At 39.4% G+C, this 144,179-nt stretch overlaps 2 protein-coding genes across 6 annotated transcripts in view; both read right to left on the reverse strand.

Moving 5' to 3' along the window:
- Positions 1-15,578: 15,578 nt before the first annotated feature.
- Positions 15,579-65,885, reverse strand: LOC129088981 (vertebrate ancient opsin-like). Its single transcript, XM_054596279.1, has 4 exons — positions 65,513-65,885; positions 57,053-57,381; positions 27,470-27,703; positions 15,579-15,945 (listed from the first exon to the last, which is right to left on the reverse strand). The coding sequence occupies exons 1-4, from the start codon at positions 65,883-65,885 to the stop codon at positions 15,661-15,663; spliced, it is 1,221 nt and encodes a 406-aa protein (XP_054452254.1). The 3' UTR covers positions 15,579-15,660.
- Positions 65,886-114,182: 48,297 nt separating this feature from the next.
- The window catches only part of tnk2b (tyrosine kinase, non-receptor, 2b), a 56,288-nt gene continuing 26,291 nt past the window's right edge, over positions 114,183-144,179 (reverse strand). For 3 of the 5 annotated variants that reach the window (XM_054596384.1, XM_054596380.1, XM_054596381.1), the window contains 16 exons: positions 134,005-134,182; positions 132,786-132,856; positions 128,393-128,662; positions 127,934-128,086; positions 126,350-126,513; positions 125,123-125,242; positions 124,571-124,697; positions 124,291-124,437; positions 123,705-123,799; positions 123,200-123,394; positions 122,846-122,937; positions 121,411-121,847; positions 120,078-121,286; positions 118,311-118,406; positions 115,817-115,947; positions 114,183-115,501 (listed from right to left, as the gene is read on the reverse strand). In XM_054596384.1, the coding sequence (XP_054452359.1) occupies positions 115,495-115,501; positions 115,817-115,947; positions 118,311-118,406; positions 120,078-121,286; positions 121,411-121,847; positions 122,846-122,937; positions 123,200-123,394; positions 123,705-123,799; positions 124,291-124,437; positions 124,571-124,697; positions 125,123-125,242; positions 126,350-126,513; positions 127,934-128,086; positions 128,393-128,662; positions 132,786-132,856; positions 134,005-134,167 (3,477 nt within the window). In that variant the 5' untranslated portion in view covers positions 134,168-134,182 and the 3' untranslated portion in view covers positions 114,183-115,494. Of the gene's footprint in view, positions 115,502-115,816; positions 115,948-118,310; positions 118,407-120,077; positions 121,287-121,410; positions 121,848-122,845; positions 122,938-123,199; positions 123,395-123,704; positions 123,800-124,290; positions 124,438-124,570; positions 124,698-125,122; positions 125,243-126,349; positions 126,514-127,933; positions 128,087-128,392; positions 128,663-132,785; positions 132,857-134,004; positions 134,183-137,299; positions 137,704-144,179 lie in introns of those variants that run through there. The other 2 variants (XM_054596382.1, XM_054596385.1) reach the window with 2 other exon arrangements.

Genomic DNA, 144,179 nt, shown 5'->3' on the forward strand with positions numbered 1-144,179 from the left:
CAGTCTTATTAAATGTAACGAGGCGTTTTTTTTCTCATTTTAATTGTTTACGATCACTGGGGCTGCATTTGTTCTCTTTGTTGCTTCAAAATGCCTGTACATAAGCAAAAGCTGTGTACAAAACATTATTTGTCTGGTGTGTAATCAGCTAAGCAGAGGTGTCTTTAACATCCATGTTATATTTACTGGATTAAAGATGTGTTCAGTGACATTTCTTGGGTTCTTGATATCTGATATGTCAAAGCTGCTTTTCATAACCAACCCACATCTCTTGATTTCTTAGTTTGTATCCTAATAAAATGAGTTTTCATCCTAATTGAGGCAGAGAACCAAATCAATTTGAATTAGGACGTAAACAAAACTTTAAAAAAACAACAATGTAGCTTCAAGTATTCAATTTCGCCTTCAATTTTCGCTTCCACCTTTGGTATGTGTCTTGAGGGGCCACTGTACAATAACACCACTTAATTCTTTAGAATAGTTTTAAGGACAACGCAAGTGTCGTTCTTCAATTCGGCAAATCTCATTACCTCAAATATTCTTGTGTCTGAGAGTTCCAGCACACAGTGAAGTTTCGGGACAGGAGAAAGTTGAATGTGAGGACATAAAGTCACACTACTTAATTGACAGGTTCAACTTAAGGTTTTTATTTGGTATAGGAGCACAGCTTATTATAATAACTTTGAGGCAGTCAGTGGTTTGGCAATTCACTTCCCAGAATGTACTTCTCAATCAAAAATGTGGACATCTTTTCTTGGCTCCCCTGTTGATAGATTCCCTTCGTAGTGGCAGTTCTATCTTTATTTGTTTGGCAAAGGTGGCTGTTTATTCCAGAAAGTGATCAAGCTACAGTATAATTAAGAGAAACAGACATATTAGGCATAAGGCAGTCTAAACCGATTCGGCCACATCTCCTACACACTCCCTGGCTGGGTCACAGTGTCCTCTCACTGCTGCTTTGTACCTTTTCCTGACAGCTCCATATTTCAGCTCCACAGGCATCCACCATCCACTCTGCAGGGTTACAGAACAGAGGTACGGTATGCACACAGCTTTTATTTACTTCCAATTTCTCACTCAATTCATAACAGTGCCAGTCGGTCAGCTTTCCAATGGAGAACAAGGGGGCACTCCATAAAGCTGGATTAGATAGCCGGATAACTGTGAAAACAATTAACCTACAGTATATTCCGCAACGTGGTTTGAAATCTGTAAAACAAAATGTCAACATGAATGACTTGATCTTATCAAGTCATTCATGGGTAAATGAGTGCAAGTTAGCTACCATTTGTAGCTATGTATTCAGTAGAAAGTAGTTTGAGTGACAGGTACAGTATTAATATTTATCGATTGTGCGTGAATCTGTATGACAAGATACCACTATGGATGAATGGAAAAATTAAATTTTGCAATTTTGAGTGTACTGACCCTTTTTACAGTAGGAAATTGATGCAGTGAGTGAGTAAGGAAAAAGTTTAGACCTATGTGAAACATAAGAAAGTGCAAAGCTGGCCAGGTTTGTACATTTTCTTTTTGGCCTTCTGTATACCAGGTAGACAAATTGTGTCTCGGCATCATTGATTTGTGCCATTACATTTTCAGATGTAATTGTCTTATAATGTGTTTCACGTAATACCTTAATACAGTTTAGTTTTAAGTTGTGAGTTTGAAATGTGTGGTTCTAACAGCTGTCATAAGACACTTGAGGAGTTCTGAATCTTTCTCTAGGTGTTGGCCTCACATCACATTCACACAGAAGGTAGTTAGCTGCTCGCTTCTTAGTAGTCAAGAGTAAACAACTGATAGCTGGTGTATTGTGAACAGTAGGTGTAATCTTGGTTAGATTTTAGAAGCTTAAAAGTTGTTATTGGTATTTTTCTCCATTGAGAACTAACTACTTTTATCTTATGTAAATGAAATGGACGAAACACTTTATGCAATTCTTAGCCACCCAATCCCTGAATAACTTTGGTACATCTAAAGTAGATGGGGAAACATTATACAAACCTCATCAGGGCTTTTGTTCACCATGCTTCATTTCAATCCTCCGTCATTACCGCCCTTCCTCTAAGTCCTGCAGCCCTCATGCCCAAGGTACCTGGGAAATTAATTAAACATCTAAAAATGACAAGATACTTTTCTCCACCAACCACCCCTCCCTTCTCTCAAAACTTTGGGGACAGAAGATGGATTTCCCTACTATCTAATGTCTTCTTTAAATTTGGTGAGGAGAAAGTGGAAAAATGAATGAGATGGCATGAGGGGATTCAGAAATGTTAGTGGTGATGCTGATACGTATGTGTGTGCATTCGTGTGGATGGTTTGTGGATATGTCAGCTAGTACATCTATCTATTTACGCTATGTGCATGTGTCTGCCTCTACAAACAGTCCCTGTCAGCTGTGCAGACTGTTCATTACCTTCCTGCTCTTTTCTGTTAGCGTCCCCTCCCCATCCCGTTCTGTGTTTTGTTGCATGTGTTCAGTTCAGAGAAGAAGGTCACCCGGTGGAGAGGAGCATCCTACAGAGACCTCATTAGCATACCAGCATGATCACAGACTGGATGGGAATACACAAATAAATACATCAATAGTAATACATCTAGTGAAATACTACCTCCTAAATCAAATTTGTAAGTAGTAATCAAAATAATTCATAATGACCATGATAAATACATTTATATATATTTAATAACTTCATTCTGATGACTCTCTAACAGTTCTCAATTTGCCGGACACTCTGGTTGGTTCAAGCCCGTTTTGTGCTCCATTGAACCTGTAACCACAAGCATCACTTGTATCATGGCTTCCTGACGTGCATCTGCACATCACTGCAGCAAGGTGAAAAGTTGAACTATGGAAGGTCGGCAAAGTCAAGATTTTTAGGAGGGGCTGAGGCACTCTTTAATAGGGGTGTCATACTTTTGACATCATCTACTACAGTTTATGCAATAATAAAGCTCAAAGAGATAAAACAACCAATAGGTCAGCCACTGAACATAGCTGTCTGTCTTTTCTGCTGGAAATCTGACTACAAGCATAGCTAATTGGTTTTATTCCCTTAGAAGACAGGGAAAAATTACAACTGTATGCTCATTCACAACATCTGACAACTATTTCTGACTTCAGTGCCTGTAATCACGGCACTGAATACTTACAGATCTGTCTCAATTGAAGAAGATTTAAACTCTCTTTCATTACAGAATTCAGTTTGAAGCTTTAAAGAAATGTATATTGAATGAATTCCGGGGCCATCAAGTTATTTAGAGCGAGAAATTATTCCAAAGCGGGTAATCATGCTATTTTTTTCTTTTCTTTTAACCCAATAGTGTCAGTCTCAGGTCTGAAGTAGTCTGCTCAATTGTCATCTAATAGTCTGATGCTTGTGGATGACCTCCTGCCACATAATTCTGACTAGTAAAGTGAACAGACAGAAAGATAATACATGTTTTTGCTGAAATGATGTGATGATAAATGACAAAATTGTCAAATGATTTTCTTTCAAACAAAAATTGCCAACAAAAAGCTGATTTCAGCTTCTGTTATGTGAGGAAGTCTTAGTTTTTCTAAATATCCTTGGGATTTAGACTGTTCGTTGAACAAAGCTAACACTTTGAAGAGATCACAATGAGCTGTTGTAAATTTGCCCTGTTTTTTAAATCTCTATTATCTGACATTTTATGTCATTCATTTTGAAAAGCATTCAGCATATCAACTAACAACTGAAAAGTAATTGCTAGTTGCAGCTGTTAAATTCATGTAATTAAATTATTTTTTGTGTCATTGTTGTACCATTTTGATCTTCACACACTTTTCACATCAAAATGGCACATCCATCAAAAACACTTTAAGTAAATTGCTGAAGTCGTCATCAACATATACCCATTTCAGGGGTAAACAGACCTTTTTAATTAACCATTTGTTTTCTTAATTAACTTCCACTGACCCCGAGAGGACCTTGGAATAATGGTACATCACATGCTTCTGTTGTCAGGATGGAGAGAACATGTCAGTGGGTAATTGAATACATTATGGGCTCATTACAAAATCTGTGACCCTATTTTCTGAGTGCTACGCATGACCCTCCACTGCTGAGTGCCATTCAGAGCTTGAGGTAAAGCTTTGTCTCGGTGGTCCTCTCAGCTACAGTAGCATTCATGCATAGTGTCATGTAATTTATCACAACATGGAAAGTGACAGAACAAGAGAGATGAATGTAATCAATAGCTCAACACACTTTAATTCCAATTCAAAGAAAACTATTATGTTAGAAATGGAAATCCCTTAAAGTGGCCACATCCAAACAATTTGGTAATCTAAAATGACAGAAATGTTCAGTTTTTGGTTGTAATCCATCTAGAACTGACATATTATCGGCATAGCATGCACTTGATCAAGGCCATTTAGTTTTACATTTTTTGCATAGCCTAATTCTGTATTAATATAAAGATTGGTGGAACAGGGCTGTCCTCTGTGTGCAGTCTGCTGTGAGGTCTGCAACCAGGGGTCAGCAGGTTAAATTGTAAAACACAGAATCCAGAAAAAACAGGAAACACAGAATTCAGGAATAAATAAACTATACTTTTGGCGGACAAAAAATTCTGTCTGAGATTCAGATGGGGACAAGGTGTTGTGTAAGGTAGAGTAGAGACAAGTAATGACAAGGTTGGCGTGGAAGGAGACAAAGAAGGATGAGAGAGGTGGTGAAAAGTACAACTGATGAAGACAGAGGAAGGTGTATAAAAGAAGAAGGGCTGAAAAAAAGGGAGATGGAGGCTGATGGAGACCAAATCACGGTCCTTGCCTTTCCAATTTAGTCTAGCTGTCATCCTGGCTGGTGATTAATGAAGTATGAAATGCCATCTGTTTTCCCTGGGAATTTCTCCTCTCCAGGCTCAGAGATTGCCCTTCCCGATACTCCCACTGACTCCGTTTTCCTCCATTTACCTACAATCGTTTGGAAAAGCCCAATTTATTTCAGACACAGACACTGAGAAACTGGAGGGAGTTGAAAACTAAAGTGTTGGGGGACAGGAATAGAGAAGGTGTTGAGGTAAAAGAGGGGCCGTTGACAAAGTGTTATCACACGAGGTTGAGAACCAAGGGGCACGAGGGAGGAGCTGGTAAGAAGCTATTTGTTGCAAAGATTACTGCCATCACCGTCCAGAGGGATTACTGAAGCAGTGAACTGTGATGAATAATGTGTAAACAAGTCCGTTATATCTTTCACCATGAAGGCCATTTGGGGAATTTACCTTGTGGCATAGAGAGCATTTAGATTTTGGCTTGTGATTTTTTTGAGGGAAAATAATTAAAAAAAAACAACTGTATTTACCTAAAGGAATATGATGATAAAAAGTTAATGTAAAGTTAAGAGACCAAACTATCGACCAAATCACACTTGATCATTTTTGGGCTGATTCCAAAATTTGGCAGTCAAAAAGTTTCCAATATTGATCTATCGTCCGATATTCATATATATAACAATGTACGCACAGCCTTCAGGAGCAACTTTGGGTTCAGTATCTTGCCCAAGTCCACCTAGACATGCAGCTTTGGATCGATCTACAGATCTTCAGATTAGTATACATCCTGGTCTACCTCCTCTGCAACAGCCGCCCACTACAGATATTCTCACATTCCTTCAGGAATTAAATTTTTTCAAAAGGGCAAAGCTTATTCAACCTTAAAGCCACCCCTACATGATCAGTGTTAAAAAAAGCTTGGTGCTGGCTGTGCCATTGTTTTACTATGGGGAGAGTGGTGGCGCCAACTAGGCGTAAGCCTATTTCCACCGAAGTTCAAATTATTTTAACTTCGACCTGGTTGTCGATGACCTTTCAAAGTACTACCAATGAGATAAATGCTATAGGTGACGTAGCCACTTTGTGGTGACGTATACCTGTGCTGTGCTTTGCCTCTGCAAGTTTCTGCACTATGTAATGTGGCCTGACCTCATGGTTAGATCGCAGAGCAAATTTCTTATCATTTTAAGGCAGCTTAAGGGTACATTTTGTTGCTTTTTCAGTTTGCCTCATAGGCTGTCATGACATCACAGTTTGGGCTGATAATGTTGTGTAACTCTTGCCTTGGATTATCCAAGTTCAAGCCTAGGACATGTCACTGCTGGAGGCGCTGTGTGGTGCCTGGTAGAATCACTACAGGAAATAGAGATTATATTGCTACTCTACTGCTTGCTCTCAACTTGGATGAGCATATTATGATGTGAACTAAATGCACTTTCTGATCATCCGTCTTGTATATACTTTGTACATAACGGTTGTTTTATAGCACCCGGAGGTTTCCAGGGGAGATAGCTGCTCCCTGCCTCTAATCTTAAATCCTTTGTAACTGCAGTGCAGCAAAGTCTTAAAACTCGTGTCCAGTGAGAACATTGTGCATTTATAATGAGAGAAAAGACAGATACCCCACTGTCAAAGTGACCTGTTGTCTGTGCAGCCGGGCTGGGACCGCCATCTGTTGTGTCGTCTCATTCCTCTGGAGGTGTGGCTGCACAACAGGCAAGGCAATTTACAGCCTTCAGGCAACCTTTTATTTATTTAGCACATTTCATGCACAAGGGGAAACTCGCCTGCCTCTATTTTGATAGGAGTTAACTGGCACAATCAGCAGTCAAAGCCCCAGCATATTGTTTTGGTGCCACACTTAAATATAAAACTGAATGTGTTTAAATTTTTGGCTTGTGCATTTAGTTTTGATCATTTGAAAGAAAATAAAAGTTTATTTTGTTACACTGCCTATATGGTTGCACAAGTTGCCATCCTTAAGATTTGATGACTTCTATGGTTACCATGGTAATGGAAAGTGACTGTCATCCTATTTTGGAGACTTGTTTTTCTTGAACGAGAAAGGTCACTGATTACTGTGGTGCCAAACTCATTTTGTTTTAAAACGCCGTTTGCCAGTTGAATGCGTTGAATGTTCAACAGCAGCAGCAGGGTCTTCCGCTTGAATAAGGAGTGACTCTGACATTGCGTGAAAGCAAACAATAAACCATCGGACTGCAATAAATGGGGCAAAATTGTGCTGGATTACATGCATGCATTGTTGTGAATCCCCTTATGCTTAGGTAGGATATTTGGTGTGTCTTTGCATTAAATTGTCAGCTCAAAGCAGCTACAGATTCAAAACAGACCAAACACCCTTCTTACTCTGATGCACCAAGGATTCAGTTTTTCATAAACATGAATGCATAAAAGACAATATATGAGTTACCATGTCCTATCCTGTAACGTTGAGTGTGTCACCTCAGTAAACTAGATGCTCGACTTTTTTCATTGACTAGTTCACTTCTGCTCTTTTTTTGGTGTTAGGTCAGATAGCTACTCTTGTAAAAACAAGTTGAATGATGGTGATGGTGTTGGTGAGAGCATGAAAACTGAAACGATGAGGTAAAAGTGGATAAGAGCTGTGTGGAGCTACAGAGTTGGTGTCAGGTCTCATTAGCTAGCTGGTAGTGTGTGGGCCTCATCTCTAACTCAGTGGCTCAGGTGTGATAAGTGCTATCGTCAGCAGCGTCGGTGAGATTGACAAACTCTGAACTGAACGTCTGTTACCTCCAGCTTTGTTTTGTTTTGGACCAACTGCCAACAACAGAAAAATAGTTAACACAGGTGCATGAGCAATGACCATCTATAAACATTAATTCATAAAATGCAGAACTGCTTTGAAAGTTTCACTTTAATCTTTAGGGTAACCTGTGCAACCTTTCTTAGTGGTTGATAAATTATCTTTTGTGCTGTTCCATTTTCACTCTATCCAGTTTCTGTCACGGAGAACTGTAAAAAAAAAAGAACTGTTTTCTGGAATTTAGGGTAAGTCCTTTCTTAGTGGTTTTACCCTATCCATTCATCTCCATCCATCTGCTCACCTGTTTGCTTCAATCCATCCATCCATGAGTTTTTAGGTAGAAGTCATATTCCCCCTTAGTTTAACTGGAGTTTTATTTCCCTCCTTAGTCTTGGATTTACTTGTGGATTTATATAATACCAGATTGGACAATTACCATGGCCAGCCTTAATAACCTTCCATTTTTGTCGCTTTTACTCAGTTAATCACCATCAGAAGACGTCTGAGTAATTCATTCTATAACTGAGCCTGGACCGTGTTTGTGGATGATTATAGCTACCGTGTTACGTCAACATAAATCATTGTGACACGCACAAAAAGGAAGCTGACTCATTTATTTTCCCTTTCACACTCTAAATGGATTTAGTTTCTTACATTTCCTCTGTCTTCAAATGCAAGACCTATTCTTGTGTTAAACAAGCTGACTGTTGTTGAAAATAGCACTTATGAAGAAGAAATCAATTGGAGTTTTATATTCTTTCAAACCTATAATAATCTGAATTGATAGAAACTGTCTGTGGTTTTTATTCATTCTGATAGAGGGCATTTCTTTCTTTTTTTTTTTTACTACAAATATGATAATTAACATAAACGATATGAAGACGTGAGTTATTCATGCATTCCTGTCAGAACAGAGACCACAGTGTGGGATCTATTTCCAGATAGTCCTCCTTGACTTCACAGGAAAGATGACCTGATACTGTCCACTTGGCCTCCTTACAGAATCCCATGACTCCAATTAAATCCTTATGATTTGGCTTAAGTGTGCTGGAAGCTTCACTAACTACAGCACACAGTGTCTCTCTAATGACAGGTGGTTTGTTAAAAGTCTGGTATGTTATAAAAAGTGCAGAATACACTGTCTTTTCAGCAGCTTGCTTCTTCAGTAAATGGGTATCTATAGCCAGTTAGTCTGATCAAAGCAGAAATGGTAATGACTCTAGTTTTACCACCAATAATGCCAATGAAGGATAAAGGTTAGAAACGAAAGATAATTTTCCCTGTTCTTTTACTATATCTTTATTTCACCAAAGAGAATGTACAGGAAGCTTCCACTTGCCATCAAATGGGCACATTTTTCCATTGGACTTCTACTGAAAATTTGCTCCAGGGTTTCCAATATATTAGAAGACAGCAACAGTGAGTTCCACTCCTCAAGGTTTTAGTCCTGGATGGTTTGTTGACACTCATGGCTACTGGTGGTAACAGCAAGTCTGGTTTAATACTACAGGACCACAATTTTGCAGGCAGCAAATACTCCTTTCGCAGCTACTTTGTTTAAAGTAATACTTTAAACCCCCCAAAATGACCATTTGTATATCAATTACTCACCCTGTGTTACCTTGAATTGTTGGAAAGACTTTCATTTCTTTGTCTTTGTCCCCTCCACGATGTATGTTGTTACAATCTTGAAAGATTCATTAAATGTCTATTGCTGGAAAAACACTAAACATAAATAGTATCAAAAATAGGGGTTTGATTTACTAACAAGTCTGAGGATAACTTTAAGCAGGGTTTACCATTGAATTGGCATTTTGCACACTTAGAAAAGGAAAGTCCTCTGATGTTGCATTCAAAAGCATGAACAAACATCTACAAACCTTTCTGTGGTTCTTTATACCAAAGGATAAAGAACTTAAATGCTCTAGGGGATGAGAGGCTTGGTATCTAATGTTGGGAGTTTAATTCTCTTGGTTGGTTGCCCACTTTCTCCTGTTCAGCAGACAGTTTAACCCTTCAGTTCACTACTTTCTGTGGGCAGATGAGCAAACAGTGCACAAAAACTTAATTTTCATTTGGGCATATAGTTCATTAACAGCATGCTGTGTTGTACTTATTTGGGATTTTGTCTGATATAATTGGTGTCTCTTTCATTAAAAACAGCTCTTGGCATTGTACAGTGACAAGCAGAATTTAGCAAATGCAAGTAGATGATTGCCCATTGCCTCAAGACAGGTGACACACAACAGAGAGGCAGCAAAATAATTTAATGTTATCTAAATAAAGCTTTTGGCAACAAGGGAAAGTTAATGTGACAGTTTGAAAAGGCATCTCCGGAGAGGGAATAAGCCTTATCTATAGGAGCAGTAACCAAAACTGGCTCAGGCTACACTTACAATTTATGAAAGAGAAAGAGAGAAACAATCCCTTGAATGTGTGAGAAATGTGGTGTTGGTGTGTCTCAAAGATAAAGCTCTTCCAAAACTTTGGAAGACAGGTGGACTGTGGAAAGAGGGAAGATCTGCTTGTGTAGCTATATATATATATATATATATATATATATATATATATATTTAGATATTAACCATACAGAAAAGTGGGATGCTCAACTGTTTCATATTGCTGACACCTTAAGTTATTTACATTTCCACAGATATGTTTTTTTAATGCACATTGCAGCTTGGATGCCAGTATTTAACAATCATTTACTTGACTACAGGCCCAAATCCCCCGAACCAGCATGGGCCCTTATATCAAATCAGCACCTACCAGCAATTCCTGCAGCAAATTATTGCAAGGTGGGCTGCAGTTGTGGGACCTTGGCAGAGAAATTCCCACTCATTTAATATTTTATTGTATTAATGAATCTCATTTGGACCAAGCTGTCACCTGGGTTTCAAAGTTGAACATAGTAATTCACTTTGACAACGCCAGGTCAGAACGTTTCAGTAAGAAGAGTGGAGCATGCAGGGACCAGCAGATGGAATGTCATATCAGAACATGTTGGTAATTTATAAAGCTACATAGTTTTCCTTTTTTGTTATATATATATATTTTTATACTTTACACTCTGCAGGGGTCGCAGGCTTGTAATAAGTCTCTCTGATCATTTCATTCTGTCTACCTGCCTGCCTGGCTGCCTGCACTGTGCTTGTACACTCATTGCGCGTCAAAGGTATCTTCCACAAGCTGCTAGCTTGACAGCTGTGATTGCTAACAATAGCCATGTTGGTTGTTTACATTCATAATCATAATTTTTGGGGAGTGGCTTTGTGGTCTTTTGTCTTTTGAGGGCTGCATTACATTAAAGTGTCATATCTATATTACTGATGATTATCTATAAAAATAATCTTTTTTTTGTAAAAGCACCAATAGTCAACTCTGCATCGAGGTATCGGGTCGAAAATATCTTGATATTTGATTCGCTCCATATCGCCCTAGTCCAAGGTATAAACTGGAAAGCCTGTGAGAAAATTCATGGTGGGCAGTTTCAGTTGGCAGTGTACTTTATTAATGAATTGACCGTGGAATCCCATGTGCTGTCTGCACTCATTTACAATGTGTTTCATCAGAATGCTGGCTGGACCCACTGGTCACAGGGCAGCTTGCCAGATATTACAAGCTATTTAGTCTGGCTTGTTTGGCAGGAGACGAAGAGAAACACTCCTGTGCTGCAGGAACCAAAAATGATCAGTACAAGAGAAACAGATTTGTTAGAGCTTCACTGCTTAAAGATCACTCAGTAAGTGTTGTTTGATGTATACGGACATAATATCTGCAACAGTATTGTTTATGACGGTAAGAGAAATGTTACCATGAGTGCGTTGCCAGGTTGTCGTCATTTATTTTTTTCTATCATCTTTCTCCAGGTGGGAAGTAGCTCATCTCTTTTCAGTTGTGAACACACTGCAACATTTAAAGACGATATTATAGAATAAACATAACATTTCTGATTTAGCTACAGAATAATGGCAGTTTTTCAAGTTGATAGAGTATGCATTGCTTTAATGGAACAATAGATCAGGAAAGCTGTCACACATTATCTTTTAGTGTGAAGGGTATGGCTGTCAAACATTTTTGATGTGATGATTATTTGACAAAAATAAACTACCATTGCAATATAATGGTGATTTCAGCAATCATGTGATCGCTTGTTGTGTATACTGGTAAAGATTATGTGCTTGCCTATTAATGTAATTGCACTGTTGATCATTAATTGTGTATTGTGGAGTCTTTTCACGTTATATGTCTCCTCTAGTACTAAAATGTGCATTTATAGCATAAAGAAACAGTTTTACTCTGCTGTATAATCTCTCAGCTGTGGACTTCCCTTGTCTGACAATAGATGTGATGCTGTTACCCATTTGCAGGCAGAAGATTAGATGTCCGGAAAACATTTAAATTATAGTATAGATGTTAACTTCGAATTCTGTCAAATTGAGCTTTTAGCAACACAAATCTTCCCCTGTGAAATTGGAGTCAGTGTTCCTACTGCGGTGTCACATAGTTCTTTGGTGCTTTACTCTCTCTCTTCCCGCTTGGGCTCAACTTTTCATCCCGGTAAATCTGGTTTTATTCGGTCAGTGAATAAATAAGCTGATTTATCCGCAGCTTTAAATGAGAGAGAGAGAGAGGTGTTGAAAGTGAGAGAGAGGGAAACTGACTGGCTCTTATTTTTGATAAAAAGTTAAAAAGGGTTGGTGACAAAAGGTCATTTGGATTCTACTCATCCCAGCTTCACTCCGGTCTTCCAGCTATTAAACTGGTTAATCAGACTTTGAATAAAGTCCATCACACAATGCCGTCTCAACAGCCCTATTGATTTTTATCTTGACTCCGCTCACAAGGCACTTTATAGTAAACGGTGAAGACCAAGGACCAAGCATTACACGAAAACAATTAGCAAAGCATTGCTTAAGGCACACTGAAGCCTGAAAGAGATTTAGTGCTGAGAACAGATTTGTTTAACCTGGAGTCCCTCTACCAATTTAAGTCTCCATTGGATAGGCTTATGGGTTAGATTGTGCAGTTCTTGCAAATCTCTTGGTTGTTTTCAACTGATAATGTAAGGCTTACATGAAGACAACTTCACTCATAGTCCTTTATGTAACATATACTGCTCATAATATAACAGTAATATAATAGGCTATAACCATTATGTTGCTGATGTAGTGTATCCATTGCAATATCATAACTGGCTACCAAAACTCCCATCCAGTGTTGTGACTTTTTTTTTGTCATTGGTTTTAGTAATGCCTAATTACCCCACTGTGGTGACAATTATCTAATTATATGGTCAAATAAATCACTATTTCCTGTCATTGTAGTACACATGGATTCATTTCAAGATGTCCATGACACATGAATCAAAAACTACTTCTTTGTCAGTTGCCCTTTAGGCACTTAATCAAAAAAACTCCAGCTGTCCCAGATGAATCACTCAGTAGTTAAAAACACCAAACTGCATTTGTACTTGGCTGATCTCATCTCAGTGTTGACGTGTGACCTGCTTTCACCCCAGCTGTATCCAGATGATGTGTTTTTTGACCAGGTTCAAAAGATTTAAGACAAGAGAGTGAAGATGAAAACAAATCGTCTTGACTTTGGAAAGTTGGCATTGTTATATTGGATAATTAGGGCATTTAGATAGTCATAAGACTCATCCTTTGATATGTCTGTGAATTTAAAACGTGGGATGGCTTAGTGGTATTTTCGGTTTGACACAGATTCTCCAGCGAATAAAACAAATCTTGTGACCGGGTTGGAAGTACCCTGACATTTAATATTCCCCTTGGAAAATCCATGTTTATTACATTATACTGTAAGTAGACAGTAACTTAATTAGCTGCTTACTGGGTTTACTCCAGGTAACTGTATTTAAAACCTGTTTATATATAATTTTGTCAATGGAATTGTTCAGCATCTGTACTTGTTTTTACATCCAAATGCACTCTGAATGGTGATGTTCTTAATTAGCCATTTGCTAATCCCAGGTCCCTTTTTAAATAGCTTTTCTTCGCCTTTGCCTGCCTTTTTTGGATGGCACATAATGACGTTTACAATTACAATAGTGGCAGATTTATCATTCAAAATTCTTGCTATTTTTTTTATAAATTATGGTTTCCTGATCAGTTGGAGTTAGACAGAAGCAGGGTAAAGAGACATCTGCTGCTTACAGACTTTCTGCCAGCTGGCCAATTAAACTTTAGCTATGTGAGCCCTGGCTGACTTTCTAAAGTTTCAAGGGTTCTTGTTTAAAAACAAGACCCCTCTAAATATATACATGATGTCATGCTGAAAGTCTTAGGCTGAAGATTAAAGTCCAGACAATAAGATGGCATCGTCTTTCATGTAGAAGACAAAAAGAAACAGCATTGTTCTTGCATTGCAGTGTAGTCCTATTATAAGTATGAACAAGAACAATCTAAGATCAGACTTTTGATTCATTCTTACATAGTTAGCCAGACATGCTAATGTTAGCAGTCTAAGTTAAAGCAAACAAACATACCAGTTAAAGGACCAGTTTTATGATTTACTTTGATACCGTGGTGAAGAAGCAACAGATTGGTCAATTATGACTATTCTGTTGCATGACAAATACATGTATTACATATCTCCGCTATCATCTTCTTTATACAGCATATCACACTTGAAGCCTTCTTAATATTGACCATTCCAGTTTTTAATCAAGTCTTCATCAAAAAAAGATGGATACACTGCACATTGATTTAGATTTAAAAAAAAACAAAAAACTTTAATGAACTTCACCCCTCAAAATGTATTAAAATGTATTTTGCTTTGGTATCAACTCATGTATATGTATGTATACAAGATCTTGACAGCACATGGAAATCAGTGGCTGAAAGTGAATTTGAAACACACTGTAATCTATGCAGTAGTACCACACCACTTATAGCTTTGACATTCACTGAACACAGTTTTGATGCACTGCTTTTAGAAACTCCACAGTTATCTTTGTATTGCAAGAATGAAAAAGTGTCAAATCAGTTACCGAAAATGTAACAAGATTCAGAAAAGCACGACAATCATTATATATACAGAACAAATGTATTCCATCTGAAAGATATTTGTTCCCTCGAATAAAGTCCTTTTGTTAGGTCCAATGAGACGCTGAAAAAAAAATTCTGTTTCTTGTCATATTTTTGCAGATACCAAATACCTGTATCATTAATACAGACTGAAAATGACCAGATACTGTATATTTCAAAACTAATTTGCATATGATACTGCAACAATGCAAGTGCACAAAGTTATTGAAGTGACTAAACAGTAACTCTCCAGCATTCACCTATTTCGCTATTCCTAAGTCACTATTCCTGACGTAGCTTTAATGCAGCTAGCAATGCTACTTCCGACAAACCACTTATTTGACCACTTAATTGAACGCTACTTATGCATTTCAAAGTGACGAGTGATGAATTAAATGAAAATTACTGGCAGGGAATAAAAGCTAAAAAGACTGATACTTTAAAAGTCATTATCAGTACATTCCCATTCCTCTAGTCTTTTACAACTTTTTAATCTTCCACTCTAGAAAATACTTTAAAATGCTTAGGGTAATAAACGGCATGTATTTCTTCAACATCACATTGTAACCAAAGTCAGTAACCACTCAATACAAAAATACATCTTGTCCCTCTTCCTGCACTCCGGACTCTGTTATGCCAAAGTGAATGCTTTACAAAACAACATAAATGAGCCCTACAATTCCTCTTTTATTACAATAACAGTCTGACAGGGTTTTCTCCATAAAACATTTTAAGAACATCATTTAAATGCCCAAATTCCTAGCAGGAGAGATATATTATTTTTTCTCCGCAGAGAAACGCAGACTCCCAGCTTCTTCGGGTTTATATTATCCAGAGGCAGTCCAAGATTTGCCTTTGTTGCCAGTCCATCATGTCTACTAACCAGGGTAAAGCTGATGCAACAGCTGCGTTAAATCCACCAAGACTTGCAGGCTACTGCTCTCCAAGCCTCATTGACACCACCACTCATAATTAATGACTTCCTCGCTGGGGACTTTGGGATTTCATGGTTATAGCCAATCATCAGCCATCAAAGTGGGCCACTAGTGATACTACAACCGGTTTGTTGATGTCTGAAGAGGGGCCTCTGGTGATATTGATGGTTGGTTCCACTGATGGGACCAGTTGGGGAATGGTGGCGACCGGTTGACCCAGGGAGGCTACCATAAATAGGAAGTCATTGGTGCGGCGGGGACCAGTAACTGCTACACCCCTTATGGCTTTGGTGGCGACCTTGGAGGAACTCTTAAAGCTGGAGCCACGTCGTGGAACCTCACAATGCAGTAGGGCTTTGAAACATCTGTAAAACTGGGGCAAGCATACAACACAAACATGTGATCAGAAATGTACTGTTGTGCAAAATTAGTCAAGAAACCACCTAGGAGGCAAGCCTACCCAAGAAAAGTATTTCTATAGTACGTTGTTGGACATATGCTATCGGAATGCAATACATATAAATGTTACATCCATAACATATATTGCCCGAACATGAATCTGATTCAAGCTGCTGTTTCTACCAATGGAAGGTTAATTTGCCTCATGTTTTCTCTCCTTTCTCTCTCTCTCTCTCTCTCTTTCTCTCTTTCTCTCATGTGAAACAATATGCCATGGGACACAAATTATATATAAAGTTTCAAAAGTAAATGAAATGTTCAACTAATTTACATTCTCAATTAATATGAACCATTACTGCATTTTCTACTGGCCACTGGCATGTGCTCCTATTTGAGCAGTTTGCAGGTTAAGGGCATTTGCTGCTGCATTAAAAATAGTTTTACATTTGAATGGTAATTTCTGTTCACTTTGAATTTGCTGGTGCATAATTTAATATTTAATGATAAATGATAAATCTGTGGATTTATCTGTTTAAGTATTTGTTACATTTTTTGTTTCAAAGTTAGGAAAGTAATGTTTAAATCAATCCTGTTGCCTTACACATAAAAGATAGACCCCAGTCACTTAGTCACAGTAAGGCATACAGCTCTCATGCTCTCTCTTCATAACAAGGTTTCTGTTATGAAGAGAGACATGATAACCCTTTGGTTATACAGAGAGGGGAACAGCTAAGAGCAGTAATGGCGAGATAAAGCTTCATGAAGCATTGAAGCTTTCCAGCAAATTGGATTCGCAAAAGGGTTCATTTCTCATGCTCACACAAAACCACCTGTTGGCCGAGGATGCAAAGCAAGCACATCTATTACATATAATCTCAACTATGTAATTTGCGATCTAGGCTATTGTATTTTGTGCCAGTAGGATAATTGCCTTGTTAGTTTTTTAAAAGAAAGTGTTCAATATAATTGTTTCATAATATGATAATAGCAAGAGGGGCATATTAGTATTCTAAAACTGTCTTAACTGGGCTGTGGGCAGTGAATGTGCTTGTTTAACTAGAAAAGTGATGTTTAGGTGAGACCTTATTCATTTTTGTTCACAAAAGAGGCTGAGAGCAACGGGCCAACTCCGCCACTCTGGATTTGTATTGTATCGACCTAATGAAAAAGAAAACAAAGATAGTAGTCCTTCTGCACTTCATAATGCATGCATGACTTTTACTTGTAAGTATTTTACAGTGTAGTATTACTATTAATACTTAAATGAGTATTTCTTCCACCACTGTATATAAGCATTAGTTTCGCTCACACAAAATGTTCAGATACAGTGCAGTGTCACTCTCTTCTCTCTCTCCATCATCTGCTGTCTGTCTGTCTGTCTCTCTCTCTTTCCGCTGTCACTTGAAAGTGTGTTTCTGCAGGGAGTTTTCACATAAACTTAACTTAGTTGTTTACGGTTCTAGTTCATTTTGGAGTCAGAGCACTATGTAGAATAATGTTAGTGAGGTTTATAAAATAAATTAAAATGGCTACAATTATGATGAAGAGAAATGCATTTCATATTAATAATAATAAACTACTGCAGGTTAACTTCTAGGGGCTAATCACAACGAGACGCGTCAATGCAGGCGTGGCTTCTTCAAAAAACACTTTGGCAAAGCAGGTCAGGCAAAATGGCGTGATGCGCCTTTAGAGCGCAGGCGACCCATCACATATGTGATTAATGGAAAATGTATAATGCCCTCACTTACCTGCTCAATGTAGCCCACTATGACACTATCACAACATGATAAATAAATCCCCCCTTCCTCTCTCACAGCCCGACAGCTAACTAGCTAGCTACCACTACCACATCGAATGGTTAGAAAACAGGAAGGCAGTGGTGAAGTAGTAAAGCCCACCTCTTGCTTGATTTAATTTTCTGCCTGGTGCAAGTATGAGCAGGGCCTTTAATCTCTTTTGGAAAAATAGAAAACAACGAAAAATGTTTTTTGTCACCTAGCATTAATGCTCTGCCATTCCTCCTCTACCCTTACAGCTGTGAGTTGAGCATTAAAAGTCAATTATTTTGAAATTCTGCAGATTTGAGCTGCAAGTAATTTTTGAGCGTGACCACATAACAAGATATAATACCGTAAAACATATTTCTTTAAACTGCTGACATTATTTCCGTGATGTCAGGATGACGGCTCCAAAAATGCTTTATTCTAACCAGCGCTAGGAGTCCAAACACATGAAATGATTTTCTGGGCAGAAAGGACGCACTGTCTCCAAAGCACAGAGGAAAGGCATTGGAATGTATGCACCATCTGTCAGGGTATGATAAATGAACCCCATGATATATTTTACAATCCATGAAACAGACCTGGAATGCTCAAGATTATGATTAAATGCAGATCTTCCTGTTCAACACCGACCTCGGCACATCAGAGAGCCCCTGTATTACCCAGCTCAAAGGCCAGGTATCTGCTGATGGACAGATAGGAAGATTCTGAATAATTGAGGACCCCAGTAGCAGTTTGAGAGCATAACAATGCATTCAGGGTATTTGGCTATACTTAAAATTCCAGGCATATCCAACCACATCCAAGGAATTTTCACAACACAGGCAGTCACTGGAACACATTTGAAACCATTTCCAAGTCCTCTTCCTCAGTTCTGGTTAAATCGGTACTCTGAAGACGCCACTCTTGAGTAAACGTAGTATACTTAGTATACTCCCAGTTTCAGGTATACTTATAGTCTACTACATTTTCTCATGAGCACAAAATATGATGAAACGCTTTCACAGCATCTAGTTATAGTGGAGATACCTCACAATTCAAGGGTACACATTAAAAACATTTCAACTCTGAACAATATTATATGTGGTGACAGATATGGAGAGGGAGACAAAATTGTGGGTTGATGGATGCATTGATTAATCCAAACACTTTAATGAAATAATATTAATACAAGTATCAGGAAGATGCTCAGCAAACTTTGTAACAATGAAGAAATGTGATGTTAATTGTGCTGAAAAACAGTACCAAAATTATAAGTGGGGAAAAAATTTGTATAACATACTGTAATGTCATACTTCTACTAACAAGTAGTGCCCCTATAGCCCGAGCCTAATATAGTTTATTAATCTCTGCCATAGAGCTCCAGATTTACTTATAAAGCTGCTGCACTGGGTGATGCTGCATAATTACGATGAGCAGGGTCGCTGCAATCAATCCCCCTCCTGTTGCTGTAAATATTCTTTAGCACAGCTGAGAATAGTCTACAATAAATATTCTTTTACTCCTGTTTGAGAAATGTTTGTTAAAAACTACAGTGCCCAGCTGTTTTGGGAAATTACTTTTGAATTGTTGAAAAGATTTACATCTTCATTAATAAACATTGGGATGGGTGCCGAGACTGAGGCTGGGGAAAGTAAAGTATTGACGGTATAGACGGACTGAGACATTGCCAGATTTCGGTATTTTCATAAACAATTACAGAAATATAGAATATTGACAGCCTTATCTTTTTAAAAGGATAGTTATGGTCTTTTAAAATGGGGTTGCATGAGGTACTTATCCATTGTCAGTGTATTATCTACATAAAAAAGTACCAGCCATGAAGTAAAGCAATGTACTGCTGTGGACGGGGACAAACTTTCCTTAAAAATGTCAAAACTAGATACTTTTCAGTTGGAAACTTCTCTCAAACATGAATTTTAACAGCAACACAAACTCATCTTGTTTTTTTATTTTATAGTATGTCAGATGACTCGACATTGAACTTCTCCTGCAAATCATGTCTATCAAATGCTTGCTGGGTATCGAGAGTTGCAGAGCTGGAGAGCCAGGGAGAAAAAATGCCTCAGGACATCACCAAAGAATTCTTCTCACGATATCTACGAGCAACAAATGTGTCCCCTTTGTCTGTCTGTCCGTAACCTACAGTTCATCTAAGAGCGCAGGGACAATCCACACCCCTCTGTGGTGCAGCTGCTCACTCCCTGCTCCCCTCAGCTGTCCAAACAACATACAAATGTTAGACGGATGGAGGAGAGGGGGATCGAGAGAACAGAAAAAAAGGTGAAGGATGAAGTTGGTTAAGACACGGGGGCATCAAGGCTAAGGTCAAGAGAAAGGTGGAGACAATGACAGATGAATAGATAAAGCATGACAGGGAGATGGAAGGAGTGAGCTGCACTGACGGAGTATTTCAAAGAGAGACGGTTGGAGATGACACAGCAAGGGTCATCTCGGAGTGGTCACATCAGGTTTGGGTGATGCTTTTTATGAGCCGGGCTGATGCTCTACGGGTGGAGCCTGACAGCAAGTGGGTCAAATATCAGGCATCATCTCAAGCAATACGGGGCTCATCTATTTTTTAAAGCAAGGGACGTTTCCTCAGATTTTTTGTTTTCTATGTGACCATACACAGATATATATCATTACCAGTTCACACACGTCTCTGCAAGAGGAGGCATCAAGTCCAACATAAACCAAAACTATGCAAGAAACATTATAGGCAATATTTCATATTCAATCAGTGGTTATATATGCATACATTATTAGATGTTACTTCTTTTGAAAGAGTTCTTTGTGACACTGCTATCAAAAAACTTTCAGTGCAGTGTAACTGACTACTTCATTCGCTGATTGCGTGACTTGATTTGATCCAATAAACATCCGGTGTTGTGAAGTATCCTGCAGTTCACAGAATATGAAGCCAGAAAAATACTGAGCGTAAACACGGAGGTGTGTGAACAGAATGACAATCGTCTGATTTCCTGGCACATTCTCAATTCAGCAAAGGGATGTTTTTATATTGTGTGTATTAATCATTTCCACAAACACGGCTGCTGGAACTTTCAAATATCACAGTTAAGATTTTCTGCAACTTGTCATTACTGTAATGGAGAAGAGCAAGTGACTTAATACATCCTAACAGAGCAGTTGCCAGTCTCAAACATATTTTTTTCAGTAAGCAAATCCATCCAAGTTTGTGTATGAAGTTTTCTTGAGTAATGAGATGATTTTGAAATGACTAAATGAAGGAAACCCCTGTAACCAAAACATTGGTTCTCATTGATGATGTTGGTTATGTTTCCTATCACATCTTTTTCAGAGGGGCCGTGCGACAATAGGCAGCTACATATAAGCTACAGTAATTCAATTTGAAAGTTTTCATTGTGCAGGTTGGTTTATGAAGTTTCGCCGGTTACTCTAGTTGTCTTCTTGCTTCTTCAGAGGAACATTTTGTTCTTAAGCCCTTTGGCGTTTCAAAAAAAGTACTGCAACAAACAGTGCATTGAGCCGACACACGCTTCGGTGCCAAGCTCGAGTATAAACAATGCTTTAGCCTGAGCCCGGCCACCCTACGAAGAAAACAAATTTTGGTTGTTTGTATCCGTGGTCTCACTCCTCCGGTCACTACTAGAACCTCATGAACAAAGGTTAGGGTTATTTAGATGAGCTAGTAAATCAAGAGCTTTGCCCTCCAGGTCAGCCTTACCACAACAGTTGGGTCAAACGCCCGAACACTGCTGACGCTTCACCAATCAGCCTGTCCATCTCACACTCCAATGTACCTGACTCATGAACAAGACCCCGGAGATACTTTAAATTCAAACATTGGGGGGCAATTCAATCTTATATTTATATTATTTTCTCATATCATATACTGATAGCATACGTTCTTTTCAAGTTTACCACCTTGAAACTGCATGGCATGCAAGAAAGTAATCTACACAATAATCTGCAAAGGGCAAAGAAATCGACATCACTTCAGGACCCAGGAGAGCACATGCCACGAATCTGACTTTATCAATGAAACAAGATTTTACTCTGTTAATCCAACAAATGGAAAATGTTGTCCTCTCTGCCAACAAGTTCAAGACAGTATGAATAAAATCAGCAGTATTGCCGGCTCTTGCCTTTGGCTAAGATTAGCAGAACAGTTTTGAAACTATAAAATAACTACACTAACTGTTATTTCTTTATGTCACACTCAAACACAAAGAAACACACACAAGATATATTTTTATTTACTAGCAATGTGTGTTTCTCAATGCCTAATTGAACTCCAAGATAATTCATTATTCAGTCAACTCCAAACAGCAAACTAAATACAAGTTAATGTCTGAATATGAACGCATGTAAGAAGTAGACTCAACTCATAATTTAGGCACTGATGGAGCAGATCACTCAGAAGATCACACAGCCTGTCAAACTGTCTGTTGTGATGAAGCAATTCACAGCGATAAAAATGGGATGTTGAAGTTATACCACCCGACAGTTTGTTTGACATGTTATTTATGAGACTGATCCTCTTGACAATAAGTAATTTACATTCAGGAATGGTGCACAAATTGCAGGTGCATAAAGAGATTATTTTGGAGCTCAGCTTGTCTAATGCTGTGTTGAAAAGTTCTGTAGGTGAAAATTTGAATCCGCCCACTCAATCGAGTACGAGTCAGCTGATTGTTTTGGCATCACCAGTTTCTTGATTTAAAAGTAATCGACCATTAAGCCCAGCCGGGGGGACTAATGATTTGCCAATCATTGCCAGGGCAGGGACTTACGATATTGTCAAGCTGTTGTCAAGCAGTTGTCAGCTGTGCACTTGAACCAAGGAGTAATAATAACAACAATGGAGACCGCTACAAATCAACGGTGTTCTAATTCAGTTAGAAGTTCTGAATAGTACTCTGCTTGGACTTCTGGGAAAATGTATTGTTAATGCAAAGTCACTTGCCTGGCCAAGAAATAGGCTGGCACATAACCTCCTTTAAAACTACAGATTGTATATTTTACACATAGTTTTTGAACTGATTAAAGGAATGGGCTGTGAATTAGTGAGCCTTAGAGGTGTTGGTAGGTGGATTTTGTTACCTTTGGACAGAGCAAAGTTTGCTGTTTACCTCTTTTTTCCAGTCAATGCAAGGCTAAGCTAATGGGCTTCTGGGTATAACTCCATATCTAGATGACAGATGTGAGAGAGGCACATCAAATTTATCATCTAAATCCCGAAGAAAAGTGAATAGGCGTATCTCAAAACCGGTTGAGCTATTCCATCAATGTTGAAGTCCTCTTCCATGAACATTATTTTGTGTAAATGTATTTATGTCATCGGTTTTGGCAGCAAAGCTCTTCTTTTTTGACGAACATATCAATGATGTTTTCACATGAAATAAAAAGATGATTCAGTGTAAACTTACCCATAACTTCTGGGTTTTTCCATTCACGTTCCTGACATCCACCTCAGGCCACTTGGCTGTGAGCGTCGTTCATAGTTGATGGGACAAACACGCACCAGCTGCTACTTGTATCTGTACAGCATTTTTAGTCTTCAACTCGCCTCAACTCACAGTTTCCATAGTAACGGGCTGGGAGGAATTGAAGACTGAAAATGACATACAGGACATTCGGTGTCCCTCTCTCCCACTTTCGCTCTGTCATGCTGTCATGATGTCCCTGTAAGGTCAGATAGCTGCGGTGTGGGCTTGAGTAGGAAGGCAGTATGAGATGGAACCGATGGGAGTGCAATGGAGGCTCTTCTATACCTCCAGCTGACGTTGCAACATCTGGAACACGGCGTAGTTTTGTGTTTCCAACTTCACAATAAAATAAAACTTTTGACGGTAACTCTCCGAGGAAAGATTAAACTTCAGAGTATAACACTTGATTTGCTTTGGAAGCTGTGATAAGATTTACTCTCCAATATACAGTACGTTATATAATTCTCTTTATAGTACATGAGATTATTCTGAAGAGAATATTTTCTAAAGCCTTACACAGCATCTTGTGCTTCAGTTAAAAGAACAAAATGGGATGATAAAGATTACATTGAGGAGAAAAGTTTTATCAGTCTGCCGCAGTGGGAATGGAAGACAATCTGCTAGTTATCTACTGTTATTTTTTCTCACCATGATGAACTGCGTTGCGGAAAAGAACAGCTTAAATCTAAAGTGTGAATGTATTGTTCTGCACAAAGACTTGCTAGAGAGAGGAACTTGATAAATAAAGTACAAAGTTTGAAAAGTTGAGTTCCAGACCATAATATGAATCATAAATCTAAGTAATAGGCATTCAGGGCCTTCCCCATTAAATGTCTTCAACAATAAGGCGTTCAGTCTGTGAAAGTAATATTGTCATCTGTTATCCAGGGACAAAAGTCGCCTGCAGTTACCTTTGCTTTGATTTGTTATTAATCATTTATAACAAGATATTTCTTAACTTCTTCAAATCTCATTAACCACTTTGGCCTTCTTTAATGAGGAGTTTCGCTTAGAGGTTGTGTGACAGCTGAAACACTTAATGCACCAGGTACACACAATACAAATGTAATGTCTGAGTGAATGCAGTCATAAGCTTATGTACTCTTTTCTAAGTTGGACACAAAAATAAGTTAAACTAGATTTTCAACCAGGCCCTTATTTTCCTAGTTTTTCTATGATGTGGATGGATTCTGCTCAAAATGCAGTGCTTTACCTTAGAGATCACTGCTGCTCTCCTAAACACACCCAACGAGCCAGGAACATCTCCAGCAGTCTAACCCAAAATCTAATTTTTGATTCGCCATTGCTGGAAATATTTGCAGCATAAGGGAGCTGAAAAGTAGCGTTGACTGCTTAAGTATGCTGACACTGCTTGCATGTCATATCCGTTCTGTGAATACAATCTGTCGACAGTTCGCGTCAACTCCTATGTGGGAATACCAAGTAGGATCTGTGGACATTTTTGTAGCTGCTGTTATCTCATACTTGGGAAAGTGGCTGTATAAACACAGGCGCAAAGCATACAGCAGTTCTATATTCACTGAGGTTGGCAAGCCATTACAGAAATAATTGCTCTTGTGAATTTGTTTAGTTTAAGATTCATAAATGATTGTGGATATTGGTGTGCCAATGATTAATGCAGGCTTTAAGACTAAAGCAAAAGAAACCTGAATATAAAACAAAGGCAGCAAGCAAAGTTAATGAGGAAGTATGTAAACAAAGGAACTGGATTAACCTGCAAGGAGGCTTCAGGGCCTTCCCCATTCTGAGGGTACAGTAAACCCCCCCCCTACAAAACAGGTCTTCAAAAGTATGTAATAATACTGGTGTCAACTTAAATCCCTTATTGTTGTAGTTTACATTTTGTATTCAGGGTTCCCGGCAGAAAAATTGTTAGCAAATGGCAATCAAGACATGGGAACCTGGCTAGGGTATTGAGGAGGGTAGTCAACTTCTGGCCAAAGGGCTTGCAATACCCTGGCTTTCGTTGAGCTCCCAAACAAACTGTAAGTAATCCTATTATCACAAACTAATTGCCACACAGTGAACCTGAAGCCTTCAGTGTTCACTATGTCCGTGACTCCAAACCTTTTGGCTATGAAACAATACCTGCCCTCTATGCAAATCCTTTTGAGTAAAAACTTTTTATTTTGCACATTGAGCCTACGCCTGTTGTATAAAACATTCTGTATAAATGGACATGATTGATTGATTGATTGATTGATTGATTGATTGATTGATTGATTGATTGATTGATTGATTGATTGATTGATTGATTGATTGATTGATTGATTGACTGATTTAAATTCTCCAAAGTCCTTTGCTAGAAATAGTCCAATCTAATTTTCAGAATCTCTGATCCATTTCAACCCTTGTTCTGGTCTCTGAAGCCCTGTGTTGCCTGAAACTTAAATCTACAAATAAAAAGGTTACAACTGAATGATTCATGTTTGTTTCCATCATTCTGCTGATTAAATTTAATAACGCAAAAAAAAACAAAGCCTGAGTGGCAAATATTGTGACACTACTCTAAAGGTCTGCTGTAATTAATTATTTCCATACAAAGGCTTTATGTCCCACAGTCCTTAATCACTAATTCAGTATGTTTGTATGTGCATCTAAAATCAGACGTGGTTGTCCACATGTTGGCCACTAGAGGCATAACATAAGGAATGACAGATGAAACATCTCTGATACTGGAGTTCATGTCCCAACCCTGACTGCCTTTTAACTTTCATCCTGTCTCTCTGGCCCTCCAGCCAAAGAAGCATGAGCAGGGTCAGCGCTGTCTAGTTTAGAAGCTGATGGCCCAAAAAGTTTTTCCTTTGCTCTACTGAACTTTCAGGCGTATGTACCTACATATTTAAAGGTCTAAAAATGTATTTTCTAAATCAGCTTCTTATTGTAGGTAATGGGATCCTACACAAATGCACCATATTCTGCAAAAGTTGGAGCAGAAAAGTTGAGGCTTGGTAATTTCTTCAGACATTTTGTTAAATTTGCTGAAACTCTGCATTCCAACAGCAATCAATGCATAATTTGGTCACTTTCACCCACACAGTCCTGATGAAAACAGACTAGATGAGTTATTGAGTGTTAAACTATCAATAAATAATACATAAAGATGTATTTTTTCAAACTTAGTTTCTTATTTAGTCATGAATATTTTAAAGAAGAGTTCAACATTTGGAAAATAAGCTTGTTCGCTTTCTGGCGGATAATTTAGATGAAATGAGTTTGCTAGATATATAAATATAAAGCTAAATCAGCATACAAGCTTCTATAAAGCACATCAACACGGTGTAACACAATCATTTGTTAAATTGGTATAAAAGCTGAAATGTTACTCCGCTGGAAAGCCAATAAGTGCATTTTCCTTTTATTTCTCCTTTGAAATGCTCAATTTGAAGCCAAGATTTCATATAGAAGTCATATATTATGGGAATGCACAACTTGGAAAATAAATATGTTCAGCAGTAATAGTGCTAATTGTAGTGATAAACCTCATGTGAAATTAATTAAGAGAGTCATGTGGCAAGTGCTCATTATGTCTGCTTTATTACCTCCAAACAGGCAACTTAGAATTAAATAAAACAAAGTAGTAGAGCAGTTATACATAATAATTGTCCCAGGCCACGTTTAACAACAAGCTCAACATGGGAGCTCTAAATTAAAGATAATAACCCAAGTCATCCATCATGTTGTCATGGGTGGGCATGGGCCAAGGTTAATTGAGCACTGTGAGACTAATCCTCAACACTTCAGGCGATGGCTGCCTTCATGACTTTGCAAATAACCCTTCTGGTTTGCCAGTCAGTTAATACCAGGAATTGGTTGGAATCACATGAAAGGCTTGAGTTAGGTGATTACTGAATATGTTTGATTTGTCCAATGTGGCCTCTGTCTTCTTATTGAATTCTTGATGTTATCAGATAACTGGATATTGGACCTTGTGATGCTACTTGATACACCTTTGCCTCAAATTGGTAACACATAGCTAGATTCAGATGTGGGAAGAAAAACACCTTGTTATTCATCATTCATACACAGGTACATCATTTAGATTATTCAGTGTCAAGAAGGCACTGGAATAACATCTGATGTGAATAATGAAACAATGACTCGTTTCCATTATATCAAACCACAGTGAAAACAATCAAGACGACTGGCCTCAGTAGGCAAGGTGACCTCATCCTGCTGCAGCCAAAGATAAGACACTGACCCCAGCCACAACTCTCACCTGTTTATTCATGAAGACATAGATGACTGGGTTAATGACCGTGCTTGTCTTGGCCAGGACTGAGGGGATGATGCTCGCCACGGGGGTGACCATTCCAGGCGGCCCGAAGGTGGCCATCAGGGCCATGATGCCGTACGGAAGCCAGCACAAGAGGTAGCAGATCACCATGATCACCACCATGAATAACACGCGCTGCTCACGTTTCCTGCTCATGGATGGATTGATCCCGCTCACCTGGAGACAGCGAGGGAAAGAGAGTGAGGATTAGAAATAATACTTTAATTAGCTAGCAATGAGGCAAAGTGCTCAGACATATAGGTTTTATGACTTTTTCATCCAATTTCCCCGTATTTGGGAGATAAGTCTAAAGAGGAAAGGAGTCTAAAATGCAGTAGTGACAGAATAAAGTGCATGTCAGAAAGGTTGAAGTGTGAGATAAAACGGTGTATAGAGAGGAACTGAGAGCAGGACACGAAAAAGACGAGGCATAGAAACATATGTCTATTTCTAAAGAAGATAAGGAAACCGAGGCAGTAGAGGAAGAAAAGGACTTTGTTGTTCCTGCTCATTGGACTTAGGTGGTGCAAATAAAGACAAACTCACACCTTGTATCTGACAATTCAGGATTATTACAATTTGGGTTTATTTACTTTTATGCTTCCACGCTAGCGACAGCCATGGCCTGAAGCATTTTGTTGTCGGGTTGTCAGTCCGATAAATTCTCATAAACTAAATTTGTCAGTCACGCTTTGAGGGAATTTCTTCAAGTTTGGCACAAACTTTCACTTGAACTCAAGAATGAACTGATTGGATTTGGGTTGTTAAAGTTCAATGTCAGGGTCACTGTGACCTCATGCATGTCCCATTCTCGTGAAAGTGATATTTCAGGAATGTATGTAGGGAATTGTATAACATCTGGCACAAACATCCACTTGGATTCAAGGATGGAATGATTATTTGATCAAAGTTCAATGTCAGTGACCTCACAAAACTCACTTTGGCAATTGCTCAAGAATTCATAAGCTTTGTGCCTTTTATGCTTTGTTGCCCATGCTTTGACAATTTCACACAAATGTTTAATAGGATAAAATTCATGAAGTGATATCTCTTTGGACAGACATAATAAAAACTGCAACTTTACTGGTTGGCGGAGGCATAAAACCACGAGGCAATAATTCTAGTTGTCACTGCTGTTTGCTGACCAGCAGGTGATAAGGATTTGATTTGATATCTGCGGCTACAATAATGCTTTATTTTGTCTTTCACACTTGTACATCAAAATGTTGCCTTGAAAATAGAAAAACTATTTTATTTGGAGCCAAACTCCAAATAAAATGTGGAGACTTCCTATGTGCCCTGCAATTTAGTTTTTTGGTTTTGCACCTGAGTATCTTTGCCTCGATGTGAGCACACTTGGTCCCTCTTCTGGAATTTGACCATCATTCCATCGGTATTCAAACAAGTTAAAGCAATAGATTGACATTTGTATAAAATGCAGTTATTTGCATACTTGCGGTGATTTACATAAGAGGATAGATACTAATCTTGTATATGTTTCTTACTTGTAAGTACAGCCAGAAAAAAGGGTCCTGCTTTGCAGGTTTTTCCTTTTCTTTTGGTTTATTTTGATTATAAGGGAGGTGAAGTGAAGTGATGGTATTCTAAGAAAGTAAAGTTGAACACATACAAGTACATTGCTGAAGGGGAAAACAGCATGACTTTAAAGGAACAAAATCAGTCATCATCACTCCAATGTTTGCTAACCATGAAGAAAAATATTTTTCGCTCTCTCTCTCTTCAAAGCCTTATTGAAATCCCATATTTGCATAAGTCTCTTCTATATGTAAATATTTTCATTTTAGCACATGCTACTTATATGGTGTATACATATGTATTTGTGCTATAAAGGTCTATACAATATAATACACTGTGTGTTTAAGTGCTCTTTTCCTGGATTGTTCAGTGAACATTTTACTGACGATGCTGTAAACTCATGCATTCCTGTAGAGTCCTTCCTGTCACTCACACTACGGCATTTGCATGAATATAAACATTAATATAGCACTCAGCTTTCACCAGACGGGCAGATTGTTTGCATTACTGCCACAATATGACACAGAGCAAATAAATGCTTTTCTATTGAGGCTAATCAAGCCATGCCAGTGATTAACAGACTCTGAAGAGGAGGACTCTAGGAGGCTTCCACAACTCTAGCAAATGAGGGTGGGTTCATACAACATGTGTTAAGCCCATTTTATTCAAACTTTGAAGTGTTTTTTTCTTAGATTAGGTTATTTCAAGCAAACTGTGTCATGTTCTGTCAGGAGCTACCAGCATAGTATTTTTATTTTTTTAAACAATGGGTCCTTCATTGCTGACAAATGTATATAAAAACAGGCGTCTCATTTCTAGCCAACGAACAGCAATTCTGACGGCTGAAATTACAGATTTTTATCTCAACAAAGAAAAATCTGACTGTTTTGTTCGTTCTTACATGTCCCAGTTGGACTGCTTGGGCAAGACTGATGTATGGTGGTTGTAAGATTTATGCTTAATTAGTCACATTTTCAAATTCAAGTTAGTTTTTCTTTTAATGTTGCAGGGGAAATAGCATTAAGGATTAGGACCGAACCATTAAAGAGCGGGAATGAGACTAACATTATCATCAAAGGCCAGTTTCCACCAAATGAGGAAATACTACACAAATATTTGTTTTTTTAGCAGTGCTTAACTCAAAATTCAGGGCATTGATATAGCAGCAAACAATTATTTGTTCGATGTATTGGAGTATTTCTACTTAAGCAGGGAATGAAGTCTCTCTCCCACTGTTTGTGTTGAAATCCGAGCATCTCTGTGCTTTGTTTGTAACGTAGCTGGTCCTGGTTTGTGTGCGTTAACCACTGGCTTGCTGATGGTTGCCACTCTGCACTGCGCTCATTCGTACTGCTGATAACTCTTTCCCTGAATTTTGCACCTTCAATCTAACCTTTTACCCTACAAAATAATGTAGTATACATGCTCCTCAGCTTTGGAAATAAAACCACATTAGCAATACCACTGAGGCTAGTTGGCTTGTTAGCTGGACTTATGTTCGAGCCAAAAAATGCACTTTTTAATTAATTCCATACACTTTTGCTCTTGTGTTTGCGGTTTTGGAAAGAAACTCTTTATATATGAGGTATATCTCTTGCCCTCATGTACCTGGCTTCCCCAGAAAATCCAAAGCTTGACAGACCCGCTGTGCCTAGTTACAGTTGCTAAGCTATGATTGGACAATCGCTTTTTGGGGAGTTTTTTTTTGACAAGTCAATTATGGCGAAGAGAGATAAATCCATCACACTGACGCCAGTGGGACTAACTGGTTTTTACCCTCATTCCAATCAAATCCCCAACTTGGCAGGATAACAGCAGGACAAAAAGTTCAATAAACAAGCTCCTCTGGAGCACTTTTCTTTGATAGTTTGAGGCCAGTATAAAGCTCAAACAAAACCAAACACAAAAAATAATAGCCAATAGGTCCATAAACTGCTACATATCCTGGCAAGAGCTTAGTGACAGCTCAATGGCTTCTGTACATAGCTCTCCTTATTTATCGGGTTTGCTTACAAGTTGATAGTTTTTAGAATTCATCCTTTTTTAATTGAAAAGATCACTCTTCTTTCTGGCTTTGAAAGGTTTCAGCTATACTTCCAGTTTGGTTCAGGCCCACCCTGTAGACTTTCTCACTTTGTCATCTCTGGAGAATAATCTGCTGATAGCTTAAATCTTGGCTCTGATTAAACAAATGAAGTGGCAGAGATCACTGACAAATTGAGAAAATGGAGAGTAAGTGCTGAATGATTGCAATCAAAGGCTGGGTAGCTGGTGAAAGGAGCTTGCTTACTAATTGACTGTCCTAACAGAGAAGTTGTTTCATATGCTAAACAGTCATTCACTAAAGCCATATCATTCATATTCATGTATTGTGTCCATGTGACAGCATAAATTTGTTGCAGCCTTTTTGTCAAAACAATCGGACTACAAGCTCGGTAATGAGCATCAAAATTACAGTGAACTGAGAACAGCAGCCCCTTTTCTTTTCAGCTTTGCATCATGACAGTTTGATATAGAGTTGTAGATTATGGGCAGTAGTCCAATGCCGCACTGATGCACACAGAGTGTTGATAGACCAGTGGGAAATAACTTGTCAGGAGCTGTTTGACTTGAAATGGTTGTCAAGGGAGAATATCTTCACAGCACTTCATAGACTTAATTAAATATCCGATAGCTATTTTTCCTTCCCGACAGAAGGGGCATTGTCTCCTCTTGAGTCCCCGGCGGACTGTCAGTTATTCAGACAGATCATCTGGCCAGTGTGCTGCAATGTTAAAGTAAGATTTGAACCACAATCGAATAAAGCTTTCTAAATGGTATATTAATTGGCTTTGTGATTTCAACATGTGAGTCATACTCATCATCACACACTCGCTCACGTTACGCCGGGCTTGATTTGGCAGGCACAGAACTAATAACCTTACAGCTGAACTAACTGATGCTTTGGAGACTTGGAAAGGGGCTGTAAATGTCCACGACAATGTACGCAACATTGTGGCTTATAACCCTACAAGACAGGTGAACTGGGACCCAGTTGCCTGTTTTGCTCATATGCCGCAGCTGGTGGTAAATTATGGATTTAACCTGTTTGTGAATGGCGTCTTTGTGGCAGCTGGGCAGCTAGGCATCTAAACGACAGCGCCCCTGCATGCAGGGCACTAATGTGGTGGGTTAACGGTTAATGATCTGTTAACGAGGGTCGACTATCAGTCAAGCTAAAAAAAAAAAGGAAAATTAGCACCCTAGTGTTTGTGTGTGTGTGTGCATGTGTGAACGAGTGTGAGTCCTCACAAGAAATAACAATAGTTTATTCCAACACTTTTAAGGGCCTTTCTCAATGTTTTCCTGACAAATAACCTCTCGGTGCGAATAATGACAGTACTTGTTGAGAAGAAATAGCGGCAGCAGAGCGACATTGTTGTAGCACCAAAATGTCTTTTACGGATGAGGTTTAGGGTGAATGGTTGGGTGTTCAAAGCATTTTACATTGACAACAGGGTCTGTTGTTAGCATTTGGCCTCCTACTAAATCTATGTTGTCGTTTTTAGATTTTCAATTCAAATACATTTATTTTGTGTCGCACAAAATCACAAATTTGACTATGACTGTGATCATATCTGCTTGTAGCCTATGTTTAAACAACCTGTAGTGAAATGCTTTTGTGCCTAGTCAGAAAGCAAATAACAAACCAAAACAGAGAATAGACTAGAATACTATACAAAAAAATATTTTTCAAAAAGAAACAATAAAACAATCCAAAAGTACGTTTTGGAGAAATGAAACAGTATAAGTTTGAATGAGTTTCAGAAAATTGAAAAAATATAACCACCTGTCCATACTGTATATTCTATGCAATGGATGGCAGGTGAATGAAGAGAGTCAGTGGTTCACTGCCCTAAGGCAGCAGAAGTGCCTCCCTGACAGCAGCAGAGAGAACAGTCTGTTGTTGAGTTGATTGAGGCCTTTTATGATCCTCTCATCCCTCGTCGCCAGCTTTTCTTCAATTCAACGGGGGAATTTTTTATTGTGATTAATTTAAAGGAAATTAAATGTGTTTATGCACAGATTTACAGCAGCTCTTATGACCACAAATTATATCAAATCAGGCAAGTTGCATTAAAGTGTCAAGTTTTGACACTATGCGGACGCAGCTTAGGTCTGGCGTATCCGATGACAAGAGTCACATTCAAAAGACAAGTGTAATCACGGCCAATGTCACCTGCTATCCCCTTGAGGTAACTGTAGACTGCTGTATTTATAAGGCTATGTGAACAACATTGATGTGTGTTTTGTGTGTCTGCCTAAAAGCATGAATGTGTGTTTTCTGCTACACCTACTTGTTGCTTTTCCAGATGACACTGAAGTTGACATTAAGAACCTGCGTTCAATATGTGTCACGTTGTCTCTGTGGGAGAAGACTGTCACACCGACATCTACTGTTAAAACTCCCTGTCTCTAGGCAAAGCCATCTATTCTAATTGCAGCATGTCACATGTAAGAGGTTGAATAATGGTGTGTGAAGCGAGGGAGACAGGTAAACTGTGTGCTGTGTCACTTGAGAAATCTGTCAGTTACACTTTACCGTAGGTATTTAGCTGTTCATGTCATGCTCAGAAGAGGAACTTACACCGAGTGAAATGTAAAATCAGTTCAAACGGTTAAGCACATATGAAGTGAGCACCCAGTGACGCACATACTTTTGAAGAAATCTATGAAAAAATTCTTTGCCGATTGGAGACAGAAGGTTACAGAAGCAGAGCCAAAATAAGTAAAGACCACGTCTTCTCACGGAGGGGAATGTAGCCCACTGTGGCAGAATTTAGAATGTTGGATAGGCTGCATGGTTCAGGCTGCAGCTCTAATATTAATAACCTTTTTCACGGAGGGAATAGTAGAATGCATGCAAGAATTCAGGGAATGATTGATGAGTTTCAGTTTAAGAGAATACTATAGCAGCCTGCCAGCAGTTGGCGTAGCAGTGGTCAAGGCAGGGGATGATTAAAGTTTGAGCAAAGAGTGGAGCAGAGTCCTGGGTGAGGAAAGCTCAGATTTGATGGGTTTTGTTGGGAACGCAAACCCCCATACTTGCGTTGTGGCATTGTGGGCTTTGTATGGCAGCTCCTTGTCTAGAATAAAGTAAGGGCTCATGCAGGCTTAAGGCAGGAGTTGTTACAGTCTCGTCAGTGGTGATGGAAAGCTCTAGTGGAGGGGGAAAGAGCTACAGAGCTCTTAGATCCTTCCTATCGTTATTGTTAGTTTTAAAAGAGAATTGTTTCAAAATGGATTTGGGTTCATTTCAGGCTTTGCTGGTTCGGTTAATGTTTAACCAGTTTGATTTGATCAAAACCGGCATCTCTCAATGAAAAGTCAAATTGTGCCAATGGGGTGATGCAGGAATGATTACTAAAACCATTAAATTACTTAAAATCTTTCCACTCCCTGTCGTCTCAAAAGTTAATGTTTTTTTTAATGGATTTTTTGGTTAAAGAGAATTTAACGTTTTCTTTTACTACATAAAACATGTCAGTATATCCTACTTATAAATTTTGAAGCTTTTTAGATAACAAGTAGCTAAATGAGACTACAAAACGTCATGACACCTAATACTAGCCTGCCTTCAGTTAAGTGGCGAAAGTCACATGATCATGGTGTAGTTTATATTGTAATGTTAACTTCTTGCTTCGTAAAATTGCATCCACGCTTCAAAAATCATGAATGTGGTGTTAATTTGGAGAGATTATTGTGGTGAACAACACTTTTAATTATAATAAATTTGCCTCCGAGTTTATTTTGCTGCAATAATCCAAAATCCTATTGAAAATTCCCATTGGCTCTTTGTGGTGGGAACCACTGCGATGCTAAATTCTCGGGTCGGCCTACAAAAACACGTCATTACTCATGTAATAGTATTTTGACTGCAACTTCAACTACAACTTAAATCAGTATTTCAACAATTCCAGCACCAAACCCATGTTGCATACATTTTTTCAAAATAAAATACCAAAAAATACTGTGCAAAGTTGGATTTACAAGTTTTGGAACAAAATCCTGTATAACACAACATTAGCTCCCAAAAATGTATTTCGGTCACAATATCCTGTTATGGTTCAAAAATTGTTCATGTCTGATGACTAGATTATGCTTATTTGGAGACAGCTGGCGAAAGGGAAAACAGTAGTTAATTTAATAGCATGAACATCTCTTAAGTATGGGCTCGGGTGTAATTAACATTGTGGACCTTCATGCTCAGTTTGCATTTATGTTCCTGGTGTAGTCCTCTCTGAAGCAGTATGACACACTTAGAAGATCAACTGCTTTTTATGGCATTATGTTTATGCGTTGTCCGTCCTAACATACCATTCTCATGAACGTGATGTCTCAACAATGCCTGGAAGTAATATTTTCAAATGATGTAAAGGATGAACTGATTTGGTTTTTGATGGTCAAAGGTCAAGGTCACTGTGACGTCACAAAACTCATTTTTGACCATAACTCAATAATTATTTTGCTAATTATAACAACTTCACATGAATGTATAATAGGATAAAATGATGCAGTTGTGACATTTTGGACGGACATCGATGTAAACAGCAACTTGTCTGGTTGGCGGAGGCATACAACGGCAAGTCGGTAAATTAAGTTATATCAATGTAATCAAGCTCATCAGCTTAATATTTGTGATAATAGGAACCAGCATTGTTTTCTTCCAGTCAAATAGTTGGAGTTGTCCAAGATGTATTTTGAGATTGTAATTGTATTATATGAAGCTATGATTGATGACCCTATAATAATCTGATGACCTGATCTAATAACCTTGGTTGAGAGTGTATCTTTTCAACTTTCTTGGCTGAAGTTTAGAGTGTTGTTGGATATTTGATACCAGGCCAGCAGGCATAGTAGAAGTCCCCAGTGTGGAGGACAAGTCACCTCCAGCATGTTCCAAACACACATAAAATCGGTCTGCAGGTGGATGGAGGAGACAGACTGACAGCAGTGCTCAGGTAAGGCAGAAATAAATCAGAACACAACTCTTTACTGTTTATGTTTCAGAAACTGGTCAGTCAAGAACTGTAGAGTCACCATGTACTCGACTTTCTTTCTACACACCCTACAATACTCTACTTTATTTCTGCTTTGTTATCAGACAAACAGTTCAGTCTAAGTCCAGATGTTCAGGTAAAGAGTCTCTTGTCTGGCTATTTCCAACTCTGTTTTTCTTTCTTTTTGGTCATTCACTAATATCTATTGCTTCTTAGTCAGTGAGTTACACACATAACAGAAAGAAATTGTCAATAACAACGCTAACTCAGATTTTACACCACCATCACACCAGATGCACCCAACCCCCCTTCCCCCCAAGCACTTTAGCATTCTTAATTTATCCACATAATAACTCGATTGGTAGTCTAACCGGATTACATGGATGTAGTGGACGATTGCCAGACCAGCTGCTAAAAATCACCTCAGCCCTGGGAGGCTGGAGGCAGTAGGTAACTCCTGTGCCTTCCCCAGCTGCTGCCTGCCCTCCTTCCCGAATGCAGCGGCACCAGACACTGGCTGTGACACTGTGAGATTGGGGATGGCGGTGGTGGTGGCGATGCAACAGAAAGCAGGCGGTATGAGCCAGACATGGGGGTGAGAACAGACAGGTGAGGATGGAGGGGGAGGGGAGAGATTCAGATATAGCGGCTAGAGGTTGTGTGAGAAGTGAAAGTGTACAGGAGGAAGGAGTGGGACTGACTCTGCAGAGAGAAATGAGAGAAGAGAGGTGGGAGATTGTAAATGGAGGCATATAGGGAAGAGCTACATGCAGGTAGATTGAAAACAGATTGCTGTTGATGGAGATTCCTGTTAGTCCAGTAGTCAATGGCAATCAGCAGAGAAATTTAAGTCCCCCCCCACTTTTGTCTTTCTTTCCTCATTTTGGCCAGTGGGAGTTTGATTGAAAAGTTGAAAAACTCATTGCTCTTTTAAAGGGTTATGATATACTATAATACAGTGGCAAAAAGAGTCTTAAAATGACAATAATATTGTGTATCACATTTGTTTCTGGGACAATATATCGTCTAATAAAATGAGTCATTGTGACAGGCCTATATCTATTACAACAGGAGAATCTTTTGCGTGAATGCACCATCCACACTGGGGAGAGGTGGGATAGAACAGCTTTGGAACACTTTATTACCTTAACCAAGAAAGAAAGATTAGAAGTAACTTTTTGAGTGCATTTACTGTCAATTCTGACTCTTAATCTCCTTCTATCTTTTACTGAAACGTTTACTAATTTTCTGCCTTTAAGTCAGCTGCATCTAACCTTGAAAAGCTGCGAGCAAAAAACTAATCTTGTGACTGTTGAATGTGACTAAAGTTATGTGGAGAGGAACAAAATAGGAGATATATGATCTGTTGCTGGCAACTCTCTCATAAAGTTATTTTAATGAGGTGGAAACTGCCAAACTTCTAAATCCATAGCTCACTCACCCTCATAAAAACTGATTCCTTATAACTGACTTCTTTATATGATCATTTATTAAACACAAGCACTATATGTGTCGCTATCAAAACACCCCTAACATCTGGCTTCTGACTGAATGCCAGGGCTTTAAAAGACCTGAAGGGATTGTAAATGTAATAAAAGGGGATTTTTTTTTTTCAGGCGTCGCCATAATTGCTGAATATTCACAAGTTTAAAAAGCAAAACTTTGTTGGTGTTCGTTTGAAAGGTTCCTCTTTATGATTTTTCTCCCATCGGCGGGGCTGTGACAGCTGAATGTGCAACACAATATCAAAAGCTAAGTCGGATCCTGGCACCAGAACATGAACGCCTCAGAAAGCTACATCCTCACCAATCGGATCTCACTCTTCACCCTTCCATCATCTAAAGTGCAGTCACCGAGACAAGATGCTCAACTAATGCAGAGAGTCACATTAAAACATGTCAGCGATTGAAAGAGTGACATCTCTCCTCTGAAATTACTCACTTGAAGTGGTTGAGAGAGGGGGAAATGGATCTTGAAGCCAATCGGCTGTACACAACTCCAGTCTCTTTGCTGACGGTGCTTTGGAGTTTGCTGACAAACACACAGATATACACACACACACTGTACAAAAATACACTCTGCATGCAAATGCAGTCTCAAAAACTTTATTTTTTTTATCAAAATAGTCACCCAGATGTAAAAACAAACATAAGGCAGTCAACTCAAAGACAGGGTTTTTATACTTTAACCCACACCTGGGCACCTAGATAAATAGTCATAAGGCACACACACTCAAACACACATCGCCCAGAAGGGGAAAAGACATAGGCACAGCACTTTCGACTGGCTTGTTTTTGCCTCAGCATTCCAGCTCCTGAGTCGGCCTGGGTGTTCTGCCAGCGCAGTTGTTGGCCACTAAACATGATTGATCACAGGATTCTAGTCTGCCGCATTAGTCCTGTATACCACCAGCCTCCTGTGGCCTGCCAAACACTACGCCTGCCTGTCTCTGTTCAAAGGGCCTCTCTCAGCAAGAATCCGCCACGGTCCGCTGGGTCGCCTTACAAACGCTCACTGTCCCCCCTCCTACCAACCTTTCCATATCCCCGAGTGCCTTACCTCCACCTTCCCCATCCCCTCCCCCCTCGCCGCCACATCGCGCTGTCTGCAAGGTCGCGAAGAAAAAGCAGCATGATTGTAACTTTGATTGAATGAGGGAGAGTCAAGCAAATCTGTCGAGCGCTGGGGAATAAGCATTATAGGCTGCTTTCTACAGACAAACAACTTGTAAGGGAGGGAATCAGTTATCAAATTGAGGGTGAGGCTCTGTCAGGCTGCTGGGGGAATTCAGGAGTGGATGTTGTGAATGCAAGGTTGGTGCAGGTGAGTGTGTGTTTGGGTACACTGATATGGAGTGCTGGGACATTCATTTTCATTTGGAATAAGAACACTGAGTACCTTAGGGAGAGGGGAGCCGTGCGGTGGAATGGACTTGTTGAACTGTAAACCTTAAGGGCTTTTTTTCTGATAGATTGCTTTTGATAACATCTGAAGATTCTTCGTCCTGGAGCTGTAAAGGGACTCAAGATTCAAGAGGGGGAAAAAAATCAGGAGACCAATGTTTTTTATCCGATGTCAGAAGTCCTTATAGAGTTCACCAATTACAGAGAACCAAATTAAATGTATCCGTTGGTCAAGTTGTCAAAGATGAGTTCATAGCAGCCCGTACACATGCCAGCTTTTGGCAAACACAAGTGACATATTTTGGATAACATTCCAAAATATTCAGTATGAATCTCGCCAGAAATTAACCCAGCCAGGATTTCAATTTGATATAAAGTGAAAATGTATGGGGAAAATGTCACTTCACTGAACTAAATTTAGCCCTTTGTAGACATGTATTTGTGTGACAGGCTCTGCTGGAAAAACAATATTCCAGTTCCTCTCCTCATTTAATGGGTTTGAGTTAAACCTGATAGCTGGTTGGCTCAATCAAACACAGGCAGACTGACACAAGCATATAAAGTCCCAAATAGACAGATTTTAAACTATGCATCTGATCATCTGGACACACTCAGATCAGAGCCTAAATGGTTAATTGGATAAACTAGTGAAATTGATCAACAGTTAGTGCCTTAAATTGCACCAAGCCTCCTTTTACAGTTTGCACCTTAAATGTTGGTACCTGCGATACAAAGGAGGTGTGAAATGTGTAAATGAGAAAACTGGCATCAGTGAGGAACATATAAGGAAGGTTCCCTGCAAAGTTCAAGTTTCCTCTGCAGAGGCGTCTTTTGAAGATTTGTTCCTTTTTTTTTCACACATAAATTGCCAAAGACGCACAACACAGAGAAGATTGGCAGCACTTAGCAAACAGAGAAGACTAAATGACCTCAGTGATCTTTCCAGGAGTCTAATTCAATGATATATTCCTGAAAATGTAATAACGTCTGAAATTGATTCGCATTTATCGCAATCAAAAATATAATAAAATCCAATAATGTAATAACTTGACCAATAATGATATGAAATGTCCTGGCTGATATTGTAATAACATTTTCACTGATGATGTAATAGCTTTCAGTTAGCCCTTTTTTTTTTCAAACTTGATGATGCCAAACATTTTGACAGATAATGTAATAGTGTACAAAAAAGTGTTTGTTTTTCTTCCCCTGAAATGTTACATTTCAAGTATACAGTATTACTATTAGTGTCGTGTTATACTACCGAAAAAGCTTCCATTTGAAACTGATTTCTTGTTTGGGAATGTAAACACAAGGCAAAATTTACAACAGATGGCATGTGGTTCTTTGTTATCAGGCAAAGATCAATTAAACCAAAATCCCTATCAATCAGAAGTGAATGAGCCCATACCCATGTTGATTGGTCTTTGTGCTAGTATTTTCCATTAGACCAGGGTGGATCCTAGATAAGACATCATCAGAAGATGAGGAAAGCTGCAGAAGATGGCTAACATGACACAAGGCATCGATCAGGCAAAACAGTCGATTCAATCTCTAAGAAATGTTCTTTTTCATCTATGTTGAAAGTGATCCTTATTGAATCCTTTGTGTCTGCTGAGCTTATGGAATTTCTGCATTCAAAAAGGGGTTTCAAATCAAATTTCAGATGAAGAAAAAAGTTGACGTGAATACTTTAGTGCATTCTTTTTGACTTTAACCAAATTGCACCCCAACAGATTATGATCAGAGATCCAATCACAGATATTCTAGTTTTAAAGAGGGGCCTGCTCAAAAACTGCTTTAGCTTGAATATCATTTCTCTGTACTTTTTACACCCCGGGTGATTTAATTCCTTATAAGACAAAGTTAGCATCACTTTTTGTTGAGAAAGATTCTTTAAAATGTATGTGAGCGCACAGCCTAATTGTTTTGGCAAGCAACTGCAGGGCGCCTGCCAAAACAATAAGGCTCATTTGAAAAATAATAATTGTGGAATATGCTATTCATTTAATTATGGTACTTACTGGTGCAGAATTGCAATAGCCTATTTAACAATTATTATTTTTCAAATGAGCCTAACTGTTTTGACAGGCCTTATTGTTTAGACAGGCACTTAACATTTGACAGAATCATTCTCAATGCAAAGTGATGCTAACTTTGCCTTATCAGGAAATAAATCACCAGGGGTGTATTAATGTGACCGGAACAGATTTAATGTAGTAAATTTCCACTAGGGTATTACATTATTGGTAAAGATGTTACATTACATTATCAGTCAGGACGTTTTATTACATTAATATCAAGTCATAACATAGTTGAGTTGTATTACGTTTTCAATCGGGTTAAGGGCAAATTTTAATACAATTCAGATGTTATTACACTTTCAGGAAATTTTTACATTATTGGGCCATTTAACACTCAATTTACACACTGCTTCCAGTGTAATGAGAGCATAACTTAAAAAGCAGAAGGACAATTATTCTATTAGGATTTACATTACCAGTATATTAGAGTAGAATATACTCTATGTGTAGTAATACAACATAGCAGAATATAAAGTGGACACTCCCGGGATTTAGCATTGCACTATTATTACTTTGGGGAGCTCACAAGAGACACAATAAAAAAAGAATATTCACAATCCTGATATCCACATCTGTAGTTTGGGTCAAGCTCAGAAAATACTGGACACCTACAATCCTCATAATGCAATTCAGCAGCATCCTGGTGACATCAGATATTCCTCAGACTTTACTGTTCTACTATCAATTGTATTCTCTCAGACTTTGAAAAGCAAGCAGACATTATTTACATGAGCATTCTTACATGAGTAAATCTGCAGTGGAGAGACTTCCATGTACCATATGCTGTAAACTGTGTGTATTCAAACCCATACACACACAGATTCATAGTAAGACTGTTTTATTATGCATTTGTGTTTCATCATTTAACTGCAGGGGCTAACAACTCATAACTCAGTGTGTCCTGGATCTGCCATAAAAACACACACACACACACACACACACACACACACACACACACACACACACACACACACACACACACACACACACACACACACACACACACACACACACCTTACCAGGAGGATTCTCCTCCATATGATTATAAACACATTCAGTATGAATAGTATTGATTGTCCCAGTATGGCTCCAGTTTAACATTCCAACAGCAAATTAATTATCTTTATGAATTTTGTATCTGATATGGTGGAGAAAAAAAGCAATTAGCCAAGGTGCAATACCAGAGATGTGAATATTTGCATATTCTCCAGCTTGAGGGTTAAACAAGATTTTCATTGTTCCAATGGTGTATTTTAATTTAATGCCCTCTCTACTGCAAAAGCGACCCTACATGTTCCTCTTTTGGGTTATGCTAAACCCTGCTCCTGTACCACTTGGTCATGATCAATCATGTGGTACAACTTGCAAAGAGTGGGAAAAAAAGTGGACAATCATTAAAGTTTAATTATGCTGTAGACTTGCTGTAAGGTAGATCTTTAGGGCCGTATTCACGCAGTATCTTGTCTTACACTGAGAGTCCTCCTAAATGGAGTTAAGCAGTACTTATAGTTTCCTCTAAAGATGTATAAACAAAGCTCCTTAAAGCAACTCTTACTTATGAAACTGATTGGACTCCAAAACTACAGGAGGGGCCCAGCTAGACTTTCCTGCTAGATATCAGTGGAAAGGTGACCTAGCTGTGTCAGTTAATGTGAAATGAAATATTCATCAGTACACAGGAGTGCTTTATCTCTGGATTTTCCAAAAGGCTGACCCAAGGCAGGCGCTACACGAAGCACATCTTGGTGACCTAGGAGTCCTCTGAACCCCATTTAACTTCTGTCAGACTTAGGAGCTGGGAGTTTTAGAGCTGAAATGCTTTGGGAAATCCTCTAAGACCAAAACCCAAGGAGTTACAACTGACTCGCCTTTCATTTCGTTTTTTATAACTCATGCAGTTAAGAGCTACTTTAAGACTCAGACTGTTTGTGAATATGATCCCCAGATATTTCAGCAGCAAATTAGCTATCCTTGCTGCCAAGTACAAAGTAGCTAAACCACATACAACTTACCTCAAGGATGTATAAATTGGAGAAAAGGAGGAGCAATTACTGAGTAAAAAATAAAGTGGCACACTGAAATGTTACGCAGAGGAAGAAAATTTGGTTTCAAGAGACTTCGAAAGCAGAGGGCAAATTACAGAGCTTGAAATAATAATTCGTTAGAAATAGTAAATCTCCAGCAAAAGTCATAATTCTTTAAGCATACAACATGTAAAAGGGCTTGGGAACAAGTCAACACATGAAAATAGGGCAGTAGCTAAGCTCAAAGCAGTTATATATCTCCGGGCACTGCCCCATTTCCAATACAGAATCCTCAAGAGGTGTGTTAGATTAATATCCTTAGGAGGAACACAGACGGGGCGAAGCCAAGGCAAGCACTCACACACTAACAGCGGGCATCCGTCCTCAATAAACCTGCGTCCTGTAAAATATGGTTTCAAGGAACACAACGCTGTTCATCAGCCAACAGAGAAATGCTGCTACATCCGACAGACAGATGGCTGCAGAGGCTGACAGTGCCAGATGAGAGGCTGTTTCACATCCAAATACCCCAATTAGGCCATTGCTTATTGGGTCAGGACAGACGGATGGCCCAGGATGTGAGCAAAGAGAGAAACAATGGCTGCCGTATACAGATCAGTCCCTTTTCACACAAACACACACGAGAACCTGATGTTTGTTATCATCTATATTTAATTAATTCCTTAAATCAAACTAATTAAAAATTTGGTCTCATTTTAGGTTCAACCAAAGATCGCTTCATAACGAGACACAACACATCATCTTAAACAGACAGAACGTTGACTGTTTTTCCAGACAGTGTGCCCTTTGCTCTTCTTGGGAGCTACACAAGAAAATGGAGTATAATGTTTTGATTTAATCAGATCACATCAGGCATTTTCAGACTTGCTATATTAAGGCAGCCTTAAGCTGTGTCCCAATTCAGAGCTTCAACATTAAATTCAACACCAATTGACGCTCTGTGACTGTCCAAAAACTCAGGTCTTACGCTTTAAAACAAGATATGCCACACGTCCATTTACTACCACAACCTACAGTATATACCCTTACTTTTTAACTTGTTACATAAAGGGAACATTTAGAGGAATATTTACGTGGTTCACTGTTGATATTAATCCTACAACTTACTCATTCCTTCCAACATGAAATATAGCTGACTGAAAGTAATGTTTATATTATATCCACAGCGCTTTGTATTGTTACATTACCTTTACTTTTATGAACGCCAGCTTATTGCCTGAAAGATTTCATGGTCTTTCCAAACTCTTGTTTTTTTTATTTGTTATCTGACACACTTTGCTGTAGTTCTCATTAGCAAAGGTTACTCTTTATTTATATTAGTCTTGTCTTGACATGGAAAAAAAAGGTTGGCAACAAATATATGTCATCATGGATTTTGTTCACAAAATGAACACTGCTTTGTATTGTTTGAAGCTTTCAGTTAAATCTATTGCACTCTGAAAACGTGTTAACTGTTATGTTCTGGCAGCCTTTTCAAATCCATTAGAGAGAAAATATATCAGTTGACCAAGTCATATTTAAGAGGGTGAACCTAAATATGGTAAGGGTGAAAATCACTCACTGGTTTATAGAGTTAAAAAGGATTAATGACACACACCTTCCTTGGCTCTGAATGAAATGTCCTGCAGAATCAGACTAGAACATTTGACTCAAGAAGACTCGGCTGACATGGTAGAGCTCTACTTAGTTGTACGAGTCAGCCACACTTTGCATTCTATGACAACTAGCTATGTTTTGAGTATTTTCCTCATGTGGCTTACAGTTTTTAAGTAACTTTGATGCCTGCATTTGATTTCCTCTTGGGATGCCAACATGAAAGCTTACAAGTGGAAAAACTGGGGTTGATATTTTCAGATCTTTCTGGCCCAGATTGCTCTGGAAGCAAATGCAATGGGAATTAGGAGATGCGTATTTTCTGTACAGTATATCACATTTTGATGAGAGCCATCAAAACTCCTAACAGAGGGCTATGACTCAAATATCAATAATTAACATGGCAACAATGAATAATTTAATAATGTTTGCCTATAGATGTGGTTTAAGTTCTTTTTCGTATAGGCTTCGCACACTTAGAGGCTATCGGGTTCATCCCGTGCACATGCACATTCGTGAAGATTTTTTTTGCCGTCCTTGTGCCCTGCACAGGCCTCTCTTATGTCAGCAATTGCAACATATAAACTCTGTTCGACATACCATAGCTCTTTTTCAATTTTTACTTTAGTGTTGAGCGGTCAACAAGCTCTTACCTGCAGCCGCTTGCCAGTTCTTTGCCTATGGAGGAGCTGCCAAGACAGGAGGAGGCTTTCAGGGCGCTTTGTGTGTTGAAGGTTGCGGGGACGGCAAATGGGAAGACCGTCAGGATACCTGAACAGCCAATGAGCTGGACATCTTCACCAGCGATTTCCCAAGACATCAAGGATGAAGACCACTATTAAGGGGAGTCTGCTGACTCAACTCTTTCCATAGGAGGTTCTCTTCCGGGCTCTTCTTCCTCCCCGTTGGGACTACTTGAGGCTGATTACGAGGGATGCTAAGCCCTGAGTGTGTGGCTTTCTCTGTCCCCAAGGCTGCCAGGAACCCTGCTGCACTGACTTTCTCCTTCTCAGCATCATTTACCCACCGGCATGGCGCTTTTTCATGAAATGCTGAAGAAACGCTGATCTAAATTGGGAGCAGAACTATAGTTGCACAACCTGTATATGTTGCAAGTGCAGACATAACAGAGGCACATGCAGGACACAAGGCATGAACAAAATAGCTCCTAGAGGGCTATGCCTATATTCATAGAATCCTGAGTTACAATACGTAACCAACGTTACTGGGTCAATAATGCACACCGGAATGCCTTTGTTTCATTTAAAACAATATGGACATTTGAGATTCATGGGTCAATAAAGTAGCTTTTCCTCAAAACTTTCACAGTGTAGGCAAGTTACAGACGGTCTCACAGTATATCAGGTTGATTTTGCTGACAGAACGATGGCGGCAGTCGGAGCAGGAGCACTCACAGCTCTCTTAGTCTATGGATTGCTTTTTGACTTTTTAAGACCTGCAAACATAACTTTATTTTGGAAAACTGTGGTCATCAACCCACCCCTAAACTTTTATAGTGGTGGAAAGAAATACGCAAACAATGACGATCTGTCAAGCCAAGATACAAATCAAGCCATGGGAAACATGCTTTAGCCGTGTCATTCATTTATCCTCTCCTTCACAATTGTCTGAAGAAACATGCAAAGTCAGCAACTTGTGTCTATGTGAGAGATAGTATCCGGTGTAATGAAATCCAGTGGTCTGTATGTAAAAAAATATGTATGCATAGGTCTAGATATGGTTTAATCACCACAAATGTAATTCTCACTTATTGTTATTTATGAACCTTTTCAGTCAGTCTGCATTTTCTGTAAAGGCTGCACTAGAATGGAACTCCATCCCAGTGACCATTAGAGAACTAGACACATACAGTTCCTTTGAAGTTAATTCAAAGAAAAGGTTAATTTGGTAACACGCTCTGTCAACACTAGAACGTAACAGCACCTTACTTCCTCAATCTGTCCATGCTGAACTTTCCCTCGCTCTCTGTTGTCCACCTGTCTGTCTGTCTTGAATTTGCCAGTCAACCCTCAGCTACCTGCATGCATGTCTTTTATTGTTGTTTAGCTGTGTCAGACTAACTTATATATTTTACATATTCTGCATTCTTTTATGTTTTGTGCTTCTGAGATGTTTGTTTTTAGTGTCTAACAATGCAACATAATCTTGTTTTACATTACATTACATTACAGTCATTTAGCAGACGCTTTTATCCAAAGCGACTTACAGGAAGTGTATTCAACATAGGTATTCAAGAGAACTACTAGTCACCAGAAGTCATAAGTGCATCTCCTTTCTTAAACAAGCATCTTAAAGCATAAACCAGAGCAAAAGTACAGTGCAGAAGCAAATTACTACGAAAACAATAATTGCAACAGACTAATACGAATACAATAAGTGCTACAAACTAATACGAATAGGATAAGTGCAGTAAACGAATACGAATACAATAAGTGCAGCGAACTGATACGAATACAATAAGTGCATCGTATTAGTTGTTGCACTTACTGTATTCGTATCAGTTCGCTGCACTTATTATATTCGTATTAGTCTGTTGCAATTATTGTTTTCGTAGTAATTTGCCTCTGCACTATACTTTTGCTCTGGTTTATGCTTTAAGATGCTTGTTTAAGAAAGGAGATGCACTTATGACTTCTGGTGACTAGTAGTTCTCTTGAATACCTATGTTGAATACACTTCCTGTAAGTCGCTTTGGATAAAAGCGTCTGCTAAATGACTGTAATGTAATGTAATGTAACAACTAATATGAATGCAATAAATGAAACAAACTAATACGAATGCAATAAGTGCTACGAGGAAGGCTATTTAACATAATTATCCCTCAATTTGTTTGTTTTGCATTTCCTAGTAGTATTTGACTATGTAGTACAATGCTGTCCTGAAGGATGTTTCTACTTATATTCATATTTTCTCTATTATTGCTTTTGCATGCTTTGTAAAGGGAAAATGATGCATAACTTTGTAGTTTTTATTTTATATTCTGTTTTTATGGTGGGACATTCACTTGGTATTACTTTTACAATTTAATATCACCGCTTAAATAACCCTCCATCGTACTATCCAGCTCTCTAAATATATTGTTATTCTGGCAGCCACAAGCTCTTTCCGATTTCCAGTTTTAATAAATTATGTAAAAGAAGTGGTTCTAGGGCTGGCATCAAATGAGCACATCTCAATAATGAATAAAACTAATGATACATCCTCCTGCCAGCTTTAAGAGGGTTCTTGCAACTCTGAAGGAGTTAAGTTTAACCTTTCTTTGAAAGGCCTGCACACAAAAAGGCAGCACATACTTTCAGTGTAAATTAGTGTGAGTGGAGTGCAACACACTTTCGCACATTTTGATATTTGTGGTTTTGTCTGGAGTAAATACACGGCAAACATGACATGCAATTAGATGAAATTCCTTCATACCTTTCCTTTGATATATACCTAACTAAGATTTAAATGAAACATCTGGTGATAGAACACAAAAAGTTAATGACATAATTAAATACATCTAGGTTGGACCTGATTAATGTTTAAAATGGTCAGAGGCTTGCTCCTGGGTTTCCAAAATATTAACGCTGGTGGCTTTGGGGTTTGGGCAGAGTGGTCTGAACTCAATAACCTCTGTGTAAGAGCTGTGGTCTGACTCTGGAGCTGTTCTTATCTATAAGGACTCTATAACTGACCCGTTGAGCCACACGAGAGCTACTGTGATACGTCATCAAACATCGGCTGATCACAAAGGCGCCTCTGGGTTTTAATGCCACATAATCGATGACCACCTTGAACTGCTTTAAACATATAAAACGGTGCTGCAGTTGATGATGAGCACATCCAGGTTATGCAGCCCTCCCACTACATTTAATCATTCTCTAATATATTTTGAAGGTTGGCTGCACTTTTGACCATCATTTTGAGGAGATGCACTTCCATGACGTCATCAACAGGGTCGATGGAGTTTCACAGCTTGTATGTAAGTGCAGGCTGCGTGGGCTTTCAGATTGGAAGTGAAGGGTTGGCGGATGTCAGGGATCCTCAGGTACCTGAAATGCGCTGCTCTGTTTTGGAATTTTTGGAAGTCAGACTGGTATTTATTCCATTTTTAATATTGTTCTCAGGAACCTTTACTCTTCCATTTTGAAGAAATATAATTTAACTGGTTTCTGTCTTTTGTTTTCACCTCAATTGGTGTCTCATGTGAGGCTTTTTTTTCTATGAAACATAGTCAAATTTGATGAGGAAGGGTTTATTTTAAAACTATTGAATTTCCAAAACAAGTACTCATTAGTAATAAATAAACACAGTTACCATGATATAAAATTACATGTACAGTGAAAGATGAATTTAGTTTTATTAAATCTAACACTCACTGGTGGTTTGGTTTCTTTGCTCTGTAGCCTAGAAGAAAAGATACCTCTACTGGATATTCAGCTTTTGTTTCAGGTGGGAACCCATGACCAAATGTAGCATTTGAGGATATACATATTATTCAAAACAGAGGCTTTCCACCTCATTGTGTGTTGCTTGTTTCATATGCACAAATAAGTAGTTGCTCTCAGATGTCAAAATCTTTCTCATTGTTGTTCAAAAACGGCCCTTTTTGGTATGCATTTTGGAGATGTGATTGGGGGGTGGAGATGGGATGCAAGCAATAATGGCAACCGAGACAACCAAGGGGAAAAAGACTGATGATGATGGCAAAGTGAAGGGGATTGAATATAGGAAGAGGGCACACAGAGAGCTGGGAGAAGGAGAATGAGAGGAAGAACGGTTAGAAAAGAGTGAAAAGGCAAATTAAATAGATTGAAGTAGTCACTGCAGACAGTGAAATCAGCCATCTTACTGTGTATGTGTGTGTTGCGCACAGATTCAGAATAATAAGCCCCTGATATGGACAATCAGAATGAAAATGTGTGGAGATATGAGTGAGAATGAAGAACACACACAAGCAAGATTAGCATAATAGTCCAAAGATTTGTCAAAATAGGGAAATGGGAGATGGATGCTAAGAGGGCAAAGGGAATGTAGAGAAGAAGAAAAACAAGTAAAAAATCAAGGACCCAGCAAGACAATGAGCAAAGACAAGGCACGTGTAATACAAAGAGAGCAAGGGCTTCATCCTGCAGCCAGTCTGACTGAGAACTAATTTGTGTTTTAAGCGTGCAGCCTCCTCTGCAGAGCAGCAGCTGTACCCTCCAGCATCTCGCCAATCGCCCACCGAGCTCGTATCAAGCAAGCAATTCTTTCATCCCAAGGGTTGCTAAGAAGTATTTTCACAGCTGTATCTCCTTCTCGGTTCTGTCATGTTTCTGTTGTCTGTGTTTGTGTTTGTGTGTGTGTGTGTGTGTATGTGGTGCGTTTTAGTAAAAAAATGAATTGTGATTTAGAACATCAGGGTCCCTAACGTGAACAAAGAAATAAACACAAACAATAATCTGTTCTAGCGGCACATTTAGACATGAGCAGCAGATTATTTTTGTAATATTTTATCAGAGAGACAGAGCTGGTATTATACTGGATTTACGATGTTTTTACTGGAGTTTTGACAATCTTTTTTATTGTGGAGATTAGGTAATTTATTCCTCCTCAAAGTAAAAAAAAAATGTAAATGAGAGAATCTGCGAAGAACACATCACTCTTTGTGAAATGTTGGAAACGGTGTAGACAGTAGTGTGTCCTCTAGATAAACATGTAGAGGAGCAGGTTTGTTACTTATGCTGATGTTCATGCTGTCACGTGCCTCAGATCTCACTCCCTGTCGAAAAGGCACAAAGACGCACTTAGGTGCCAGTTTCTAAGACACCTTGCTAAACTGATGCAGTCTCATACAAGAGCTCTACCATAAACCCTTCCTGTGTAATACTAAGAGGTGTCCCTAATATTTAGTCCTCGTAGCACTTATTGCATTCGTATTAGTTGTTGCACTTACTGTATTCGTATCAGTTCGCTGCACTTATTGTATTCGTATTCGTTTACTGCACTTATCCTATTCGTAGTAGTTTGTAGCACTTATTGTATTCGTATTAGTCTGTTGCAATTATTGTTTTCGTAGTATTTTGCCTCTGCACTATACTTTTGCTCTGGTTTATGCTTTAAGATGCTTGTTTAAGAAAGGAGATGCACTTATGACTTCTGGTGACTAGTAGTTATATTGAAATACAATTCAGTCTACTGATGAGTGGACAAAATATTGAAAGCGCTCCTCAGTATATTGAAATACAATTCACCAGCGCCTCATACTGCAGCCTCCACAATGATCATATAGTTCAATTAACACTTCCTCTAAAACTGTTTAAACCAAAATGTAACATTTTAACCTTTTATGAAGGTGTTAGCAGGTATTAGACAGCATTCATTTTGGCTGAAGTTTTTATCTTCATTATAATCTGCCAATTATATGCTCATCCAAGCAATTAATAGTTTAGTCTCTGAAATGTCCATTTAAATATCGTTTTTATTTTGTTTATCAGAATAGTTCATAGCTAATTAATATCTGTAATTTGACTAGTTGATTAATTTGTGTATATATACTTTGTGATTTCAGAAAATATCGTATCGTTATCGTATCCTAAGAACCAATAAAATATGGTACCATGATGAAACTAGTGGTTTACACCCCTAGTACTTTTGTGGATGCCAGAAAAGTAGGTGGAGGCACAAGTGTAATTTCTTAATCCTAAATGCACCACCTAATTTGCATTTAATTCCCCCTCCAGTGCACACCCTGCCTTTTTATTTTTTTTAATACGATACCAAGTCTGGAAGTCTTCTTGACCAATGAAATTACCCAATAACCAGTTCAAGGTCAGTGCATCAGATGAGGGCCAGCACTAAATTAGGACCCCGGCAGTCACAGTCTGTTTCTCTCCCCCTTCTCCCTGTGTCACAGAGCCAACAGTATGTGGAAGTTATCTGCAGGGATATATGAGTCATTTAATGAATTCAGACCAAGGGTAAAGATGTTGAGACAAGTGACCAAAGGCTAATTGAAGGAAAGATTCTGGACAGAAGGTCTTTGGGTCATGAAATCTAATGGCTCTGATGATTCATGATTCGACCCGACCCAGTTTATACAAAGCCATGGGTCATCACTTCAATCATTTCATTATGCTTTCTGACCTCTGGCAGAAACACAATAAATTAGTAGTTAACCAAATACAAATAATCAAATTTTGGGCTAATAATGTTGATTTCAACTGAAATATCAAGTGAGATACAAAATTATATAAAAGTTAGAAGAAATCAATTCCAATGACATCCACATATGCCTTTGTGGTCAAAAACTGCCTTTTTTCCAAGTGTTTCATGATGTTTTTGCAGTGCATTTTTGGTGTTACAAAAACAGCAGTGACCTGCTCAGACTTGTTCAGTAAACCATTGTGCAAATTCTACCCATTTATTTGCAGAATTTGTGTCGCTTAGAAGTTATGTTGCACCTCATTAGATTCTATAAAGCCGCATTAAATCCTCTAATATACAGTATGTAGTATGCAGTATGTATCAATATGCAGATACGTACTCGCAGACAAATCAATAAGCCTTTGAGGAATGAGCAATAATCCAGTATGTCGAGATATGTCTTTACAATAAATTGTGCAGTACAGGAGTACAAAAGCTGAACACATTTGTAAGTTTGGCATAATTTAGTTTCTATGGAAATCTCCTAGAAGATACAGAATTTAAGTCACTGATGTATTCAACTTAATTATCTTTTGCGTGTATAATTTGTTAAATTAAGCTTTAGACGTGGTGATATTGATGCTTTTGTTGATTACATTTTATTTAATACGTCAGCAGATTTTACTGTTTCTTCGAGATGACCTGCTGACAATAGTAGGGTGAAGGTTGTTTTCAGTAGAATAGCTGAACCTTGTAAAGAACAAATTATTTTGGCATGTTGCAAATTCGCACAGTCTGATTTTGATTACCTCAGATCCATTTTATGTGTCTGTGAAGGAAATGGCATTGTGCAAAACGCTTTACTGTCAATACTTGTGTGATCATTTAATATCCCATTAAACTATCACCGTTGTTGAGATATTGATTGGCCAAAGGGGCACAGAGTTAATTTGCTTGTATACTCAAGGCCAAAGGCGTAAACAATAATCCAAAGAACAGCTCTGTCAAATGCATGTGTTTTAAGATTTTCCCTGACTGAAGTGCCTGTGAAAGGACAAACCCCTCTTTCGCAGCTCCTGTCTCCTGCAATGATAAAGACCTCAATTTCCTATCGCAGAGGAAAAAAAAGGAGCTGACAACACTGACAGACACTTACAAGCGCAAGCAAGCAGAGATGAGCTCTGTCTTCTCTGCTTCTTCTATCCGTCCATTTCTGTTTCTGAACAAAATGTCACATTCATAGCTTCTATTTAGGATTATTTTAATGTCTGCTGCATATTTCATGACCTCATCACCCTAACTGTGGCTACCCTATATTAAATGTAACTCTTGGTTCTGTTGGATTACTGCTTACCTTGCATAGCAGCTGGATTTTTTGGGCTGTCACAAGATCACATATCACACAAAATTCCATCTCTTCAGGCCTGTAGTAGTGCGTTCGTATCCGGTAAGCCAGAGCATTGACTAGTAAGTGTCCCGTGAGGAGCCGCTGGCGACTACCACTGGGCTTTGTGTCCGAGACAACACAGAGAGACAACTGTTTATTCTAAAAACAATAGTGGCAACTGATGTGAGTGTAGAAGCTGCAATAGCATCGGTTATATCAGAACTGGAGTATTTCTTCAGTTGAAGAAGAGTAAAGAAAAGCACCGAGTTTGATTGACAGATGATTCATCCAATCTCCTGCCAAATATTTTTTTGAAAGGGCCTGGTATCGAAATCGGATTCAGAATCAGAAACTGTTGATTGCCAAGAACATTACACAGACAAGGAATTTGACCAGGTGATTCCAAACAGTTTCCAATGACGGCTTCTCAGATGGTCCTGTGAAACAAACCATCTGGCAGATCAGGTTTGATTGCTGCTAGGCCGCCCCGTTAATACAGGTGTGTGATCGCTTTGTGTGCGGCAAGCAGGTAGGCAAACACTTTTTTTAACCTCAGTTAAATAGTTGTTTTTGAAAGGTTAAATACCAACAAATATGGATTGTAGCAGAATATTTCGTTAGATAAAAAAGTTCTGAAGATAGGAATGATTACATCTATTTTTTATTTTCTTTCAAAAAAATGTTGACTTTTCGACTTAACAACGCACTGGAGTTCTTGGAAATGTTTGAATCGCACAAGTTGGAAGCATTCCTACACAGCCATAACTGCAGGCTAATTATACAAATAGTTCACTAATAACATTAGTTGTTTTTTTTAATCTGCAACTGTGAAGAAATACCAGGTTTTAACAGAATGAATAGACATTAAAAAAAATGGTACAGCCCTAACTAAAAACCCACCAGCCAGGATTTAATGGAGAGGATGTTGCATAGTTTAACTGAACAAGGAGCACATTTTTATCATGGCAGAGGTAAAGCATTAAAATGAAGTTAACTGATAAAGGTGCAGTTGGCCAATAATTTCAAATATGATGTAGGGAGCCACATCCTACTCAAAGGAGTGTCAGACCTGCTCTCTGTGTCTTTCCTCACCTGATGGTTGTGAGTAGCACATTATTAGAAAGGGGAAATTAACATTTTTATGGACAAATTGCTCAACTTCTTTTAGATAATGAGACAGGAGTACTATAGCCTTTACTTTACAAAGCATCGTCAGTGGGAGAAGAACAACCCGAAGAGCACGACCAGTCATTAAAACGAGCAAAGATAAAGGATTCACATGTACTCGTACAAAAAGACCAGATAAAGGATGAAAAGGGGACAACGCAGCTGAATCCGACATATATTCGATGTATAACAGAGTGTCGGAGAGTTTGAAAGGAGGAGAAAGAGTGGTAGGTAAAGGCTCACAATGACAGAGAGAGAAAGAGACCTAAAGGCTATTACTTTCCCTCGCCTCCTGCTTAATCTAGACAAAGAACCGTGTGTGTTTTGTGATGAGGAAACACAGCAAGTAGATTAAGTGTAAGAGGGGACAAAAGAGAAAGAACAAAGTGAAACAAAGTGATGCTAAATTATAAAGAAAAAGGAAGAAAATCGTACACAAGGCTAAAAACGGGAGGATCTAAACTAATTGTGTACCTGAGAAAGACACGATGCTCACACTGTCTGAGTGAGTTGTAATCCTGGAAGACTTGCTCTGGGACCTGTAACTGCAAACTGTGTGTCAGTGTATGTATTTATGTGTGTGTATGTGAGGCTTCCCTGGAGAGATAGAGAGACCTCCTTTTTCCTACTGTCTGCCCTCATATTCTTCCAGTCAGACATTATGTGAAAAACCAAACATCATTTTCCTCATGCTACAGTTCACAGCCATGGGGAAGAGGTGATATTCGCACTGAAAGTTCACCAGAGTTGAACTCCACGTGTTTGCAAAGTTATTTTCTTCGCTACCAAAAGCTAATTTTTTTACGCCTTCGCTCCCATAGAGGGGAAGTAAACGAGAAGCGAATGTTAATTTGGCGCATGTGTGACTTTAAGCTGTGGTAAGATTCTTAATGCAGAAAATAGCACTACAGTTTTATGTGTAGGCTTTATGTGTGTATAGAGGAATACTATACTGTAGGTAAAAGAGTTGTAATAAATAATAATAAGCCACACAGAAACATTGGCAAGGGGCCTTAAAAAATACATGTATCTATGCTTTAAAATAGTAGGTCATCTTGCATGTTTGGCTTTATTTCACACACAGCTATGATATTGCAAATGTGGGCACGTCTCTATTTAAAACATGGGATTTATCTTCTCTTGCATCCATTCAACTTTCAACTACAACTCCTCCTGTTAACTTATGCATCATTTCAGGTGGAAAAAAATATTCATTTCTGTAATGTTACAGAAGTGTGTTTGGATTTACATCGTAACGTATTTCTTAAAGATGGCTCTGCTATTGGTTGTTTAAATGATTCAATGAATAAACCCATAATTTGCATGAATGCAGCTTGTTTTTCCATAATTTGATGCAGAGTTGTGGGGAATGAATCTGTGAGTTATCTGAAGAGGGGTTCAAATGACCAAAGTTGATTGATTACTGCAGTAACTGTTGGTGTTGATCGACTCAAATCATGACTGTTTCAAAGTGATATTTTCCCCGTCACTGTGAGCTTGTGAGGACATTGGTTTATACAAAGTGAGTGCATTCTCTCTTTATGACAAGTGTATAAATCTAGTCATTTAGATATGTGAACCAAATGCTATGCGTGGTGTGAACCATCAAAATGTAGCTCCTAGAGTCAGAATTTATAGACTTACAGCGACAGCACCGATGGTAATTTTAGTGCGACAAAACCACAGTTTATGGTTCACAACCATGATTAGCTTTGCTATAAAACAGCCGTTTGAATGCAGCTGCAAGTTTTGGTTCACTGGTTCACAGCTTTCAAAATAAATGGGTTTTTTTCTGAAAGGACAGAGTGGACAGAGCGCTGTAAGCTTTTAGATTTAGTTGTTCAACAACAAAAGTTAGTGTTGATGTGCATACATTCAGTTTTAGAAATGATGTTGAATCTGGGTAGTAGAAACAAACTTTAAACACAACACTGACTTATTACAGCATTTTAGGTTGATTTGGCAAATATTTACTCTCCTTTAACTTAAAGTTTTTTCCAGCTCCTGAGGCAAATATCTGGTTCACTGGCTAGTACTTTATTTGTCAGCAGTTTGGTGCTGTACAAGTAGTATACTGATGCTGATTTATATGGCTGAAAACTGCTGCCTTCAGCTGCTGGTAACGAAGTTTTATGAGACCTAGAGTGAATCGAAACATTACAGTTGCTGGATGTAAAACAAAAACAATGAGCTGAAAGATGCCACTCCATAAAGCAGAGAGGAACTGTAGAGTTAGATTATAAATCTCTGTAGATTTGCACTTCTTACCATTTTTATTATTATTATGTTGCACTTTGCACCCTGCGTGGGTGTGAAAAGGTTAAAGAGAGGCAAATTGTAGATCACTTTTGATAAAAGCACTACATAAACGCAGCCATTTATTTACCATTTACCCTTTTCTTCTGATGATTTTCTTGCAGTTTCTGGCAAAAAGGGAGTCGATCTTTAATGATGCTACCATTAAAAAATAAAAGGGAATATATTTAGATTTTTATGTGTCTATGTTTTTGCAATTTGTTAGTGTTGAAAATCCTGTCTCAGGTGACCTTTAACACGACAGCCAATGTTGAAGGAGGAACTAGACTAATTTGTGCAGGTACTGCAGGTTTAATGGACTCCTTCCCCTTCCCCATAATTCCTCACCTGTCTGATGGCGCACAGAAGCTTCCCATAGCAAAACAAGATCACCATGAACGGCCCGATGAGGCAGAAGACAAACAGGCAGATGATGTAAGATATGCTATTCGCCGTCTTGGCCGTCCAGTCCACAGAGCAGGTGGTTCCGGGCCCCTCTGGGCCATAGTGGCTCCAGCCAAAGAGAGGCGGCACAGTCCAGATGAGGGAGTAGACCCAGGACAGGGTGATCCCCAAGGAGATCTTATGGTAGTTGGAGGAGTCCGCCTCAGTAGGCGCCACCATGGTGCTGTAGCGCTCATAGGAGAGGACAGCCAGGGAGATCAGGGAGACAATGCCTACAGGGCAGACAGGGCACACACATACAGAGGTAACCATTACATGCAGAATGGATTCAGTCACACAGTATCTATAACAGGAGTTCAATTCGATACACAAGCCAACATTACACTGTGCAGGTGTGTTCTTTCTTTTTATACCCTGACTTCTGTCCAAATGTTTATCTACTCTAGCGAATAAAACTTGCACAGTCACTGTGATATAAAGCTCTTTCTGATAACAAAAGTGCAGCCAAAAGGAGCTTTAATATTAACCCGTTTACCTAGAGGGCATGTTTTGATTTTATAAAATAATGCCAGAGTGAAATGTGCAGCATGATAAAGCTAAAGCAAAATTGGTTGTGTAATCATCAAATATGTTGTTTCAGCCGCCGGTGCTTGCAGCAGATACACAACTGCTGTAAATCATAAATGGCGTCAATACCTGTAGTGTCTCTGCATGACAGAAGCAGTTCGGTGAAACATAACAGAGAAGATTTTGAGAAGCTTTCTTATCTTTCTCTCTCTCTCTCTCTCTGCCTTTCTTTCACAGTATGTCAGAGGCACAGCATCAGAACCTGGAGCTCAGTGACTCAGTGTTCATTCTGACCCCTCAGTCTTTTATCCTGTTTGCTATTTGGTTCGAAGCCATTATGATCCATGAGGCCGTGCTTCATGCCCATTGATTTACAGCTGCAATGAAGCGAAGCTGAACTGTATGCTCTTTTAAGAAGGCGATCCAGGCCTTTCAATGAGATGCCAACGCCACTACTCAGCAGGATCAATGGATAAAGTGAAGAGTAGAGGGAAAGATAGGAGGGGAAAAAGAAAGTTATAGCCAGTAAAATAGGATGTAAACCAATAAAGCTGATGGTTCTGCAGAATGTTTTTGTGTGCAAATCCAATGAAAATACTGCACGTACTCTGGCACAGCATGGTATGATTGTCTGTTGCCTCCAGATATTGCGCTCATGTTGCTTTTTCTGCACAAACTTCTTAGCTACGGGCTTTTATAAGCTCTGTTACTGCAATATTACAAAGTCAAGACAGATTTACAACAAATTGTGTGTTCTGTTTGATCTTAGCTGACTGACTCATAGCAACCTTCCCAAACATATTTCCCAGACCTTTTACAAAAGGCGTTTTCAATCCTGCTCATTGCTGCCCTATCTCTTCCTAGTTATTCTGTGTCTCCACTCAGGAGAACTGTCTTCGCACAACAGGTGGCCTGGCAGATGTCAAGCTGAAATCCTAGTGTTTACGGCAAGGTGTCATCATAAACACGGGTGTAGTGCTAAAGCAGCACTTGTTAACTTCAACCATAATCTGATAGAAGCTGCCTTTACTCCAGTATGTTTTAGAGCATTTTAATATAGATTTTTCTTATTAAAATGCTTAGTTCTGAAAGGTTTATAAATTTAAGCCATGGCCACCGAAATCAGGACACCTCCAATATAGTACCAGTCAATGTTTCACCCAACATTCTGTATCAGTTTGTGTATTAAGCTGCATGAATCCATAGACACATCCCTGTGGCTGCTACCTGCCAACAGCTAGCTAACTTTCACTGATGAAATCGACCTAACCACTGAGTAAAGGGACTAAAAACAAACTTAAAAAAGAGATTTATTTCTCAAGAAAAAACCAACAACAAAAAAGTCTTATCAAGGTCCATTTACCCACTCGCTCTGGAGCTTTTGACCACATCACATGGTCTTCATCTGCAGATCCAACTAGTCCTCAAAGTGCTCAGAATAATGGAATGTTTCACCATCTACAGTTCAATGACAACTGAACTGTAGATGGTGCAAACTTCATCTGCAGAGCGATGATATATAATGCTATGTATAATATCAAATAACGCTGTATAATATAAAATAACACGTCATTTTTTTATGTGAGGTAATGTGACACCAGGGATTGCACCTGTACTAAGAGTCAAAAGTCTGGGGAGGCAGTATGAATGTAACAACAAAAACACTCAATTTGAAAGAGATATTGATAAAGTAAGTGTGGATCGGGTGGGCTGCACGGTGGTGTAGTGGTTAGCACTGTCGCTGTAGCACTGGGTTCAATTCCCGGGCTGGACAACCTTCTGTGTGGAGTTTGCATGTTCTCCCCGTGTCAGCGTGGGTTCTCTCCGGGTTCTCCGGCTTCCTCCCACAGTCCAAAGACATGCAGCTAAGTTTAATTGATGACTCTGAAATTGCCCGTAGGTGTGGATGTGAGTGTGAATGGTTGTCTGTCTCTATATGTCTGCCCTGTGATAGGCTGGCGACCTGTCCAGGGTGTACCCTGCCTTCGCCCATTGACAGCTGGGATCGGCTCCAGCACCCCCGCGACCCTTAACTGGATAAGCGGTAACGGAAGATGGATCGGTCCCATCTGGCCAATACTGGGACCACCTAATAATTGGATTGGATCCAACGATCCATATAGTGGATCGGATCGGTGCAACCCTAATGATGTGAGAAAAACAATACACCCCTAGATTTCCCGATGTATAAAATAACTGACAGGCAAAGTGGAGGAAAAGAAAGCTATGACAATAAGATCTAAGTAAGCTCCATCCTAAAACCCACATTGGGAGCATGTGGTTTAGCATTTCTTTGAGATGACAGACTGATAACTTCTAGTATAAATGGAGCCAAATCAAATCATGGTTTCTCAAAACTGCAAAAAAAAATCCATGACACACATACAGAGGCATCAACAAAAAAGTTTTTGTTTATAATGATTAATCACCTTTGATTTAAAACAGGATTATCCCTTGATACTCACATGATATCAGCTAATCCCATCACATGTCCACCCTCTTGATGAGAACAGCTGTTTTCCTTGTTACACAGTGAATGGGTGACAAGTCTTTATCAGAGACAATGTAATATAGGAAAAGACATCCGTACATCTTTACAACTTCATAACATCTAAAATCAAACATCAACTTCAATCCATCTTCTCGTCCTCTGTCAGCATCAAAGGCAGCAGCTGAATCTAATATTCCAAAATGGAAAATCGTATGATCTGATAATGTTTACAGTAAAAAAGGGACATTTTTGTTCTGCTGTCTCTGTGATGTCCGTTCACGGTCTTATTTGTGTGTTTGAAAGCATCCTGATCGGTATAACTTGTCTGATACCATATAACCAAGAAAAGACAGTTTGAATGTAAAACACAGGATCAAGTGAAGCTGTGTTAGCTCTATAAATCCCAGGGTATTTTCCCTCAGTCATCCCAGGTATAGAAAACTACCGTGACAACACCAACAGGGGAAAAAAAGAAATCAGATTGAAAATGTCTGACCAACATTGAGGATGACTGCTTTGGCAAGTACCACCACATGTAAAAAATGATCATTCACACTACTGTCCGACTCAAACCAGTCACCCATCACCCACAACATATTCTTCTCTACTGTAAGACTCTCTGCTTAATTACACTATTAATTACGTGGCTCATTAGCAGGCCTGCTCACTCTGACCTTTCTGGTGGAGCAGCATTGTTCTGCTTGCTTTTTCCCCCACTGAGTCTTCTTCTTACCGTCGCAACAAATCAACATCACACAGGTGTTTCCTGTGCCTGCATGATGCACATGTATATATGCATTTGCTATTCCTTGTACTACATTTCTGTGCCTGAGCCTGCACTGAGGTCATGTGTGAGAGTACGTGCCGGAGAGCAATCTAACTTCAGTATGCAGCGAGTGGACCCAGCAGTGGAAGGTTAATCCAGTGACTGTGTGCAAAGTCCACTTGAGGCAGCCAACAGTATGCTGGAACACGTTGACCCGGTGTCAGGTAAAGACTCTTCCTCCACTTTATGAGAAGACAAAAAAAGTTCAGTGAGATAGTGAGGAAAATGCAAAGAGGCGGGCAGAAGAGGTGAGGCGGCTAAATGGATGCCAGGAGGCTGACAGCGAAGGAAAAAGTAGGGTGTGTGAGTTGTATTTGTGCACACACTCACGTCTCCACAAGTTGTCTTCAGTTTATGCTCTTGGCATAAAGTCAAAGCGGTGGATCTTCAACTGTTCAGTCATTCAAATATCAAAGACGTCACGGGCTAAAAGCAAAAAGTTTAAAGCAATGTCATGAGGGAGCAGGAATACAATGTCCCCACACCAAGCTAACAATGTCTTTTGTCATTGACAGTTATACCCTCTAAATTGAAGTAACATCGATCATTCAGGAAAGCACAATAGAGATTTGGTGAAGACTGACACTGTCACTTTGTCATAGCTGCACCCAGCATTATTCATTTAAAAAATCAATGTCACTTTTCCTTTCTCTGAACCTCTTGTTCACACGGACACTCTCCATGTGTCTCTCTGTTTTAGCTGGTAGAAGCCAAAGTCATGTCAGACAGATTTTAATAAATTGGCTCCTTGTGGATGTCAGTGTTCATCTTCAGAATGTGCCAAATCTCGACATAACACTAGGGTTAACGAGACAGCGGATACAATCAGAGTACATCCAGATACTGGGAAACATTTGAGGTTCGCTTTATTTTCCACCATGTGACTGAAACTAAGTAATCCTGTTTTGGAAACTGCCAATTTATCCCAGAGGAAGTGAAAGTAGCTTCTCATGAGTCTGTTTTCAATTTAAAAGTTTGATGGTTTCAAGAAGCTCTTAAGTAAAGGAAAATTACATTTTGTGAAGTTGAACACACTGTGTAAAAAATTGTAGCAGTAGATTAAGGAAAGCAACAGGCTGGCCTGGTGAGAAAAGCCGGCGGTAGGTCTTGTGTGCTGCATAAATCTGACTCACTAATTGTAAAAGCAAAGTGTTTATTTCCTTCCTTTGCTGCATGGTTTACTTAACTGTATCCAGGGGCCAATTGTCACAATCCATCCATGCTCTGCTGTCAATATGCAGATAAACAGTCCCAAGAGTCACAGAGGTGCAAGCAGGAAACATTAACAGCTTTTATCTTTTGACCCTTTTGTTTTATTACCTATTTTTCCTAAGTTTCCTAAATTTGAGATGTTTCAAAGAAATTATTCCCTATGAACATGAAACTGGTCACAACAAGGTCTGTGGATTGATTGATTTTAGACATTGTTTGTCAGATACAGCGCCACTGTGCCCTGTACCCGCATGAACATACCCAGAAACAAGGGAACAACTCACCATTTGAATTATGAATATGCATGACTTTCTCTTAAAGGGACAGTTCACCCCAAGATACATACTTACCTATTCATCAATCTAGAAGTCGTTGGTGTAAGTTGCCTAGTTTTGGAGATATTGCTCTTAGCAATGACTGCCTTCTCTCCAGTGTATTGGCCCTGGATGGCAGTTTCATGTGGGAACTATTTCAAGGTCTGTGGATTATCTTGAGTTACCTGCTCTTGAATTCTGGAAAGAGACATTGTCATTGAGTTATTCAAGTATTTTTTGGTGCTTTGAGCACCACAACATGAGTGCCATCTAGTCCCATTATATTGGAGAGAATATAGACATCTCTATGGACGATACCTCCAACACTCTACAGCTCACACCAAATCAATCTAGTTTGATAAATTGCACTACAGGTAAGACGAAAAATATGAATTTTTGATTTGGGGTTGAACTGTTCATCAGTTGGAGATGATTCGACAGGTGATATTCTAACTCTAGATAAGGCCAAAATGCTCAAAATCTTTAGTTACAACAGGTATCAGAAGCCCTGACGTTTGGTTTGTGTGCTGATTGGATTGTGGGTGCATGGCTACTAAAAAGTGCTCCACTTTAAGCAAGGCTTTAAACATCATATTAGAGCACTAAAGTGAGTGCAATGTAACCTTTTGTGTAGGATTCATGAGCCCTTTATACAGACTATGTCAGACTAAAGTTACAGTTTCTGACTGCGGATGTCCAGCGTGCAATGTGCAGTCACTGTGAAAATGTAAAGGGAGGTGGAGGTCTCTGTTTCTGAAAGGGCTCAAAATATTACATTAAATGCTGTATTTTTATCCTGTGAAAAGCAATTCACAAAGTTCCAATGACCAGTGAACTCTAGGAATTACATTTCAAAAGAAGCTGGCCATGAATACCAGTAGCTATGTTTCATTTATGTGGGCTGTATTGCTATGGAAACAAATCGTCAAAGTAATGACAACATGAGAGATTATTAACGTGCTGTCTGTTGTCAGTTATAATTTGATCATCGATACAAATAAAAAAACATTTCTGATGCAGTGAATTTGATATGATATGCATATAGATTGAATCTTCCGACATCTGATATTAGGCGCCTTCAGTCAAGCATGCTGTTCAGTATGTACAGGGAGAACTCTGAGGGCTTATGAATCTGATTGCAACCAAACAATGGCCGTATTTTGAAGTAGAAAATATGTCTTATACCAATTCAGTTTATTTTTTACCAGCTGCAACTCTACTCCTGTCTGTTTTTTTTTTTATCTCTGCAACAATTGGTAAAAGTGGACGGTTTCAATCATGCATGATATGCCAAATATTCCTTAAAAATAGACTTTGATGGATCTGGATTATACAGCACAGTAAATGTAACATGTTCTGTCAGTGGGGAGATAATTGTTGGCTCTCTGGCATTCAAAGGTAGTTTTGGATTCCTTGGAAAGCCTTTAAAGCAATTAATGGGACTGATCACAAGAAAGCCTGTTCATTAAAGAACTTTAAATTAGGCATCAGGCCAATTGCTCCCAATGACAGAAGAGCAATTTATGTTTAAAGCATCCATTCTGCAAATTGGTCTTCTTTTGAGTTTGGCATCAAAATAATTTCATCCAAGTAACTCATTTGAAGCTTTGATGGATGCAGTGCTCAGGGGAAATAAATAGTATTCTGTACTTTATGTTCCTTTTAATAAAATACACCTTATTTGCAACTTTTACATAACACCCCTGGCCATACAAAAATGAACAATAAGCTTTTTTTCCCCCCCTCAGCATCCCACCATGGCCCGGTTTCTGCTGAAAGAGTGAGTGCCTTATTCTCAGTTGCATCATTGTGCCCCATTTGCATCAATATAAGCACTCCTGGGCAAAGGTAGACCACCAGAGGCACCTCCCTCATTACAGATTTTTCCCAAGGTGATCTTATTCTGCTGATAGACCTGCCATAGCCTGTTCGTGGACTGAGACCATGTCCCCACAGCCTTCCACAGACCTGCACGGGCAGACCTAAATGAACAGTGATGAGGTTTCCATTGCCTCGGGCACAGACACTCAACTATGGTAACAAGCATTTTATCGGCCATTTAATAGCAGGCTGCACATTGCTTCATTTACAGTAGGTGCAGAAGCTAAATCCCACTGACAGTCATGCATTACTGGTTTTCAGAGCTCTTAGTGACAATTGAACAAAGACTAACTGTAGTGGTAAGCACACAATATGCTTTCCTAAATACCCCCAGCTATCTTAAGCCATGGAAATGCATGTACGTGCAGCTGTGGCTGGAAGGGATTCAACAGTCTCTCATTCAGCCCCAACGGGAGATAATGACCTTTTTTTTTTTTTTTTTTACAACTCATCACCTGGACAAAAAACTGCACATCTGCATGTGTGTGCATCGTCGGGGGTCGCTGTAGGTATATGATGCGTTGTTTGACGCAAACAACAATAGATAATGAAACAATCCGCGCCTTCATCAAGACCTTAACGATCTCTGAAATGACAGATAGCACGATGAGCACATCCACAACCCAGGGAAACACGGGGAGAAAGCTTGAGAGGAAGGAAATACATTGTTCAGGTATGCAGAGGGATGGAAACCTAATCAGCTGGCCGAATAATAGGTTTGATGTTCCGAATCTTGTGCATGAGCAATGATTTTTTTTTTTTTTTTTGTTCTCATTGTTGGATTCGTATTCTACACTGATTGTCATGCTTTTCTTTGAAAGTTTAATAAGCCATAAAGATGTAACGTAGACATCACAACAGGCGTTATAAGTAAATAGATTTAAATAGATTTTTGATTTTTTTTAAAACATTTTCCTTAATCCTTCATTTCGACCTCAGAAATGAAACTTAACATCGTGTACTTTGACAAACGCACTGCCCTGGAAAGGATCCATACATACAACGCACCATCACCATCACTCACAACCAAAATACAGTAATCTACATACCAGAAACACATAAAAACAAAGCGTATGAACGATCGCCTCCTAGGTTCCGTATTTTCTACTCACCAAAGAGGGAGTTGGCAAAGCCGTACCACACGCATCCGCCTTCTCCTATCAGCCACCTTCCCTGCGTACTGGCGGCGAAGCTGAACGGCGTCCCCAGTACGCACACCAGCAGGTCGCTGATGGAAATGTTAATCAGGAGCAGGTTGATGGGCGACCGCAGCATCTTGAAGCGGCAGAAGAGCACCAGCACCAGCAAGTTGTTCGTAAGTCCCAAAGTGCCGATGAAGCCCAGGCACACAGCCACGACCAGGTTCCCCGTCGGGGTGAGGGTGCTCCGGTGTGAGCCTCCCCTCAGGTGCCCTTCCCCGGCTGCGGCACACAGAGCGCCGTTGACCCCTGCGCAGCCGCCCAGGCTCACGTTGGACACGACCATGGCAGTCCGGTGGCACACAGAACGGCAGCTACAATGTCGGTGGCATTTTGTTTGTTTGTTTGTTTGTTTGTTTGTTTGTTTGTTTGTTAGTTTTTTTCCTGTGTGTGGAAAAATACAATGTAAAGAAAAAGCAACACTTGTTCATGAAAAAAAAAAAAAGACAATGCCAAACAGGAATGTGTGACAGTAAAAAGTTTGTTTGTGAAGGATGTAAAAAGTTCAGTTCAGGGAGGTGTTAGAAATGTAAAGCAACACTCTCACTCTTTCCAGAGACGCTCCTGTCTCTCTCACACAGGCACCTTTCCTCTCTGGTCGTATTTAAATCACTGTAGCCCGCTCTCCAGCAGCTGACGTCTGGGCTGAAGGGGGGGGGGGGCACGCTGGTTGTTCCGTGGGGGGGGAAGAGAGCAGCATGGAAATCTTGCGGCACAAGATCGGACGATCATCATGTGGCTCAATTAATGTACTGCGCTAAAGTCAACCTGTCTGTGCTCAGAGCTCCAAATGCACACATCCACCAAAAGGAAAAAAGAAAAAAAGAAAGGTCCACCTTAAAGTTTTGGGAGCTGTCGTCTCTCTGAGCATTAGCGATGCGCGGCGCTGTCCGTGGTGCTGAACACAGTCTATGAGCAGCGAGTCTGCTCATCTATTCAAATGTATTCTAGTTCCTCTGCATTTAAATTGCTGAACTGAAATAAACAAAATCGAGCCCAAAGCTGTGTGCGTCAATTTCTTTCTCTTCAGGCCATAAATATAGCAATTTATATGCAAACAAGTCCACTAATAATACATTACATTATTACATTACATTACAGGCATTTAGCAGACGCTTTTATCCAAAGCGACTTACAGGAAGTGTATTCAACATAGGTATTCAAGAGAACTACTAGTCACCAGAAGTCATAAGTGCATCTCCTTTCTTAAACAAGCATCTTAAAGCATAAACCAGAGCAAAAGTACAGTGCAGAGGCAAATTACTACGAAAACAATAATTGCAACAGACTAATACGAATACAGTAAGTGCTACAAACTACTACGAATAGGATAAGTGCAGTAAACGAATACAATAAGTGCTACAAACTACTACGAATAGGATAAGTACAGCGAACTGATACGAATGCAATAAGTGCTACGAGGAAGGCTCAGGGTAGTACTTCTTGAAGAGGTGAGTTTTCAGCCTGCGCCGAAAGATGGGCAGCGACTCTGCTGTCCTGACGTCAGTGGGGAGTTCATTCCACCACTGAGGGGCCAGGACAGAAAAAAGCTGTGACCGGGTGGATCGGCCGCAGGGACCTCTGAGCGACGGGGCAACCAGTCGCCCCGAGGCAGCAGAGCGAAGTGGTCGGGCGGGGGTGTAGGGCTTGACCAAGGCCTGGAGATAGGAAGGAGCTGTTCCTTTCACTGCCCTGTAGGCTAGCACCAGAGTCTTAAACTGGATGCGAGCTCTTACAGGGAGCCAGTGTAGAGAACGGAGAAGGGAAGTTGTGTGGGAGAACTTGGGGCGATTGAACACCAGACGTGCTGCAGCTTTCTGGACAAGCTCCAGAGGTCTGATGGCCGATGCCGGGGCTCCGGCAAGTAGTGAGTTGCAGTAATATGCACCAAGTGAGTTAATGATGCTCACAGGTCAAACTACAAATTAAGATTTTTGAGTTACAGCCTCCACAACTTTCTTAAGTTTATATTAATAGGATGTCCATTGTTCATTATTTTGGCACAGATGGAAGTCCTGAGAATATACTGCTGTACTTATAGTAGACTCAAGGAAATGTCTAGATTTAGCCACACACACAGAATGAATCACTCCTGGGTGAAAGATGACATTTCCAGGCTGCTCGATTTGGTGTTGGTTAGACCAGAGGATGGGATGAGGTCAGTTTAGAGCATTGAGTAACACTTGGTAAAGCAGAAGTAAACTCAGCATGACTCTGGGCTGTCAAGTCAATTTTATTTGCATAGAGCAATATCACAAATTTGCCTCAGGGGGCTTTGCAATCTGTCATAGGTAGATATAGAGGTGTGGATATTTGACATGTAAGCTGCTTTTTTTTCCACAGACGAAATCAATTTAACTAGGTTTTTCTGCTCTCCGATGGCTTTTTTTCTTTTCTGTTTTGGTTGATTCTGTCTGTGAAATAGAATCTTAATTTCCATCTTCCAGCACTGAAAACATATACTCCAGGTATGGCATTTTCAGACTGGAATAATGAGGAGCAGCGAAAATGCTAAAACATGATGAGTGTCAGGCATCTACCCTCATGGTGTCCATATATTCCAACAGAAGTTAACTCTTTGCAGATAGCTCGCCCTGTGCTGCTGAACCTAATCTCCTTTCTGAGTCAAACAATCATAATCCGGACCAACTACCTGGTCCGCTGCAGTGCTTAGCTAACCTGTCATCTATTACGCATGGGTGACAGATAAAGTTCTACGTCTTTTTATTTTGTGGAAAGAACTGCATATCCTAATTTTAATTAGGCAGTCTCAAATAAAGAATACTGTGTTACGTTTCTAAAGTAAACAGTAAGCAAATATGAAGATGCTCTTATGACTTCCTAAGAGAACAGTTTGTACCTGGCAGCAGGTAACACAGAAGTTCAAGTCTCTTCTCGATGCTTTCTGTGCATATGTCTGCTGCTGCCATACTTGTGAATTACAGCAGAGACACCCACAATATGATCCAACAAAGAAAGAAAGAAAAAAAAAAAGGGTTCAAAATGTCAGCAATTAGTTGCTAATTAAATGCAATTCCTTGTAGTCAAACGTGGCATTTGGTGTTAAAGCGTTCTTAATTATGTGTGGAACGCTAAAAATGTGCCCTCTGGAAAGTTCCAAAATTCCATTCATGATCTGTTCTCATCCCTTCCCACCAAATAACCCCCTTGTCACACCGAAACGGGGTAATTACCCGTGAAAACTGTACGGTGACATTTACTCTGACACCTTCCCCACATACAGTCCTACCTGTAATTGGGCAGAATTAAGACACTTGGGTTCTATTGTGAATACCACCCCCATGTAATCATCTCAGTGGAACTGGGCAGTTGGTATTTTAGTTGGATTTCTAGGTCAATTCGGTGGCTGCACTCTGGGGAGATGTTCAGGAAAAATAAAGTACAAATGGGGTTAGAAGGGCAACACAGACAATCTATGTTACGTGTAAGTCAGAGAAAAGGTGCAACCAGAATGCTGTTTTATGGTTCTTTTGCCATTTATGTGATTTGTTATGGACTGTTATTATCATACTATCTTATTAATTATCTCAGTCTGAGTAAACTGTTAACCACCATGACTTTGATTTTCAAGTGATAGGTTACTTTTGGTGACTTTTGATCCACGGTTTACCCTGCCTTCGCCCAATATCAGCTGGCATCGGCTCCAGCCCTCCTTCGACCCAGAATAGGATAAGCAGATACGGATAATGAATGAATGGATTGATGGATGTCTCACCAGCAGTCAGTGTGCCAATTTTCTTTCATTAAAGTGCATTATGTTTCTGCATTTCTTGCCCTGTTTATTGTGATTACTGTATGAAGTCTCCTGTGCTTTCTTGCAGCCTAATCTGCAATTACAGACCACGATTTGAACCTAAAATTGAGTTAGAGGAAAGCCACAGATGCGGCCCCCAGTTACATCACATTAAGCTTTAACTCTTTATTTTCAAACATGTGGAGTCTCTGCTCAGCTATCATCCCTTGCTTTACTCACATTGACTGTATGGTACTCTCTGAGATGTGACTGCAGCAGTTTTTGGACTTCATGATGTCATATCCTCATCGCTTCACTACCTCCAGCGTTGGCTCCCCGTTTCCACAGCTCTTTGTTTTTCTGTTGGAGATATCACTAGTTATCCGGTTGCTCCAAACTTTTTATTGTCTCTCAGACAAGTTGTGTCAGGACAGAAGTTACAGTTTCTTCCTTTTTTTGTGTCTTTTTATAAGACTTGATCATTATAAAAGGTTTTAGCCCCGCAAGCAGTATTTACTGTTGATAGTTGAACATATGCAAGTGGTGGTACTTCTCTTCCTACAGAATCGATATCTGTGTCATTCATGCTGGTCCTGCAAAGCAGAAGCTGTCATGTAACTGTATTTTGAAAGGATTTCTCTCTGAGGAGGCTGAGCACAGAAATGATGTGATGTCGATGTCTAATCTCCATCCAAACCCTAGTTAAATATAAGTCAGCCACTGACACAACATACAGTAGCATCAACAGATTTAAGAATATACATCAACAATATAACAAAACACATACATTAGTCAACAATATGCTGCTTACATGTTAGTCATAAAAGTCAGTACGTATCAACTGTACATGGACTTTTGCCAGACATGCTGGATGTCAATGCGTTAGTGCACGTTCTATATGGATAACAAACAGCTTTTCTAAAGAAAATGTACAGCACATCTGCTATTCACACTAACAAACTGTAACGTAAAATCTGCCTCATAAACCATTTCTTGATACTGATGGTTACTTAAGTGGGGATGAATCAGGATGGTGTGTCAGAAGCAAAGCCGCAAGTTGCATACATACGGTTTTGTACCTGTATAATTCTTTAAATCTTTGTAATTCCTCTTCCAGACTGTCACTGTCAGTGTTTCAGTATCAAGCCTGGAATTAGTACATTTGATTTGTGTATCATCATGGAGGCCTTGGTTGGTGCTCTGTCCTCATTGTGCTTGGTACCCAACGCAAGGTTAAAGTTTCAACAGGTATTGCAGCCCTGCATTAAAAAAAAATTCTGCATGGAGTGTGGATGATAGAACTTTGTATGCAAGTGCTCCAGTAACTGCCATATTGTCAAAGACAGAAAACATAATGACATCTCACAGAGTCAGGTAGAGGACACGGATAGAGAACGAAAGGAGCAGCGGAGGGAGAGGAGTTGTGGGGAGAAGAATGAAAGGCCAACAAAAATGAAGGCTTTTACTGCCATGTCAAAGGGTTAGCTACAGAATGTTCTTGTAACTCAACATTTTTCTTTTGTGAAAGTGTATTTAAACCCAATTACATTTGCATTTTCCTCCACTCTCCCTCTTATTTTCCCCCACCTGCCCCCGTTCCTCCTCCATCACCGCTGCGTCCCCTCTGACATTGACCTTGGGAGAGTGGCCACAGCAACTTAATATGCCCGAGGCTTTGAGGAAAGCTCATGTGAGGTGCAGTGCCATGCATCATATAGATTTCTTGTCAACAGACTTTATACGCGGGCTACCACAGCCACTATCTGGACACGTGTGTCACTCGAGCCCCATGCTCTCGATGCTCAACACGCAGCCAGTCCTGACATTTCAAGAATACACCTTGGCCAAGGCGTGGGGAGGAAAACCTGTCTGAGAATACATTGTGAGAGTCCGGTGAGTGGATTCACAATGCAACACAGCATCTTTTGGCAGACTGACAGGTGTCAAATCCAGTGAATGTCCCGGAGTGTCTGTCCCCAACTCCAGGTTTAGAACATTCAACTCTCCTGAACCATTATACAATGAAGAATGTGTCTTAAAGTTAACACTGGACATTTTGACTGCTAGTTTAACTGTAGAGCAATGATTTAATGGCAGACTGTAAAAGTTCATTATTGACTTTGTAAACAGTAGTTAAATCTTAACTCCTATATGACAAATGAGCTCAAGACGCTATGGAAGACTATGAGATGCATTTAAAAAGATCCACAAAATAATAGCTAGTGGATATTGAATTCTAATGATCTTTTTTTTTTCTTTTTGCAATTTTGTTCATAATTAATCATATTTGATTTATTGTGTTGTTTTTTTGGCCACCTGATAAATGTTAGTCCAATATTCACTCCCTTTTTTGTGGTTTCCACCAGCTCTTGGGAGAAATATCTGACTCTTTAACTACTAAATGGTCCAGTATGTTTAGCACCTGGTCGCCACAACATACACATTGAGAACAGAGTGAACCATCACAGTAAGGTTGCAAGTAAAGACAAAGCAGTGAGCTGAAACTCACTCTGTGGTTCATTATTATAGAAATATTAGTTAGTGCAGCTTCAAGGATAAACACGAATAGTTTGTTTACAAGAAAACTCTCAGTGTGACTTTCCTATACGCATCTCTGCTGGTCAATTGATATGTGCTCATATCAATGGCAATTAAGGCCCTCTCTTTCATCACACCTTACCTGGCTCAAGACTATCAGTTAAAGAAGACAAGGACATACACCATGTAAGTGTCCACTTTATTGGATTTCTTCGGGGATTCATAGATTTTCTAACCGGGTTAGTCGACCCACTCCACAGAGAGCTAGGAGAGGCAAGGGGGAGCATGTGACATATATATTATATATATATATATATATATATATATATATATATAGTAAAAATAGAAGTTAAACAGAATGTTGGCTCTTTTCACTTGCCGCTAAAGTGCATCTCAATCCCCGGAGTGAAAAGTGTCTAGGCATGGTCACACCTGCCAGAGGGTAAACCCCTGAGGGGCAGCCCACAGGCTGACATTTAGACATTGCAAACATGCGCCACTGACTCTGCACAATGGGACAAGAACATCACACATTTTATATCAACAGTTGCTGCAAAAGCTGGTAACATTTGTATAAACATGGTGCACTGTGGAAGGTAAAGTTTACATTATGCAGTATGTGTTTTGAGGAGGTTAAGTATCATAGTGGACCGTGAACAGCTACAACAGCTTAGCTTGACAGTCTTATTACAACCTCCGGGTTTGTCAGCTGCTGCCATAGGGCCAAATACTTTTTACTTCCCAGTACGAACACTTAAATAGCCCTTATTTAAATCATCAGGCCCTAAAAATTCTAAATGCACTAATTGCCGAATCAAGAGTTATTTTCCTTCCTCCGTTCATGTGAGTGATACGATGGGTGGTCCGAGTGCTGGGAGGCGAGGTTAGAGGGAAACGAGTGTGCTTGCACTAGGGACCTATGGATCAGAAGATCAGGGTACTTTCATGCTTTAAAGTCCATTTTTTACATTCCATATTCTTGAATCACTTGTCTAATTAAATTAGTTAGATGGAATTAAAATGTTTCTTGTCATAACAGATCTGAAAGAGTGACAATCATTTGAATGTTGGATCAGCGTAGTTCATCTCCCCATTGTTTGTTCTCTCTGCAATTTATTATACAATTGACTGAAGTAGTCAGCACGAAAACAGCTTCAGCAAAGTGGTGTCATCACACATAGAGATCAGTAGAAAACATGTTTTGATTCTCTCCAGCTATAAATACCTTGGTGTGTTCATTGATAGAGCGAGTTGAAGTGGAGTTGTCCACTTATCACAGGTGTGGCGGTTTGATGTCCAGCTCTTTTTTTCTCTTTCTGTCATCATCCTCATCCACTACACATGAACACTAGCTCTTGGCAGGTCAAGATACCATTATATTTATATATAGTTGACAGAAGAGTGTAAATTGTGGAAAAGACTAGAATTTTAGTTTTCTGAAAATCAGTGCTAGATATTTCATACAAAACAAGGATCAGGATCAAGAGTCTCTGGGACTGGAACCCTTCACACCAAGCCGTTCTGGTGACCTCTATTAATGTCAAAATATGTACGATTAACCATTACAGTACTGGGCTAAAATTAGTTTCCTAACCATTTAAAATAAATTGTATTACATTTAGACATTTAATATTTCTGAGCAACATTAAAAGTTGCTACAGCACAGTCAGGCATTATTCCAATACCAGTCCAGTAAATTCAAAACTGAGCCAAGGGTAAATGTCTCTTGGCAAAACAGTTTCTTATTGAAAAATAGCGAGCTCTTTCAATGTAAAAAATAAGTTTGACTGAAGGATAAGGGTGAGCAGCATGTGGAAGCTTGAATGCTTAATGAAACTGTGAACTTTACCCAAACAAAAACCTCCTCAGTATATAACAACACGCCCTTTTATTATTGTTTCTAGAAATGTAAGGACACGAACACAAGGAAGATCCAATACACCTGTGATTCAGACTTAAGGACAAACCTGGCAGATTAATCTGAGATAATTGAAGGTTTACTGATTAGGGGAAGTATTATCGGCCTTAAAGATCATAGCCCAGTGTTTGAATAAAAATGTTAGTGTAAATGTTGTGAAATTACACACCGTTGAGTATTGTCTTTTATGTACACCACTCTTCCCAGAGGTCACAGGTCAGAGTGAATAGAAAAAAAAAAAGCATTGTCTTACTAATGGTCACTTCACATCATGTCATGTCATAGGTGGCGAGATCACAGGGATGATTATATATTATTATTATTATTATTATTATTATTATTATTATAATTGCTGTTGTAATTAGTATTATGGTTATTGATGTTATTTTTATTTTTATTTTTACTATCCCAAACTACTTCTGAGGTCTATGTGAATTTAATCCACTCTCATACATTACGTGAAAGTGTGTTTTGAGCAACTTTGATTACTACAAATGAAAAAGTGCAGTTTGATTTTCATTCACTTCCAAATATCTGTGCTTTGAGGTGTCTTAATTATAATCCTCTCACCTTTTAACACACGAGACAGCACATTATGTTTTCTGTTATCAAAACCTTTTTTAGAGATCACCATTATCAGGTGTCAAATAAATCTTTATAGATGAAACCCCTTTTCAGGTAGCCAAAAAACAAATGAAGAAAGGCTGCTCGCTTTTCAGTCTGAGAGGGACCAGTTGCTAAAAGCACTAAGCACTGAGAAGTGCCTCTTTGAGTAGTAATTGTAGGAAAACTTATTTTCATGCTTCATCAAAACATATATTTTTAAGTGCATTTTGTGAGCTTTTAAGATATTGAACTATGTCAAAATCCTGCTCTTAATGCATGTGTAACTACTAGTCAAACGTATAAAATACATATTTAGACTTCACCTTTTTATGACAGCACTTTTAGTCCTTTGGCATCTGGAGTTTCCAGACAAACACTGCCTACCCATCATAGATACATATTTGCATTTTATCTATAATGTAGTGGATGTAGAAATAACTGCTCCAGTCAAAATCATCTCCTAACATCCATCCATCCATTTTCCGTAACCTGCTTATCCAGTTAAGGGTCGCAGGGGTGCTGGAGCCGATCTCAGCTGTCAATGGGTGAAGGCAGGGTTCACCTGTACAGGTCGCCAGTCTGTCGCAGGGCTGACACATAGAGACAAACAACCATTCACACTCACATCCACACCTACGGGCAATTTAGAGTCTTCAATGCACCTAAGCTGCATGTCTTTGGACTGTGGGAGGAAGCCGGAGAACCCGGAGAGAACCCACGCTGACACGGGGAGAACATGCACAAACTCCACACAGAAGGTTGTCCAGCCCGGGAATTGAACCCTGACCCCTCTTGCTGTGAGGCGACAGTGCTAACCACTACACCACCGTGCAGCATCTCCTAACATGAAGAGTGTATTGTGGGATAATTATAGCTATTTTTAGCCAGAGAGCAAGGCAAACAAAAAGTTTAGTTTTATTTTGCTCCACTGAACACTTAATAAAAAATAAAAGTGAGGAACAAGCTCTTCTCTTCTCGTACTATAATTAAAACCTTCTGTTTAAGTGTCTAAAGTTCTTTTCCATACTTATTTTATGTAAAGTGTGAGCAAAAGAATAGCTTTGTACTGCATTCAAATGTGACACGGCATTTCTGGCAATGTATTTGTAATCTTTAAAATAAATAGATGACCTGCTTGAATCCATGTTGAACTACTTTTTATTACCAGCCAACTTTTATTCCATGAAACATCTCCAAAGCAATAATATTTTCTGTTGAGACATGGGTCGGCTCAACCACTTACCTGTTGCTCAGTCAGCTTGTCGATACTGTGACCTTGCATTAAAGCGGGTCAATTTCACTTTTGCTGAACAGTGTCCACTGCAGAAACAAAAGACAGTTAGGGATAATGCCATATGCTAAATTACAATTTCACATTTTAGCTAAATCTTAAAATCTTTTGTGGCTAAGAGGAATATTTTGATTCATCTGTCAAGAATCTACCAGATTTAAATCTCAGTCGAATTCCTGAACTTTTTTTTGCTGCATTGCAACAGTGTCTTGTTGCAAAGTGACCTATACCACTGAACTACAACACTGACTGCAACAGAAATAAAGAAGGATGGTGGAAACACAGGGCAGCATTCCTGTTGGCTGCTCCGATGCTCTCAGCTCCAGTGCTGAAAGTAGCTCCAAAACCCCTTTATGTAATGATGCAATGATGCATTTTATTGCTTATAAATTTAACTTTTCATCTGTAAAATGTATAATGTGTTATTTCTTCTCACAAAAGTTACATAGGCTTGCTTTACAAATGAAATGCTAGCCAATCCTGTGGCAAATTCTTCAAATATAAGAAGGTTATGTGTTATACCCAGTCCCAGATATTTACAAAACTTAATAGTGTTAGAGAAGCATCCTCTGCTCCTCTGCTGTGTCTGTTTGCAAATTGAAAAGGGTCCAGCATAATTGCTGTTTTCCCCTTAACTGTGTTTTCAAAGCACCTTTGCATTCTTTGCACAGCCTCATTGGTCCACAGGTCATTGCTTTTCCTATTTATTAAGAGTTGAATCTCTCCGGGTAAAAAAAAAAAAGGATTACTGTCAGCATTGATATTGTCAGAAATACCACACTGTGGGTCCTTTGCAGTGCCGTTTTATACCAGCAGCAGTAGATGTACAAGCCAATCTTGTTACCACCAAGCCAGCTAGAACTAAGTCTAGAATACATGCTTTATGTATTTTCAAAGGACCCATGTGTTTGAATGAAACCCCTCCTGTCTGTATTATGTTATTTTGCTACATTGAGGGAGTAACACAATGCATGCAGGATCTTAAATAAGAGCCCATAATTGTCAAAGATTTCCTCTCACCTATCGTTTGTTCAAAATCCAAACCAGAACCTCCATCGTGCCTTTCTTTTAATGTAAATTTTGTACATTGTACTCAAATGTTGCATACCCACATGATAATCCAACAATGTGTCAAAATTCAAAGAAAACCGACTCATGTTGACTCAATATCATTCAGAATATTTTTAAAAAATCATATTCAGAATCATATTGTTTAAGAATCTTTTGAATCATTTTTTGTTATTTTCTGTGAGACCTGGGTCTGTGTCTCAAGATGTCGTGGACGAGGTACAAAACACAAATGTGGCCTTTAAATTACTGATGAGTGTTGTAAATGACAGATTTGACTTGTGAAACGTGACCACCTGACACATTATAGTAATTTCCTTGAGAAACATAAGTGACAAAAAGCTCTGCTTTGCCTGTTTCCCAATCACTCTACCTCCTGTTCACAGCTAACTAGTGATGTAAACTTAATTTATTACATCTGTCTTCATTAGGTCATTACATTATCGGTCCATCTGTTTTTACATAATTCATAATTTAATCGTATAATAATCGCTTTGTATGTACTCCAGCGATTTTTTTTTTTCTCCAGCGATTCAAGTTTTATGATATTTTTGACAAATAGATAGATAGTACACAGATGGCTAGATGGTTATTGTGGAAAACTGCCATTATTCTTTTGGCTCTTAATTGTTACTCAGGAGATAGTTGTTCAAATTATCAATAAATAATAACTAATGACCAATGAGTTGTAAATATTTGTAGTTACAATGATCCATCAATAGTCCTATAAATAAACAAAGCAACAATATAGAGCAAGTCACTGAGGAACAATGAGTTCTTTGTGATAAAGCTGAGTACGCTTGCTAATTACAGCAGAGATGTAAAGACACAGAGATCTCAGAGGTGATTTATCATCTTAGTAGGCGCTGTAACGCTGTACAATAATATTGCTTTGTTGTTTGCTTTTATTGCTCGAGGACCAAAGACCTTGTGATCCTGGTCGCTCCCTGGTGGCTTTGTACATTGTTGAGTAGCAGAAAATGTTCATAGAAAACAATGAACTAAGAAAAAAGATGGAGAAGGCTGCAATATGTCAGTTTTTTGTCAATTTTTTAATCAACATGCAGCTGAAACAAACAGACAAGTAATGTGATGAAAGGATCAATGACCTGGCAGCAGGATGGCCTCCATGCCTCTGCTAGGTCAGCAGTACACACACCACAACTGCACGAAACAATCATACTTTCCATTTAAATGGAATGTTACTATTATGGAACCAGTGAATCGATAGAAATGCTGCAAAGCTCACAATTTTCAAAGGGATGTGCGTGCGTGCGTGCGTGCGTGCGTGCGTGCGTGTGTGCGTGCGTGCGTGTGAGAGAGAGAGAACTGAGCCTTCTGGCATGCAGGAGCACATGCTTCAGTTCCAACCTCACAGGAGCCGTGTCCCTCCTGGAGCATCATCTTTTCATTTGATATCACTCATTACTCTTTGTCACTGGCAATATTAAAACCCAAGTGATGAAATAAAGGCGCAGTGAGGCCTCCCTCTCAGTTTGTGCCTGCAAACATCACTGATCAACAGCAGTTATTAGCACAAGCTTAGGACGCACAAATCTGTGATGCGTCTATGTGAGGCTTCTATTCATCATTTTACCAGAGGGAGCTGCTTTTCCAATTAATAAACAGAAGGGTTATTGGGGGAGTGTGAAATAACTGACAGTGCTGTTCTGTTGTTTGGAAGTGAAGGAAAGCAGTGATTTGTCAGGGGAGTTGTGAATCCAACTGGATGCTGAAATGAATAGTCCTATGATAAGATAACAGAGCGGTACCCACGGCTTTGTTGTTAAATGCCAAAAACAAAGTTGATCATTTATTATAATAAACTAAAGCAATTGATTGACTGATGACTGATTGATTGTTTGATTAATGAACTAAAGCAATTGATTGACTGATGACTGATTGATTGTTTGATTAATGAACTAAAGCAATTGATTGACTGATGACTGATTGATTGTTTGATTAATGAACTAAAGCAATTGGTTGACCTTGTCAGATGACTGATTGATTGATTGTCCTTGATTGATGCATAATATGTTATGTTTGACTTCATAAACATGTATCCCCCCTCATGCACTCACCCTCACAGTAGACCAGTAGACCAGGTAAAACATTTACATCTGTAAAACACAGTGTTCACTGTTAGTCACTCAGGATCTCAACCGGAGCAGCTGGTGGTCAGAGCCTCCATCGCCAGATCTTTACAGTCAATCAAGGAATTTGTTACCATCTACACTGGAGGGTATACATTTTAAATGGCTCTCGGAGGTATGAACAAATTAATTTAAAATGGATTGGAGACAAATCCATCCTCCATCCATCGCCACATCAATAACAAAAGAGGGAGATTGTGACACATTTATTGACTGAAATACATCCAATACTATTTCTACTATACATCAATACGTGCATGATTTACTAGCTGCACAGAAAACACTGTGAACACCACAAGTTGCCTCTGAATGAACGCTCTTGTTGCTCGACCAGATGGCAATTAAAGCAGGTATTTAGCATGTTTTAATTAGTCATGTGCTATTGTGAGCCTGCTCACTGTTTTGCAACTTATGAAATATGTTGACAGAGCACATGTTCCAATGTAGAAACTCCTTGAGGTTAAAAGTAAAGGAATGTTCCACACAAAATCTAACATTTGAAGTATTTTTGAGGGACCTGGGGTTTGTCCTTTTATTGATCATGGAGGCTGTGGTTAACCAGAATTCACATAATGGATTCCAATAGCTTCCATAATGGAGGAATATATCCCTAGAAACATCTTGGATGATTCTCATATAATCAGTTAACAAATAATACACATATTTTAACTATATATACATTAACTGTAAATGCAACAACGTTTGCAAAAATCGTATATAAACTATCTGGCAAAATTAGATGCCATTTTATCAATTGCTGCACAAAAACAAGATGATTTTGGTATTCCGGCTCTAAGAGCTTTCTTCTAAGTCTAATTTAATCTTCTTTGTCTTCTTTTATTTATCAACTCATTTCCCCTTCCCTTTTCCTTTTTTGCTATTATATTCTTCGTACTTCTTCCTCTTTCCCTATAGCCATGGCTCCACACCTGTTTATCATTATCTAATTCTCCCCCTCTTTTTTTTTAAAAATTCCTGACACACTTAAAATAATGGTTCAAAAGGGTTCTTCCTGAAGGGCTGATGTTCTACCCAGAACCATTTGCTTCTGAATAACCTTTTACGGAATAAAGAGTTATTCAAGGATTATTAAAAGCATGTGTGTTGTAATATCAACATTTATAATAGGTTCTACTGGGAACCAAAAAAAAGGGTTTCTATGGGGACAAGCCAAAGAACACTATACGATTCTAGTTAGCACCTTTACTTCTAAGAGTGTACTCTCCATTCTTTTTTTTTGCTTTTCCATTTCCACATTCCTTTAGTCCTCCCTCATGACCGCACACCTCTTTCCACACATCAGCCTCATGTTCCTACTCCCTTTTGCTCTCGCTTCTCATCCATCTCCCTTTCTCCCCATCCCTGTTCATCTCGTCTTTTCCATAGGACCCGGTCAGCTCTGCGGAGTAATTTAGCAGACATACCAGCAGAAACATGAGTGATCTCCCACTGGGACCGCAGACATTTCTAATCACATCCTCAGGGACACAAGGAGACAGAGGGATAGGGTGAAGAATAACAGACAGATGGTGAGAAAGAGGTAGAAGAAGCCCATTAGGTAAACAGGTATAGGGACACCACCCCTGATGGAGTTAGATATCTTACCAGTGAATTAATTAGGCGCTTCAGTTGGCCGAGCAGGAAGTGTGAGACAGACAGAAGTGGGACATCCACAGTGTTGTAATTTGATTGGTTGAAAGGGTTTCTTAAGTCTATCGTCTTTGCTAATTTAAGCACTGCCATACACTAAGAATATATATATACGTCGATATATATATAGTGGCTCGGCTCCATGTGGGGTCATATTTAACAAATGTGATCAAACCTGGTTGAAAACTAGGACAACCTTATTGTCTGTCTGAATACTCTATCTGAGTGGTTGTTGGGCAGAAGAGTGGAAACTCACAGCCATGTAATTCCGGATCTTAATAAGATGTGTAAAAAGGTCGACCAAAGCAATTTTTATTTTTATTAACAGATGACACAGAAGCATGACAAGTTCAATTTGTGTTCTGGTATTTAAGCACGTTTATAATCATATAAGTTGTTCTGGAGGGAGGCTGGTGGCGTGTGTATCTCAAATGTGTCGACTTCCTTTGATTAAAGGTGAGGCGACCTCCCATGTCAACCCACGTGCAGCATTTAAAAAAAAGACTTATGTCCACATTCCGCCCTCACATGTTCCTACCTGATTAACAGACGGTGGATGGAGAGATGGACTGAGATGTGACAGAACCGACCCCTGGTTCATAATGTGTCAGGACTGATGGGAGGAGACTGTGGAGAGGTGAGGAGCTGGGTAAACTTTGTGACTTTGGGGTTCTGCTGGTTAAGTGCAAAGTCAGATTGATAGTTATATTGTTTATTGGCTTTAGATATGTTAACATGACTCTAAATCTGCACACAGCCCATTCACACACCTGCAGATATTTAACTGTAATATTGGTGTAATTTTGGAACTCAAAGTTGCTTTTGGCACACACAAGACATGAAAGAAGTTGCAATTACATTGTCTTATAGCATTGGGGAGTAGCTTGCGTTACTATTCTTAAAGGCTCCCAAATTATATAGCAGCAAACATTTGCTTAGTAAAGATGTAGTGGAATCATGGCGACCTGAGCAGAGAATGCAGCTTCTCTGTGTTGTGTTTACATAGCCGAGTCGCTCTGCACTGCTCTCATATGGTGTAACGGCTGATACCGCCCTACCCTGACAGAAGGCGTTGGCTCGGAAGTCAGCCTTCCAGTTCCCCCTCAGGTTAACGCTTTTAGCTTTACCGATACTTTTGCTGTTGTTTGCACTGTTAGCTGCGGGCCACCATCTCAGACGTCGCCATGTTGAGAACCGTATGGTGGCACTAGATATGCTAAGAATTTCATATTAAGCATCTTTAAAATAAGTGGCACCTAAACTGCTGAGTTCTTGCATGAATTATTTTCTTGTACCTTTCCTCAAACCCAGCATGTATTCATGAATAATGGTAATTTGCGACTTACCAAAAGGACATTTTCTGCTTCAAACTATGTATTTGTTTCGTCAAAAATGTCAAAGTCAATGATTTATCTTCTGTATCAGTGATGTGTCTTAAGTGTCAGATTGATAGCTGGGTTAATATTCATTCATCTAATTTTATTAGTATATTTCCTCAGTTGTCTGAGCCATCTATATAGGTCTGACCTACGAAATAAACCTTGAACCAGTTTTGCTGTGAACGAAAAAAAGAGAGTTTGATTGTTTGATTAGCATACACATTATGAGGCAGTTCTACTTTATCTCCCTCACCCTTGACCTTCTTGTGAAGGTTGGTATTCTTCAAGGATTTGTCATTTCGAAACGGATTTTGTATTACCACATGTGAGACCATTGCACTAAGCATCTCTGCAGGTCCTGGAGGTTGCCATAGAGACTGCCTTGTTCACCCCTTCAGGAGTGCTGCTGGTGGATGATTACTGCAGATGAAATTGAAGTCCATTATGTAAAAAAAGGACTTGACTCTAGATGAGAAAAATTATATTCTAGGGCTACAAAACATTGCCTCCTTCACCTGCTGCAGACAAACTCAACAACAATAATCTTGGAAAGCTTCTTTTAACTTCATTTTCACTAGTGCTTAGTGTAGCTTTAAAAACATTCAAATTAAGTTACTTTAGGTCATTCAGCCAACAGCTGATTAATGTACTGCAACTATGGAGTGGAGGTTCAGCAGTTGTGTGTTTATGTCAGCCTGGAAGGACCATGTTCAGCATATGTGATGGGGTGGGAGACTGTGTTGAATGAGGATTAGAAAGAAACATTGAGAATCTCCTGAGGGAGAGAGGATAGGGGGGCCTCATTACTGTGATGTTCTGTGCTTGCAGCAGAGGCAAAGTAGCAGAATAAACATTGGTGTAACATGAATACTACCTTACTGTATATTGAAAGAACTACAATCATTCCTACCTAAACGTACCTGTCTTTCATAGTATGTACACATCTTAAGATGTTACTGTGCCTAAAACTGCCATAAGAAGTTTGGGTCCACAAAGGAGTATTAGCTTCAGTCTTCTTGATTAATACGATGCAAGTCAGGCCAAACTGGCCCACCAACCTCAACTAAGTATGACTTGTATCATATAAAGTTTTCAAATTAATCTTTGAATGTCGGTCTGTGGTCATATTTTATGGCATTTTTTGATTGCAGTACAAATGTTGTTTTTGAATGGCTCAACACCAACCAGTGGATTGAAGCACAATATTTTGTTAAAAACATGTTGTGAATTTTTGAAATGATTGCATCTTCTTTTCAATATTTTATTTATTTTGGACTGAATATTAGGATAATTACAGACAGGAGGAGCCCCACAGCACTATGTGTGTATGTGTGCATGTGTATAATGCAGCTAAGGTAGAGCAGTTGACCAACCAGTTACAACAATACACTGTGTAACAGTCTTTCGCAAAGTCCAGTTGCATTTTTTATCAATTCAATTAGATAAGCCAGTGATTATGTTCTGAACCCCCGTCTAATTGCTTAGAAACAATTGGGATGAGGCCAAACTTAATTGCCCATCCCTGATTTAAGGAAATTCAGAGAGTCCAGGACAATGGCCGGCTTGCAGGGCTATGATCCCTATCTTGAATGCTATCGCTGGGTATTTATTTTGCGCCAAGACTTAAACCTGCATTAACTGATTTTTTTTTAGCCACTTGGGAGCAGCAGGAACAAGCTGTACACACAACATTAACATATCACCTTGCGTCTAGGTGCACCGAGTTGCTTTGTAACTTGTATTGAATTTTGGGCTCTTTAAAAATGCTACTCCATGTTCATCACCTGCTAGTTGTTAATTGTCGGGTGGTTTTGTGTTTTTGGCTGATAATGTGCGGTGGCTTTCCTAAAGACTGCAAGTGTTGTTATACACGTTAGATTCACTAATATCACAATGAAACAAGGTGAGCTTACTTATCAAGTCTGCATATGCTTTTTTGATTAGGGAAGCAACTTTTTTTTAAAGGCCACTAATTGAATATTCTCCACACTCAAGGTTTTGAATCTCTCTTGTCTCTAAGTCATTTGTAATTTTCTTATGTTAATTCCAATAATTCACCTGATTTGAAATGTTATTTGTCAGCAATGTAACTGCAGCTCACATTTGTTGTGTTGAACTAAGATTTTCTGTATCATAAATTGTCTGAACTTGAAGTGTAAGTCGTTGCATTGTAAGGTGTACTGTTATTGATGCAGGTTGAAAGATTTTCATGCTGCAGAAAATGTTTGGTTGGCAGTAATTAACTACGACTCTAGGAAAGAGATCAGCACACAGTGAGGCTGATTTGTTACTAGAATCGTAGGAGTGACACTAAACTCAGACCACAGAGATTCAGTTACAAGCTACAAAAGTACTGAGAGTTTAACACAAAAAGACATTTAAACATTGCTGAAACTCTAGCCGCCTGCACACACACACACACACGCACACACACACACACACACGCACACACACACACACACACACACACACACACACACACACACACACACACACACACACACACACACACACACAGAAACTCGTCTTGATAAGGTTAGCAGAAGGCTTGAGAGCATTACAGGTTGACCCTGATAAGCCCTGATCCAACAAAACAATGAGGGTCTATTATCCCTGACTGTGAGATTGCAGCTGAAAAGCATGTGTTCAAGGCTAAAAACACTGCATCTCTATGTGCCAGATCATTTTAGCAAGATTGGAAAAGCTGGTGGGAAGATAGAATTGTTTTCCAAACTCAACACCTTCCAATATGGAGTGAGATCAGTACGTGCTGCACACATTTGAATGTGAAAGTAAGTTGACCCTTTGGCTAAATGATGGATGATTTCCTATATAGTATGGTAGCTGATCACAAATGTCCATACAGTACAACTAAAAATAGTTATTTGGCATTAGCAAGAACAAAGCAGCGAATCAGAGGAGAAAAACTTTATTTCCTGATAAACTGTGGATATGTTCTAAACCGCAAAACACACCTGCATTGACGCACAACCCTGCAGGAAGGTGCCATATTGCTGGATTTTGAATTAATGCAGCCAAAACACAGCTGTGTGTGTGGCTCTGTCAAACTGACACACCAATATCAGCTCACAGCAGAGGAGAGACGAATAGCAGGGTAAACACTGGCACAGATAAAACACAACGTTATTTAACAACTCATTGGTCATCAATTATCGCCACTGTGCCTCATGCCTTCATCAGATGCAGGGGGTCAACTTTTTGACCAACTTCAGGACATTTGTGCAGCCTCCCTGAAAACAGAACACGTGGCGACATTTTCATTGACAGGCGAGAAAAGGAATGACAAAAATATGCCCCAATGTCACTCATACATTGTAGGGGCTTAGCGCGAGGGATTGTGGCCATGGTGATTTAAGAAGGGGAAGGCAATCAGTAAAACTGGGCCACAGGGGAAGTTTTTTGGTAGTTGGTGATATTGTATGGTAGCAATTTAAAAAACACCAGTCTTACTCCAATGAAAATGACTGCTATGCAAAAATTGCGGTATTTACTGTTACTGAGCACAAAAGGAACTGTGTTAGAGGGGACATGCTGTTTCAGCTAAATTTGATTTGCCAATTTCCCGCAAGTGCTTGAGAGCTACGGCACCAACAGGCAATTATGAGCACCCAAGGGGAACTCATACTGGTGTGTGATCATATCCGAAGAATAGGTCTTTTTTTTTTTTAAAAGTGCTTATTTGTGTATCAGAACTTTGTGTTTTTTTATTTTCCATCCAATTATTCCATCTACCTGGATGTCATTGGCACATCTCCAACATTATGTTGCAGGTCAAAAGTTGGATTTTTATAATCAACTGTTTCTTGACCAGTTTCGTTTTACCATTTTCCTAAGTGATGCTACATTTTTTTCTCCAGAATAAATTGTATCATTGTCTTTTAGCAACATCAGCATCAGTAGTGCCTCTGCAATCATAAGTGAATCATATCAATAGATCTGAATCAGTTAATGTGACTCTATTTCACAAATAACTTGTGTGTAATAGTACAAATGGTTACATTTGATAAAGCCACAAGACTCAAGCGAGTGTGTTCCTCTTTTTCTCCAGCTGGGTGAGGACACTTCAGCTGTTCTCCCACCGCCAGGATAAGGTCAGACATGTCAGCTAACTGCTCTGTTCTGACTATAATTGGGAACATGTAGGTGGTGTAGTTGTTCAAAGAGGCATATGGCCATTCATCATCTACATATCAGCATATCATGGAAATTCACCAGGAGAGAGGCAATGTGGGAGAGACAGAGAAAGAAAATTAGGGTGATTTTGCCTAGGAGTTGCTGTTTTTCACTTAATGGTTAAACAGGCTGTTCAGATTTGTTGATGCAGTCTGGTCACAGGATGGATAAGATATTAGAAAGGTAGTTAACAATGATCCGTCATCACGCCTGATACAAAACATTATTTACAAAGGGCAAAAAGAGGTAATGTATAATCTATTAACCCTTATTCATGAGTCATAGTCATCTTCCCTACTTTCTCCTTCTTCTAGCTTTGTTTTGTTTTGGAAATCAATAACAAATGCTTTCATTTTTCTGATTATATGTCCTTTCCTTCTCTTTGTGTCAATCTGTGACATGTTTGCTATAATTTCCCCGGCTTTGGTAAGGATGGGGTGATGTATAGTGCAGCAATCATTCTGCTGGTCAGTGCACATTAGTCGTGACTTTTTAGCATGCCTGACAAAGCGACAGCTAAAATTACTTTGCTAATGGCAAAGTTACATGCAGGCAGGACAAAAGGAATCAATAGTACCACTCCACCAAAAGCAGTGAGGCGAAAAGGTGTGAAATTGGCGGACAGGTTGAATAGCATTATCAACTGAAAGTTAGGACTTCAGAGATGTTTTTTTCCAAGATGTGCAGATACTTGAGCGAGGATTCTATGCAAGAAAACAGAAAGAGAGGGTAATGCCACTTTATTTTCCTGCCCTTTTCTATTTTACCTGCTGTTTCACTGTGCTGCCATAGAAGGCTTTCTCAAAAAGGGATTCAAAGTAGACTTTTTAAATTCATATCTGGCAAAGAAGCAGAAATATCTCAGCATGTGGGAAAGGGCTGTTTCAGGTACATAGAGCTATAAGGTCTTGTACTGTATACAGTAGACTGCAAACATGGTTCAAGCCTCATTTCACTCTGTCTGTCTCTCCTCTATGTGCTAGTAGTGAATCTATATGGTCCACAGGGTCATGATGTACTTTCTGATATGATTACGGCGATTTAACCATTAACCACAGAAACCATAGATGGCAAAGAAGAGGAGGAGGAGGAGGAGGAGGAGGAGGAGGAGGAGGAGGAGGAGGGAGGGGTGGAAAAACAAGGGATGAGAAAAGTGTAACCGGAGAGAGGTAGAATTTATGGATTACCTTTCCTTACATCAAACAAGACCGCCTATACACAGGGACACACACACACACACACACACACACACACACACACACACACACACACACACACACACACACACACACACACACACACACACACACACACACACACACACACGATTCCTCCCAGATTACCAATCATGAGCACACAAGCCGCTCCACTCTCCACACAACAGCAGGGAAAAGGAAATCGGTGATTATGGAAGCTGATGTATGTCCTTCAACGATGAACTGGATGTTACGAACCATCCTAGGGGGTTTGTATGTGTGTGCGTGTGTGCTTGTGTGCAAAAGAAGAGGTGAAGAGAGACAAGAGTAGAAAAATTTGATTTGATTTCCAATTTTTAAAGGCTCACTCTTTTTGTTTGAAGACTGTCAGGGACTTCCAACCATGTCCTATTTATGTCACAAAACAGTTATTGTAATTACCAGATTTCGACTTGTAAATAGCGTACACATCACCTTCATCAAGTCGTAATTGCGCCTGGGAATGTCTGGGAAAGTCTTTTTAATTATACTCTTTTCCATCTCTTTCCCATCTCTCCCATCCATCCCATGATGTAATACAGGCATGCTGGAAAACTCAGGGACAAAAGTTTGTTTAATTGTTCTGCATCAACTTTGACAATAGTTTTTTTCTTTATGGAAGTGCCATGAATAATCCCTGGAGAGCCCTTTGAATGAATGTTATTATAGTCTTTGATTGATAGAAAAGTGTAAAAGAATCATTGATTTGTTGCTGGGTTTATCTTTCTGCTCTTGCAATATGGGACTTTTATATTAATGTTTAATATAATGTTTTTTAAACTTCTGTTTTAAGGTAAAGCTCGCTATAATCTTGTTAAAAAGTGCTGTATAGATAAAGTTAATGATGATGATTAATTATTATAATTGATATTTATATCACTCGGCATCAAAGTGTGTGCTATCATCTGGTTTGTTTTCAATATGCTAAACAAAACTTTCTCCGTGTTATATTTTTGTTCCATTTATTTTTTCGCACTACATGATTATGTTTACTTACTTAGTACTATTTTTTGGTGTCTTTGGTGAGTATGACATATTTGGTTCAACTCATCATTGAGTTTCGCTTGTGTTTGGAATGGCATATACAGCATTTGTTGTACATAGAAAACTTTGCATTGTCAACAAATAAGTTAAGGACATAATTTACTATCTTTTGTCTGAGTGTAAAAATATTCCTCAAGCCTGTCTGTTATATTTAGGTCATGTGATGCTGAATAAGATGTGGTTTCAGGTGTAATGCAGTGTAAATGATAGTTTCAAAGGCAGGGTGTACTTTCAAAACGGTGGTGGTGAGGTGTTTTATGGTGGCAAGAATCCCAGAGAGATAGAGAGAGAGGACATTAGTCACTTCCACAAAGATCTTTGTGTATTAATGAGAATGTGAATTTGCCAGAGCGATGGTGCTTAAGTAATTGGAGATTCCATCACTGTATCTTCAGTAATTGAGAAGAGATTTCAGATGTGCTTTGGGGTAAAACTAAAATTAAACATGCGTAACACTGTTTGCTCAATTTCATTCCAAAGTCAAGGAAATTGAGTGAATTTTTGCAGTGCTTAGTCTACACCTTTCCATGATTTCACCTGTCTTTCACTCATCTTCTATCTCTTTGTCCTTTCTTATTCTTTACTTTTCTTACCTACAATTTGAATTCTCATGAGCCATGTTGTTAAAAATAATTTCTTGTCACAATTATTTTTCATTTTCTTTAATTGAACCAGGTAAAAGTATTGTTGAGTTTATAATCTCCTTTTCAATAGCTTTCTGGACAACAGGGAAACATAAAAAAACATTGTTGCAACAATAGAAGCAACTTATACAGACTTAGACAACTGTGACAAACTACAAAAGACTAAAGGGTAAAAAATATCCTTTTAAAATGTAATGGAAGAGTATAGACTAAATCAATTGAAAATATTAACAGGATTTCTATCATTTTTTTCCAGATTATTTTGAATTGACTTAAATATACCATAAACTCTTCTAGTCTTTCTGTAGAGGACCCAAAGTGTATTTAAAAGCTTTTAACTCTGAGGTTCATCTAAAGAACATTGTGAAAGCGAAGGCCATATTGGCTTTGATTTCTACACATGTATATGTAAACAGGTAAGAAAATCAATGGGAACATCTGGGATCATTCAGTGATAGTTGATCAGCAGCGGCATACAGAGAACTGTGGTGTACAGGATAGGCACAGGCAGTAATAAAACACAAAGCACAATGGTATAAGAATCCAAACTCTTTAGACACTGGATAGGTGCATTTATAAAAGCAGATCACTACAATCCTGTAAGGGGAAAACGATTGCCAATATCAGATGCTTACTTTCTTGAAGGGAGAAACATGATTTATTCGTAAAGAGGAAACTTAATTTTAACTTCAGCTTGGTAACAAGCTTTTCAGTGTGTAATTTGATTGACAAGTTCATATCAATAATGTTAAGGCCAATCTGAATTCCAGCTGCTCTTCTCCTGGAAAATGTATGATTTAGTATTTCTCCTCATTTAACACCAACTTAAGTTGAATAAAGCAAGACTGAACATAATTATCTGTAGACTGCAATAATTCAATGGGTTGTTCTCCTGATGGGGATGATCAATAGATAACAGCATCATTGGCATAAAATGGCACATTACATTAGATACATTATCACACAGACTGTTGATATATGTATAAAAATATGAGGGGACCTAGTATTGAACCATAGGGAACACCCTGTAATACAGGGAGAAAGGAAGAGGAATGAGAAGGGATTTGACACAAAACACTCTGAATGCATCTAATGTAAAATGCATCATATTTGTTCTATTACACTAGCAGGCTAGAAAATGACATCTGCTGCTTGCTTTGTAAAAAAATCACAGGGTTTTTCTCCCCTCTGTCACACAAAAGAAAAGCAATTATTTGTACAGTGATAAAGCATGCATGCTTAAAAGTTTTGGGAACACTATGTAACACCTTTACCTCCAAGTCTGATTAAACAAACGTTTACATGTGCCTTAGAAAAGAAAAAAAATGCTTTATTTTTGTTTGAAGCTTTTTTTTTTCCCGTTGGTATCTCAGCACAAACATCCGTTTTGAGATAATTACTTTTTTTGGAACCTTTCTCTTTTTGATTTGTGACAAAAACAGCAAAGCCTGTTGATGCAAGACAAGGTCAGGTTGCTCCAATCAAATGCATCATTAATCAAGGCAAACCATTTGCATTGACAAACTCATCAACTCCATGGCCAGAATCATCGGGAGGAGGGAAGCTTGATAGGAAAAATTGTGAAAAACATGGAGGTTAGAAGGAAAGCAGGAGAGATAATCACCTTCTCCCCCTATATATTTTTCTGAGAAAGGAGAAAGAAAAATGCTGAGACGTTTGAGAGGCTGAGGAGATTGAAAAACCCATAGATCGCTGAAATATGAATACTTAATATTTCTATACCAGATTTACAGTGGCATCTGTGTCTGAAGAGGTGACATATTCTAGAGGTTGCGTAATGATGACATGCAGCCCGAAAAACACCCTTCCTGTGCACATTGGCTGTCGTTTCGAATGAGAGGATGGCAGCTGTCTGCTGAATACTTATCTACACATTTTCATAGAAATTAAAAGCTGCCTACCATCTCTTCTCAAAGGCAGTAATGTAAATGTTGCAGGTAAAAGTCCAGTCGATCAACTAATTGTTTCAGCTGTACTTGTAAAAACTCTTAGCTTACTTAGAGTTTGCTAAAATTAACGTTAAACTGAACATTTTCATTGATTGTAAAGTGAGACAAGGCGAATAGGACTTCTTTGTGAATACTGATGTTGACTTGTCTGTCCTCATTGATCATTCCTTCTCGCTGGAGCTTTGCAATATACAAACTTTGAAATAAAATTGTAAGTTAAGTTGCAGCTGGTAATTATATTACTATTATCACTACCGTTTATCCCTTAAATTGGAGTTTTTAAAACAGGCAAGTAGGAAAAGCCCATCCAGATTTGCTGCCGTTGCCTGGATTGGAGGACAGGATCTTGCTCCACTTTCCCCTCTCTAATGGTTGGAGAGAAAAATGAGAGTATGAACATGCTTGTCTGTTCAGTAGCTGTTGACCTTCTTTTGGCGGGTGAATGTAGAAACATTAAGCGCCAGTAGGCAAAACCCGCAAAGCGATTTTGCCGGTTTTAATAACAGATTGAATATCCAGTATATTGCTTTGATTCATGTGTTCTTCATGACTAATTTAATAAGAAAAAGTTATCCTATCTGTTACTATACTGTACTCCAAAATAATCATATTGATCTTGTAAATGATCAATTGCTGCAGCTTCACTTTGTAACTTACCATGATTAGAAGTATATGCATTAATTAATCATATCTATTACCAAATTACATTAACTAGTCCCTCTAGAAATTTGTGAACTTGTAATAGCAAGATTAAGTGCAAATTCAAACAATACATGGGAAAGCTTTAGACATTTAAATTCCCCACTTTTTCCACAAACAAATGTAATTACATTTGTGTAACATCATCATCATTGTATCTTTACCTTGCTGTGCTCACATTTTGTGGAGTATTTATGATGTTGTTATACTGTGTGAGCCATTTTGCCATTTGTTAAAACAAAAATAAGCTCAGGTCAGTGATAAACTTTGTTGGAATTAAGGCAAATGTTCCAATAATGGATAACTGTGCTGATTTTTGACCAAGTTTCTATTTGGGAAAAAGTTGTCCTGTAAAATATATATTTGAAAACACACTGTAGCAATTCCAGTGAGGGTATGACAGAGGGACACAGACAAAGAGGAGAGCTCAAATATGTTTCTGTTTTTGGGTCACAGTATGCCAAACAATTCACCCTCAGACGTGTGTGTTTCTGGGCTATCAATCCTTTCATTGTGCAGAGAAATACAGCAAACAGTGTGAGGCCTGACAGGGACCAGGTGCTGAAGCTTTTTTGTCTCTAGTCTACCTCCGCCTCTAGATCAGTGCTTGATACTGAACCTGCTCCTGCAAGCTAATGTTAGATACACAAAAGATGATCCTCAGTAGATTGTCACAGCAGCTACTGAATGCGTTATTCTTTTTTTACATCCTTTAGCTTTGCCTGTTATTTTATTGAGCTTTCAAGGTTTGATTTCTCACCAGATTACCTAAGTTTGTGAATGCATTGCAGTTGACTCTCAATTCTCAATTCATATGCAATGCACTAACAAATTACAATCAGCATACCAGCATATTGATTAACATTACATCCATCTTTTATTATAGCCTGAAAAGCAAAAAAATCACCTTTGGACTTCATTATAGTCTCTGATTGCCATAATTGGTTTGCCTTGACCAAAGGCAACCCCGAAAAATGTGATATTCTGGCATTGTAAAGAAAGCTCTGAAACACAGCTTTGGAAAATGTAATTGAACATTTAAGGAAGAATAATAATTAAGAAAAATATATTTATATTGATAGCTGGTAACATGATGTCCTGGATACAATGTTGATAATACCCACCAAAATAGCCTATATGATCACTTACATTAGGAAATTACTGGAAATGTAGCAAATATACCCTTGTTTACATAACTTTAAAGAGTGGAATATTATCTAGATCTAATTTAGATATATATTTGACCAGACGATGGATCTGTTAACCCAACAGACTGGTATAAAAAAGGGCGTCTGGTAAGTTAGGATCTTGTCTAATGGCGCTTCAAAATATCAGTTTTGCCCGTTTCATATTTTGAGCATTTCCCTCAGAGTAAAATGCGCCAGGTATTCACATGCATATGCCACTTCCCTAACAGAGGTGGTGATCTTCATAGTATATGTTTTGTACCACTCTATTTGACTGGGACCAAAAAATAAACCTTCCAGTGCATAGAGAATCACGTTTACTTTATCATGGCCCTGATACTAAACATTAACTAAATGTCAACATTCTAGTTTGAAATATGACAGCAGGTATTGCTTTACACAAGGCAAATTATAAAATAAATTGGAACCGAGAACAAAATTGATTATTTAACATGATTGCAAGTCAATACGAATGTTGGTAGAACATCTCAACTGATCAATGATATTAAGTATGTGACCCTATGAGGATGCCTTCACTAGGCAGCATAAGCAAGTCAATAATTAAATTGTGTGTGTGTGTGTGTTGCTGACCATTGATCTACAGTATTTTGGTTTCCTCTGATACTGATCACCTCCCAGCAATCCACTAATACCAGCCATCTGTGCGACAAAAATCTAATCGTTCAACTCAGAGAGGGCAGTAGCAGCTGGTCATGAGGGGATTTGATACATTTTGCAGGAAATTGGAAGTCAGATAATGGACTTTAGATGTGTGTATGTGCTTTAGATGTGTGTTTGAGCTTCATCCAGGGGAATCAACTGATTTAGTCCCCAGCTTTATCCCAACCTGGTGACCATGAGCATTTGTGAGAAACCCCCCACCCCCCCTCCCTGAGAGCAACTCCCATTCAGGGTTTCTTTTAATTGGTTGCAACTTCCCCAAGGGTTGGAGCTGTGTCTCATAGCAGATACAGTAATGATTTACCATGGGAGCTATGCATTAAACATACAGTTCAGTAGAGCCACAAAGGAACACTTCAGCACATACAGTACCTGAGCTGCATTGCTGTCTCTTATGGATGCTCATAGTGGAGGCAACATCACATAATCACACCATATTAACCTTCTGGGGTCACAATAATTAGTCTACAGTTAATTGGAGGGTTTTTTTTATCATTCTTTGAGGTTCTGTCTGAGACACTTAAATGTATTGATGAAATGGTTTTATGTTGGCCTCAAAGATCAAAGTCAGTTTAATAATGTTCTTTGTTGAACAGTAATGGGTTTAATACTACCCTGAGCCTTCCTCGTAGCATTTATTGCATTCGTATTAGTTGTTGCACTTACTGTATTCGTATCAGTTCGCTGCACTTATTGAATTCGTATTTGTTTACTGCACTTATCCTATTCGTAGTAGTTTGTAGCACTTATTATATTCGTATTAGTCTGTTGCAATTATTGTTTTCGTAGTAACTTGCCTCTGCACTATACTTTTGCTCTGGTTTATGCTTTAAGATGCTTGTTTAAGAAAGGAGATGCACTTATGACTTCTGGTGACTAGTAGTTCTCTTGAATACCTATGTTGAATACACTTCCTGTAAGTCGCTTTGGATAAAAGCGTCTGCTAAATGCCTGTAATGTAATGTAATGTAATGGTAATGACCTGCGCTCGTTTAATGTTCTCTTTGCTGTTATGTAATCTCAAGAAAATCAATAAGAAAGTCAATAAGAAAAAGAAAATGTCCCTGACAGCACGGTGACCTTTGGTTGGTGGGCTTGCAAGGATTGTAATTGGACAATGGGATTGTGTTTATGCATTAATCTGGTGACGGAATCTTTTTTTTTTTGATCAAATGTTGTAATACACTGTTCAAAAGTTTGAAATCGCCTGCCCCAAAATCTTGATTGGGTCCGGTCAGACACTACTCTATATTTTCAAATTGTCTTTCATGCTTTTAGGTTGTAAAGAGTCCTCTTAACAAATAGCTATTATTTAGTATGAAGGTTTTAGAAAAAATAAATGTTTCAATAATGATCCAGGGTCACTGATGCTTTCCGGACTGGAAAAAAAATATAAATCGAATGAAAATTCAAAATGACTTTAATTATATTCCTTTTGGGGACAAAACTATTTCAAATGTAAATAATACTGTCTGATTTATAATTGTTTTAATGTTCAAATAGCCATTATTAAAAGAAAGAAAGCTTTGTGTCTCTATAATAACACATGTCAAATGTCTGGGGGATGATTTTTATTTTTTTCATTTTCATTTTCCCACTCCTTTTATAATTCAAATTTGTTGCTAACACTTATGTCTTAGCACGATTCATCCTGTAGACATCCCAAGAGAGACCATTTATTAGAGAGTCCTGAGCTAGTGTCTGATGTCTGAAGAGAGTGGAGGTTAACAATGCAAAATTTGCAGTTTCTTTTCCGCAGTTAGGCCTGCAACCCAAATTTGCTTTTGATTAGGCTTGTGTCGTGGCCATCATCTTTGTTTAGCAGGACAACAGTGAGTCTTAAGTTTTAGTATTACTCACAGACAAGGTGTTGGTTTTGTTTCCACACAGCTAGAAGTGCAGAAGTGATGCACACACTCAGAACATATGAAAGCACGTGACTTCTCCTCATTCTCTTAATCCATTAACTGGGAGTATGGCCCTGAATATGCCACGCTTGGCAAAATCCTCCCCAAAGCGTCCTTGTTGTTTTCTCTCCGCTCATGTATCATCTTAGACAAACAAGTAAAAAAAAAAGAAATGAAATTGCATGGCAACTCCTCAAGACCTAGGTTTAATTATCCACAGGCAGCTTAATGGGAGGAGGGGGCTGTACCTTGCTACAGACACACAATTACACACACAGATAGACAACCACATCTGGCAAGCAAGCACAAAGCCATTCATCATGGTGTCAGTGGGAAGCCCATGGGGGGGGGGGACTTCTGGGTTGAAAACATCTCAAATAAGAATTGTATTTCATACGTTTACACGGCTATTGTTTGTCTGTGAGGTCTGGCACTCTAAGGTTAAGTGTGTGTGTGTGTGTGTGTGTGTGTGTGTGTGTGTGTGTGTGTGTGTGTGTGTGTGTGTGTGTGTGTGTGTGTGTGTGTGTGTGTGTGTGTGTGTGTGTGTGTGTGTGAGAAGAATGAATGAATGAATGAATGAATGTGTGTGTGTGTGAGATCAGGCGGCCCCCTCAAGTTGTGACATGATTAGTGTACAGTTTAAACAAAAGTGTGTGATTTCACTGCTTCTGCAATAAACGTCAAGCTTCATTATCTTCTGCAAAGACTTGAATATATTGAATATGTTGAATCATCATCATCCATCAACTCATTAGCAATGGAAATGTGCTCCCGTAGGTGCAAAATTTCTGAATATATTGAGGAAACAACATTGCCACTAACAAATTATTTGTTAGAAAATGACTTGGAGAGTAAATGCCATGGCACATTAAAGTTAAAGAATAAGAGATTTGATGAATTCAGCATACATGTTTCAGATTTGACCCATAAAGCCTTGTGTCAGAATGCAATTATTTGAATATGTTAAGGGATTTGTTATGGTTGAAAAATACAAATCTTATTTTCCATGGAGGAAAACAATGTTCACATCAACTGCTTTACTGCAGCAGTTTTATCTCCTCTATTACCCCACTCCCAGCTTATAGCCCAAGAGCACAGACAGTAGTCTCGAATGGAAAAGTGGCCTTACTGTACAATAATGAAAATATGTGTTCCTATATCATTTTTCCTATATGAAAAGCTGATTCCCTCTGAAAGTATTTCAGTGTTTGAAATGAAAGACAAAGTTTATATATGACATCTTTATTATTGTTATTTGTTTTAGCAGAGCAACATTTAAGTAAATGTAACATGGTTTTACATGCTCAAATGTACTCAAACAGAAGTTACGTGTTGCCGAAGTTAAGGTGAATATATTATAGTTATGACACAAATAGAGAAAGGAAAAGGAAATCACTTCTAGAAGACTAAGAATCAGGTGGATATTGAATTTTTGTTTCGAATGGATATCACATTGTTCACCTTACATGTGATGGACATTCATCCTTGACTACAATCCTGAAGAACTTTGATGACCTTGTGTTTTCATTGCTGCTTGTTTTATGTAATTCCTCTGTTATAGGGGATACTTTTTGTGCCTTTGGAAAGGTGTACATTTGGGTCGATCTTTTTCAAGAGATCAGTTTCGTTTAAATCAATGTCATTAAACTGTGGGTCCACAGAGTCAATTTCATGTAATGGTCTCAATGTTATTTCAGAGGTTGCTAAGAATTGTCAGTTTTATATGTTGGAGTTTTTATGGAGCTTCCTTTATATTTTTATCTTTGGAACTTGAGCAAGAAAAAGCGGATATGTGCGATAATGCAGTGATTCTCAACAAGGGGTACCTCTACCCCAGGGGATAATACTGCAGTTGCAAGGGGGTACTTTGAAAGATTGTGAAGTAGCTGTTACAATATGTTTGCATGTGCAATACATGCATGTGAATGTGGATGTATGAAGAGTTGTAGGACAGATTATGAACCCAGTGCTCCATGCTGCTGAGCTGAAGTTGTAGATGTCTTAACACGAGGTCTCCTGCTCTAGTGCATCTGTCTTTGAGGTGACGGAGGGACTGCAGGTTTATGAATTATGCTGAGGTACACCTGGTTGAGAATAACTGAAATATTCATGCAAGCACACATGGGAAACACCAGTCACCATGAAGTTCCAAAGGCAACAGCACCCATGGTTATGTATATTTAGAGAAGATTTATTGTTTGTTTGTTTTATAAAAAAAGAGGTGCATGTATTAAAACAGAACATTACCAGATTGACTGAATAGCCATTTCTAGATGTAAATATACACCATGACACTGGGACTTGATATATATTGGTGATAAAACATTGCTTACTTGTCACTTGGCAAAATAAGCTTGATTTCCATCCTGCTTACACACACAGTGCATCATGGACTATTACACTCACACAGATGGAACAATATTTTGCTCAAGGGCACTGTGGTGGATAGAACCAGCAACATTTTTCTTCATGGTCACACAGCGCATCATCCGTCTTAAGTCCTAAGAGAGTTCAGTCTTCGACACTCTGTCCTTACGTGTGATCTCCTTACTGACCAGATTTTTGTCAACGGGGCCTTTATGCTTCTGTTCCCCTTTGATGGGAAAGGTGAGCTGTCTGCTGTGAATGTTGAACTATGTAATGGAAAATGAATAAGCTATCTCTTTCAAATTGTTGATCTTTCATGGGTGAAATGAAAGTCTTTCATGTTAGGAGGACGCAAAAGGTCAAAGAGTGGGTCTGACAAAAATTTAATTCACGCTTATTTAATTATTTCGTATTCCAGTCTTTTTCTTTTCTTCAAACTTGAAAGTCAGCGAGCGGCAAAAATGACATTTGACGTGATATGTGTAAAAAAAAAAAGAAAAGAAGATTAACATTCAAAGGTGGAGAAGTTGGATCGGGTGATTACACATCAAATATGCACATAAGCATTTCTTATTAGCGTGCAAATACATGCATACCCACATTTTATTCATAAACAGTCTTGCATCGATGCTAACGATGCAAGCATCTCCTCCCACTCCGAGAAAGGGTCTATAGGTCCTGAAGCCAACCCTCATTAGTTTTTATATATATAAACAAAATCATGCAGTAAAATAATTTCTTTCCAAGGGCATTGTTTGTGAGTTTGTTAGTAAATCCATTCATTCCCATGAAAGTTGCTTGGTGGCACATGATGCCAAAACAATTCGACAGCCGAGTCTAAAATGTCCTCTAGCCTGCCAGCTACAGTAATTCACCAACTAGCTCTCAGACTAGTCAATACAATATATCTTGCAAATGAGGACATTCTGAAATTTCAACAATAAACCAACAACAAGACACAAGCCACCTTCAAAAACTCCAGTCATTGCTGACAGGCTATGATGAATACCTCCTGAGAGGAATGACTGATTAGTCTACAGGTTGTCTAACCCCTTTTTTAATGAACAAGTCTTTATTACCTTAGTCCTTTTGTGTTTCTGTTGCCTATATCACCTCAGCTATCTTTATCTGCTATCTGTTCTCCGTTATCAGTTGTTCTTTATTTTAGTCATAGGATATGGCAGAAGTCCTTTAAAATCCTAGCTGAGGGTGGGATTTTATTAATTTAACAGAGGATGTGATGTCTTCAAGCTAAAACAAAAGAATACTTTCTGTCACTGCCACGAACACGCACACATACCTATTGAACATGCCTACACTAACACATAAATACATAGACACAGACAAAAAGCAAAAGTTCTGTTTACATTCAGTGATACTGTATTTGCTCCCTCGTAAAACATTTGCAAAGTCCTTTTAAAAAGAAAATGTAAATCCTGGATTGTTAACACCCATGTTTACTTGCTGTCAGTCTCCTTATCCTTGCCTTATTAAATCACTGCAGTATTTTTTTGGTGCTCACTCCATGACCCTACATATGGTCAAAAACTACACCAAATCTTCAAGAGCAGCTGAAAATCTTTGTTCATTGGTTAAACTTTTCACCTTGTTGCAGTGGTGTAGATGTGTACTCTAGGGTGTGTCTATATACCATGACATCACTGATGAGTGTGGTTATAGGTGCAACAGACATGAATCTTAAAAAACGTTTTACAAATGAAGTTTGTTATAATACATTTTTTTGCAAATTGTGAGGAAAAAACATAATCCTGGTGGCATCACGTTTACTACGTAACATATTTGTTAATGTGATTTAGTTGTATATGAACACAGTTACTCACAGGAAAGAATGACAGAAATTTGTTTATAAAGGCTATTATGATGGTGATGAGGATGGAAGGGAAGAAAGCAAATAACAGCAATTCAGAGGGAGAGGAAGATGGAGTAAAGAGGAAGGAAGGAGATGTCAAATTTGTCTTACAAAAAGCAGACCCACATCGACAAAACTTGTCGAACAACAAACCTTTCCTAACCCACTTTATGAATTGAAAGAAGTCTGAGTGAAACGAATAAGTAAAGGACTCCTGGCAGGAAAAGTTGCAGAGAAAGTACATTCAGATCCACAATTTCCCAGAGAAGTCAAGCTCTCTATCTCTACCTATAGATATAGTGTATACTGTAGGGTCTAGTGTGTTTGTGGTGATATATTGCTTCACCACTTTCAAAGTCCTCATGGGAAGACAATGCCTCCATCCAGTTTACCTGACTTCTCTCTGCTCTACATTTCTTCTCTTGCCCTCTCCCTCACTCCTGTCAGCTCTGTTCAGTGTTTTACTCAGCAGCCCTGGGCATCACTGACGGCTGTTCACAGCACTAATGGGGCATAGAGAGAGACAGAGAGAAAGAGAGAGAGAGAGGAAGAGAGAGACGATTGAGAACTTCCAGTTGCGCTGAGCAAATCTGATGCGGAAGTGTCTTAAATTTGCATTCTCTCTACTGACCAGCAGGGAGCGACTCTTCCGGTTGCAAAAATAGGTCCGATGAGAAGTCTATGAGAAAATCACCCTACTTCTCACTTGATTTATCCCCTCAGTAAACAGTTTAAACATGACTTTATGGTCCCAATCGCTTGTTTCAATTCTTCCTCACTACAGCATGATGTTCATTTAGCAAATTATGGTCACTCCCCCGCATTACAAATATTGTAACTTCTGTTACCTGAGATGGATATGGCCGTAATACAAGAAGGCAACGGCGAAATTGCCGAAGAAAAGGCTCAATAACGGCACTCAACAAAATGGGTGACGCCAGGATGACTACGTCCACTTAGGGTTAGGGTAAGTCATAGGGTTAATATACAGTCTAGGGGTAAAACAGAGAGACTGATTGATACCAGAGCTCCATGGAAAAAGCAGCTTGCTGGGTGCATAGCAGGTGATATCTGTTAGCTCTAGTTTTTTTGCAATTGTGTCAAGTACCCCATTGACCCGATCATCCAGGCAGTGTACATCAACATGTTCTTATTAACGTAGAAGAAAAAGAAGAGGAAGAAAAAGAATAGGAGGAGGAGGAAGAGGAAGAAGTAGAAGAACACTGTCAGATTGGGTCTATTCCTTGGTGTATTTCAGACAAACCAAATCGTCCAAGATGTTTGACACACTCATATATCTTTATCAATTGTCGGTTGTTGTTGCTGAATTTCACACTTTAATATGATGCAGTTGTACAAAAGAGTTTGTACTGAGTAGGTCGTCCTTAAAAGTGGTCCAAGGCACGTGTGCCTACACACTGCTAAAGTAATTTGTCCATATTTAGCCCAGCACACCTCCGAATGTGGTCTAATTGATGGGCTCTAAATGCGTCTTTGGTACATTCACATCTGTACTTAGCGCTTTCCACTTGTGATCGGATCAACCAAGACACATGTTAATGCCAAGTGTGAACAGAGACAATGAGCAGTTTGGCTGCTTCAGTCCCTGATAAGAGCCCGTTTCAGCAGCCTGGCGCAGCATTTTGTAATTGTTTTCAATGACAATAAAGGGACTAGCGTTAAAAAAATTTAACTCGGATTTGCAAAACGGCCTACGTTATCAGCATATTTCTCATTGTGGTGACTTTTTCTGGAGCTATATGACTTTTCCAACCATGGTTACCACGATCGGATCAGCAGCAGGCCTGGATGCAAAGTAGTTCGGTACCTCAGACTTTTGTTAAGTTGTTTTCATTAGTTTAAATTATACTATTACTATAGGTAAGATGCAGTTCAGCAGCTAATGTTTTTTGCAGACTGTGTGTCTGCTGCAGGCAACTTAAATGAAATACCACTGCAACAATGTGATGTAAACTGTGATAAAGCATGGCGGAGATAAACAAACATAAAACTGCTGCATCAGTTCCTGGGTTCTGTTCTTCCCTCTCCATTGTAGAAGTTCCCCAGAGTGTAATTGTTTGAGAACGTTAAATTATGTTTTCTTTTCACATGAGAAAGGGGTGGTGTGGGGACTATATGAACTTTACAGAGCTTTTTGTCATATTTTCTGTCAAATCTGTTCTGCTCTGTTTAACTGAGTTGGAAAGGGAGTTGTTTGTTGAACTACATTAGTTGTTACTAAATCTGCTGTGAAATCTACTGTATCTGATGAAGCAATATACTCAACAACTACCATCTGCTTCATTATGTACACTCCCCAATATGCAGCAGCAAATGTGTAAACAAAACTTCTGCAGTTTGCAGGTTTAAATTGTTCACTCTAAAACCATGGCAGAACATTGTTTCAGTTGGTGTCGTCAGGTCAACATGCTCAATTATTTTGAAGAAATAGTAAATTTGTCTCTTATACCGACAAATTAAATTTAGACGATTGACAATTCAGCCACATCCCATTTCTGTGCTCTTTCAAAATAACAGTTATCCTTAATGTGAACTTTGTCATTGATTATCTTGTTTCTCTGTCATTAAAGCAGCTGGGGATGTAGTATCTTATTGATCTGTCCTATCAAGATCCTCTCCCAATAACAGGAAAGTAGGCAAAATATCCATAACAGGATAAGGAAAATATCAGGATAAACACAGCCCAGCCAGACGATGTGATCCAGTGCCAACAGGACAAAACACATGGCTGTGGCATTTATGGCTACAACTTGTTCACAAGCGAGGAACTGGAGGCCCTTATTCATCAATCTATTCATTTTCTGTAGCTTAATCAGATCTGCGGGATCCAGTTATGCCTCCAGCTATATTTCTGTTTTTCTGCCGGGTAGTCCTGGAGTCATCCAAATCACATCAGCATAATTATTACATACTATATACTCGGGGACCCAAGCTCAATGGAAAATGAGACTGGTTAATTTATTTAGTTTTCTGTAGCACATGGCTGAAGTCTGAGGGTACTGCTGCTCTGAATATATCCTCGAGAAAATCTAAATTTCTTCGCATTTACTTTCTTTATCCTCAATGCTAGTCCTTTATGGTCACAAAGTGTACTGCAGACCATGTGTAGACCACTTTCTGTTCCGTTGCCCTCCTCTGTAGTTGTTCAAGAAGGCTAAAAAACTGTTAAATCTGTTGCCTTTGGACTAACTTTGACAATCTTGGTGCTTTAACATCAGAAACTGGGCCCAGGTCAGCAAGGGTCTGCAAGGCTGCACAGCTACAGCAGTGAGGCAAGATGTTTTATTAGCTATGTCCTTATGTTGGGCTTTGTATTCACTGTGGGTCATTATTTTATTTCCATATAAAATAAAGTTTTAATTTTAATGTGGTAATTAAAGTCTAGTGAAGAACATATATTCAACACTACACAGAACTTATTTAAATTTAGTCTTGAGATTCTTAAATGCTGTAAAGCTTAATAAATTATGAAAACCTATATACAGCTTAGACAGTGTAAGTGGGAAAATGTATCATTCTCCTTAGAAATTAAAAAAGTGTTGATGCACCACTTTTGTGATAACAATTTTGTACTTCACATATATACAGAAACTTCATACACATCTGCAACAACTTCACAATAAGGCAGCTCAGCATTTAAGAACAGATAATAACAGGGATCAGCAACACTTTGCATCCTTACAGTGTTTTCAGAGCAGGTATAAACTTGCACAAACAGGTTCATGGTGCAAAATAAAATAAAAAAGTAACCTTTACAAAGTTATCATCTACTGGGCTATAACTGCATTTCAAAATACATTCTGTATAATTCGTAGGTCCTAATATAAATGCATGTAGACACACATCTCTACAGTGCTGCTGTGTTGTTGACTGAAATCAAAGTAAGCACAAAACGTTGTTATTTTGGAGTAGAAGAGGACTGTGAACCAGACTAAAGGAAGGGGGTGGGAGACGTATTTGATTCCTCAAGCAGAGTCTAAATTAAAACCTTTTTTATTGCTGGAAAGAGGGTCTCAGTGATAATAAAGCTGGCCTTTAAATAACTAGCTTCACAAGTGAACTATTCAATCTGCAAGAATGATGATGACCTGATTAGGCAATCATCAAGAGGCACATCCCACCCCATAAATTTTTTGCAAGGGCTGGGTAATAACTCACCGTTTGCTAAACCCCTTCCATGGACAGCAATTGTACAAGCTTAGCAGCCGAGACTAGCAAGCTTGCGTTTATTCGTTGTGGTGGTATTGTAGTAGTGCAATCGGTATCTCAAATACTAGGAGGGTTTGTTTAACGGTCTTTCCACTACCAAAAACAAGAGCTTAAGTGTATAGAATGGATTAAAACTGTGCCCTTCCCACCTTACTCTCTTTGTCAATCCCAGGTAAACCCACTTGCGCCACCCACCCCCCATAGGTAGCTACAATGATTGACAGGCTTAACAGCGTCACAGGTCATGAGACCTTCACATACATCTTGAAACTAAGTAAATGCAACTATCATCACTCTTATCTTGAAAGACTTCTTCCTGTGAATACGATACTACTCATAACATAACAGATTGACATTACGTGTCACCCAGTACCTTACAAAAGCAGCAGGCTGCAATCACAGCAAATCAGGCACCACCAGGCAAAAAGTTAAAAGAGATTCAACTTTTGGAGAAATACAATCCGATGTCAAGCTGCAATGGCCATTCACATAACCAGTGATCAAACCATAAGATGCCCAAGTAAGGAAGAATAGCATGAATGACCTAAACACAATGGAGTTTAACTCAAATCAGCCTTTTGCACCAGTTTAAAATTCACCTTTTTGATATACCTTGAATTCTGGTTGGGTATTTAAAGAAGATGTGTTTTTAAAACAAGTCGATGCCAATGACTTATCACTTGTGGGACCGAGCATACTAGCAGCATGGCGTCACACAATTGGGCCATTTAAGTGAAAGCCCCTTACTGCCGCAGAACCCATTCTGACATATATCCCAAATCTTTTTGGTCCAGAAGAGGTACTGGTTAACAAACTGACTCCTAACTGTCAGAATGGACAATATGTTGTCCATTCAGATATAATGGAAGGTGCCACCAATGTAGTCAACTATCAGGACTCAGACATCAACAGGAAACATGGGTGTCTTGGTATTTCAGGACAGTGTGATGGCCCGTTTTGACAGGTACACTCACTGACAATTTATTGATGTAGGTCAAATGTAGAGAGTAAAGGGCAGGTTTGTATCAGCTGTATCCCCAGGCAGGCAAGTGTTGTGCCCTTACTATGCCTATTGTCTATTTTAAAAATGGTCAGCTTGACTGGCATTGAGACGTTGAAGTTACACGGAATAGAAGATTGTGGGCAGGAGAGACTGTGTTAGACATTTTCAGCATTCCTATTGCTTTGCTGTAAAGGAAATAAATGCTTCCTAGGGATATTTTCTAACCTTTGGACATATTCAGGCTAGCTGTTCCCCCTGTTATATCAGAAGTCGGACTGATCCTCTTGTGAAATGAATAGAAGAGTAAAGGCAGGTGAGACAGGAAGAGAAAGATTTCTATGAAAGTTTAAAGATGAAAGAGGCAGAGGGGATGAGAGATGAGGTACTCTTTCACAGCAGTTAGTCTCTCTAAACACACAAACACACACATTCGGTCTCCAAACAAGTCAATTTGCCCACCTGCCTCTTCTGGCAGACAGCACGGAATGCAGACAGCAAACGCTGGAATACAAATATTGTTTTAATGTTTTAACATCAGTGAGTCAATTTGATTATAACTCGGGTGTCTGAACACGATTCTCTCAGATTATATTATATTAATAAAGCAGCGGATGCCCCGGTAGTAGAGGTGTCAAAAGTGTACCTAACTATAGGTATAAGAGATAATATATTATATATTAGATATGGGTAAATGGTCAGCAAAGAGGGAAAGGAATTCTTTATTAATAATACGTTTTCGTCATCTTCCATTACAATTAAAAATCTAAAAGGGACGCTTGGGTATCTTAAGGAGCATGCCGGATGACATTTGTTAAAAAAATATATACAGCAAATCTATTAATTAATTATACTATTCTGTGGCCACGACCATTAATTATTATTCTATTCTGCCAAGACTTTCTTAATGCATGAGAACAAGATCTTTAAGTTGTGGCTGTGAGTGACATCAGCCACAACTTCCAGTAAGTGCATGATGAAATCTATAACCTCCCTGTGGTCATCTATTGTTTGTGTTTGAGACTGTGCATTTTTAACCAGCCATAGTAAGTGTCTCTTGCTTATAATTGCTAAATGCCTAATCTCAAGAGACTGAAGTGTGTCATAATTTTATTCTGAGATTCAAATAAATCTTCAAACTGGTCCATGTTTGCAAGCGGCTTAAGATACTGATGATACACCTGCCAGTTAGACAACAAACAGTCATCTCCATAGAAACGTGGTATTAAGTAGTGGCCATGCAATTTGTTTTTGCAACAAATGTTAGTTGTAGGGCATTCACAACTACTGCATTTTAATAGTCACCAACTTATCCCGAAAAGAAGTCGACTAGTCGATTAATCACTGGAGATTGATCACATTTTTTTTCACCCAATAACAATGATCAGTTTTTATCAAAATTTCTCAAATACAACGAGTAAAGGTTTAAGTAATGAAGACCGGACACATCTAGGCTCTGAGAAGCTGTTTCCAGATTAGTTTGTATGCATCAAACTCGTGGACTATTCTGTGAAACCCCTAGTCACCAGACGAGCTCCGTAGTACATTTGACCACTTGAACCAGTGATGGGATTTGATGGGACATTTTTTTAATGATAGGGCCCCATTTTGTTGGTTATTTCATTATTTAATGCACTATAGCATGCTCATCTACACGTAATATGTGCACAGTTGACATAATATACATTCCCTAGTGGTGGAAACAACATTTCACAAACTGTGCCAGTGACCGCCAGTGAAAAATAAGTTTGTAAGCTAGCAAACGTGGATGTAACCAGTGCAGGCTTTTCAAACTTTTTATGAGGAAAGGAGAGCATTTAGTCTGACTATTAGGGAGTAAACCTGGGTATATTCATACCAGGTGAACACCAAGACAGCAGAAGCCAGACAGTATCTATATTGTATGTGCAGCCCAGAGCAAGAAGGTCAGAGGCAGAGATGAGAGAGGCTCCCCTTCCCTCAAACTTTTATGTTCGTCTCCTCCTTTCGTACTCCAACCTTGAACTTCTTGGGAGTTTGTGTTTGCACTGCGGTCTCAACTTTCTCTGGCTCCTTATATGTGTTTATTTAAAGCTTTTTTTATTACCCCATAGGAGTAGTGAATTCTTATTTTAAGTTTAATCATCCCTTTATTCAGTAAATTCAAAGTTTTTGTCAAACTTTTAGTGCAGAGGAGGCAATTCTATCTACCTACAAATCCAGTAGATGTTAATACCAATGTAACATTTGGAACTGCTAAAATCAGAGGCTGGGTTGTGGTGCGGGGGATGTTAGGGTTTTGCCACACTTTTCATTACAGGGGGAAAAAAGAGAATTGCTGTAACATGTTAATGCGTGAAAATAAAATTCACTGGCTATAATCATCTCATGCTTTGTCTACTGTAATGCCCTTCTGGCTTGGCTGCTAGCGTGCACAGTAAAATTTCTGTAAATTATCCAAAATGGGATGGCACGCCTGGTCTTAAACCAACCAAAGGTTACTAATGCAGGCCTTAACAGTGACAACTAGCAGAGAACCCATCTCCTTTACCTCCCCATTCAGGTTTAGGAGCCTTCTCATTCTCTATAATCTGCGCAGGATTGACAATTGGTCCTACCGTCACTGTAAAACAGGAAATCTCAATCCCTCAGTGGTGTGGGGGACCCTACACAATTCAGTCTTCACAGATCACTTTCTTCCATGAGTACCTAAACATTATACGTATGTGCTCTTGCCTTTAGAAAATGGTTTTGCTATGCAATTTGTGTTACTTCATGCATCTGCAGCCTTCTGGCAACTGTGTCAGGTGGAACATTGAACTGAGGGTTGCAGCACTTATTCTTGATTGTACCTGATTTGTACATTGCTTTGGACAAAAGCATCTGCCAACAGAAAAAAAACTAATTTAAATGTAACAACATGCCGCAGATTTACTGCAGGTCCACTTGACTCCAGTTTCTAAGTTATTGACCTTATCTACGGCATGTTTTTACCATACTGTAACCTTTTTCTATTTCCCCCCTTGCCCTTCCCCCAGTCATTTCCCCGTCAGATCCTTCACCACCTTCTTGGCACCTATCTTAACGCTTGTTATCTCTACCGTGCCTCCTCCTATCTCCATTTCCTTAAATTTCTCAAATAAGGGGCACTTTGAGAGGTGTACAGCTTTTTTCTTGTCCTATTCATACTTACAAAAATGGCGCCGCGCGAGTGGCTGCCTCTTACAGCAGCTCCTGCTCACCTGTGAGCTTTTTTTCTTTACTCTACGCTGTTGTAAGCCTGCACATTTCCCCGCTGCGGGACTAATAAAGGATTATCTTATCTTATCTTATCTTATCTTATCTTATCTTATCTTATCTTATCTTATTCCTACTGTTTTTGTCTGTTTAACTTACTATTGATACATATCTTAACTAATTACAACCTGGAATTTGCTATTTTTTAATACATTTTTAAAATCCGGTCTTAATAAAAACATTTTTTTTTTTAAATATTACTTAAGCATCAAGAAATACCTTTGGATGTCCCAACATGACTGGTACCACACAACCACTACAATTAAAACATTTTCTCTAAATTCAGTGTTCTCCTGAATGTAGTTGTACATAATGGAGCCTAGTGGAAGAAATTCTTGCAGTGGAAATGTGAATGATAATAAAGCTATAATATGAAAAAGATGAGACCCATATTAACTTTACAGCCTCCTTATAATATTGCACTATTGCTTTTTAGGTTCATGAACCCATCCTGTTCCAGCGACGTCTGCTGCAGTGAATCATGTGGGATGTTTTTATCCTGTAGCTCTCAAACTGTAATAACATCACACTGCTGGTAGTGTTCCTTCGCCTAAGCCACTACTATTGCTACTATATATCTGTGTATGCACGTGTATCGGTACTTCTAGAAAACCAATTACATCCATGAGTGGAGGTCGTCGGAAGGAACACGCACATAATGTGTTTCATTATGTTATGTGAAATGGTAGGACATTATCCACAGCCTCTCAGTTTATTTGATATTGACCTCATGTAATATTTTTGGGCCTTTCATACGTTGTTCACACGTTAGCCATATCAACCTAAAAAGTGACAATATGTCAATATTACATCATTAGGTTGTTTCTGCTGCGCTCAAGTGTTGTGTCCTAAAAATATTGATGCAGCTTTAAACACAATCATTTGTAATTATCATATTTCTTTTGGTTTTCTCTGATATAATACATACAGTTGGAACACAGTTCATTGCTTTATGTATCGATTTGAGTTATTTATATGTAATCCGTCATATATATGCCATATCGTAGAGATATCTGGCAAATATTTGTATTAAACTTGTGATATTATTTTTAGCCCCATTGCCTTTAACGACATTAAGAATGGAAATAGAATAGAATTCATGTTTATTGCAGTGAAAATTGATACTGACAGAGGCAGAGAGAGATAAAGAGGAAGAGAAGGAGAGAGACATGGATATCCTTATAGTTTAGTATAGCTCCACTTGTCTTTCAGTCCAGCCACCAATCCATCCCTCTCTTTTGTAATTGTTTTCTTCCCTATTACCTTTACAACTTCTCACAAGTGTCACCCTGTCATCGTTCTCTTTCTCTTCTCCCTTGCAGACGGAAGGTTCTTGCCTGTGCTATATGCTCAGCTCTGAGTTTCAACTAGGAACAACAAAGGAGATGGTGAGCAACAAAAAAAGACTGTTGGGGAAATATATACTTTCCTGAAAAAAAGAAAAAGAGGGAGAAAGATAGAAATCATATTCTATAAAGAAAACTGTAGACACATGCACGCATATATAAATAAAAATGCCGGACTATTTATTTTCCAGATTGCACAGGGTACATTCTTATCTGTTCCTCTGCTCTTCCTTGGCAGCTCTCTTCCTGCTTTTGCTTTTCTCGGCCCTCTTTATTTACCCTCTTCTTTTTGGTGAAAACCACAATAGGTTCTCTGGTGATTCCTGGGAGCCCTCTGCTCTAATGCCTCAAACAACTGTAACAACAGACATTAATAATTTGCCCAGGGACTGAGTAATGATACTGTACACACAAACACACCACTAAGATGAATGGAGGGCCTACTGGGTCTCTCATTAATAAGCAGAGGTTTCTCGGCTCCAACGGTATAGGAGGATATGTGTCTAAAGAAGAGAAAGATGATGAATAAGGGGGAGAAAGGGACCTAAACAAAGATATGTGTGACTGGAGCTTCAGCAGTTTCTTAGTCGTTGCCATCTTTAAAAATGTATATCAAGCTGAACCCCGCTCTGCAGATTCCAATTTTATTATGTAATAAAGTTTTATGTTAAATTGACCCAAAGAAATGTGTCATCAATAAGATTCTAGCCGCATCATCAATACATAAATTAGTGTGTGATTTGCTCAAATAGGTCCTTACACTTCTGAAACAATTTATAAACTATTAACCACAAAGAACTTAGTGATGTTTTGATATGAATCGTTGTCAATACCACCATGCAAGGAGCAATATAGTCGACACATGCAAGGTCTGAGCTCTATATTCTCATTGGGGATCAAGGCCTCACATTGTCGGAACTTCAATGATCACAAACAGGAACAGCCCTATTGATTCAGATCCATCTGTCACATCAAACACACACAAAGGTCATATAGGGTGCTAAAAGGAGAGACCAGCCACTTACTGATAAAGTCACTCACTGTGTGGCAAAATCCACTGCACAGCTAAGCACAGCTGGTTATATGAAGAGCTCAGCCCGACAGAAAGACTTGCAGAAATGCACCCATCAGTGTGATATTAAATTATACCAAAACATTACAAAGTACTATGAAAAGCACCAGTTACTGGGGAGCTTTTCCTTTCTCCAAACTTAATAATAATTAATAATTTAGCACCGAAGAACGTTTAAAAATGCAAAGGGCTGTTGCTAAAGCCAGTGTCCGTTCTGGGCTGCTGTAGAAACAGGCGGTGCAACATGTCGGACTCCGTGGAAGAGGACCCGCTCCATATGTAGATATAAATGGGTTTTTCGAAGCTAAATAAATCAAAGATTCTTAGTTAAGATCATGTATACACTAATGAAAACGTAGTTTTGCATATTATATTCAATTTCTGCCAATTAATCCTCCTAAATGTTACACATTGTTCCTTTAAATTACGAATAGTAGATTTATATTATTTATTTACCCATGCCGAAAATAGTCATATTATATCATGTTGAAAAAAGTCATAACATAGCATATCAGAAACAGTCAGTTAGTATGTCAAACAAAGTCATAGTAAAGTATGTATGTTGAAAAATGTCTTCGTATAGCATGTCGAAAAAAGTTAATTAATTAAAAGTATAGAATGTAAAAAAGTCATAGTATAGCATGTCGAAAGTCATTGTATATCATGCCGAAATTAGTCATAGTATAGTATGTTGAAAAAAGTCATAGTATAGCATGTCGAAAAAAGTCATAGTATAGCATGTCGAAAAAAGTCATTGTATCATGCTGAAATTAGTCATAGTATAGTATGTCAAAAAAATGTCATAATATAGCATGTAGAAAAAAAATCAAAGTATCAGAATCAGAATTAAAAGCTGTTTGTTGCCAATTACGTTAAACATGCAAGGAATTTGAGTAGGGATCTACTGACGGTGACTGTAATAGTAAACAGTAAAAACATGGGTGGTTACATCCGTGAACTTCAGGAGCTTGTCATACTAGTTCCTGGAGGTGCAGCTGTTCGTGTACCGGTAGAATAGCAGAGGGGAAAGAACTCAGCCTTATGGGGAACAGCTACTGATGCTCCGAGAGACTGAGACATGTTTTCCAGCCTCACATGGAGTTGGGCACGTGCAGTTGGGAGAGCTTGTCCTGCTGCAGTCAGGGGATGATGGTGTTGAACGCAGAGCTAAAGTTTACAAACAGGATCCTGGCGTAGGTTCCTGAGGAGTCCAGATGCTTGAGGTCCATGTTGACTGCGTCTTCTACAGACCTGTTAGCTCTGTAGGCGAACTGTAGGGGATCCAGGAGTGGGTCGGTGAGGGTTTTGAGGTGGGACAGGACAAGGCGCTCAAAGCACTTCATGACCACAGAGGTCAGGGTGACTGTATAGCATGCAAAAAATAATCATAGTATAATATGTCGAAAAAAGGCATCGTATAGCATGTCGAAAAAAAGGCATAGTATAGTATGTTAAAAAAAGTCATCGTATAGCATGTTGAAAAAAGTCATAGTATATCATGTCAAGAGCAAAACTTTTGCACTCCAGTAGAACGACAGGTGCGTAGAAGAATACCTTAGGTAGACAATATAGAACAAAAAACTTCTTCACTCGTATAAATATAAATATATTTTAGTTACAACGTTTCGGTACGTAGACCTTCATCAGGTTATTTTTGTATTTTTTGTTTCAATAATAACCTGATGAAGGTCTACGTACCGAAACGTTGTAACTAAAATATATTTATCCGCGAAGTGAAGAAGACAGTGTGCGGGAGTTTTTTGTTCTATAGTATATCATGTCGAAATAAGTCATAGTATAGTATGTCAAAAAAAGTTGTATATCAGGTTGAAAAAAAGTCATAGTTTAGCATATCGAAATAAAGTAAAAAAAATCATGGAATAGTGTGTCATAAAAATTAAAAAAGTATTTTTTTATCAGTGGGGTAGAGGAACTATGTTAGTCATTTTGAAGGAGATGGATATGGATGCGGCAGACATAAACTTCCTCATATTCTCCATTTTCATTTTACAAAATATCAACTATTTTTCTAAAATAATAATATTCTCTTTTTTATACATGACATTAATTATATGATTATGATTATAATGTTTTGAGAAGAAATAAGTTAACACCTTGATATGATTGTTGTTTTTTTACAGTATTTATTCTTGGGGTCCGCAGTCGGTAATCCTTGAATGTTAAATATGTTGGTAGGATGAGGGTTAAAGAGACAGGCCCTTAAACGGAGCTTTTCAAAGGAAGGGCTTAGAGGGTAAGTACAGGTATAGTCAGACAGACATTATGAGAAAAATGAAAACATGTTCCAGAACAAATTCAAAATACAAGTATTGACCTGAAATGAGCACAATATGTTGCCTTTATGCATCGGACCGTTGTTTGGAACATGTCTTATTTAATTAAAACTAAATCCAGCATAATATCCCCTCAAAGCATCACTAGATACTTCAAAGAGAATAAATATAACTAAGGTGACAGAGAAAATGAATAAAAAAAAGGGGTAAAAAATAATGAAATCTTTAATAAAAAATACATTTATAAATTCGGCAGCATGAACTTCTCTTGAACATTTCCATCAAACCAGGCGAATGAAACAATCAAAAGGGCATTTAAACACATTCTGGGAAGCAAATGCATACAAATGAGGGAGAAATGGCAAGTTCAATTGGGAAAGAAAACAAAAAAACAATATGAATGACTTGAAATAGCCGACAGTTTCTGAAGAATCTGATCTGGCAAACAAAGACAAAACTGAACTGAACAGAGTTTTCAAACATCAGAGTATAAACACCACAACAGAAGCATGTTGCTTTGGGTTGATCATAAACACCACAAGGTTCCTTTCAGTCCTTCAATACGACTACAGCAGCTTGGTATAAAGACAAACAACACATGAACCGACTTTGGAGGCAGCCCTCACATCAAGTTGTCCTTACGCACTGGTTTAACAATCAACTTTACCACAACACATCAGAGGGGAAGGTGTTAAAACTGACTCGAGATCAGCGTTTAGGAGGAAAACCAAGTCATCCAACACTTTATTCTGAAATTGGTGTTTTCTGTGCATTCAATTATTAGGAAACATCATAACTTCTTTTCACACAACTGGATGGCACTGATGGATGTACAGACTGGGAGGTTACAGGGTCTACAGCAGCCTTATTGCACACAGGGAGAGCTTTTACCCGAGGTTGTCATCCAAAATCAGTCCTGTACAATGTTCAAAAATATATTCCAAACACACTTTTTTGTTCTTCAAAGCCTCTTTATTTGCCCAAGCAGCTTGCAGGCTTGTTGTGGTTCCATATTAGCCTTTTTCAGAGGCCATCTGGAGCTTTTGTCCAACGGATTGTGCTGGGACCTTTAACATCACGACGTTTTCTTGGACATATGGAGGGGCTGGTTGCAGCAAAGTCATTGTCCTAATGAGGACAACTATTTATATTGTAACTGAAATGGTTTGATACCAGTTGGCAAAAAGGGATCTCTTTTTTTTTTTTTTTTTTTTTTTTTTTTTTATAGCACCGAAGGATCATGTATGTTGTCCATAACATGCATGTAAAGTATTTGGTTGGTTGACATCTGGTTGGCCAAAGAAAAGTTAATTTTAGAAGCAAGTGGAATGCCTTTTATTTCCCCTCATTTTAGTGGAGTCCTCACATATGAAGTGCTTCTGGAATAAAATGGGAGAAGACAGGCCCAGACGTTGTCATGTTCATTTCTGAGGGCTCTACTGGGACAATACCCAGTCAGAAAATGTATCATCATGCCCAGCAGGAAGTTTACACAGAGCTGACAAGTCATTTCAGTTTTAAATTATTGCCCCCAAAGCTGCTGACCAAAATATAACACTTATGGTTTTAAGTGATGATTACGGGACAGGATCTGTGCCTTGGGGTAAATTTCACTGCGTTGCTGTTATGAGCTGCCAACATTGTACACAGAAAATACCCAGCTGGCAGGAACTTTCATCTGATGCGCAGAAGTTATGTTTGGGCAAAGTGCAGAGGCAAGGATAAGGAAAGATTTTAGTAGGAAAGGTCATCTGACTGCATGGCCCTTTTGTTCTTAAGCCACACCAATTTAAATAATTAATAAAATGACTTGCCCAGTAACCGACATAACAGTCTTCTCTTGTCTCTTAGCATTGTGTTCAAAATATATTAATATAATTTATCAAAATTTTGTAAACAAACACATTAATGTCTCTTTATACATTTTACATGGTAGAGGTCAAATCTGTATTCACTTTACAGTATTTCAATTAAATCTTAGGAAGTGACTCTGTGTATATTGTGCTATTTAACTCATTTGGCCTTCTTCAGATTCCCTTTCAAACTGGCGTTTTAAGGATGTCATCAAAAGAACAGTGCAATTGCAGCAGTGAGGATACTAGTAAGTGGATCTGTCACAGTAGGGTAGCACCAACGATATGCAACTGTAGGGAACCTGGAAGGGTGACACATTTCAGGCTGATCAATTTAAATTGAACTTGAAAAGGTGAAAGATGGCGGTCTACAATTTCTCAATAAGTGCAACAATCACATATCTTTCAGACCAAAGTCAAAATATGATCCAAAGTCTTCTTTTAGGCAAATTTCCATTGTCCATGTTAGGTATGAATAGAGCCATAGTCTGCTACTTTGTGCTAGTTCAGTGAAAATGTGCTTGGATTCTTCTTTAGTTAAATAACAGTCTTCTGATTGGAGGTGCGTCCGAAGCATATATGGGAAGGGTCAGGAGCAGATTCACCTCTTCTGATGAGATTTTACTGAGGATGAAGTTCCAATCAGAGCTCAGCAGCTTGAGATTTCTGTCACCATCTGCAAATATAAAGATGCTTTAGATTAGATTGAGAAAATCATGAGATGAAATCCTGAATTCTCCTAGCACACCTTCATTGCACACCTGCTGTATAAGTCTAACTTTTTCAGTTAACTTGCAGTACTTCTTATTTGGAGGAAAATCTGCAGCAGCTGAGATCAGCAATGAATCAGCTTTTAATGATATTTTCCAAAAACAGATATGACAAAGTTGGCCTGATGCTATAATGTGGAGCAAGGTCATGAATGACTGAATTACATTTTTTGGAAACATCTAATCATGTGCTTTATGAACAAAGCTACAGAATGCGGTACCTCTGTCTGGTTGTGGATCCATAGTTATCCAAGATCTGAGTGCTGGCCACCTCCAGGTTCCAGTCACACATCTCCAACAGCTTTAGACACTCTGACCTGGTCCTCAGACCCAAACAGAACAACTGCTCCACCTGCAGAGATAAACAAAGATGAAAACAATTGTTCAAAGAAGCCTGGACTAGAGACAGGTGAGAGGGACGAAATGGGTCAGGTAATGTTCCTGAAAAGAACTGCTGAATTCGTCCTATTGCAGCACCATTGAGCACATTGCAAAATGATTCAATGTCTTAATTCAAGCTCAGTGCGCTGTTCAAACACATTTCTGTATTTCGTAAACTTTGCCACCACTATTAAGGAGCACACAAGTGTTCCTTTGTGCCCACTGCCATCCGAACACATATTCAATCCTGACACAGTTGCCCCAAACACAGGCAGCTAAGAGGGTGTTGAAAGCTGCTGTAGACACATCATTGAGTCTATATGCTTTCTTTGGTTTTTTTTATAGCCAGCTTATTGCAGCAGCAATGACCGGATTTTCCCTTAAGGTTCTACAAAGTTGCTCTTATCGCATCTTGATATGAATCAATAAAAAGTAAAAAAGATAATGACTATGTGTTTGTTGTTGTATCCTGTGTAAAAAATAGGTTATAATTGAGAAGGACTAAAGGCCTGATCTGAGATACAGTTACTGGATCTCTGAGGACCCGTGTCTACCACTGAGGACTCTGATGTTCTTCTAGTAATTGCTGTGCGGCAACATTAACGTCCACTTGACAGGGTCTTTATTATGATGGACTACAACTGTATAATGTTTGTGTCCATTGCTTTGTATAAAGTTTTGGTAATCAATTCAGTTTGCCTTTCTTGTTGGACAGCTCTTTTTCTTTTTTTTTTTTACAGTGCGAGACTAATATTTTTAATTGCTCCAGATAATATATGTAATTATTTATTTCATGTCTGGAACTATATATTTTTAACTTTGTTACTATGGAGAACAAAGAAAAGACAAAGGCAGTAAAAGGTTATCAGATCAAATACAATTGAATACATCAGTTAAATATTTATTTCTCATTAACCTCGAAACAATTGGCAAATAAATACAGAAGCTTTTCTTAAAACAAATATTGCTGTTAAATACACTAAAAATGTCAAATGAGCTAGTGAAAGATAAATAGTAGAGTAAAATAAATTAGGCTTAATTGGCTTTTCTCTATTTTACAATCTGATTGAAGGTTAAGGAAAAATAGAAAGCTTTATTTTTCTTTTTACACTTAATTTTAATAATTCAACTAACTGTATTAAATATAACTTAAACTATATTTTGTTATTTTCATGGCTCCATACAGAAACTTTCAAAAAAACCTTTGATTATTGTGAGCACTACAGAATCACAGTTTGAACAACAGATAAAGGAAAATGCAGTGCATTAACCTCTTGAAATAACCGCTTAGAGCAGGGGTGTCCAAACCTTTTTCACTGAGGGCCACATATAGAAAAATATACGAAAGGCTGGGCCACTCACTAGAGGTGAGGTATATCGCCTCACTTCTAGTGTCAAAATCAATCAAATGTAGGTAAATTATGCTTGATATTTGAATATGCTTAAAGAAAAAAACATCCTACATCACAACTTTCCATTAATGGGTTTTCATTTATTTTGTTATAAAAATGGTTGGCAGCTTGAGATTGCTTCTTACTCAGGATGGTGATCCTTCACAGCCCTGGAGAGGGGGCGGGGCTTATCTCCATGGAAACCTCTGTCAACAAATCCATTTATTTCACCATCAACCATGCAATAAATAAATACTATTTCTGCTTTATACTTGTTGTGGCAGTCCCAGATATCCTGGGAAACTAAACGCCGTCTTGTCTGAGTTCATAACATCATCTGTGGATTTATTCGAGCCGTATGAACCGAAAATAAACAATTTTACTGTGATTTAATTGCAATAAATGTACAAAAAGGGACGCTGAAATAACAACATAATGATGGTGGTTTTGTTAGTTCTCTCTGCAGGAGGAGAAGGACATCACTTTTAAAATGCCTGTTTTGTGAACGGAGCTCGGACCGATGACAGAGTGACAGGAGGAGAAGCTCAACGCTGATTGGCTGATCGATGACAGAGTGACAGGAGGAGAAGCTCAACGCTGATTGGCTGATCGATGACAGAGTGACAGGAGGAGAAGCTCAACGCTGATTGGCTGTCGCAACACAGCGTCCCGCGAATATTTCACCTGATTCGCGCCGCCAGGCTCGAGTTCGCATCTACTCGCGAATATTCGCGTCTGTGCATTGACTTTACATGTAAACTAGACGCGCGAAATATTCGCTTCGCTTTTGGTGTGAATGCAGCATTAAGTGCAAGTTTCATGTGTGGGCCATATTCCATTATGTTTTTAGAATTTGTAGCGGGCCAATTAAAAATGGCCGTAGTTTGGACACCCCTGGCTTAGAGGGTTAAGCTTTTTATAACGTACAAATAAATGCTCTCACCTTTAGATAATGCACAGCTTTCTGGACATTCCAGTTGTGGTTTTGGAGGGCGGCTTGGCACTCCTCCATTGTGACACCGTGAACGGCCTCCTGCACCTGAATCACACAAGATCAACAGTACGAGAATCTGTCTCATCCAGCAACACTCACAGTCCCCCTGGCTTTGATTCCTCACTCCCCACCACTTAGTAAACCTCAATACTACCTTAAACATTTACCTTGGGAAAACCTCCAAACATGAGCACCTTTCATCTTTTAAAGATGAAATCAGCTGTATCACTTATGTAAAACACTTCCAAGTCTGACAAGTCTTTCCTAACAGTCACCCATTCCGTCACAAAATAAATCATGTTCTATTAATTACATTTGTGCAAATCCATCTTAAGTAAACTCTACAATAAGACAACGCTGACACTGTGGTACTGCGTGATGAGACTTTTTAGAAGCATAGCCAATGATTTTATTTATTTGTTGAAAGTAGTGATTGATAATATATAATATAATAACAATACCACCACCTCATTCCCTGCTACTTCTACCACCACTATTTAAACAGTGAGCGAATGCGTTGTGCATTTCTTCTTCTTGCATTGAGCTCCTCTGCAGTACAGTGATATATGACCTGACACTCCCACTGAACCTTTTGTGCATCCATAGATCTCAGTATCTACTACAAAATGCCAAGTGCCTGATCGATGTAGAGCCTCTGGTGTTTCGCAGTGATTCTGACTCCAGTTCGATCAGGTTCGATTGGTGTCAAAATCAATTGGCCCACAAAAAGAAACCGATCAAACTTTTTTAAATCAATTCACAGCAAATATTAATATGGCCTTTGTGTCAAAAGAACACGGGCATATCTTTTTTTAAATGAGTTGGGAATGTCAGAATTTTTTGTATGCTACCTAGTCTTTTACTGAAACAATATTCAAATGGAACTTCCAGTTGAATTAGTCTGAGTGATGGGCTTTCATAAGTTTAGCACCAGTTAAAAAATGTTGTGCTGTTGCACATCAATCACAATTTGGTTCTGATAAGTATTTGAAGTTGAATAGGGTATTAATCTGTTCAATTATGACAGATTGTTTCACTCAGTATCTTCATACAAAAAGGGAAACGGTGCGCATGGCATATAACCGCAACATCTTTGATTCCAGCCTTGGGACCTCTCTCTCTTCCATTTATACACTGTCCACTGACAAAAAAAGTTAAACGGAAAAGGGACATTTTTTTCACACACAAACACACATACATACACACAATTCTATGGCTATGGCCTGAGTGGACAACCAATAAAAATGACCTTCTGTTGCCCCCTTGTGTTCAAAGTTTGAGTAATATACAGTAGACCATCATGTTTAAATTGAAATTAATATTTAAGAGGAGTCAAACAAGCCATGTATAAGATATGCACTGCACTGCACTCACTGCATTACATTACAATCCTCCTTGATTATCTTTAACATTGCACTGATATTTGAGTACTAATGGAGCCATTCTCTCTCATACTAGTGACAGGAAACTAAGAACTGATGGCTATCTAGTTTTTAATTTCCCAAAAAGTATTCAAATTGGTTTTAAGGAGGATCTAAGGTCAACTATAAATTGCATCTAAACCATCAATCATCACGAAGAATAGAGCAAGCTTAGGACTTTAATTACTGAAGCAATACGTAGTACCTTTCAGCACGATATAAAGTGTTAAATTATGCATGAAGTGTTTTTTTAAATGAAGGTTGCAAAAGGCAATCCAAATATCTCTCAACTTACTGTTTTGACCCTGTCAGCTGAGTTCCCGCCTCCGTCTGTCCTGATGCAGGAAGCAGTGACGACCGCTGCTGTCGGCCCGTCTGAACAGACGCGAGGTAGACTAACTGATGTCTTCATCCCTGACCTGCTGTTATTGTTGGAGGAGAAATTAGCCTTCAGCACGTCTGGATGCGCAAGCCCCTGTCCCTGGGCGTGTCCCTGGAGAATCTGGCTGGTGACCACCATGGGTCTGACGGTGGCAGTGTTAGCTTGCCGTACATGTCTTTCCTCCGCACCGCTGGCGGGCTGGCTATCCGCCTCCCTGAAGAAGCGGTCAAAGCGGTCCAGGTACGGGGGCCTCTCTGGTAGAAGGTAATAGTGGGTGTTACTGACTTTACGTCCATCACGGACGATGGGGAGGATACATGGGCCTTTGCTGGTGGAGTCCTTCCCCTGCGCCTGGGCCTGGATCACTTTGGGTGCAGCATATTTAGGATCTGAGGCAAAGCTGTGCGTGGTAGGCATGAGTTTACCTGGAGAGGTGGAGAGGTAGGAGCCGTAGGTGTGTGTAGAGGGACAGAAGGTAAGGGGAGCCTGCATGGTGGTGGGGCTGACAGAGTAGACTCTCTGCTGGGGGGAGCCCACTACCAGGCCCATGGGGCTGGGAGTCCTGGAGCCCGGCTGGGACAAAGGGTCTCTGGGAGGGATCTGAGGCGGTCGTTCCTGGTTTGGGCCTGAAACTTCCTCTGTGATGTCTGCTGGTGTCGGGGACAGGGAGAGATCCCGTGACCAGCGAGCAGATGTGTAGTCGCCCCTCTTAATGGGTCGAGGGGGGATGGGGACACGTGGGGGGATCTGGGGTTTGTCCTCAATGGAGGAAAAGACACTCTGCTGGTGTCCCTCGTGGATTGGTTGTGTTTGGGGACACGAGGCTAAGCTCTGGGACGGCGAGCTTGACCGTGCAGCACTTCCAGTCGGTACATTTAGCCTCTTCATGCACTCTTGCTGGAGTTCTTGGAAGATCTCTGCTGACTGGGTAAAGGACGTGGACAGAACCTGGCTCTGCTTGCTGGGGAGAAAGAGGTTGTCCTCAAAACCTGATCTGTCTGGACTCCTGGAAACAAGAGCATCCCCCTCAACCTTAGGTCCAGAGAATAGAGCCTCCTCTGGGTTACCGACATCACTCTGCTCCTCTTCATGCTGCTGCTCCGAGCTGTTGATAGAGCTCACCTTTGTGGAGATTAAAGAGTTACAACTTCAATATTTTCTGCTATGGAGTCTAAGTCACATCAGAACAGGAAATAAACAACATTTTGGCATAATGTAAAATGTGCTGCGTCACCTCCTACCGTACCTCCATATCGTCTTCGTCTTGGGCTACATCGTCATACGCTGGGGGTGGTGGTAATGGCCGGGCATCCCAGTCCACTACTGGTGTAGGGTGAAGGGGGCGGGGCAACGATGTACACGGACTCTGAGGCGGGGTCTGGTCCAAAATGTTCTCTGCTTCCAAAGCTAGCTTTGCCAGTGAAGGAATCTGAATTTCAACCACAGGGGAAGGGGATGGAGTGGGCGGGAGGAACTCCTCCCCAAAGTCAATGAGGGACACTTCCCTGTTGTTGTTGTTGTGGCCTGAGCCTGGAGTCCGACTACCCCCCTGTTTGGAACCAGAGACCCACGCAGCAGGTTTAAGTTTTAAGCCTTTGACAGAACCAGTTTTCCGAAGTGATAATCTCTTTAGTCCTGCCGAAGTCGGATCCTCATCATCATTTACTGGATCATAGCAAGGCTCTGGAGACACAAACACACAATACGTTAATTAATTTACTGAAAAACATTTAGAGTGATGGCAGCGATGCTCTTTTGGATCACGTCACACCAACAAAATACAAGACACACTTCACTTCACAAAAGGTTTCCAGGTCTGAAGTTAGTCCTACTGTGCACAGAAGGGACACTGCACATCTGTTAGAGGGGACACGTAGGTGGAAAGATGGAAAACACTGATACTAAGAAAGGAAATAAAAGTAGATGACGAAATCACTGCAAAGACAGGCAAAGGACAAAACGCATGGAATGTACCTTTGAGGAGCGGAGCTAGGAGGGAACAGAGAGGGCAGGAACAATGGGTGAGGAGCTGCTGAGAGAAACCAGACTTACTCTTGATTAACACTGCTGGTTGAGGAGGGCGAGGAGGAGGCTCCTCTGGAAGAATAAAAGCAAATACCGCCATCGCAAAGGAGACACAGAGGGAAAAATAAGACAGCAGCAAAGAAAAAAAAAAAAAAAAAAAAAAAGATTAGGTGAAAAAGCAGAAGGCAATGGTCAAATTGCATATTAAAGTTTAAGTGTGTTAAGAAATATAAAAAGCAAGCTGTTTGGTGGCCAAATCTGCACTGCCATAACTTTCAAATTCTAACATAAAATGAATGTCGTAAATCTAGCCGCAACATTAACATGTGGAATCTGATTATTTTATCAATTGACAGGTGGTTAATATAGCTATTAGCAGTAGGCAACAGTATTTAATGTTGTTTAGGTTATGTTTACAAAGGTGATTATGATCAGTTGTAAAAATACAAGTGTTATTTTGTTGACATATATGATCAAACAATTTCACAATTACCAAATTGAGCCAAATGCTAAACGGGGTCTGGATCCGTGGTGACAAATAGAGTTTGAACGAAGATATACTGAATCCCCTTACGAGAGTGTTTATCCTATTTGTCGATCAAGACGGCCATCATTATGGCGTGGTCTCAGATTTTATTTGGAGCTGTTTAACTCACTTCTAGCTCGTCCTGGTAGCTGTGTGAGCCGGGCACCACTGAGGTCAACACCAAGGACGTCAGGAGGATCCATGGGATTACCGAGGTACAAACTGGAGGGAAGAGAGCACCAGACTTAATTATAGGAAATGCCAATATATTGAATCTACCTAACCTTGGTGTTATGATGTTGTTATGAGTTGTGCTACTGCCATCTATTGGTGAGAGTTTATTATTCCAACTCTTTTACCACCAACTTCCAACATGGGGCATAAATATGATATTTATAAAGTGATTAAGAAATATTTCGACCATGTATAAGCTCTCTGGGTACATTGTGGTACAAAAGTCACATAAACAGAAGCTGGTCCTTACTCGTCAATCCTGTCCGGGAAGCCCCAGCAGCGATGAGGGTTGCTGTCTCCGTGTCCTGTGTGGATGAAGCTGTTCTTGAGTGGCCGGCTGATGTCATGAGCCGACAGACCTGCTACTGATGTCACCACATTTCTGGGAAACGGTCCGACCTTAAGGCTTCGCTTGTTTTGTCCTCGCCACCAGTAGTTCTCTGCCCTGAAAGACACAGTCATCATCAGAGCATTACCAAAAAAACAATAATTCTAATACACATTTAACATATTAATATTTACAATGTAGTGCATTTAGCCTAATAGATATTAAATATAATTGAATAAGTACGCATTAATGAACTCAGCATGTAGATACATTCAGGCTGTTATTTAGTGAAAAGAGGGCATTTAATTTTTTCCCTTTAAACAGTATTTATCAGTATTAAGGTTGGCAGGTAAGTCTGGAAGGAAAAAGTTACTGATTTGGAGGAAGGCATCTTGTCTAAAGTCTTAAACATTTAATTAACACCCACCTCCCCTCTATTATGGTGATGACATCATTGACTTGGATCTGGAGTTTGTCAGGCTCATCAAAGTCTTGCAGAGCACACATGTCTGTTGGCATGGTCTGAAAAACACCACGTATAAAGACACAAAAAAACCACACATGAAACAACAGCGTTCGTTTTAACACTTCAAACACATTCATGTGTTCATTCATTCACGTATGTAATGTCTTAATGGGATGGATGTATTAAGTGTGCGTTTTTATTTCTTATTTTGTGTCTTGACTGTTATGCAGCGACTGTTGCTGTCTTGTTCTGTCCTGAGCACACTGAGACAAAATTCCAAAAATGTAAGTTTTTATGGAATTTAAGTGTTGAATCTAAATCTATTGTAGCTAGTTGTCGTTATCCTTCCAGTTTAGGGCATGTTTCAGTTTCTTCTTTGCAGTAACTCCACTAGGTGGAGCTGACAATCCATTTATGCGATAAGGATTGTTGGGGGAACACTAGCCTTTCTGCGCTGGAGTCTAGATTACAATGAAGTGTCTGACAAAAAAAAGCCTATGTTTAAAAGATAGACAGGAGTTGATTACCCAAATGGCAGCTCTCCTACCTCAAGCAAGAACTCACGCAGGGCAACAAAGGTGGGTCTGTCGTCTGGTTTCTGAGCCCAACACTGCAGCACCACATGATAGATATCCTGTGGACAGTCTTCAGGCTTAGGGAGGCGTTCACCTTCTTTATCAATCTTGTGCAGGATCTAGGATGTTTGTTTTTTTACAAAGGAGAAAAAGGAAGAGGACAATTGAAGAATACATCAGTGTAAATAGTTTTCTGGGTCTGTCTGTGTTACTTGAGCTTCAAGATGTGTTTCAATATTTTCTTTTGTTTACCTGGCTTCCATTGAGGCCCAGCCAAGGCTCCTGGCCATGTGTGAACATTTCCCAGAGAGTGACTCCAAACATCCATGTGTCAGTGGCATGAGAGAACGTTCTGGTCTTCAGACTCTCTGGTGCGCACCTAAAGCAGGAAGGACAAAAACTTTAATGTGAACCGTCTATGTCCGAAGATAATCCTCACTTTGTTCAATGCATTCAGTTTTTCAACACAGCTTCTCTAACTTTTAATGTAATAATGAAAATAGCTGCACCGTGCAGGGAAACTTAAAATAAATCAGACATGCACATGAACGAAAACAGTAAAAAATAAAGATAGATTACTAGCAGGCTGCCTGGCCTTCACAGCACTGGTCAAAGAGTCATATCTAGTCTCTCATAACAATCATCAGGATGTCAGGAACGCAGCTGTGACTGATTAAAGTTCTTTGTGGAAACTTTCAGCAATGAAATAAATCCTATTCCCACCCTAACCACTAAAACCACTTATATCCATGCCTGAATTGTATCCAAATACAGCCTTGGCTATTGAGCTCTCAGTCCACCCACCATGCAAAAGGGACCTTTCGATGCTCCTGCATGACATAGTGCTCATGGTTGTTGGGCAGCGCCCGCATCAGGCCAAAGTCTCCGATCTTCACTCTGTGAGCTGAGGCCAGCAGGATGTTCCTAAAGGTAGAGGGTCAAACATATAACTATTTAACGTACATTTTAAAACTTAACATGCATTTATTTTATTGTGTACTGTATGACTTACACTCTTTTTAACTTCAAGGAGTATTTTAGGAAATTGAGGTGCAGCTGTTTCCATAATATAATCGTATAACTATAATTTAAAAGCTTAATTCTGGCTCAAGGTTTTGCTTAGGTGGCATACTACTGATAACATCAGCACACTCTTAAGGTAAAAGATGCTCACAAAGCCCCCACGAATACAGTAGCATCAACACAAATGAGGAGGAGGAAATCTATAAAGCTTTTATTGTTGTTTTCAAGACTTTTAGGATTTATTTGTTGAGAGGCGAAAGAATCATCAAACTGAACTTGACCTGAAACATGACATTAAAAACCCATCATGGTTTTGGTACATGGTATTGGGAAATGAACAAAACAGACTTATTTAATGGTCAATGGGATCCAGTCATATAAAATTGAATCCATGTGCCCGACAGTTATAGTTCACTCATGATGTGGTCCATAGCGTGAGTAGTGTTCTGAATGCAGTGCTAAAACTCAGGACCTACTGCAGGTTTTATTTGAAGGCATGAATAAACCGAAGATTTATTATGAATACAATTAACTGTCTAGTAAGTTATAACTGAATTTCATAATGTCTAAAACCACAGCTTGAGAAATCCTCTTAATAGTTGGCACATTGTAAAAGCCGCGTGTAGTCATTACCATTTTATAAACAGCCTCAACTGTGAAAATGACTCATTTCTACCAGCCGTAAGATTTTTCTCAAGCATCTACATAGTGTCCACAGTTAGGTGAAGTGAGTAATTTGGGCAAGACCAACAACTTAGACGACCAAGTACAGTCAGCCAACCATTGACTCATTTTCACTTGTGGGCCAAGCCTCTGTAATGGTCTGTACATTTCTGGGTGGAGAAGCAATATAAATAATTCACCATACCAATAAAAAGTCCCTCTTTAAAAAATAGGTTTTCTAGAGAGCGTGAAGAGTGCAACCCCTAACCCATTTAAAAAAATTGTTTGGACCTTTTTAGAGTTGCTTGAACTTAAAAACCCTTTAAAAAGTGGTTGGTCCCCTACCTGGCTGCCAGGTCCCTGTGGATGAACCTCCTCTGCTCCAGATAGGCCATTCCACAAGCCACCTGTACAGCATACTGACACAGAGTGTGGATCAACACTGGGCCCTGTGGACGAACACATCGCAGACGCTCCAGCAGAGATCCCAGAGGAGCCAGCTCGGTCACCTTCAGCACACAGGGAGAGAGAAGGACAGAGAGAGTGGGTGAAAAGATGAACGGAAGAGTAAAAAGCAAAAGGAACGAGGAATAAATGACGTTGGAAGAGACAGAAATCGATTTGGAGATGAAAGAAGGGAGTGAGAGTAGGAGGAATAAAAATGTAGAATAAAGTAAACTCACTCATTGTGAGTGATGAAGTCACTTGATAATCATGACATGGTCCAAAACTATTTGTCAGAGGAAATAACTAGAAGGTAATAGCAGCATGAAAACACAAGGCTGAAATGTCAGGCCTTATTTTAGTCCTCCGCCCACTTGCTCCCCTCCCTTCCTGTCTGCCTTCTTTCCTCCATCACTTTCTCCGGTCATGACAAAGGCCTTAAGATGCTCGACATGATACAGGCACACACACCCAACACATTAACAAACCTTTTCCTACTTGTCATTACAACAGCTATTTGTCTGTCCCCTTCTATTGTCACACATTACATACCTCTGTGACCAATACACATAGTGATATCCATTATTAATTGTTTTAATTTATTATTATCTTCATATTATTTTCCTCCTTTATTCATAGATTTATTGTTTTGATCGTCCATTTCTAGGCTTTATTGGACCAGACTGGCAAGGGGGTGACATTTGGGAAGGGGGTCCTCTTAACAACAACAAAACAAAACCAAAAATGAAAGAAAAGAAAAATACCAACAACATAATAAGTCGCTCATAAAGGACCTGCTCCCTCCCAGAGAGTCTGGGGGCAGCCCAGTAGGAGAATACCTAAAGGTCTCGGGCCGGCCCAAGGCAATGACACCCATGGGGAAATGATAAGAAAAACTGAATAATTTATTAATCGTTGCTAATTGTTATAAGTAACAGCCATTATAATAATAATAATAATAATAATAATAATAACTATAATAACATTATTTATGTAGTTGCAGAACTTACTTATCAACATTAATTATAGTAACCATTTAATTACTCATTTATTTATGTATTCTTTCTCCTCCTTATCCTCGCTATTCACATACACAAGGAATATATGACACACTTATACAAAACACTGTCATACACACACACACACACATATATATATATATATATATATATATATATATACAATTAAATAAATCTATACAATATTCAAATCTGTTTCATACGTCTTATGTTATTATCAGTTTTTTTATGTTACACCTTTGTCTGCATAATTTGTTACCTGTTTGTTTAATAAAAAGCTAAAAAAAAAATAGATGCTTGACCTGAACAGACTGTAAGGTCAAGAACTAATCTAAGAAAGTACCTGAGAGGGACATTTTTGTTAATAGTATATGGGTGTAAGTCAGACTACAGGTTAATGTGTGATTATGTGTATCTGTCTGTGTATATTCCTCCCTGTGCTTGTGCGTTTCTGTGTGTCCACTACCATCTTCATTGGGTGTGTGAGCACCACACCGTAGAGGCGAATGAGGTTCTGGTGGTCCAGGGAGTGCATGGCGTTGACCTCACAGATGAAGTCCTCCAGAGCGTCAGGCTGGCTGAGCACATCTGTCTTCAGACACTTCACAGCTACATTCAGCTGGAAACAAGGACAATGATTTAGTTTGAATGTCTTCTTACTATTCAGCCTTTTTTCCATACTTTCAGTGCTCATTTTAAAGTAGAAGCATTACTGATAAAATGTACATAAACTCATCCTGAAAACAGTATGAGCACACAGATTCATGCATTTGCTTTGACTTCCTTCCTACTTCAGCACAAAATGCAAACAAGCCTGATAGACAAGAACTGGAGTTGTGTGCAACAGTTCTATCTTTTACAGAAATCTTCAACATACAGGACTATAAACCTGTTAGGAGAACATAATTCATTTAATTCTCCTCACCACCTTCCCTGCAGGCGTCAGCCACTCTCCTCTCTTCACCACACCAAAAGAGCCGTCCCCCAGCTTCTCAAACAGCGTCAGATCCTTCTCTGGGATGAGGCAGGTCAGTGCCTGCTGCTGCCCATCGAGAGGAGCACCACCACCGGGGTGTGTGGTCAGGACTCCCTCCCCCAAGCCCAGTGGAGGTGTGGGAGACAGTTTACGGAAGGAGGAGGCCGGCTGGCCCTGCTGGGGGAAGTCTCCTCCATCTGGGCGCTTACCACTAAACACCTACAGAAGAAGAGAAAGAACGAATAAAAAAAGTGTTTCAGCTGTAAATCATTAGGCCAAGAAAATAAAAGTGGACATTGGCTTTAGGCTTCAATGTATTTAGGTATTCATCCATTACTAAGTTTGAATTATTATTTAATACAACACCTATTTCAATTTTTAGATGCATTTTCTAGGAGGCACAAGACACGTATAATAACAATAACAAATAGATGAATTGAACTGCTCATAAACAATAATAATATGAACCCCAACATGGGATGAACAAATTCTCGACATCTCCCCAAGAAGTTGAAATGTCTCTCACGAAGGGCCACATTTGTGTTATCTTCCACCTTCATTAGTCACTCAATTACCCACTTTGCTTTGAGGGGACGCTGGGCTTGAGATTGTGGATGGAGATGGAGGAAAGATACCAGACACTCATTTCAGTTATGAACTCTATATCCCACTCTTTTCCATCTCTGTCAGCCTCGAGGAAAACTATTCTTTCCACTTTATCTCTCCCTGGTACGCTCTCCCCCTACTCTCCTCACCCACTCACCCGCTACTGTAGGCCTGTGGAAACACTGGATGTAGGTATCATGCATTATCAAGCAGTGATGATGGTTTATGTTTCTACATTCTATTGTTCACTTTGTGAAGTTAAAGAATCAGGAGTTTGGTTTCATTACAGCTTAGTGTGAGTTTTTACTGAGTTGTGCGCTGATTTCACACTTTTTATGCACTGTAGAAGGATTTATGTTTCATTTTGGTAATGTTCATGAACAGAGGTGGGTCACACAAATACTGCTATTGAAAATATGCAGCTTTTTATATTCTAGTATGTTGATTTTTAAAAGCACTTTCTAAATAAAAAGAGAGCTTTGAAAAAGAAGCCGTGTGCAGTAATACAGGAAATGTAATAATACATTGAGAATTGTTGTGCATTCGAATCGTTGACAGGTGAATTGTAATATAATAGAATCATGAGGCCAGTGAACATTCACACCTCCAGCTGATATGCTGTCAGTAAACAAATATGCATATGTAACAAAACAAGTACATACACACACAAATGCACACACACCATTCATCATTATGGGAGAGAGACATTTCCTGCCTCTTGGCTTAAGTGCTGACAACACAGCAGGAATTACTTAGCTGTTAGGAAGTACTCATTAAGAAGCACTATTAGATTAGGTGACCTGAATGTACATGTTTGTGTGTTTGTGTGAGTTTTTCATTCCCCTAAATTTGAACCATACAATGTGTGTGCTGTGCAGAGCAGTTAAGGGAGACCTCTGTTTAGAGGCCCTAACTAAGACCAAAATAGGAATGCACAGAAACTAGTACTGCTGTCATACCCAGAGGAAACAATATCAAGCTATATATCAAATAACAATACAGGTCAAATAATTAAATATTTTCTTTAACAGTTATATCTAACCCAAATTAACATGTAACATATCACATAGGCATGTCTTTCTCAAAGGTAAAGCAATCTTGAATCTAAAGCAATAAATGAATGTCAGCGTTGTTTCATGCTAATTAAGTGAATGATACAAATCTGTGATACAAATTACTGGCTGTTAATCAAGGGTCAGTACTCAGAAATGGTATTGAGGGTGGTGAAAAAGAGGTGTCAATGAATCCCCGGTGCCAAAACATATTAGACTGGCCAGATATAAACAGTAGCAAGCGGTGTGTGGTTTCACATCCACACTGGACTAGACATGACATAATGCTGCAAGCCTTTTTAAAAACACCACATCTTTGTGGTCACTGTGTGGTGAGTGGGTTTCAAATAGGAGGCTCGACATTCAAAAGATTCTAAGCATGGCAGCACGGCAAACACACACACACACACACACACACACACACACACACACACACACACACACACACACACACACACACACACACACACACACACACACACACACACACACACACACACACACACACACACACACACACACACACACACACACACACACACGCTCACACACAGGGGGCTGAGGAAGCAGATTACTCTAGCTGAGGATGGTGCCAGAGGCGAAAACAGACAGGTGTAATTATAGAAGGCAAGCACCATGTCCTCTGGGCACCGAGACTTCCACTGAGAACAGCACACACACACACACACACACACACACACACACACACACACACACACACACACACACACACACACACACACACACACACACACACACACACACACACACACACACACACACACACACACACACACACACACAGAGTACTTGCAACGACTGCCCAGTATTCCTTCACACTTCGTTTCCCCTCTAGCCTTGAGAGAGTATGCAGTGTAGGTGTATCATATATTGTATGAGCTTGTGTATAAGGTATCCCTCTTAGAAAAAGACTAGGAGTAGAAAAGACATTGAACTGTTTTCCATTTGACTTGTACAAAAGAAAAAAATGGCAATTGTTTGTAAGTTATGGTGTCGACACACGTCAGTGAGGCCATAAAGTGTCAAAGCTTGTCGGGACAAGAACGGAAACAGCTCCAGAGATGGATGGCAAGCGTGTTAGCTGAGTGTTAGCTGATCCTACTCCGGACTGGCATGGAAGTGAGGCGGAGGGACTGTTAGACCCAGCGCTGCCACTGTCCACCAGCCTGCTGCTGGAGTCATTTTCTGTAATCAGTGTAGCATTAAAGCATTTGGGATTGAGCAGGCTAGCAAACTAGTGGACAGTTTGCTAATTTCGCCATGTTTTAATGCTACATTTGTTAAGTAAACCGAGCAAAGTTGTCTCTTGTCTGGAAATAGCAATGCACTCTCCTACGCTGTGACAAGAGCATGTGGATGAAGCATTACGTTGTTAAATTGTACTCATGAACTCTACTCTGGTTTGCCCCCAATACTAATAGGAATTTCTGTTCCACTATTATTTGATATATAGATATATATATATCTATATATATCTATATATATATGCCATCTTTTAATGTGAATCCTTTATTTAAAGAGAGTGAAAAAGTAATAGTCAGAAGTGGTTCTGTCTCTTTAAGCTTCATGAGACAACGTTTCTGTGACTGCTGAACGCTCTCAATCTGTGTGTCACTAACTCTTGTGACTTGACTTGTGTGCGTGTGCGTGTGCGTGTGTCTGTATGTGGACATGCTCATCCTCACGGGAAGGGTCAGGCTGTCTTGCTCTCCCTGTGCATGCATTCCATCTGTGTTTTTTCTTCTTTTTTTTAAGTCATAGAACTAATTGCGTCATAACCAAAGACCTTCACACATATACAGTATGGTGTGGAAGTAACAGAACAAATTGCCTAGATGGGTTAAGTAAAGCCTGAAACTTTTGTCACACGCACACACAAGCAACACCTTGACATTATTTTAACAATATGTGACCATTCGTTCTAAACACAACCACCGCGCTGCATAATCAGAACTATTAAAACTGTTGAATTTTTATAAGTTAAGGTTGAGTACAAAACATTGTGTCTGTGTGTGCATCCAGCTTATTAAATTTGAGAAGTGACAAAACACTTAAACGCTCTGCCATTCACACTGTACTACCACCACCACCAGTCAAATCTTTCGTTGCTAGAAATACGATTTTTTTTGTCCTAATTCAACACAACAGAAGCACTGAATCCGCAGACTGGCATCAGACTGGCATCAAACTGACAGCTAGCAAAGGCTGCATTTCAGTAGATATGTCTATGTTAAGTGAAGCATGTTGAACAGCCTTCGAGTATGAAATGTGCTTTACAAATAAATATACCATGCCTATGTTAATATACTGGTCTTCAAATAAAAACACAAAAATAATTTGTCAAGGTTGTGAAATGTGATCATATCATCTGTACGGGGGGAAAGTTTCTGTCATGTATTGTTCATGCATGTAAATATGTCCACACTTTGACAGACAGACAGACAGACAGACAGACAGACAGACAGACAGACAGACAGACAGACAGACGCCAACATGGCGACACAATGTATGTCAAGCACACCATGTACAATAATAAATGAGTCCTGTGTGTGTGTGTGTGTGTGTGTGTGTGTGTGTGTGTGTGTGTGTGTGTGTGTGTGTGTGTGTGTGTGTGTGTGTGTGTGTGTGTGTGTGTGTGTGTTGTGCCTGTCAATGTCTGTCACCTTGCTCATCCAGGATTTTCGCTTGCACATGGCTTTCCTTCTTTTCACAGCCTCCCACAGTCGTCTCTGTCCTTAATGAAATGAATAAAAGAGAAATGCAGTGATGGTCAGCGGTCAACACAAAAGGGTTAAGAGTGCAGATTCTTCTTCTACTTCTCTGGGTCTTCTAACATCAAGAAGACCAAGAGGAACCATACAGATTTGAGAAACAGAAGAAATAGTATATTGATTTCCACACCATCTCACTTAATTGAAAGACAACTCAGAGCAGGACAAAATAAACGATAGATTAAACAACCAACTTTGATATAAAGGGGAAAAAGGAAAGACACAAAGGTGATGAGAGGGGCGGAGAAAATATGGAGAGATCGAGCATTGGAGAAGGGGAAGAACACCCATACACCCATACTATATGTTAGAAGAGATTAGAGATAAAGCAAGTACAAGACAGAAGAAGGTTGATAGTTTAGATTACAGTGAGATGAGAGGAGGAAAAGATGTATTAATATACGCGCAGCAGAAATCGGGAGTAATTGGTCTTAAGCGACTTGTTACCCAACGCCTTGAGGGCCTCATTAACTAGATTTAGAACATCCTCTTCACACACACACACACACACACACACACACACACACACACACACACACACACACACACACACACACACACACACACACACACACACACACACACACACACACACACACACACACCTCACACATAAAAGACTTGGCACTTAAGTGTCCGTTCCTATGGTGCCTAATCACTAGTTGTGACTTTTAAATGATATTAGGAATGTTAGTAATGGAGGATTAGCTCTAGCTATGCTGAGGGTGAGCCAAATGACACACTGCCATTACCGCAGACAAAAGTTATATTCTAGGATAATAGATGTAATAATTGAGGAAGCTATGTTTAGAAATAAAAAGGTGATAGTCTAATAAGGCCTTGAGTTGTGGACAATATTACAATATACTCAGATTTATAAGTCTACCAGGGAGTTTTCCAGCCCAATCAGGTACTGAACCAAAAAGCTACCACTGCTCACATTTATTAAGTTTTATGTGATGTTGTCTTAAACGTGACTATTTACAGTTTCCCAGCAAAACTGAGTTAGCATTTGGCCTTTGGTTAAACTAAACACAAATGTTCAAAAACACATACTGTGAAAACAACAACACACACACACACACACACAAACAAGCACATAGTTTCTCACCAGGTCGACCCATGCCAATCTTCTCCAGGTCTTCGTTCTTGACGTAGTCAAAGTGTGACAGCCGCGTGACGTTAAGGTCATCTCGGATCCGCAGGAAGTACTGCTGCAACTGCACCTCCATCAGCAGCTCCAGCAGCCATTCTGTGCCTTCCTCACACTGCATGCTACTGCCCAGTTTCTGCAAAACACACACAAAGAATACAGGGAACTGAGTTCAATATTCATTCAACAGTTTTCTGAATGCTTGGTCTCAAAGCTACAAAACACGACGGGATGAAAAGTCTCTGAGCAACAATCAAACCATTATTTTCTGTAAAGAAAAGGGAGAGGAACTGAGCTCAGATCTATTGTGTGATCTCCAGTAATTGTTTACAGCACACTGAAATACTTTCTTAACACTTAGACTCAAAATAAACACACACATTCGGGAACACAACCTTACGCACTGCAGATTGGGTTGCCCAAATTGACATCCCAAAAACAAGGACATGGATGTGGCATTAGCTGCTTGTCAGTGGAACAAAACTGACTCATTTTACTTTAAAAGTATCAAATAGACATTGATTTCAGATCTTGTGTCATTGTAGTGTTAATATACCACACTGTCAGCAATTTATTGTCTTCAAAATATGCTAACAGAATCAAAATAGATTAATAGCTACTCTGGAAACAGAAGGTAGCAGTTAAGGCAGCCCTACTGTAGACGGTGTGCAAACATCACAGTCGTATGAAAGACAGAAATACATGAGATGAATGTTGCACATATGGTGTCCATAAGTGTCACTGAAGACAAATGGGAGGCTCCTAAAAAATCTAAACCACAAAATATATACTGTTCTATTCCCCTCCATAAGACACTGAGCCAGACCATACATCTTCAATGTCAAAACACAACACCACAGTTTAACACATCATCAATCACTGTCTACTTTAAGTGACAAGCTGAAACTAGCACAACACAAAGCTGAAACTCGTCTTAAATCCTGTTGTGCTTCTTCATATCACTATAAATCAATATGAAGGAATTAAATAGAGAGTAAAGGCGTGAAGAACTTTGAAGATGAACCACTAAAAAAGCTCATCTACTCCTCCATTACCCTTGCTCACACTGGTCCAGAGTATTATTCCCAGTCTCAATGGGGAAAGGAACAGACCTAATAAACACAAAAAAATGACAAACATTCCTAATCTGCAGAGATTGACAGGGAGACCTTTCTGGTGGATGCGCTGGGTCGTACGGGTCAATCCACTAGAGTAATTAGACCCTGTGAATGAGGAACTTCCTGTGCTCGCTGAGCCAAGGTTACAAGGTCCAGAGGAAAGTGTCAGAGGTCACAGCTTCCTTTCTGTCATCTAAACTTCTTAAGGGGCCTAGTTAGAGGTCACTTCCTATTGCTTTATGAATGTGACCTGAGGAGTACATACCTAACGTTGGGCCATAAAAGTTGCCATGATGTGACCATCCCCAAAACACTGAAAATATATATATCTAATGTGCCTTTTTCAATGGAAAGTGAGTGGTCCTGTATTTTCCATGAATTTTTGATGCAAGGTCCGACTGAGACAGATCTGCTGGGAGGGCTCAATCCCCAATGGTTAAGCCAGATGTCTGTATCATGATACAAATTCATTGCAATGCACATAACAACTGGGTCAGCTGATATCTCTTTAGAAATCCCTAAACATGCAGCTTTGGCAGGAGGCTCTGTCCACTTTAACAGGTCAACAGAAAATAGTCTGTGATGGTCGCTTGAGGAGGAATCCTCTGATTTGCGTGAAGCAGGTACAACAAGTCTGTTATTAACTTATCCCAATATAATATTATAACCTGCCAGATCCACTTTATAGAGATGCAGGCTGCACTGAATGCCTGCAGTGCCTGTGGCTTTAGGATTAACTGCAGCTGCAGACATTTGAATCCATCTCTCTCGCATCATGCCTGACCCCTTCCTCTGAGAAAGACGATACAGCGGTCTGTTTGGCCCGTCCACTACGGTGCTAAAACTTGCCAAAATGCTCTTCCACCATGTAGCTTGTTTATTTGATCAACTGATCACGCTGTTGAGTGTTTAAAGCAAAATTTTGCCCTGACAACATTTCAACAAACCACCTTTTTTCGCTTGTATCCAAGGCAGAATTTTTTTGTGGCAAAAAGCACAACATATTAATATATGGGGCACATACTATGAACTATTACTCACTTAATCCTCCACATGCAGCCCCATGTGTGATCGACCCTGGCAGTCAACATGTAAGTGTTATTTCACTGGACGGTGCCAAAGACGCAAGTCAGCTTCCTCTTGGGCCTCTTTCCATCACAGTGTCATATTTAAGGCATGAGGGGTCAAAATCAAGTTGCCTAAGGCCTCATATCATATTTCTCTGTCAACTTGCTAACCAATTTACGAAACCCATTTAACACGGTATTATGTTTGACAGTTCTTGGAGACAGGTGCGGCACAGAAATCACTTTCACTTATAGAGGTGGTAAAATGGGTTGTGTCTAATCTGACAAAGGACATATGTTGTCACCAACTCACACGATCAAGAATAATTTTGAGAGGAAGAAAAAGGTGAACTGGACTGGTCTTCCTTCCTTTGTTGTGTTGTCATATGTAAAGGATCTTGAATTGCTTATCTTTTCTGCTCATTTAGTGGGATGAACAGGAAGATGCACATTTACGAGATGTGAGGTTAGCAGGAGGAATGCTACGTTTTAGTAATTACAACCAGAGCCAGAAGTCCAGTATTAGGGCTCTAAAAAGTGTAAATTCTCCACCTTTCCTTCTATTGTTTTAAAAGGAACATGAAATGTTAAAAAAATAAAGAACATAGCCCATTTGGTTTCCAGTTTCAAATGAAAAGTAAAAAATAAAGTGACATAAACAACAAGTATGAAACAGAGAGAGGGGAGAGAGGGACGCAGGAATTCAGACGCAGAAAAACAACATGATGTCCGTGCTGAGAAAATGCCTCCGGCCTGAACTCATTCCTCATGGTAGTGGAGAAATGCACGCTCACACACAAACACACATCTCCTGGCCAAAGTCATGTCCTGTATCAGATCTGCTCTGCTGTAACATCCTGCTGCAATAACAACAACCCTCTCAGGGGACGGCCTCAGTCCAGCTGTAGAGTCCACACACACACACACACACACACACACACACACACACACACACACACACACACACACACACACACACACACACACACACACCACTGACCCCCACCATATATATAATACAAACGCTTAAATCAAACATCTGTGTAGACCACATGACACCAGACTTACTCGATATACGTGAAAGTGTGCCAGGAAGGGGAACGACTTTTTCAGCTTGTCAAAGCGTCGCATCCTGAATTCCTTCGTCTGGATGTGTGAAGGTGGAAAAAGTGTGCGTGCGTTTGAATGGCCGGAGGTGGCTGCTGGTCTCTTAAACCATTACCAGACCCACAGACCCCCGCAGTTTGAAGGTCCCAGTCTCTTGAGGGAATTCTAGGTAGCGCACACGCTCCTCAGATCCAGACCCGCAGCTCCAAACATGAGAGGGGGAAGAAAAACCTCCTAAGATCCTGTACGCAGATCTGCCACATTCCATGGCGGGGCAATCGTCCAGTAAGCCCCTTCTTTAGCTTCAGCTCCAGCTCCAATAAGAAGTCAAGAGGCATCCATGCAGCCTTTTCAGTGTGCAAAGAACATCAGCTAAAAAGGCTGCAGAGTGAATAAGAGCTGCTGTTTGTGGCTCAGCTCTCAGCTTTGCCCTGTGCTCAGTCCAGACATGTGTCCTCCTCAGACAGCAGAGAGCCAGTGATCCGAACTTGCAGGACTTCACAAATAAGTCACTCCTCCTTCCTCCCTTCCTTTCACTCCCTCTCTCTTTCTCACACACACACACACACACACAGACTGTCTCTCTCTCTTCCTCTCGCTCACTGTCTTTGCGCGTGCAGCTACTGTCTGTTTGCTTTTCCATCCCTCTATCGAGCGTGGGGCTAAAAATAGGAGCGACTTTTTCCCGATTGAGTTGCTTGCCAGTCGGGATGTGAGAGCCACAGCGAGTGACTGTCTCTGGTTTCACATTTTAAGACGTGTGTGTCTTTAACGGTCATGCGTGATGGTGCTGTATGTTGAGTGTTTACATCATATTTTTCCTCTGATTTGATCTTCACTCTGTTGTTATCTCTTCCCTTCTTCTACCGCTCCCCCCCCACTATGTACCCCTTTTCCTACCTCTTCCTGCAGTATGTTTTCCTGCTCTACTCCCTCACCCTATCTCTCTGTCCTCCTCCTCCCCCCCCCCCTTTCCCTCCTGCAGTCAGTCAGACGGTCCGTGCAGCGCAGAGCAGTGTGCGTGGTGCAGAGGACAGAGGCTTCATGGTATTCAACCCGGAGGAGCATTTGATCCGGGGCCAAAGGGTCACATTCAACTGCGGGATGGAGAGTGTGTTTCCTGTGATGCAACCCGCCCAAAGACACTCACACACACACACACACACACACACACACACACACACACACACACACACACACACACACACACACACACACACACACACACACACACACACACACACACACACACACACACACACACACACGAACAACCACTTCTTCCCCTTCTCCAATGCTCGATCTCTTCTCAAATCCCTGCCTGTTCAGTTTGACTTTTTCAGATTGATTGTCAATGAAACGACTAGTTTTGAGTGAACCTGTGACACTCTTGTTGTACACACTCTGGAGCTAACATAATAATAATTTGGGGGATTTGTACTGACATAACAAGGTACTTGAAGACATCAACTTGGGGTTTAGAAAAGTATAACAGCATTTTTTTAACTAATTCCTGACATTATAAAGACTCAACGATTAATCAGTTAATGGACAAGATAATCAGTAGATCTTTAAAGTACTTATGTGTCATTTTCGACCTAAAAAGCGTGTTGGCTTGCAAACCATTAGGGCACAGGAGCAGCAGACTAAAACCACTTATCTTCTGTATAAACAACACTAAATCAGTCTACAGTAGTACAAACAGATTAGACTATTTGCTAACTGGTGAAGTCACAGAAGCAGCAGATGTCTGTCAGTGGGTGACCAGTACTTTAAGTTACAGCACAAAATAAATACCAATTATCTTGACAAGACCTGCCCAGGCCGCCTAACGTCAGTCAGCTGATCTCCCCCCTTGTCTCAGTGACGTCTATTCTCTCGTTTACCACTGCAGCATAAAAGTCCTAACCTCACCCTTCTTCTCCCTATCCCTCACCCCTTCTTTAATCCCCTCTGCTTCCCTCTCTCAGCCTCCCCTCCCTCCCTCCGTCCCTCCCTCTCCAGGGTCTGGCCAACCCGTTGCATTTTCTTCTTTATTTGGTGCTGCCTTTTATTTCCTGCCTCTAATCCTTCAAAAATGTTATCTCTCTCCCCCTCTGCTGACTATAAACAAACCCTTACCAGCTGCTTTTCATACCCTCAGTAGCAGCGAGCCCCCTTCTCATTCTGTCTCTTGCCAGACACTATTTAGCTTTTGCTTTTGGAACATATTTTTTGTTCTCTCTGCTCTTTGTTTCTCTTTGTCCTTTGCTAGTTAATCAACCTTTTCAGCATTTGAGTGGGCCTCTCGCTTTTTGGCTTTGGATATTTCTGTTCTCCCTCTCTCTCTCATTCACCGCCACTCTCCTCTGCTTTTAATTAGGAAGCTTCTTATTTACTAGAGGAAGGAAGGGAGTTGAGCAGACGGTAGAGTAATGAAGGGCAAGGAAAGAGAAAACAACAACAATGTTGGGATGTAATCATTAAATGTCTGGCTTTAATTAAAGACAGTACAGTAGACATATTGGTAGAGGATGTGGTATTGTGTACTATTTTGGTAATGAATACACTGTGTTGGGTTGTGTCTCTGTGTCTCCATTCACAACAAGAATAGCAGTATAGTGTTTGTTATCTGATTTACTGTGAAACAAGCTGAGGGAAGTCCATTCAGAAAAGAGCTTCGGTGCACAATAATATTTGTGTCTAGTATTCCTCTGAATATCTGTCATATGATCATAAGCGGTGTAATCTTATGAAAAAAACATTGCACACATTTGATTTAGTTGTGTTAATGATACAACCAGTCAATAACATAGATTAATTTGTCTATTTTAGCTGAAAGTTTACTAAACTTTGGTCAGAAAAAATGAGGATTATGGGATAATCATGCAAAAAAGGCAAAAAAATTAAGTAGGATAAAAAATGGCTGAGCTCTCCTTGTTAAGTGACAAAATGCATTATTTATGTGCATGGGCTAGGTAAACCCATGTTGACACTACGTTTTCTTTAAAGACCACCATTGTTCCATATGTGAACAATTAAATATAACAAGTGACCAAATAAGGTCCAAATGCATTCCAGGGAGCCCTCATGGCAAAAGATCTACATCAGAGATCTGTAGTGTGATGCTGGAGGAGTCCTTTAGACTGAACAGCAATCACCTTTAAAGAGGATGGACTGCCATGTCCTGCTTGCTTATAATATTTACCAACTGGGAAGATATTTAACTTCTGTGTGATTGCCAACCTGCCTCAACATACTGTAGAGCACCTGTCAGAGAGCAGTGCTTCCTTCTGTTTTAATTCCTAAATTTGTTATTTGGATGCAGTTGTTTTATTTCGCTGTATTCTATTTGTCAAATCGAGCTTCTAAATCGAACTTGCATTTCTTCTGGCCCAAAGAAAGGGTGGTGCGGTTAAATCACAACACTCTCCTCACACATACTGCTGCAGCGCTCGAACACTCCCTCACATACAGTACGGTTTGTTGCAGCGCTGGGAAGCCTCCTAAATGTTCACAGCCCCTTAAGTGCCTTTGATTTTTCATGTGCTTTCACAAATCTTTTAGGATGAATAGCTGAGGGAGCTAGCTGGCTCCACAGTCCAATATTTCAAGGGTTTATGTGTGGATGCCTCCTGGACACGCTCGGCCATCAGTTGTCTCATCAGATTCACAGTCACTCAGACGTGAGGTGATGTCATGAATCTGGCTCTAAATCCTCACGCAAGCACACAGAGTGTGTGAGGACAGGCCCTCTTTTGCCCTTTGCAACCACACACATTAGCAAGGCCTTGAAACCCACCTCTACGGAGAGAGTTACAACATTAATATCATGACAATTCCCTGAAGTCCACAAGATATCTGCTTTAAAAATAACTTATCAACTTAACTGCTCTGACAAATAGGAAAATGACTACACATGAAACATGACTATGAAACAGATGATATCAAATAGCCCACATTCCTAAAAATCAGCAGCTGGACATAAATCCTGTAACTGACTCTTGAACTACTGCATTGCAAGTAGTGAAAACAAAACCTTTTCTGGAAAGAACACCCAATAGATAAAAGAACTCATTCTCTGTTAAGCAGGCGTGTGTGTTCACGAAATGTGGGATGTATGTTGAGTGAGGTTGAGAGCTGAATGTGTGACAGCGTTGTGTATGTAGAGCAGATTTAAATCTGTGAAAGGAATGTGCCACAGTGCCGTGAGCTGCCTCCTCACAAAGGAGATTAGACCAATACGATTAATGGTCAGTCAGTCAGTCGACCTGCAGCTCCACTTTGACTCCACTAGGTGGTAGTAATCTTGTGATTGAGTATTCAGTTGGTTAAATGGATGATCTTGGGTCACTTTATGCTGATAGTCTGAATTCTGTTTTAGTTAAAAAATAATTATTGTTTTAGTTAGAAACAGACCAATGCGCTGAAACAAAGAGCAACGATGAAAATGAGTGGCTGAGATGTTCAAGAGTCAAGACGACTAGAAACCTGATACTGGTATGATCCTGTTAGCAGAGTGATAAAAAAAAACTGATAGCTCATGTTCAATGTCATCACCATATCCCAGAAATGATCAAAACCATGATAAGACTTAAAAACTGTAAATGTATTTGTTGTTCATGCATCGAACTTAAGATGGGGACCTCAGTTCATACAAAGCAAGCAAGAGCTGCATTATTTAATGTTGTTCCCTCTGTACACATGAAGTCTATTGCACTTCTGTCCATCCTGGGAGAGGGATTTCTTCTCTTTTGCTCTCCCTAAGGTTTCTTCCTTTTTTGGGGTGAGTTTCCTCTGTACCGATGTGAGGGTCCTGGGACAGAGGATGTTGTATGTGTACGGATTGTAAAGCCCTATGAGGCAAATTTGTGATTTTGGGCTATACGAAATAAATTGAATTGAATTATTTTGCCCTGTTTATTGTTGAATATGTTAAATAAGTGGTTTGTTTCTCATGGACATAGAAATGTGGGTAAATAACAGTGTTCAGTTGTGCCTGACTTGCTTGGTCCGTCACACTAACAATGAAGCAGCTACTGCAGCCTCTCCAGCTGCTACTATCCGGCCTCCATCTCCATCTCCCCTCTCTCTCTCTCTTTCTTTCCATCTCGTTCATGCGTGTGCACAAAAACACACACAGTAGTATGAGTCGAAGGCTGTTCAACTGGAATACGAAAAGGATGCCAAGGCCAAGTTAAACGTCTGACCAAGATTGTAATATCATGAATTAGACATCGAATTAGAGGCTTGCAGGCTAATAAGATTATAAAGAACAAAGCGCTGTGTGAGGTCTGCATTATGTCCGAGTACTACAACGCACACACACACACATTAAGCTTGATTCTGTAATATGATGCTCACTGTACACAGACACAGGCATGCAGAGGCATGCACTCACATCGGCTGGATTCACACTGACGTACAGTGTTGGGAATTAAGATAGCTTAGTGGATACGGGCGGACACGCTGCCAGTGCATTTCTGAAATAAGTCGCAACCTTTTGGTGGCAAAACATCAATCTGCGGTTTGTTGGCGGGTGCCAAAAACTGTCAGAGCAGAGTGAAGAAGTAGTAGAACAAACAACAGTAATCCCTCTTACAACTGTGCAAGCAAAATATTAAAACGCACACACACAAACACACACACAGACGATGCCTCTGACGGAGGCCTGCATGCACAGACAGACAGAGATGCGTCATTGCTGATCTCACAGATAGTAACCCTCTTTCAAAGTCTGGCTTTTTACGTTCTCCTTAAATCCCTCCATCGTTCACAGCTCCCCATCATTCACAGTCAGGAGAGGAGAGGCGTCATGTGGTGGTGGGTGTGAAGGTTGAGAAGAACTGACTGTGGGAATGAAATACATTTGGATACAAACAGACTGCTTTCCAGGCGAACACTGAACATATGTGCCCCTTTCGGTAGCGTGGCCTAATATGCATAATGCCAGACTACCACAACAACCCCCCACTAATACTTCCTAACGTCGCCTCCACCCTCAAAATACACCCCACCCTAAGCAATCTCTTCTTTGATCCCCTAAAGCTGGTTAAGAGGGGAAAGGAGGGTGTTAGAGAGAAAATGTTGGTCAAAGATGGTTGACCTCCTACAGACACACAGTCCACAGCATGTGAACCAAATGTTCAGCACAGTATGTGCTACAATGAGATGCACGGAGGATATTAATCATTCCCATCTACAAAAATACAGTAGATTCTCAACAACGTAGTTCTGGTTAAAGCTCACTAATCCCCTAAAGCTCCAAAGCACATCAGAACTAGATCTGTATTAAACATAAAGGGATTGCTGGGATAAAACAATGTGTATATGTAGGAGCTCTCTCCATTCTCTTCTTCCTTCTCCTTCTCTTAGTGCCTCCGTTCATATGTCGTTACTTATCTTTAATTCTGAGTTTCTGATAGAAGTGGCTGCATGCAGTGTGTTAGGTCTGTGTGTGTCAAAACTTGAAAACCCCTGTGTTCAGCACAAAGCTGCAGCTGTAGAAATAGAGTGATCTGATTCAGCCCTCAGCGACCAGGACAGCTGCAGCGTCCGATGGCTCAACTCTGCTAAACTAGCACACGGACCCTAAACACCAAACACAGTCATCATTTGTGATATTTAAACTGTTGCACAGATCTACACATTCATCCACACATACATAAGAGGGCTGAAGTCAATCCCACTACAGTTGAGAGCAGGGCTGGGCTTGTTTAAAACTGTTTTTGATACAAGTACCAGTACACAAAATTGCACGATATAAAGCATATCAACAATAAGCTTATGTCATCCTTGCTAATTCACTGTGGTGATGTGCACTTTTTGAATCCAGTCAGGAGCCTTTTTGTATGTAATCCCC

Source organism: Anoplopoma fimbria, chromosome 3, assembly GCF_027596085.1.
Source record: "Anoplopoma fimbria isolate UVic2021 breed Golden Eagle Sablefish chromosome 3, Afim_UVic_2022, whole genome shotgun sequence".
Classification (NCBI taxonomy): Eukaryota; Metazoa; Chordata; class Actinopteri; order Perciformes; family Anoplopomatidae; genus Anoplopoma; species Anoplopoma fimbria.

Bases quoted from the DNA above. Each gene is read 5' to 3' on its own strand.
- LOC129088981 (XM_054596279.1), bottom strand. From the start codon at position 65,885: ATGGTCGTGTCCAACGTGAGCCTGGGCGGCTGCGCAGGGGTCAACGGC. The intron at 57,382-65,512 runs GTGAGTAGAAAA...TCTGCCCTGTAG, and splicing joins CTTTGCCAACTCCCTCTTTG to GCATTGTCTCCCTGATCTCC. The intron at 15,946-27,469 runs GTGAGAGTTGTG...TGCTTGCCCCAG, and splicing joins ATGTCTTCATGAATAAACAG to TTTTACAGATGTTTCAAAGC.